At 35.2% G+C, this 130,810-nt stretch overlaps 18 protein-coding genes, 1 long non-coding RNA gene and 1 other non-coding gene across 37 annotated transcripts in view; 7 read left to right on the top strand and 13 right to left on the bottom strand.

The window, feature by feature from the left end:
* Positions 1-1,705: 1,705 nt before the first annotated feature.
* On the bottom strand, positions 1,706-3,988 carry LOC7494798 (E3 ubiquitin-protein ligase AIRP2). Its single transcript, XM_002311704.4, has 5 exons — positions 3,624-3,988; positions 2,900-3,062; positions 2,714-2,780; positions 2,337-2,571; positions 1,706-2,220 (listed from the first exon to the last, which is right to left on the bottom strand). The coding sequence occupies exons 1-5, from the start codon at positions 3,710-3,712 to the stop codon at positions 2,010-2,012; spliced, it is 765 nt and encodes a 254-aa protein (XP_002311740.1). The 5' UTR covers positions 3,713-3,988; the 3' UTR covers positions 1,706-2,009.
* Positions 3,989-5,714: 1,726 nt separating this feature from the next.
* On the bottom strand, positions 5,715-11,395 carry LOC7480940 (probable LRR receptor-like serine/threonine-protein kinase At1g67720). Its single transcript, XM_002311703.4, has 15 exons — positions 10,789-11,395; positions 9,969-10,506; positions 9,312-9,823; positions 9,025-9,157; positions 8,542-8,613; positions 8,397-8,465; positions 8,191-8,262; positions 7,950-8,018; positions 7,605-7,777; positions 7,262-7,515; positions 6,973-7,099; positions 6,810-6,875; positions 6,535-6,721; positions 6,317-6,449; positions 5,715-6,173 (listed from the first exon to the last, which is right to left on the bottom strand). The coding sequence occupies exons 1-15, from the start codon at positions 10,856-10,858 to the stop codon at positions 5,850-5,852; spliced, it is 2,799 nt and encodes a 932-aa protein (XP_002311739.3). The 5' UTR covers positions 10,859-11,395; the 3' UTR covers positions 5,715-5,849.
* Positions 11,396-27,880: 16,485 nt separating this feature from the next.
* Positions 27,881-32,210, top strand: LOC7494797 (two-component response regulator ARR11). Of its 5 annotated transcripts, none has more exons than XM_024607617.2 (6): positions 28,146-28,291; positions 28,899-28,966; positions 29,851-30,003; positions 30,148-30,534; positions 30,663-30,793; positions 30,924-32,210. In XM_024607617.2, coding segments are annotated over exons 2-6 (1,656 nt in total). In that variant the 5' UTR covers positions 28,146-28,291; positions 28,899-28,965; the 3' UTR covers positions 31,908-32,210. The 5 variants fall into 5 exon arrangements, with proteins under 5 accessions (XP_024463382.1, XP_024463381.1, XP_024463384.1 ...); XM_024607618.2 differs by lacking the exon at positions 28,146-28,291 and adding an exon at positions 28,310-28,649; XM_024607614.2 differs by lacking the exon at positions 28,899-28,966 and having other exon boundaries at positions 27,881-28,291; positions 30,699-30,793.
* Positions 32,211-32,546: 336 nt separating this feature from the next.
* Positions 32,547-37,304, bottom strand: LOC7494796 (protein WVD2-like 7). The gene is made up of 9 exons (XM_024607612.2): positions 36,882-37,304; positions 35,267-36,154; positions 34,724-35,116; positions 34,515-34,576; positions 34,370-34,444; positions 34,006-34,108; positions 33,843-33,917; positions 33,543-33,653; positions 32,547-33,143 (listed from the first exon to the last, which is right to left on the bottom strand). The coding sequence occupies exons 1-9, from the start codon at positions 36,948-36,950 to the stop codon at positions 32,976-32,978; spliced, it is 1,944 nt and encodes a 647-aa protein (XP_024463380.1). The 5' UTR covers positions 36,951-37,304; the 3' UTR covers positions 32,547-32,975.
* A 3,799-nt stretch (positions 37,305-41,103) lies between these two features.
* Positions 41,104-42,735, bottom strand: LOC7480938 (myb-related protein 315). 2 transcript variants are annotated; one of them, XM_052455298.1, is made up of 3 exons: positions 42,078-42,735; positions 41,849-41,993; positions 41,104-41,711 (listed from the first exon to the last, which is right to left on the bottom strand). In XM_052455298.1, the coding sequence occupies exons 1-3, from the start codon at positions 42,208-42,210 to the stop codon at positions 41,228-41,230; spliced, it is 762 nt and encodes a 253-aa protein (XP_052311258.1). In that variant the 5' UTR covers positions 42,211-42,735; the 3' UTR covers positions 41,104-41,227. The 2 variants fall into 2 exon arrangements, with proteins under 2 accessions (XP_052311258.1, XP_002311737.3); XM_002311701.4 differs by having other exon boundaries at positions 41,864-41,993; positions 42,078-42,728.
* A 4,077-nt stretch (positions 42,736-46,812) lies between these two features.
* Positions 46,813-50,903, top strand: LOC7494795 (protein TWIN LOV 1). Of its 4 annotated transcripts, none has more exons than XM_024606583.2 (7): positions 46,813-47,856; positions 48,207-48,414; positions 48,502-48,566; positions 48,683-48,762; positions 49,048-49,103; positions 49,194-49,257; positions 50,257-50,587. In XM_024606583.2, exons 1-7 carry the CDS (start codon positions 47,313-47,315, stop codon positions 50,260-50,262), a joined length of 1,023 nt encoding a protein of 340 aa, XP_024462351.1. In that variant the 5' UTR covers positions 46,813-47,312; the 3' UTR covers positions 50,263-50,587. The 4 variants fall into 4 exon arrangements, with proteins under 4 accessions (XP_024462351.1, XP_024462350.2, XP_024462349.2 ...); XM_024606582.2 differs by lacking the exon at positions 50,257-50,587 and adding an exon at positions 50,594-50,903 and having other exon boundaries at positions 46,814-47,856; positions 48,207-48,336; XM_024606581.2 differs by lacking the exon at positions 50,257-50,587 and adding an exon at positions 50,618-50,903 and having other exon boundaries at positions 46,814-47,856.
* Positions 50,904-52,607: 1,704 nt separating this feature from the next.
* On the bottom strand, positions 52,608-54,922 carry LOC7494794 (probable carboxylesterase 11). Its single transcript, XM_002311700.4, has 2 exons — positions 54,209-54,922; positions 52,608-53,450 (listed from the first exon to the last, which is right to left on the bottom strand). Exons 1-2 carry the CDS (start codon positions 54,835-54,837, stop codon positions 52,913-52,915), a joined length of 1,167 nt encoding a protein of 388 aa, XP_002311736.1. The 5' UTR covers positions 54,838-54,922; the 3' UTR covers positions 52,608-52,912.
* Positions 54,923-56,618: 1,696 nt separating this feature from the next.
* On the bottom strand, positions 56,619-58,668 carry LOC7494793 (probable carboxylesterase 16). Its single transcript, XM_002311699.4, has 2 exons — positions 57,756-58,668; positions 56,619-57,473 (listed from the first exon to the last, which is right to left on the bottom strand). The coding sequence occupies exons 1-2, from the start codon at positions 58,379-58,381 to the stop codon at positions 56,936-56,938; spliced, it is 1,164 nt and encodes a 387-aa protein (XP_002311735.4). The 5' UTR covers positions 58,382-58,668; the 3' UTR covers positions 56,619-56,935.
* A 3,281-nt stretch (positions 58,669-61,949) lies between these two features.
* On the bottom strand, positions 61,950-63,865 carry LOC7494792 (BAHD acyltransferase At5g47980). The gene has a single exon (XM_002311698.4). The coding sequence runs from the start codon at positions 63,735-63,737 to the stop codon at positions 62,418-62,420; it is 1,320 nt and encodes a 439-aa protein (XP_002311734.2). The 5' UTR covers positions 63,738-63,865; the 3' UTR covers positions 61,950-62,417.
* A 1,562-nt stretch (positions 63,866-65,427) lies between these two features.
* Positions 65,428-68,471, bottom strand: LOC7494791 (cytokinin riboside 5'-monophosphate phosphoribohydrolase LOG4). 2 transcript variants are annotated; one of them, XM_002311697.4, is made up of 4 exons: positions 67,912-68,471; positions 66,445-66,573; positions 66,107-66,291; positions 65,428-66,023 (listed from the first exon to the last, which is right to left on the bottom strand). In XM_002311697.4, exons 1-4 carry the CDS (start codon positions 68,104-68,106, stop codon positions 65,639-65,641), a joined length of 894 nt encoding a protein of 297 aa, XP_002311733.3. In that variant the 5' UTR covers positions 68,107-68,471; the 3' UTR covers positions 65,428-65,638. The 2 variants fall into 2 exon arrangements, with proteins under 2 accessions (XP_002311733.3, XP_024463486.2); XM_024607718.2 differs by having other exon boundaries at positions 66,445-66,568; positions 67,912-68,052.
* A 2,486-nt stretch (positions 68,472-70,957) lies between these two features.
* Positions 70,958-81,183, bottom strand: LOC18101636 (serine/threonine protein phosphatase 2A 57 kDa regulatory subunit B' theta isoform). The gene is made up of 3 exons (XM_024607448.2): positions 80,928-81,183; positions 79,115-80,804; positions 70,958-71,790 (listed from the first exon to the last, which is right to left on the bottom strand). The coding sequence occupies exons 2-3, from the start codon at positions 80,333-80,335 to the stop codon at positions 71,431-71,433; spliced, it is 1,581 nt and encodes a 526-aa protein (XP_024463216.1). The 5' UTR covers positions 80,336-80,804; positions 80,928-81,183; the 3' UTR covers positions 70,958-71,430.
* On the bottom strand, positions 72,787-76,800 carry LOC112328476 (uncharacterized). Its single transcript, XR_002983422.2, has 2 exons — positions 73,121-76,800; positions 72,787-72,986 (listed from the first exon to the last, which is right to left on the bottom strand). It is a non-coding gene; the product is annotated as an uncharacterized LOC112328476 (long non-coding RNA).
* A 1,582-nt stretch (positions 81,184-82,765) lies between the features above and the next one.
* LOC7480937 (serine/threonine protein phosphatase 2A 57 kDa regulatory subunit B' theta isoform) lies at positions 82,766-86,899 on the bottom strand. 3 transcript variants are annotated; one of them, XM_024607320.2, is made up of 3 exons: positions 86,771-86,899; positions 84,806-86,130; positions 82,766-83,283 (listed from the first exon to the last, which is right to left on the bottom strand). In XM_024607320.2, exons 2-3 carry the CDS (start codon positions 86,012-86,014, stop codon positions 82,924-82,926), a joined length of 1,569 nt encoding a protein of 522 aa, XP_024463088.1. In that variant the 5' UTR covers positions 86,015-86,130; positions 86,771-86,899; the 3' UTR covers positions 82,766-82,923. The 3 variants fall into 3 exon arrangements, with proteins under 3 accessions (XP_024463088.1, XP_002311731.1, XP_024463087.1); XM_002311695.4 differs by having other exon boundaries at positions 84,806-86,613; positions 86,771-86,880; XM_024607319.2 differs by lacking the exon at positions 86,771-86,899 and having other exon boundaries at positions 84,806-86,764.
* Positions 86,900-91,324: 4,425 nt separating this feature from the next.
* Positions 91,325-94,826, top strand: LOC18101633 (F-box protein SKIP14). Its single transcript, XM_006379882.3, has 2 exons — positions 91,325-92,914; positions 93,406-94,826. The coding sequence occupies exons 1-2, from the start codon at positions 92,051-92,053 to the stop codon at positions 93,784-93,786; spliced, it is 1,245 nt and encodes a 414-aa protein (XP_006379944.3). The 5' UTR covers positions 91,325-92,050; the 3' UTR covers positions 93,787-94,826.
* An 8,559-nt stretch (positions 94,827-103,385) lies between these two features.
* Positions 103,386-108,787, top strand: LOC7494789 (trihelix transcription factor GT-1). Of its 4 annotated transcripts, none has more exons than XM_024607414.2 (5): positions 103,387-104,112; positions 105,722-105,760; positions 107,391-107,522; positions 107,706-107,930; positions 108,095-108,787. In XM_024607414.2, the coding sequence occupies exons 1-5, from the start codon at positions 103,554-103,556 to the stop codon at positions 108,154-108,156; spliced, it is 1,017 nt and encodes a 338-aa protein (XP_024463182.1). In that variant the 5' UTR covers positions 103,387-103,553; the 3' UTR covers positions 108,157-108,787. The 4 variants fall into 4 exon arrangements, with proteins under 4 accessions (XP_024463183.1, XP_024463182.1, XP_024463181.1 ...); XM_002312610.4 differs by having other exon boundaries at positions 103,398-104,112; positions 108,343-108,787; XM_024607413.2 differs by lacking the exon at positions 105,722-105,760 and having other exon boundaries at positions 103,397-104,112; positions 108,343-108,787.
* A 692-nt stretch (positions 108,788-109,479) lies between these two features.
* LOC7480935 (mitotic spindle checkpoint protein MAD2) lies at positions 109,480-111,189 on the bottom strand. Its single transcript, XM_002311694.4, has 7 exons — positions 110,901-111,189; positions 110,760-110,775; positions 110,540-110,670; positions 110,300-110,420; positions 110,097-110,200; positions 109,879-110,000; positions 109,480-109,775 (listed from the first exon to the last, which is right to left on the bottom strand). Exons 1-7 carry the CDS (start codon positions 111,151-111,153, stop codon positions 109,719-109,721), a joined length of 804 nt encoding a protein of 267 aa, XP_002311730.2. The 5' UTR covers positions 111,154-111,189; the 3' UTR covers positions 109,480-109,718.
* A 4,371-nt stretch (positions 111,190-115,560) lies between these two features.
* On the top strand, positions 115,561-123,481 carry LOC7494788 (ABC transporter C family member 3). 3 transcript variants are annotated; one of them, XM_052455173.1, is made up of 10 exons: positions 115,561-117,070; positions 117,153-118,582; positions 118,693-118,779; positions 118,903-119,478; positions 119,580-119,744; positions 120,052-120,346; positions 121,081-121,601; positions 121,676-121,739; positions 121,848-122,087; positions 122,500-123,481. In XM_052455173.1, exons 1-10 carry the CDS (start codon positions 116,206-116,208, stop codon positions 122,601-122,603), a joined length of 4,347 nt encoding a protein of 1,448 aa, XP_052311133.1. In that variant the 5' UTR covers positions 115,561-116,205; the 3' UTR covers positions 122,604-123,481. The 3 variants fall into 3 exon arrangements, with proteins under 3 accessions (XP_052311133.1, XP_002312645.4, XP_024462295.2); XM_002312609.4 differs by having other exon boundaries at positions 115,563-117,070; positions 118,876-119,478; XM_024606527.2 differs by lacking the exon at positions 115,561-117,070 and having other exon boundaries at positions 117,161-117,343; positions 117,447-118,582; positions 118,876-119,478.
* A 523-nt stretch (positions 123,482-124,004) lies between these two features.
* On the bottom strand, positions 124,005-125,079 carry LOC7480934 (uncharacterized). Its single transcript, XM_002311693.4, has 3 exons — positions 124,699-125,079; positions 124,401-124,489; positions 124,005-124,314 (listed from the first exon to the last, which is right to left on the bottom strand). The coding sequence occupies exons 1-3, from the start codon at positions 124,726-124,728 to the stop codon at positions 124,155-124,157; spliced, it is 279 nt and encodes a 92-aa protein (XP_002311729.1). The 5' UTR covers positions 124,729-125,079; the 3' UTR covers positions 124,005-124,154.
* A 104-nt stretch (positions 125,080-125,183) lies between these two features.
* TRNAV-AAC (transfer RNA valine (anticodon AAC)) lies at positions 125,184-125,257 on the top strand. Its single transcript has one exon. It is a non-coding gene; the product is annotated as a tRNA-Val (tRNA).
* A 2,737-nt stretch (positions 125,258-127,994) lies between these two features.
* The window catches only part of LOC7480933 (glyceraldehyde-3-phosphate dehydrogenase GAPC1, cytosolic), a 3,073-nt gene continuing 257 nt past the window's right edge, over positions 127,995-130,810 (top strand). The window contains exons 1-12 of one of the 2 annotated variants that reach the window (XM_024606648.2): positions 127,995-128,118; positions 128,232-128,264; positions 128,353-128,453; positions 129,084-129,199; positions 129,326-129,425; positions 129,557-129,703; positions 129,800-129,860; positions 129,964-130,061; positions 130,163-130,305; positions 130,394-130,477; positions 130,588-130,677; positions 130,790-130,810. The exon at positions 130,790-130,810 is cut by the window's right edge and continues 257 nt beyond it. In XM_024606648.2, coding sequence (XP_024462416.2) covers positions 128,115-128,118; positions 128,232-128,264; positions 128,353-128,453; positions 129,084-129,199; positions 129,326-129,425; positions 129,557-129,703; positions 129,800-129,860; positions 129,964-130,061; positions 130,163-130,305; positions 130,394-130,477; positions 130,588-130,677; positions 130,790-130,810 — 998 coding nt within the window. In that variant the 5' untranslated portion in view covers positions 127,995-128,114. Of the gene's footprint in view, positions 128,119-128,228; positions 128,265-128,352; positions 128,454-129,083; positions 129,200-129,325; positions 129,426-129,556; positions 129,704-129,799; positions 129,861-129,963; positions 130,062-130,162; positions 130,306-130,393; positions 130,478-130,587; positions 130,678-130,789 lie in introns of both variants that reach the window. The other variant, XM_024606647.2, reaches the window with a different exon arrangement.

The following is a 130,810-nucleotide window of genomic DNA, read 5'->3' as shown; positions in this document are numbered from 1 at the left end:
TAACTCAACTAGATTTTTAATAATTTGATGAATTTAAATAAACCCAACCAAGTTAATATTAAAAAATAAAAAAAATAAAATAAAATACTGCCCGTTTCAATAAAAAACACTATGAGATAGATACTAAGTGATTGTTACCTTATTGGTATTAACAACAACAACAACAACTCCATTTAATTTTTATGTGTTTTAAATAGTAATTTATGAAAATTTAAAATAATTTTTGTTTATTTTTTTATATTTTTAGATCGTTTTGATGTGCTGTGTTAATATTAAAAATAATTTTTTAAAAATTAAAAAAAATATTATTTTAATATATTTCAAGTAACAAGTCGTAACCATTCTCTCAAATACCCATTAAAAGTTGCCCTCAGTTTTAAGCATTGGCACTCTTGGAATAAAAAAACAATTGCATAGATTTAGATGAAAAACTTGACAAAAAGATATGTTATAGAATTAAATATTATACAAATATATAACAAATGCAATTAAAAACGTGTGGATATATGGAAAATTTGCCCGGCAAATAAAGCCATTTATCCTACAAATTGACGTGATTTTCATTTCTATTTTCCTAAATCAATAAAATCATATAATCTTTAATATCATTAGATTGGCTTCCAAATTTTCCACATTGGAACTACTCATTAGATTGGCTTCCAAATTTGAACAACTTTGTGGAGCCTGGGGATCGATAGCCTTTAAAAATACTCTTTGTTTGTTATACCAGCACATCATACACAATTTAAAGAGGCAAGTTCATCGGCTGGGAGGAGAGGGTGACAATCACTTATTCGGAAAGCAACATGGAAATGGCCAGACATGGAAATGGACAGTAACAAGCTGAAGAAATTCTCGCACGATTCCATCTTAGAAAGCAGTAAAACCATGTACCATTATAGTACAAAAATATCTTGGAATGCCCAAGCCCAATACTTGCTAATTTCTCGAAGACGGTAAATTTCTTAATATGTATTATTTTGAGTAGAATATAATTCAAAATATCATAAAGATAAAATTACATTTCATCCCTCAATATTTATGTGTATTCATGGGCTGTAAATATACCAAAAATCATTCAAGTCATAGGTTCACAATCTCTTCATTCTTAATATATTTTGCATACATATTTTCAGAATCTATCTATCTAAAATATCATTGCACTTCACTGTTTACAAAGTTCTTGACTTTACCATCAAAGATTCTCTATATCCATCAAAGAAGATCTTTTGCAGGTATTAATTACCGGTCACCACTTGCTACTACCACAACTACCGGTCACCTCCTTTACTAAACATCACTTGTTACTAGTTCCGATCCTTCTAGACTTTTCATATCAATGCACCAAATACATTGATTATGGATAATGAATTAAATTACTTGAACTAAAAGATCTACTAATTATCCTTCCTCAATTGTAATTTCCAATAATCCTTCCCCATCCTTCCCGTTCTTCAGTACTTTTCAATGCTTTTGGTTGGAAGGATCTATTTACATCCTTCCCCTCTCTTGTTGTCAAACAACTAAATGGATGATAACTTATCTATCATTTCTCCTCCCCCTTTTTATCCATCTCTGCTCACAAACATAGCCCAAGTGATTTAAGAGTGGTAAACAAGATGAAAACTATATGCACAAATTCTACTCTAAAATCCTTTTTCATTATAAGAAACATAGCATATGACATGGTAGGACAAACGTGAAATGAAGACAACCTCAGGTGTATGTTTTCTAATGATGTCATTATGACTGTTCAAAAGGAGAAATACAACTGGGTACTGCTGATAAGTAAGCAAAAATGTGCTTCCATATGTTCTAAAAATGGATCTCAAATTCACATATTTAGAGATTTATATTAATTACGAGGATGCTGACTTTCAAGAACTCAACAAAAGATGAGATCGATCATTTTGTGTAAGAATCAGGGACAATAGTTCTTACCGGTCTCTATGTACATTTGAAGGTCAGCATCTCCCCTCTATACATCATTCTTCTTATTTACTTTCAATTCATATTAGGTACTCGTAATACATTAAGAAAAGGGAATCGTGATAATCTTTTGGCAAGCTATTGACGTAGAGATAGAAGCGCGACAAATCCTCTTTGGAAACCGCTTTTGTGTCAACAACTTCATTGTTACAAGTGAGAACCCATAGGTCTTCCGAGTTAACTCTCTTTAAGCTGCCACGGCAAAATGGGCAGGACTCTGACCTCGTGTTCCTGCAATTATACAAAAAACCATACAAGTGGAATTAATGGCAACCCTCTTCAATATCAAGCACTCACAGTGGAAAAGGGCGTTGGTATTGCATCAAGATTTCAAGGCTTGTAGTTACCAGTTGCGGTAGCATTTGATGCACATTGCATGACAGCAATTAGGCAGTACCATTTTGGTGCAGGGCTCCAAACAAATTCCACATTCATCTTCCCTCTCTAAATCAATATTGGCAAGCTTGTTATCTCCTTCCACCTTATTTTTGCACAAACTCTCCATGCCAGAATTATCTCCCTTAACATCTTCCAACTCTTCTAAGTTACTATGAAGCCGTTGAAGAGACGGTGATATAACACCTGTTGCTCGATTTCATGAAATGGAACAAAGTCAAATAAAAACATTCAATCAGAATGGTTGGAAATTAGTTGCAGTGCATTTATATCTATGGTCTATAAATCAAGAAATGCCAAACAAAACAATCTTACATAATTTACATACCGTAGAATTCCCGAATTGTTGCTTTCCTTCCGTGCTTAGATAGGCTAGGTCTACCATCGCTATATACCTGCACGATATTAAAGAGCAAACACATAAAAATTTGCCAATTATACACAGCAGGATGCAAGAAATGGAAACTTTGGCAAACTATCTTTTTAGAATCAACAGGCCAAAAGGAGAATTGACCTTATATAGAAGTACATGAAAGAAATTTAGATATCTAGGGAGTAGGCAAATGCATGAACAATCTATCCGTTGTAGCAAAAAGAAAAGGAGAGGTGCCCAGCGATTGTAAACTAATTTCATCTGCAGACGCGCTCCATCCTTGCCCCTTGGAATTGCAGCAGCCCTGGTACACCATTATTCACATCATGTAACAAAATTAGTAAGACTCAGTCACGCTATTAATATTTAGACAATACTGGAACAAAACTTTTAACCAATTTTTTCCCTGAAAACAGAGAAGGCATAAAGAGAGTGGGAATCCCAACTATCTCCACCAATTAGCACTTGGAATTGCATGAAATTTTAGCCAAAGCAGCTCGCTTCAGCCGCAATTGAGCAGGCAGACATAGCAATACCAACACCAAAATCCATTCTTTATGATAGTACATGGATATTGCAGTCTTTCTTATGTCAAACAAATAAAACTGAAACATAAATTCCCACTTGAAAATTTCCTTCTACAAATTCACAAAATCTGCAAATTGCTTGGTACAAATTAAAAATGACCATAGAAAACAAGAAGAAAAAATCCCTATCCTCTTTTTCCTCGTATTATTTCAAAACGAACTTATGTTGTTGTTGTTGTTGTTGATCATAACAAGTGATTCTTAAAATCCCAACTACAAAAAAACAAAAACAACCCAAAAGAGGAGTTGAAAAGAAAAAAGAAATTTAAATGACTCACAAAGCATTGGCATGCTGGATATCAGCCTCCAAGACTTTGAGGGAGTCTTGGTAAGATGAGTTGCTCAACTGATAATGCATCATCTCCATCTCTCTCAATTCTCAAACTCAAAGCCCAACAAAACAAGCTCAACTGGGTTTGCAGGTGTGTTAAGCAATAAAAAACAACAGAGAGAGAGAGTATAGCTAAAAAGGAGAAGAGATAGGGTATGTGTCTCTAGCTTGCTTTCTCGGGGCGGCTTTGACACTGACAACTCTTGGTTTATTTGATGGTCAGAGAATACGTATGTATAATTCTGATGTGGTGGGTGGCCGTGTCTTGTTCGTTTGTTGACGATGCTCTCCTTTAATTTTTTTCCCCCTTTTCTTTTGTTCTTATCATCTTTTGCTTTTAGCTGTTGCCTTCCCTTTTATTATTTCTTTATAGCCTCGCCTTTCCTCTCTCCTCTTTCCCCTTCTGCATTTTTGGATTTTATGCTATTTGTGTAGAGAAATTATTAAAAAACAAATATGGGGTTTTATCCTTATTTCTCACAAAAATATGAGAATTTTTATAAAAACAATTTACGAATTTTATTTTTATAAGATAAAAAGAGGTGTAATTTCAGAGACTATGACTCACGATACAATTAGCCCGGTTTGTTTATACATTTTAAAAAAAAAATTAAAAAAATTAAAAAAATTTATTTTATTTTTGCTTTAAATTAATATTTTTTGGTATTTTTAGATCATTTTAATGCGCTGATATCAAAAATAATTTTTAAAAAATAAAAAAAATATTATTTTGATATGTTTCTAAATAAAAAGTACTTTAAAAAACAACCGCAACCACACTTTCAGTCGCGCTACAAATACCCTTCCAAGAAGCTAATACCAAGATTTGGTAGAGATTCTTGATTGAGTATTTTCTAGGTAAACTGCCTATTATTACTTAAGTTGGGTAATTAAAACATAATTGTTTGAGTTGGCTTTTTTTATTTTAGTTTAGTTGCCCTGTGGATTTGGTGGCAGCCTGATTTTTAATCATATAATATAAATCCCTTAATATATGAAGAGGTCGAATCATATCTATATAATATAATATAATATAATATAATATATGGTGGCTTTAAGATGATGAAAAACCTGTTTAGTCCTCTTCCTAAACAATATGAACATTTAATATATTAGTGGATGAGATAAAATAATAAAAGACTAGAAGGAGCTATTCACTCAACACACCACCTAAAATGTGGAATCCAAGCCTTAAGATATATAATCCTACTTATAGGCCATGCCAAAAGGTCAACTCCATTAACTGCTTGAATAGTTTGTTATAAATTGTTTTTAAAATATTTTTTATTTAAAAATATATTAAAATAATATATTTTTTGGTTTTTTATAATTTTTTTTACTTTAATACTTTAAAATATCTAAAAATACAAAATAAAATTAATTTTTTAAAAAAACTCGTGTAATATACCTTTCCAAACCAAAAATATTTTTAACACATTAAAACAATTTAAAAAAAAAAATTAATTTTAAAAAAAACTCGTTAAAAATGCCTTTCCAAATCAAAAGTATTAATTGATGCTTTTAGATTAGGAGCGTAGGAGCGGTGTAGGCATGAAAATGCAAGCCATATTCCTAAATAAAAGCATCATTTGGATTTGCGGTTGAGGTGCAAATGGCGTTTCTAAAACAGAAACATTAATTAATTAATGTGTTTAATAATGTTTGATATTATAAAAATTATTGCTTTTTAAAATATATTTTACTTGAAAATACATCAAAATAATATATATTTTTTATTTTTTAAAATTTATTTTTAACATTAACATACTAAAACAATACAAAAACAATAAAAAACAAATTTAAAATAAAATAATTTTTTTTTTTTAAATACCACCACAGAAACAAACACATCTGCAAGAGTCACAAAATTGACAATTCTGCTTGGGGCACCTCTCCCTCTCCTCTCTAACTGTTTGATAGGGCAAGACAATTATTACATCTTCCAGAACATCACGCTATTAGATAGGGAAGTTGGTGTTTTTCTAGGGCAGGCACCTCTCAGTTGCTTTTTCTTTTTTCTCTGGTCAGAGTTTACAACTGGAAAAATAATTTAGACCTCTCTCACTTTTATATTCTATTGTATCAGATTAATTCAGATTAAAATATGATAAAAAAGTGTGGATATTGTGTAAGAGTATATGTTACAGATAAGCGAAGGCTGATGGAAAGAAAACTATCTGGCTGCTGGGACAAGGCAACCATTAGATAAGTCAGGGCTCTCAATCTCGAGAAAGCTTGTTAGTAATGTTTTCCGGGAAGATTGTGCCTTTGAACTAGCAGATTGTTGTTTTTGGCTGCCATCAGTTCCTTTTTCAATCTTGTTAGCTTCTTGTATAGCCAAAATTATTTCATGCATCCTTGGCCGAGAAAATGCTCGTTGTTCTACGCATTGGATTGCAACTTCAGCAATCCTCCAGATGGACTCAATCTTGGCATTTCCAATTAGAACAGGATCTACAATGCTCATCACATCTCCTTTACGAATCAAGGACCTTGCCTGCAGAAGATAGCAGCTCATGAGGATGATTAAGCCTTAATTTGGTTTCGTATGTAGTGAGCATAATAGAAATATATGGGCTTCAATTCAAGAAAGATGACTATATGCCTTTGAAGAGAGTGGTGATAGCAAGAAGTGCATACCCAATGAACAATGTTCAATTCAGAACCAAAATCTTCTGTTGAGACAGGTTTTTTTCCTGATACCAGTTCTAAGAGAACTACTCCAAAGCTGTAGACATCACTTTTTTCAGTCAATTGCTGATTTGCATAGTACCTGAAGAAGCAGTTACACGATTGGTGAAGCACGAGCAGAAGTAGTAGAGAATGATGGGTATGCACAACTGATGAAGGTGGCTTACTCAGGATCCAGGTAGCCGACTGTTCCTCGCGCCACACTTGATACATGGGTTAAATCTTCTTCAGCTTGCCTTGAGAGCCCAAAATCTGACACTTTTGCTCTCATATTGATGTCTAGGAGAATGTTGCTTGTTTTAACATCTCGGTGGATGATACTGGGGTTGCATCCGGTGTGCAAGTATTCAAGTCCTACAAGCATCTAAATATGTGTTTATATTGTGAAATTGTAAACCAAAATACTAATGCATAATAAACAAACTAGAAGTTCGATATTAACCTTTTGCTGCATCCTCTGCGATCTGCAAACGAGCTAGCCAATCCAAGCGCTTCTGGTTGACAGGACCTATTAGAAGGTCATCTCATTGATTTAAATGGAAATGTTTCTAATAAAGAAACAGAAGGGTGGAAAATAAAGCAATTGTAATGTGCAGATTGCAGACCATGAATGTGATCGCGCAAAGTTCCATTGTGCATGTATTCATAAACCAGAATACGCTGATGTTCTTCTTCACAATATCCAAGCAGAGGAACCAAGTTCCTATGATGAATTCTTGACAAGAGGGCAACCTGCAGGTACGTTAATGTAGTTAATTAACCAGCCCTTTGAAGTTCATGATAGTTGCTTCATTTCTTGGTCTGATCTTATGCTAACTAAGTTTCTTGTTCTTTAAACCTTCAAAGTTTCAAATCTCTAACTCCAACAAATTATGTGGGGTGACATAAAGTTACCTCAGTCACAAACTGCAGCGTCAGATGAGTGGACGAGTCAGCCATTATCTTAACTGCCACTTCTTTTCCGTCTTTCATTTGCCCATAGTAGACAGTCCCAAAACTTCCTCTGCCTATTTTCTTGGAAAAATTCTTGGTAGCTTCTTCAAGCTCAGGGAGCGGAATATAGTATGAAACTCCTTCATCCATCATATGCCAACCCCGTGCTACAGAATACGCAGTCGAAGGCTTGGTACTTGCACGCAAAGAATTACCTGACAGACTCAAGAATACTTGAGAAATGCACAAAAATTTGCTATGCAACATGAATATAACTGAGGTGTGTGTGTATATATATACAGACCTTGGACTTCACTTTTTTTATGAGATGTCTTTCTTTGAAGATTACGCAAGAATAGTAAACTTCCTATCACAACAACTAATAGACCTGCAAGTATGCCAATCGAAATTCCAACTATCAACTTCAAGTGCATCTTTTTTCTTGCCTCTTTGTGTAGCCCAGGATTATGTTCATAACTGCAAGAGAATAATATCGTAGCTCTTTATAAATGTTCTGAGGCATACGATTTGATGGTTCTTGCATCTTATTCTCTATACCAGTTTCCTATGGAACAAAAGCTAGGCACATCTTTTATTATCATATAAGCCAAGGGGTAAGCGATGACATAAAACAATTCGAAATACTCACTTAAAGATAACTTTTCCAGTTAAAAATTCTGAAGGTATTTCCCCACTAAAGGAGTTGTTCTGTATGTACCTGTCACGAAGGCATTTCACAGTTAATGAGTATCATAGCAGTGTCATGGAAGCATTACCGCCTAGGATCAAAAGATTAATTGTACTTCATATTGCAATCAAGAGTCTGGTGAAGGGTGAATCATCATATATAGTGTATAGAGACAGTTAAATAAGTCAAGAGTGCTACTTACAGTGCCTGTAATTTAGGCAAACTGCCAAGGTACTTGGGCAATGGACCATTCAGTTTGTTGTTCTCCAGATGCCTGGATGACCATTGAATAAAGCAGGCAAGGACTAGTCAGTTGTTCTACAGGTAAATTTGCAGAAACATGCACTAGTAGAAACTGCAGTTTTAGGATAAACTGATGGAATGTAAAGCATGAATTTCAAAGCTTACACAATTTTCAAATTAACGAGATTGCTTATACCAGGGATAGGCCCTGTAAGGAAGTTACCATCCAACCACCTAAGAAAAAAGAAAAGGATTAAGATGGATCAAAATATGAAGTAGTACAACTCAACTATTGCACAACATCACTTACAACTCTGTCAATTGCTCCATGTTGTTAATCTCAGGTGGAATCTCTCCTTTCAGGTTCTTTCCTGACAATGCACTGTTCAGCAGGTCAGCAGAGTCACTCTTATAAGGATCTTAGAAAGTCAGAAACATTAACTACTTAATTATGTGGAAAAATTTATGGAGTCCATTGCAAGTTAGCAACACCTTTTAATATTGCGGCATTGGCTGTTCTATGAGCTTTTAGATCAAGTATATCAAATGAATTTCCATGGCATGATGAATTTATTGTTTCTTTGAATTCATAACTGTAGCATTCAGTTAAGCATGGCAAAGCAAGAACTCTAGTTGACAAATCAATGAATAGATATGAATGGAGTAATGAGTATCCATACCAACTGCAACTACTAGCGTTTTTCAAACACTAAGAGTCTAAAATGCCAAAATGCACTGTCCAGAATGAAATATATGAAAATGATCTGGAATTAACTAAGTGAGAAGAGGTTACATTTTTGTGATTCTTGGTGGTGTGGTTGAGGAGCAATTCACCCATTCCCAGTGAGCAGGAACACAAGGATCGCCTTGTTCATTTGCCCAAGCACTTTCAGCAGACAGAAAGCGAAGGGCATTGAGAACAGTCACTGGCAATTAAAGTTGTAATTATTCATACAGCTAATATTGGTCAAGCACGTTCTTTCTCATACTATTAGGAAAAATTAAGCAAAACATAATGATTTGGAACTCTGCGTACAGATGGTTTTTAGGATTAGTAGTAGGCTGAGGTTGTAGGCTTACCATCTTTGCTGTCAGTCTTCGGTTCAATCTTTAGGTATTTACTAATCTCAATCGCATTTAAGAGTGGTCCTAGTGTAGAATCTCGGGTCTTGGCAAAAGAGAATGAAAGAACAAAATCCAGAGACACATTCATGTAGCTGGGTTCATAAAGAGTGTAGCTTCCATTGGCATTTTCTGCTATATTTACCACTGCATTGCTGTAGTCAGATAAGAAAGGTTGCTGTAATTTGAATTTCCGAGTCTCATTGGCTCCCAAGTCTTCAATTTCGGCAAAATATGCATAAGCTCGAGCATTTGCAGGGAAATCTTCAAGATTCAACCTATAGCTTAGTATTCCTTCAGTGCCAACAACAGCTGTTTGCATTACTTTAACTGGAGGGTATTCTCTAGTCCTAGTGTCTACGTACTTCGATGTATTGATTCTAACTGTGCCAGGGGCCACCCCTACAAGGTAGTTTTGCCTTTTCTCGAGATCTGAACCCCAAATTCTGTCATATGGATCATCCGGGTACCTGAGAGAGGCAAATGTTTTACATTTTGACATCTTTCCATGTTGCACAAGAACTAGATTTAACAGAGAAGTGAGTGGAAAGCTAATTAATGAAGTGCTCAATTAATTCCATGTTATCTTTCTGCAACAATTGGAAATCAGCTAACCTTATGGCATCCTTGCTTAAAGCACCAAAATTTACTCTAGCTGCTACCTCTAAGAAGAAATTATCCTCAAAATCAGTGGCATACATTGAAAGGTTGAGAGGTCGCAATTCTAGAGTGGATATGAAGGGAGAACCAGTTGTAGCACAGCATATGCACACATCAATTGAACTTGAAGGAGCCCTGATAATCATTTCCTTCACATACACTCTTGAAGCATCCAATACTACCATAGTCGACCACTTTGTTGTGTCCAAGTAGAGATCAAATTTGGGGTAGGCATCTTCATTTTCCGAACTTCCATATTGAAAAGTGGCACGGACAAGATACCGCCTTCTCTCTTTGGTACCTAGAGTGTAACAGTACTTGTTGCTGTCTATAGGAAAGTCTCGCCGTCTTTGATACTGCGTATTTCCATTTGAAACCTGTGCTTCTGATGATTTTCCATACTTCATGATTGTACCGTTGTCTGAAACCCATGCTAGTCCAGTTCTTGGATCAGTGTAATTACTTGTGCCTCCACAATCTATACTGATAAATTCTGCATTTTGAAATTGGTTATATTAATTTCTTGGATTTTCATCTATATTACAAACTCCAATTCACAGCACAAAAAGAAAAAGGGATCATCGCCAATCTTTAAGAAAGAGATTGCTATTACTGCTATCATCGCAAGAGAATGAAAACATGCTTAAGATCCCCCAACAAGAAAACAAGATGGTATCTATATCTTTGTGTTACAACGTAGCTAGCACAGTGTACAAAATGAAAAGAAAATATCCTTAAAATAAACAATAAGGTTGCAGAGTCAAGAAGAACTCACCTGTAACTTGGCATATAACAGAAGATACAAAGAACAGATAGAGAACCAGAAAGTGAGAATACAGAGCCATTAAAGAAAGGGAGACAAAAACTAATCCTATGATCTATTTTTTGTTAGAACTTCAAGTGATTGATGAACCCCATAACTGTTTGTTAAGCTGAGCATCTAACACATCTTTCTTCCACAACCTAGTACTTACTTTTCACCTTTTTTTTTTTTTGATTGATGAGGTTGTGCAATGTTCACTCATGTTATGGCCTTCTTTTCTCTTGGGAATCTTCTTTTTCCCCAACAAATCAAAAGATTTTAAGTTCTGCTTTATTTCCTTTGTGAAAGAGCGTGACTCAAGCTGAACCTATAGGTTGGAAAAAGAAGAGCCAACTTTTACAAACACGTTTGTTTCTGTTGAAAAACCTTTAAATTTTGTTTTTAGTTTGGATATGTTATAATAGCTTGAATATGATGTCAAACACAGAGAAATCCATAGAGTTGTCACGAAGATTTGAAGGGAAAGCGCTCTCTCTCTCTCTCTCGCTCTCTCTCTCTCTCTCTCTCTCTCACACACACACACTCTGTTGATTAACATAATCAAGTTTTGAGTGAACTGAGTCAAATCCATTTGAGTCATCATCAATGATGTTTTTTTATATAATAAAATGAAATGATTTTAATAAGATTTTGACCTATATTGATCCCATAAGCCATAGATTGATTCGATAAACAATTATTAAGCTCAAAAGGGCCAGTGGGGACTGGGAATCAAATATTAGCCATGCATAGAGAAAGAAAAGGAGATAGTATTATTACTGTTGAGGAATTTAATAATTTTCTTTACTTTAGCTTTTGCGAAACACAAAATCTGCTTCTTCTTTTTTTTGTCAATTTGGACCAACTTGTCTTTAGCTTTACAAATATTTACAAAATACGAGTTTGAAAAATGCTGCAGATGCAAGTACATGGAAAAATAATTTAAGACAAAAGTTTTTATATATATATAAAGTTTAAACGGAACATTGCCTTCATCAATAATAAAAATAAAAAGTTTCTACGTGGGCTCCCATTTCCGTCCTCGTCTAGGTCCCATGCCAAGGGAACAAACATTTAATTTAGCCCTCCAGGTTTACAGGGTGGCTCAATTTCACCTCCAGAGTTTATTTTGTTTCAATCAGCCCTCATAATTTTCGTTGTAGTTTCAACCCCCCCCCTTCACTTATTTCCATCGGTAATTGAAACGGAAAAAAACAAGTAAATTTGAACTGAAATTCATGAGATATTGTAATATCACCCAAAAAGTATTAGAGTAAAAAACATAACCAAATAAGAAATAACAAAGAATCCTGCTTTACTTTCCTGGACTTAAAATTTGGTGGAAATACATGTTCATTTCGATATTTTTATCAGTAATTTGGCAAGGAATCCTTGCTTTACTTTCCAGGACTACTGCAATTGCCTTCTTCTGCTCAGTTGAGGTATGTGGGCTAGAAATTTGTCACAAACAAATATCATTTGCATTGTTGTGGTTACAAGCCTAGAGGTAATCCTTCATGAACAAAGATGAGAGCTGGTGAATTTGAACATGAAACTGGGTTTGTGATGATATGTGTCTTCACCTGTGCTTTCGTAATTTGTAATTGAGAAGGGGGGAGGGCATCTCCATTATGTTTCTACTTTCTTTGTGGGATTGGCTGAGTCACAAAGCTTCTGTCTTTGATCATTTCTTTGGTTTTTGTGTATTCTTCATGTAACATTCCTTTTCTATGCCGGTTGTGAAACGTACCGTCAAGGGTTCAGTCAAAAGAGGTGAGGCTTGATAGGGGTTTTGTGGTGGGGTTCTGCAGGGCAGCTGGTCTCCCAGGAGATTATGGTGCGAATTGTGTGCAAAATGAAATTGTCATATAGCCCCCTTGCTCTCTTCAGCTTGTTTTTGGTGGGATGGATGGACTGTGGTTTGTACAGATGCCCTCCCTGGTTATGTAGGCTTCCTTCGCATACTTGGATATTGTTAAGAAATATATATATATATATATATATATATATATATATATATATATATATATATATATATATATATCTTGTTTTATTTATTAAGGGTAGAATAATATTTTTAGTTTAGTCTATATATAATCTCTTTGTATTTAGGTTAATTGAACACTTTAGAATATTGTGATTAATGAAAACTCTAGCCTCTTTCTCTCTTATGTTCGTATTTTTTTCTGTTAATCTGTATTGCTTTAACATGATATCAAGCTGGTTTTATGGAATAAGGCTAAATCTCAAACACAGCTTTCACGGATTCAACTTTGTTTTTGGAGGAATATTCGTTTTGTTTCTGCAAATCTGGTATTTTGTCTCCCCTTCAGTTTCTGCAAATCTGGTATTTCGTCCTCTCTTCAATTTCTGCAACTTGGTCTTTGCGTTCTGTTTCTGTAATTTTTTGTTTTTGGAGTAATCGTATAAATTCAAGAAGATATTTGTTTAGTTTCTGCGATCTATTCAATTTCTGCAATTTAGTATTTGGTATTTTGTTGTTTTTACATTCTGGCTCTCTGTGATTGTTGATTATAGCTACTGAAAAAGATGATTCGCTTCAGTCTGTGAGTGTGAGGTTGGATGGGAAGAACTATTCGTATTGGAGTTATGTAATGCAAATTTTTTTAAGGTTAAAAATTTTTGGGGATATATTAGTGGAACCTATATGGTACCTAAGAAAACTGAGGAAAGGAATGTTGCTTTGATAGATGCATGGGAAGCAAACAATGCAAATATTATTACTTGGAATAATAATTATGTTGAGCATTCCATAAGTACGTAGTTGGCGAAGTAGAAGACAACAAATGAGGTTTGAGATCATCTGCAAAGGTTATTCACACAATCAAATTTTGCAAAACAGTATCAGTTAGAGAATGACATACCAGCTCTTCACTAGAAGAATATAAGTATTCAGGAGTTCTATTTTGCAATGACAGATCTTTGGGATCAATTGGCTCTTACATAATTGGTATAATTAAAGGCATGTAGTACCTATATTGATCGTTGGGAACAACAACGATTGATATAGTTTTTAACAGCACTTTGCAGTGATTTTGAAGGACTTAGAAGTTCAATTCTACATCGTTCTCCACTGTCTTCTGTTGACTCTGTTGTCAGTGAGTTATTGACTGAAGAAATACGTCTCTAGTCTTATTCTGAAAAGGGAATTCTTTTTGCTTCGAATCCATTTGTACTAGCAGTACCCTCTAAGTCATTATTTAATCATCAAAATAAGCTTTACACAAGGGTTATCTTCGATAAGTGCAGTTTTTGTAAGCAGAAAGGTTATTAGAAGACTTAGTATCCCAAGTTGAGACAACAAAATCAAGCTTGGAAGTCTGGCAACAAATCACAATCTAATGCTCATAGACCACCTCAGAGTTATAAACCACCACACCACAATACTGCAACAGTAGTTTCATCAGGCCATATTACCGATCCTAATACTCTAGCTGGACAATTTCAGAAGTTTCTCTCCTTACAGCCACAAGCAATGTCTGCTTCTTCTTCCGTAGGTCAGTTGCCTCATAGTTTCTCAGGTATGTCACATTATGAATGAGTTTTGATTCTGGTGCTTTACATTATATGTCTCCAGATTCTTCATCTTTTATCTATGTGTCTCCTTCGCCTTCCATATTGATGGCACTCAAATGCCCTTAACAGGTGTTGGTTCTGTTGTCACACCTCACTTCTCTCTTCTTAATGTTTATTTTATTCCAAAACTTAGATTGAATCTTGTTTCTGTTTGACAATTATGTGATTCTTGTAATTATTTAGTCATTTTTTCCTCTTCCTTTTGTTGTGTACAAGATCTGCAGTCTCAAAAGCTGATTGAGATAGGTCGTAGGGAGAATAGACTATATATTTTGGATGAGTTAAAAGTACCAGTTGCTGCTGCTGCTACTACTGTTGATTTGTCTTTTTTTCGTTTGAGTAATTCCTCTTCTAGTTTTTATTTATGGCATTCTTGTCTAGGTTATGTTTCGTCTTCTCGTTTGAGATTTTTGGCATCCGTAAGAGCTTTAGAAAATTAACAACCTTGTGATATTTCTGATTGTAGTGGATGTAAACTAGCAAAATTTTTTGTTTTACCTTTTAATTTAAGTATTTATGTTTCTTTTTCCTCATTTAACTTAATTCATTCTGATGTATGATGACCTTTTCTTGTTGCCATAAAAGGAGGTTCTCGATATTATATTTCTTTTATTGATGATCATAATCGTTATTATTGGGTTTATTTAATGAAACATCGTTCTGAATTCTTTGAGATATATACAGCCTTTCGAGCTCTTATCAAAACTCAATATTCTATTGTTATCAAATGTTTTAGGTATGATTTCGATGGGGAATACACCTCTAATAAATTCTATGAGTTGCTTGTCTTAGATGAAACCATTCACCAAACTTTGTGTACAGATACTCTTGAGCAAAATGGTGTTGCTGAAAGAAAATATAGGCACATCATCGAAACTACTCATTCTCTCATATTGTCTGCTTTTGTTCTTAATGAGTTTTGGGGAGAAGTTGTTCTTACTGCTGTAAATTTGATTAATACAATCTTATTTTCTCATAGTTTATGTTTTTCTCCCTTTTGAAAAGTTATATGGGTATGTCCCTGATTATTCCTCCTTTAGAGTTTTTAGTTGTGCTTGTTTCGTTCTTCGTCCTCATGCAGAATGCAATAAGTTGTCCTTTCGATCTGCTATTTGTGTCTTTCTGAGTTATGGTGAAGGTAAAAAAAGGTATCATTGTTTTGATCTAATAACTCAGAAAATTTATATATCTCGTCATACTGTTTTTCTTAAGCATATACCTTTTTTTTCTATTCCATCCACTACTCATAGCCTGACTAGACTTGATATTATTCGTATAGATCCCTTTTTCTGAGGATTCTAATAATTTATCATCTCAGGTTCCTAGTACCTCAAATACTCATTCCCATGTTCGACCAAATTGTACTCATCATTCTGTAGGTACTGACACTTTACTCTCCGGCACACCTGAAGCTCCATTCTCATCTACAGCCCTCCAAGCTTCGTCTGAGATTGTGGATCCACCTCTACGTCTATCCATATGTATTTGTAAGTCCACAAAACTACCAGAATTTGCTTCTTCTTGTTATTCTTCATCATTTACTTCTTTTTTAGCTTCTGTTTATTATCTCTCTAAGCCCTCTTCCTATAAGGAGGCAGTTTTTTATCCTCTTTGGTAGCAAGCTATGGATGAAGAACTTTCTGCTTTGTATAAGACAGATACTTGAGATTTGGTTCCTCTACCTCCTGGTAAGAGTGTTGTTGGTTGTCGTTTGGTATATAAGATCAAGACTAATTCTGATGGGTCTATTGAGCGATATAAAGCTAAATTGGTTGTAAAAGGATACTCTCAATAATATGGTATGGATTATGAGGAGACATTTGTCTCAGTTGCAAAAATGATTACTATTCGTACTCTTATTGTTGTAGTTCAGTTTGTTAGTGGCATATCTCACAACTTGATGTTAAAAATGCCTTCTTGAATGGAGATATTTAAGAAGATGTTTATATGGTGCCCCCTCCCGGTGTTTCACATGACTCTTGGTATGTTTGCAAGCTCAAGAAAGCGTTATATGGTCTCAAACAAACACCTTGTGCTTGGTTTAAAAAAATTTATATTGTGATCTCATCTCTTGGATTTGTTTCTAGTCATGATTCTGTCCTTTTTATTAAATGCACTGATGCAGATCATATTATTCTATCTTTATATGTTGATGATATGATTATTACTGGTGATGACAATGATGATATTTCAGTTTTGAAGATAGAATTGGCTAGACAGTTTGAAATGAAGGATTTGGGTTATCTTCGATATTTTCTAGGTATTGAGGTAACTTACTCACCTAGAGGTTACCTTCTTTCTCAGTCCAAATATGTTGTAGATATTCTTTAGGGTTAGACTTATTGATAATAAGACTGTAGACACTCTCATTGAGGTTAACGCAAAGTATTCTTCTTTTGATGGTATACCTTTGACAAATCCTACCTTATACCATACTATTGTTGGGAGCTTGGCATATCTTACTATTACTTGTCCAAATATTGCATATGTTGTTCATGTTGTTAGTCAGTTTGTTGCTTCTCCTACTACAGTTCACTGGGCAGCTGTTCTTCGTATTTTGCGATATCTTCGTGGTACGGTTTTTCAGAGTCTTTTACTCTCATCCACCTCTTCCTTGCAGCTGTGTGCATACTTTGATGCTGATCATGACAGTGATCCCACAGATTGCAAGTCTGTTACCGATTTCTGTATCTTTCTAGGTGATCCTCTTATTTTTTAGAAGAGCAAGAAACAATCTATTGTTTCTCAATCTTCAATCGAAGCAGAATATCATGTTATGACATCTACTACCAAAGAGATTGTTTGGTTACGTTAGTTACTTGCTGATATGAAAGTTTCTCTTTCTCATCCTACTCTTATGTATTTTGACAACCAGAGTTCTATTCAGATTGCTTACAACTCGGTTTTTCATGAACGAACTAAGCACATTGAGATCATTTGTCAATTTACTCGTCATCATCTCAAGCATGACACAATTACTCTGCCTTTTGTTTCTTCTTCTTTGCAGATTGCAGACTTGTTTACCAAGTCACATTCTATTTCTCGTTTTTGTTTTCTAGTTGACAAACTTTCGATGCTTGTAGTTGCCGCATCGTGAGTTTGAGGGGAGATGTTAAGAAATATATATATTTATCTTGTTTTATTTATTAAGAATAGAATAGTATTTTCAGTTTAGCCTATATATAATCTTTTTGTATTTAGATTAATTGAACACTTCAGAATATTGTGATTAATGAAAATTCTAACCTTCTTTTCTTTTATGTTTGTATTTGTTTTTTGTTAATTTGAATTACTTTAACATGTATAAGGTGCGTTGATGGTTGCTGTTTGCTTCAGCTTGTACTCTATCACTCCTTCTAATTATTTTTCTTGGAAGAGGTTAGAGGGCATAATCAGAGGGTTGTTTTTTGAAAAGCAGCAGAATCCATGGCGTTTAACCTGCCTTTTCGAGTACCTGAGACTCGTGCGATTCTGTTTGATTACATGATCTGACTTGTAGAAGCAGAACTAGTGGACCACAACGCTAGCCATTATTGTTCATACTAGTGTACGATGGAGAAGTTTAATTTCATCCACCATGTGGCTGGTTAGAAAATGACGTTTCAGAGGTAGCTGCATGTGACCGACTAAATTGCTGGATACTACCCCTCGAACTACGAACCAGTTGACTGCAGGTGCTTCGAAAATTCAATAAACATCATCAGCGGCTGCTACAAGATGGAAGGTTAAGCACTTGTGCGATGATTAATACATGTAAATACTAAATGGTAAGTAATAATAGAAAAGATATGCATGACATTCAACTCAGCTTTTTGGAACCTGAGAGTGTTGGGGATGCGAAAGTCTAGAAACTTATTTCTCTTGCAAGTTGCAAGTACCTAGTCTCAGTTTACTATGCTGTGTCAGTAAGGCAAACATCATGGATTCAATACATGATACATGACATGTTTGTTGCTGTCATGAATTTGCTTAAGAAATCAAGGTGTTGCCTCTTTATGTTTGTTATGCGGTTCGACCTGTTTATGACAGCTGAAACTTTTCATAGCTGGTTAATATAAGTAGAAAACTTGATTTAAACTCGTAAATCTAAATTGTACAGGAAAAATAGTAATTAACGATATCTATTTCCAATTCCTTCATGATTTTGATGCGAGTGAATCCCTAGTAGATCCAATATTCACATCCACCAATGAATTTGGAGTGGATGGTTCTAAACAAAGATTAATAGACCTGAGCTCAATCCAAAGAAGTCAACAGAACCGAAAATGCCTGTGACAGGTCCAGGTTTCAGTTTTAAAATTGCTGAGCGAGCTATGTATCCTGAGAAAGACGTTTGTGTCTAGTTTCCAACGCATCAACAGTGCAGGATTTGGAGCTTTCCACCAAACGTTATGACCAATTTACTTACAAGCGTGCACGCTGCTACAACAAGAATTCAGCAGAACCAAATTCTCTGTCATCTTTTACAACTCGCATGACTGCCTCTTAGTCAACAAACATTCAGTGGAGCTTGGACAATCATACTTCCAGCTCACTTGCATGTCAGTAGCTTTACTTGTCAATAAAGACAGCAACATGGGCTATAACTAGAGGGAGGTCATGAAAATACCCTTCACCTAAGCACTGAGCTATGCTTGTTTACTAAGCTGTCTACCTCTAGCGGATTCGATTGAGTTTTGAACTAGCAGCAGAACTCTAATCTTCAAGAAACTGTTTCTGTGTCCTTGTAGTGGCGAGCTTTATCCCTGTTCAATTCATTCTAAGTACTGGATTTTATTATCATTAATCGAACTTGATTAACAACTTCATTGCACCTTCAAGATAACTCCTGCCTTCCTGCGATGATGGGGTTGTATGGCTTGGTCAAAGCCAACAGGGACTCTGGGCCGTTTGGCCCAGTTATCATAGTGCAACCTGTCTGGCGCATCTGAAATCAACTCTGGTAGGTCGGGCATCACACTCCAGTTCTCGTCTCTTCGAGCTAAAAGACAGGAGCCAAATGGACCCATTCCATCAACCTCACCCAAGCCGTGGGTCAGGCAAGAACCGGTCAGGTAAACTGATATCAGTCGATTGAAATTTCGAGTTAAAAAAACTTGTAAGGAGTTATTTTTATTTTTAAAAGAATAGGTTTTTTTTCTAGCCTCACTTTGACAAGGTATTCATCCATCAATTACCGAGTTGACTTGTTAAACTGTGTTAGGTTAAATAATATTGCACAAAACTTAATACCAGAAAAATCTCATATAAATTATTATATTAAATTTTAAATTTACATAACTTTTTTATAAATTCTTTTTACAGAACCCCAAGTCTACTTATATACTAATAAATAAATAAATAAATAATCACTTTAATTTTTATTTATTTTTCTCTTCCCAATTCTTATTGGTAAAATAGAAAAGCATATAAACAATCATTTTTCCCTTTTCTACTCTTTATTAATCTTTGTGTTATCTTTTATAGTATTTATAGTTTCTATGCATAGGAAGTCTGCCTAAAGGCAGGGGTTTTCTTCATGCCTGCAAAGAAAAGCCACGGCATTGTCACTTTATATATATTTAGTAATATTACTTTCTGGTTATAAAAATAATAATTAATATGAGATTCTATGACTAGTTTCGTTATTCTAGAGATCTATAGTTAACCTTGAAATAATAATTCCATTCTAAAACTTAAATTGTAATAATTATTTACTCGGTTAGATCTGAAATAAAATTTAAATTACAAGTTGAAAATTAACTTGAATCAATTTAAATGATATTATTTTATTAAAAAATCAAATTAAAATTCAATCAATTCGATTAGACTCGAGCAGACAGGGCACAACTAGCTACCTATAACAAAAACCTAGCTAATTACTACAGTCAATGTGCAACAAGGAAAAAAGAGAGAGCAAAAACAATGTCACAAAAAAATGCTTGGCATATCCTCAGAATACATTGTTCATTCCATCACCTAGCATCTTCCAGCGGGAAACTAGAAGATGAAACAGTGCCGATGAACACATAAAGCTAAAAGGAATAAATAGGCAAGGGTTAGAGCACCCGAGGCATCATAGAAGATATCAAGGAGAGAGCAATATTCCTGACTTTAAATTAAACAAGTAAAAAAGCAACACCCCACCGAAGAGAAATGGCTCGGATTACTTGTTAGTGGGCATTTCCTTTTAGAGCGATCGAGTTTTCTCCTCTTCTTCTTCTTCTTCTTTAATCCTTCTCGAAAGGCAAGCCTTTCGAACCTTGATTGTTGAAAGCTGAAGCCTCGATCGCCTATATAAAATTATAAACTTGAAAGAAAATAACACCGAGACTGGTCCATGGCTAAAAGAGATGGGGGATCAGACCCACTAATTGGGCTCTCGATGTACTTGCAATTCGGTACTTTGCAACGTGTTTCGACCAGAACAAAAGCGTATCTCGCTGGGGATCAACCTCTTGTTGTTGGTTAGAGGCCTCGAGTGATTGATTATTGGTGGAAAAAAAAAATATTGATTAATTAATAAGATTCCCTCTTTACATGAGCACCAAGTTTGGAGCACTTGCGACTACTAATTCTGACCTCAAAGTCTTGCTTTAATTTCTTAAAGTTGCTGCTGTGGCCTCAATTAACTATGTGTAATAATTTTTTAAAATAGTTTTGATTTAAAAATATATTAAAATAATTTTTTTTATCAACATATTAAAATCAATAAAAAAATTAATTTAATATTTTTTTTAATATAAACATACTTTTAAAAACATCCAAAAATATATTTAGACGCAATCTAGACATCATTTAAATGTTTGTTTGAAATGTAATCCGGACAAATTCCAAGAACCAGTTATCATTCCTTTCAGATTGGAATTACATTAATGAAAGATTGAACGTCATTCTATGTATACCAATGATCTTATAGGTAACTAGCTAGGATTAGGATTAAATGGATTCCCACTTGTAATCTTCAAGTTCAACAAATGATAAAAATCAAAGCGTGGGGAAGACGATCCAATACGAGTGTGGCAGCATCCGGAGCACCAATATTGTCAGCTTTTGAACTCAAGAGTAATGGTGATTAATTTTTAAAGTAATTTTTATTTAAAAATATATTAAAATAATATATATTTTTTATTTTTAAAATTAATATATCAAAATGATTTAAAAAAATTAATTTTAAATAAAAAATTAATTTTTTATAAAATGTTATTTGAGCCGTGTTCTGAAATGAAGCATTGATCCGAGAAGACTTGTTGTCGTTTAGTGATTGGAAGCTATGTTTAAGGACCTGTTTATTATTATGATTTTAATGGTTTTTTTTGTTGTTTTTAAAATTTTTTTGCTTTAATTATTTTAATAAGAAACACCTCATTTGTTTAAGTTTGAGATTCATATAAATTTATTATTATTTTATACTTAATTCTATTAATTCAATTAAAAATATTTATCATTAAATTTTTAATATCATATGTTAATAAAACTCAATAAATAGTTTTATATTATTATTTAATTTAACCTTAGAGCAACCAAGTACATAAAATATATTTTAGTTTAGAAGAATTATTGAGAATCCATAGTTTTCATCTCCTGTTGATAATTCAATATAAATTTCTTTTCTTTCAAGATAAATAAAGAGAGGAAAAAAACTAGCTCAATATGTCCTTTTATTTTAGTTAGATTAAATTTTTAATTTTTAATTTTATTCTTATATTTTCAGCTTAATATATACATGATAAACTTAAATTAAATTATCAAAATCAGATATGAAAAGAAAATTGTAAAGTGATGTTGAAATTCATGTTGATTTGATTGTGTTCGTAGTTTCGATTTAGAATAATGTACTCCTATTTTCCACGAGATCTCTTTTAATTTGTATTTACAACTGCAAATTTGACCCAACTCATATTTCATATCATTAAGAACCAACACGCCTTTAACCCTAATCACTAGTCTAGATATTTATTCCCTCGGTGATCTAAAATCTAACTTGAATTAGTTTTTTTTTTTTTTTAAATCACGGTGAATTAAACTTGAAAATGGGACCGGAATGACAACTATGATCACACCCACTCGAGATATCCAATCTGCCGAACAAACGTCACCCCCACAAATCCTTGGTTGCCCCACCCCACTAATGCCCATCTTCCATCAAACCCCAGTCTGTGGAGGAGGTTAAGCTGTTCCCTGGAGGCCATGGAAAGGGGTGGAGATTCTGGATGAAAAACTAGCTTACTGTGCAGAGAGGTTCCAATCTTGAAATCAAAATCATTTTGAGCATATTTATAGACAAATTAAAGGTTGTATGAACAGGAATTGGAGGCCTCAATCTGATGATGTGTGTCGGGTATGTTAGATAGCCTGCCAGCGAAGGAAGAAACTACGTGGGTTCAATGATCTAGAGTGGCTTGGCTGAAGCAACGAGACAGAAAGCCATTGTCCCCTGACATGAATCAGATGCTTGCTGCTACCTTTACACATGAGGAGGCTTGTGAGGCAAATACACCCATCAAAAAGCCCTTGTCCCCTGTTGCTTTTGCTGCTATTTTCTTTAAGAAATGGATGTTTGTCCAGTATTGTTAGGGGTGCTGAATGAGGATTGGAATCCACTAACTGTAAACCACTCATTCCCAAAGCTAATAGCCCTGAGAAATGCACTCATTTTCAAGCTTTTTATGGAAGCCCTAGCTAATAGGGAAAAAGATTTTGAAGGTTACAGTTAGTGAGAATCAGTGTGTAAAAATGTACTCTTGGCTTTTGAAACTTTTCACTGCACGAAGAAGATGAGAGGTATGCAAGACATTATGGGGCTCGAGCTGGACAAGATAGGGGCGAGCATTGCTTCAACCGGTTTGATTTGTATAAAAACTTCAACTGAATTGAATTAAATGAAAGAATCAAAATATTGACCAGTTTGTTTTGGTTTTATATTAAAAAAAAGAATAAATTCAATTTAATTCATAAATATGTTAGTTTGACTATATTTTATAAGCTTTAAAAGGTTTTTTTAAAAAAATTCGTTTCGGTTCGGTTTTAATTTTTAAAATTAAAATTAATTACTCTTGAATTTTTTAAAAGAATTTTAGCCAAAAATACCCAAAAAATTTTGAAAAACCATTCAATTAAGTTAATTTCGAGTCAATTTTTTTTAATATTTTGAAAATTTTAATTAGTTTACTCACTTCTAAAAAAATAATAATTTAATCCGAACTCGATGGATATCAATTCGACCTGAATGAATAGATATTTTTTAGACTTGATGGATAATAAATAGGGTATGAATATTATCAAAACCGATCCGAAACTAACCTGAAATATATATTTATATTAAATATATATATTTATAGAATATTTAAAATTTTAATATAATATAATATATACATACTTTGACATAAAATACACACATATAAATAATATTTATCATTTTATTATTTAATATACATGTATATATATATTAATTATTATATTTTTATTGATTAATAAATAATAATAGATAATAGATAGTTATTTAATACCCGAAATCTAATAAATAACTAAATTTCTTATTTAATAATAAATAAAATATAAATATTAAAAAATTCAACCTGCCTGCGCTAATCATTGCCATCCCTACTCAACACAACTAAAGGCATGTGATAGAGCTGAACGAGGGTTACTTAAGAAAGTTATGTTGAAACTGGGTTTCTGTCCGGAGGGGGTTGATGTTATTAAGAGATGTGTCTCCGTGGAGAGCTATTTGGTTCTTGTTAATGGCATTCCTCCTCGACAATTCCAACTCAGCAGAGGACTCAGGCAAGGGATCCTCTATCACCTTGTTTTTTTATTTGTGTAGAAGGTCTTTCAGCTTTGGTCAATGATGCGGAAAAGGGAGGTTTAATTAATGGAGGAAAGGTTTTGTCGTCAAGCACCTTCCATCACCCATTTATTTTTTGCTGATGACAGTATTCTGGTTACCAGGGAAACCATGCGAGAAGTTGAATGTATTGCAGACATCCTCCAGCTATATGAAAAGCCTCTGGTCAGCAAGTAAATTTAGAAAAGACTGAAGTAGCGTTCAGCCAAAATGTTCCAACACGTGCAGAATATGTTCAACCAGAGCTTAGGAGTTAAGGCAGTGCAGCGCTATACATGCTAAATACTTGGGTCTTCCAGCTATGGTAAGAAGGCAGTCTTGTCCTCAATCCAGGACTAGGTTTGTAAGAAGGTGGGTGGCTTGAAAGAGAAATTTTTATCAGAAGTTGGAAGGGAACTTTTGATCAAATTAATCAGTGCTATAGGCCATTCCTACGCATTCGACATCGTGTTTTAGGCTTTCTGACACCCTCTGTGAGGAGATGGGGAGTAAGATAAAAACGTTTTGCTGGTGCCAATTGAAGGATCGAAGGATTCACTGGGTTTTTTTGGGAGAAATTATGTAAGGGAGAAGCTTATGGTGGGTTGGGTTGGGTTTTAGGAAGATGTCTTGTTTTAGCAAAGCAAGGTTGGAGATTGCTTAAGAATCCTTCCTTTCAGATAGCCCCTGTATTAAAACAGATATTTTCCTTCAACCAGTTCTGTATATAGAAGCTTCTGTTGGCCAATCTCCGAGCTATTCATGGAGAAATATTATTGGTGCTAAGGATCTGCTAGAAGCTGGAACTAGATGGCGAGTTGGCAATGGAAATGATATCCGGATATAGAAGGATAAATGGGTACCAGATCTACCTGAGATGCGCATACAGTCTTTTGTTTCAGTTCTCGGTAAAAGTGCTCAAGTGAGCTGATCAACTGGGAGACCAGGACTCGGGATGGTGATCTGATCGATTCCATCTTTTCACAAATGAAGCTCGGGGTATCTATCCATCCTGATAAGTCTTCGTCGAGCGAAGGATGATTTAACCAGGGCAATGGCTAGAAATGGTAGCTAGCGTCTCTGTTAAAAGCGGATACCATTTTGAGAAAGAAAGACTGGAAGCTCGTCCATTGTTGACTAGTGAAGAATCTTGGTGGAATTTCATCTGGAAGCTTCATATTATTCCTGAGGTCAATAGCTCTATATGGCATGCATGCCTAGATGTGATGCAATCGAATTGGAATCTTACAAGGAAGAGGATTACTGTTGATCATAATATTCGTGACAGATACTTACCATTCTAATGGTGAAACGACTTGGCATATTCTGGTCCAATGTTCGTGGGCAAGGAAGATGTGGCTGGAGATCAGTCCTCTTAAGTGGGCGCAGCACTTGAAACAAAGCCTCAATGATGATGAGATGAGGATAGTTTTTTCTCTTAAGTGGCTCTGACCCTCAGATTTGCATGCAATGTATCTATTCAGTGGTTGCAAGAATTAACTATCCTGATAAGGGCGAGGTTAATATTAACACTAATGTAGCTATTTTTGGGATGGAGAAGTTTGGATTAGGGGTTGCCATGCTCGATGAGAAGGGTGAGGTTATGCTGACAGCTTCGAAACCAGTTGACCCTCCTTTTTCTGTAGAAGTGGGTGGAGCTTTTGCTGCTCAACACGGTCTCCTTCTTGCTACTGATACGGGTTGTGCGGTGCTGTTCTGAAGACAAATTGTAAGCCTCTTTCCCATGCCCTGAAGCCTCCACATTTCCTCCCTCGTGAATTGAGCAGTGCGGCGGTGGAGAGTATTCACATAGGCTGCAGCTTCTCCTCGTACTCACCTAGAAGTTCAAGCCATATCGCACATGCACTTAGTAGAATGGTAGGTTGATCTTGAGACAATTTGGGTGGAGGTAACGTTGTTGATGATGATGATTGGTGCACGCAGAATTATCTGCTATTTCATAAGAAAAATTAATAAAAATAGATTATAATAAAAAAAATCAAGATTAATCATCCAATCCATTTATGCTATCTGTATGGGAATTATGGTGGGTTCCAGCAATTTAATTACTTAAAATGTTCCAATTATTTTTACTTTTGAAATAGCAGTAATTCTCATGAGCTAGCTACTGTTCTAAATTCTATTAGGGTTATTCAAATAATCAGTTGTTTGATTATTCTTCCCATGAAGATAATAAGAATTATATATATGGTGAATTACGCAGCATTAATTAACTATATTTACACCCGTTTTAATAAACAAAAAAGATTCTAGAAAAAAAAACGATTCTCTAAAAGAAGTAGATTATATATATATATATATATATATATATATATATATATATATATATATATGTAACAAGTGGATTATAAATTAAATTATTATCAAGATTTGATCTTAAGAAGAAATTGTTATTAATTATGAAAGAAGAAGAAGAAGAAGTAGTTGGGGAAGTGTCACCCACAATGAGGAACTGCACAGCTATATATTAAAATCATGACTGAGAATAAAAAAAAAAAAAAAATTGTGAGATTCGAACTCGTGACCGCTTAATCGGCTTTGATATCATGTCAAAGAACCATCTGAACTCAATAGTTTAAGCTGTTAGATAAGGTCTCAGGATATGATTTATATTATTCTCGAAAAAAAATACATAAATAAATATTACCACAACTCATAGATGGACCATCAAGACTCGATGCATGGTTGATATTAAGGTATATAGTATTTATTTTTTTTATTTTTTTAATATAAACATATTAAAATCATAAAAATAAATACTATAAAAAATATTAATTTAATATTTTTTCAAGACATCTAAAAATATAAAATAGAGCATTCCTAAACGGACCAGCTGCCGATAGCCAAGATTGTGCTTAACTTACCATTAGCCTTTCCTTTAATTATCTCACAAGAACTTAATTATTGGATCTACGCCACCAGAAGAAGAAGAAGAAGAAGAAGAAATTATTAACAGGATTAACTTTAAAAATTCTTTGAGATGCCTTTTTTTTTTTTTTCCATTCAAACATTCTTTAATTCCACTTCAGGTTCCATCTTTACTACAAAGTAAATTCTACATTCGACTTCTCGAAGCTTATTCTTGTCTTTTTTTCTGTTTGGAGCCGTGAAATGAACATGATTTCGAGACTTGGACATGAGAAATGATTAGGATTGAATTTATAATTAAATAAAATAAGATATTAATTCGACAAAATTTATTTAATGAATAAATTAACTTAGTTAAACTCAATTTAAATCTGATTCCGTTAATAATATAAAAAATAAGTAAAAAGTGAGTCATTTTTTTTCTACAATAAAATTATTTTTAAATATTTTTTATACATAAAGATTACCTCTCGTAATATTACCTTTTTAAATAACTATCCATTAAAGTTACAATTACACATTTTTAATAATAATTATTGAACTAGCTCGGCTAAGGAAAAAATAAATAAATGAAATACTTTGTTGAAATTAAAATAATTAATCTAAATTAATTAGATGATGCACGAGTCAATCAAATGATTTGATAATTCAACTCTTTTTTAAAGTAAATTCCAAGATCGTATATTAAAATCATGAATAAAAGCTCCAATGGAGGAGAAAGGTAATTTGAGGTGGCAAAGGTGAAGAAAGAACTCAACAGGAACGTTTAACCGACGCCAAATGCCAATATTCTGGAGGGTGCTTTCTCGCTTTCTTTCTCACTCACATTCTCTACAGTGCATGTCTCTGTCTCTGTCTCTGTCTCTGTCTCCTCTGTTTCTTCTCTTAAAACCCAAACAAACTAACCCAGTTTTTACTTCAAAAACTCAGACAAGTTTCTCTCCTCAAAGACTGTTACTACTCTAATTATATTCTCAATCTCCTTCTCTCTCACGTACACTCAAATATATATACGTACAGCACTGACTCTGTCTCCCTATCTGTCTCTGTCCATGATGGAAAATAATGGTTTCTCTTCTCCGCGAAATGATTCGTTTCCTGCTGGTCTCCGTGTTCTCGTTGTCGATGATGATCCCACCTGGTTAAAAATCCTCGAAAAGATGCTCAAGAAATGCTCTTATGAAGGTTACTTAACTATATTTTTTCCACATCCGCTTCTTACTAGCACCTATCTATTACTCTTCTTAGTTGATCCTTGCGATTTCTTTTTCACTTACAAACTGTTGTTTCTGAACTGGGTTTTGTTTCTACAATCCACGGTCTCATTTCTGCTTGATGGTGGCTTTTACTTTTTGTTTCTTTCCTGTTATTTGGTTTTTCTCTTTCATGGGCTCTGAAGGATAACTTGATTTCTCTGTTGTAAGCTAGTACATGGAGAATTCGAGATTCTTCTTAAATAATTGATATCCCGCAATTTTTTTCCTTCCTTTTTGAGCTATGCAAGTGACATGCAACTAAAGGGTTCCAAAGTTGTGCATGGAAGGTTGTTGTATTGTTTTTGAGCATTTTTGGATTTTATTATTTTCAGGAATTATTTATCACCTCGGGTATCATTTCAAGTTCCAAAATTTTGTAAACAGGCTCATGGTATTGGGAATGTGGAGGAATTGTCTTTCTTGATTTCAAGATTTGAAGCTCGGAATTTGCTTATTTCCAACAGAAATATACAAGTTTATCATCAATGATGTTGTGCTACTCTTTTCACAGATTTGTCCTCTTTTCTTTTTTGCAGTTGGTTAAAGTAATTAGAGGGTTTATTGATGTTTGCTCCACTAGTACTAGCCAACTAAACTATTGAAAGTATGAAACACATCAATATCCTCCTACTCTTTTAGTATTTCCAGTTTTATTTAATTTTCATCTTCTGGGTGCATTTAACTCAGATTTAGTGATCTTGAGCATGATGAGATTGAATGGATTATGATTGTTTGGCAATGTTGTTGGCTTTTATGTGTTTATGATTGTGGTTACAGCTATCATTGCCATAACAGAGTTAAATTATATCTGTTGTTTGAAGTGATTTGGAGTTGAAGGCCAAAATAATAGTTAAAAAAAATCAAAATCATGATTTGATTAACATGATATTAATATGGACGTAAGGTATAAAATTTACTAAATTTTTTTAAAGGATCTTTAATTAAAAGAAAGTACTGTCATAACAGAACTCATGAGCCTCAATGTTCAGAATTTTGATTTTTGGCCATTTAAGCTACTTCTGTAGCTGGTTTTTTTTTTTTTTTTTGTTCCTGCAAAAAACTTGATAGAAGTGTGGTGGGAGAAAAGCATCTCCACCGCAGCTCCAAACACCTTCTAAGCTCAGCTAATCATTTTACATGTTAGCATTGATTTTCCTTGGCATTTTCATTATATTTAGAAGGATATGCTTCACTACTGCAATTCCCTGTAGAGTCTTTAAACACTCATAGTCAACCCGGTTTTTGGATATAGTTGTTTTCAAGTACTTGTGCCTCTTCCATCGATATTTTTTTCCTTAATTCTTCTGGTACTATTGAAGGACTTTAACATCATAATTTTCTTCTTACTTTTTTGGTATTTCACACCCTCACAATAATATCTTGTTCAGTGAAAGTGTTTTCTTATGCTGGATGTGATTCTATAGCAAGATTCTTGGCTTTTGACCATACGTGTAGTGTCTCACATTTCCATTTGGAATGCTTTGTTAGTGACCACATGCGGTTTGGCAAGAGATGCTTTGAACCTGCTTCGTGAGAGGAAAGGAGGATATGACATTGTAATTAGTGACGTCTACATGCCTGACATGGATGGTTTCAAACTCTTAGAGCAAGTTGGACTGGAGATGGATCTTCCAGTCATTAGTCGGTTCTTTTCTCTTACTCTGGAATTTTATTTCAATGCCAATATTTTCTATTTGCGTATACATATACCCATGTCGTGCTTGCACTATATATATATTGGAATATTGATTCAGCTTCTGACCAGTTGCGCTTGTCAACTTACAGTGATGTCTGTTGATGGAGAGACAAGCAGGGTGATGAAAGGCGTTCAACATGGAGCATGTGATTATCTTCTTAAGCCTATACGAATGAAAGAACTCCGGAATATATGGCAGCATGTATTCAGAAAGAAAATACATGAGGTAAGAGACATTGAAACTCTTGAACGGGTCGAAAGTTTTCAAATGACTAGAAATGGATCAGATCAATATGAGGATGGGCATGTGCTCTGTGGAGAAGATCTTACTTCCATAAAGAAAAGAAAACATATTGAAAGCAAGCATGATGAAAAAGACACTGGTGATAGTATTTCTACAAAGAAAGCTAGAGTAGTTTGGTCAGTAGATCTTCACCAGAAATTTGTCAAAGCCGTAAATCAGATAGGATTTGATAGTAAGTATTTATTTGATGTTTCATTTCAGAAACTTGGTGCTTGAATCAATTCAGGAATTATGAATGCTCACATATTTTATGAAAAATTTATTAGCATTGAATTCTTTATGTGGTTTCCAATGATATAGCCACATCTTTGCCATCCTTCGACGGAGCAATGACAGGTAGTGTCTGTTTGGCAGAAGTTGGTCCCAAGAAAATACTTGACATGATGAACGTGCCATGGCTAACAAGAGAAAACGTTGCTAGCCACTTGCAGGTATAACTTATGAAAATCAATCAAAGAATTTTAACATCTTTCTGTCATTTTTAAATTCAATATGTCTTATGAGCGTACTTGATTTTGAGAAGTATAGTATTCCTCATTGGAAAGGCTTTCTTACATGCAGAAATACCGTCTCTATTTGAGTAGGTTGCAGAAAGAAAACGATTTTAAAAATCCTGCTGGTGGGATAAAGCAGTCAGATTCACCTTTAAGAGATTCTGCAGGAAGTTTTGGCTCTCAGAACTCCATCAACTTGCAGCACAATGATGTTTCGAATGGGAGCTACAGATTTTCTGGTAGTAGCTTAGTTGTCCACAATGGGGATCCCAGAAGCCATGACAGTGATCGAAAGAGACTTGTTTCAACGCCTGTGGAAGAACCCAAAAGAACCTTAACTGTTAATGTTCCCAATCCTTGTATACCCAGAAGTTCACAAATGGAATTTGGTCATCCCCTTGCACCTCCACAATCAGAAGTAGACTTTGGAGCATTGGATTCTACTTTCCCAACAAAGTATCCTTGGTGTGGAATTCCAGAGATTCAACTAAAAAAAGAACATAATCCACTTCATTTGAATGATGAATTCAGCCACCTTCCACTGCCTGGTCAAAAGCAGCTTACCCAAGCTGATTATCCACAACCTGCTCCAGCCATCAGTTCTGCACCATCCTTAACACCTTCTCATAACGAGTACAGGAGCAATGTTAACCATGCAAGTTCAACAGCTATTGCGGTTGACTCTAGCCCTATTCAAACAAAGACCAATGTGGCAAATCATCAAGCTATTGAGCTCATTTCCAAGAGCACACCAAGTTTGGAAAATCAAGGCTTCAATATGAATTCCATTACAGAATTTGAATCTTCCCGGAAAAACATAAATTTGGGAATGCTACCTTTCACAACTTTGGAGGAAGACTTGCAAGTATGTTGGGTTCCAGGTGATTGCTATATGAATCTCGGACTCCAGAACATAGAGGTTCTGGAATACTTCGACCCAGGTCTTATCACAGACGTACCGGTAAACTTGAATGATGGGCTGAGGTTTGACTATGAGTTCAATGACCCAACAGAATATTCTCTAATAGATCAAAGCTTGTTTATAGCATGATCTTCCTCTCCCTTCCATTCATATTCAATGATGAAGGATCACTTGCCTTATCTTTTTCTGTACCAATACATTATAGGAGCCTTCTAACTCTGGGTTGGGATATTTTATTTTTGATCGGTCTGGTCTTGGATGTTGAAACATGTATAATAGGAGTGATGACAAACATCCAGCATAATAATGTCTGTCACTCACCTCTGGTACCTGCATTACTGTGCTGTATGCTGCATCTGTCACATTCCTTACAATGTATTAGCTGCCGGAAGTAGAAATCTTATCATCGCACATCTCATTCTGCTGCTTTAACTGAAATGGTTTTATGTCCGTTCTATGCTCATTTTGCCTGATTAGTGTTGAGCTGACTCAATTGATGGCATTGCAGAACTCTGATAAGGTCCAATCCTTCGGCAGTACTGGCACGCACTTGTTTGGCCTCGACCTAAAATCAACTGCACTAAGCAGCTTTATTAATCCTGGGCCCTTTGTTCATGCATTAAATGGACTGGTCTGTCTATGTAGGTTTTTGATTCAGATTGTGTATAATACAAAAGAAATGAACAAAGAATAGGAAATAATAGTCGAAAACATAAGAGGAAAGGGGAGAGAGCTAGTTTCTATCAGCATTTAGCTTTACTCGAGGACTAGAAAACAAAGTGATGCTAAGCTAATAATTGAGAATATACACAGATTTTATAGTGCTTGTTTTACATAGCAGGCCATGAAACAATAGTGCCAATCTTTCAACATGTAATGAAAGAATGATCCCTTCGATTCTACTGTCAAACCTCAACACGCTACATATTGCCAAAACTATTCAACTTCCACAAGGAAACAGAAAAAATGACTGGTATAAAATTCTACAGGCTATGTTTGTTTTCGCGTTGCGCTGCACTGCAGCAAAAGCATCAAACCAGCCCTTAATGCTGAACACTGTCATCAAAATTACGTTGCCATCAAAGGATTATTTTCCTTGTGTAGCGTGTAGAAAGGTAAATCTGCAGAGTCACTAGCTGGGTTGATCAAACACAACATAGTTCAGATGCTCATACGACGCACCCTCGTACAAGGAGCTCACGACTGGATATTTGGAGAAGCATTCTCATGTGTGTTCTTCTTCGGTAGCAAGGTGATTGAGCGAGTTGAGCTATGGTTACTTCTCTGGATAACAGGCTTGGAGCTTGCCACATTGGAGGTTGACTTCCTCCCAAGTTTCGGTGATCGAGGTCGAGTCAACGGGATCTGCAAAACATGATTGATCTGTAAAACTAAAAAAAAGTAATGCATCTAAGCTTAGACTTAGAACCGTATCTCTACTTCTTTTCACCCCTGGTCCTATGGAAAATGGGAAAACCATCTCATCCACAGAAGAAATATAGGAAAGGTCAGATGATTTCCATGATTGAACTTCTAAAGTAGGTCGACGCAAGTTCAAATTTTGAATGATTGACCATCTAAAGCATGCCTAATTAGCAAGTTTGATTTCCTATTTTGTAGTATTAGGTTCTTCTAAATGTTAAATTTTGTAGAACAGTTCTAAATTACCAATGCAGCAAATTCTAGCAGCTTCATGCACATTGACCATGAGGTCAACATATTACTACCAAAATATTATTCATGAATATTAGATATTAGACGAACCTTCATCGTTGAATTTTCTGGAGACCGCAAACCTTGATGCAAGTCATCTCTTGGCTTCCCCCCGAAGACAGCACTCTGCCTTGGTTTCTTAATGTCATACTCTGCCTTCTCCTGCACAGCATTAACGGAAAAGGTAATTTTTTGAAAATGGCTTTATCAAGAAACAAGGATAAAATGCAAGTCCAATGTCAGAAAATAATTTTTGGATAGAATCATTGAGTATAGAATAAAGGAAACCCATCTTAGCATTTGTGACACACAATACCAAACAAACACTAAAATAAGGTTATGTGAGACAACCTTAGGTCTTGCTTGCAGATGCTTTTTTTCTGTGTCCTCCTTTGCATTGTTTTTCTCTCCAAGCTTCTCAAAGAACTAGGATAGCCAGAAAAAAACGAGATATCACACCATGAGATTATTGTAACAAGGAATAAATGGACAGAACTGAAGAAATGAATCTTGCCTCTTTTCTTTTTGCCGCTCTTTCATCACTTCTAAAGCTAAATGGAGAGGAGATAAGTGGAGGTCGTGATTTGCTTCCCTTTGCACTTGAAGATTTCGAGCAGCTGTAATTCTATATGTTTAGGATTTGAACATAGGAAAAATGTTGCTTCTCTGTTCTAGTTACTAATTATTCATTCTCCATCAATGGTGTGCTATAAAGGTGAAGAATGCAACAATGCTGCAAACATAAAAATTAATTTTATGCTACAAACTCAGTGTGTTATACCAACTAGTCCCACAGAAGCAAACATATGACCGCGGCATGAGAAATATGGTACAGACAAAAAAGAACCATTTAGGAAATCCATGAGCAAAGTCCTTACTCTGAAGAGAGCATCTGCGATATTCCACCTGCTGTAATTTTTCCTGAAACTGACTTGTTGAGCTCTGACTTAGTTCTGCAAGGATACACTCGTCAATGACAACAATTAGAATGGGTCAACTGCTGGTGTTTGTAGAGACAACTACCTTCTATCTTGTGAACGCCGAAATACTGAAGGGAGAAGCTTTGATACACCATAAACAGATCCCTGCAGTTTAGACATGTAATTCATCATGTTGAGTTACTACATTATTACTGGTATGAGTATTAATTGAAGTGTGTGTGCACATGAGTGTCTGTACTGCATAAAATGATATAGTTCAAATAATGATCATGGTATGACGAATGGAGATACCTTGGTTGAAATTTCTGGAGTAGCGGACATGTCTTTAGATACTCTGAGAGAACTTTTATTGGTGTCTTGCAAACGAGAAGAAAAATTGATTGACATGTGGATAGATTTCTGAGTTACTCCCTTTCTGTCCATCAATCCTCCAGCAGACTTCTTACTGTTTGTAGTTGCATTTGTTTCAGCTCTTAGTCTTGTGGAACTTGACAGTTTGGCAGAAGACTTTGGGAGTTTCGTTGCTCTACTCTGACTAGATGATTTTGATGAAGAACTCATTTGCCTTTTATTACTTGGTAAAGCTACATTCTCCTCTTCAGCAGCTACCTGAGTGGAATGGCAACTTACCTTATTGGCCGTGTCACTGTCCTGAGCATTTTCAATCTGCTTTGCATTTGCGACCTGAATAGAGTTTTCCACGTCAACATTTTCATTCATGGTGGATAAGTATATTCTTACTGGTGTGAGTAATAATTGAAGTGTGTGCACGCATGAGTGCTGCATAAAATGATGTAGTTCAAATAATGATCATGGCATGAGGAATGGAGATACCTTGGTTGGAATTTCTGGAGTAGCGGACCTGAATTTAGATACTCTGAGAGAACTTTCACTGGTGTCTTGAAATTGAGAAGCAAAATTAATTGACATGTGGATAGATTTCGGAGTTACTCTCTTTTTATTCATCAATTCTCCAGCAGACTTCTTAATGTTTGGAGTATCATTTGTTTCAGCTCTTAGTCTTGCTGAACTCGGAGGTTTGGCAGAAGACTTGGGGAGTATTGATGCTCTACTCTGACTCGATGATTTTGATTGCCTTTCCTTACTTGGTAAAGTTACATTCTCCTCTTCAGCAGCTACCTGATTGGAATGGCAACTTACCTTATTGGGTATTTTCTCTTCTGGCATGGCCACAATAATGTCAGAGTCTTCAGCATTTTCGTTCTCCTTTACATTTTCCACCTGAATAGAGTTTTCCATTGCAACATTTTTTTCTCTCACCTCTTCATTTCCTTCTTCCTTCGCATTTTGTAAATTATCCTTTAGCTCGTCAGCATAAAACGCATTCGCATCAGAGGACTGAATTACGCCAGCATCAACACTCCCCTCATCTTGTTCATTGATGATCACATCATTGGTTTCTTTGGGAAGCTCCGAATTAACATGAGAGCTATTGAGAGCCTCGTCTGCAGCTTCTACTTCAGGAACATTAGATGCCGCGTTCGCTTGCTCAAGCAAGGCTGCTGCTTTCATGGCAGCCCTCTTCTTGTAATGAGCCTCAAAATATGCTTTCTTCTGGGCAACAGAACCTGGCTTGGAAAACTGCTCAACTTCTTCCAAGTAGCGATTGTGACTAAAGGTTGACCACTTCTCCCAAGCCAAAGATTCTGACATAAATCTCCCGAATGAGATTGATTCGGTCAGCGCTCGAATTGGATTGTCCTGAAACTCAAAAATGAATTCCATGTTTGCTCAATGATTTTCTTTGATGTTAACTTATTATTGTCATCCATTTCAAACTGATGATATACATAAAACAATTAACACTGAAATGCAAAGAAACTCCAAAGACTCGCTCAGTTTCTCTATTATTAATCAAAAAAAAAAAAAAGCCGTAATCTTGAAGATATGAAGGCCAGACAAATCATGCTCAAGTCTCAAATAAATTTTAACAATAGAAAGAAAAAAGGCAATGCGAAATGGAAAAAATCATCAATACGAAAGATGTCCCCAAAACGAAAGGTAACAAGAGCCAATCCTCGGTGCATTTAATGCAATTTTCCTGAAAATATTAGCTGTTCAGTAAAATAAAAGAGACAGCTTAAATTATTTTCCTTTCAAGAGTTCATTCAAAGCTTTGAGCATAATCAAGAACAGCAGAAATCAACTAAATAAGAAACGAGTGAATCCTCGAAGCATTAAGGTCTGTTTGTTTGCTCAGAAAGAAAACAAAAACGAGCAACAGAATCCCACAACAGCCTTTTTTCCATTTCACTAAAAACCCCATTCATTATTCTTTAAAGATGTTTCAATATCGCAGGCAAGATCACAACAACTGAAGCAAAACCCACAAAATATTACTAAATAACACGAAGAATTTTAAACTGCAGAACATCATAAGACAAGAAATGAAATAATATATGAACAAAAAGAAGTTCGAAGGACTAACCTCTTTGGCTTCTCTGGAAGCACTAGATGGATGAGAAAAGGATCTCAAAAGACAAGCTGATTCTCCCATTTCTTCTTCTTTGCCTATACAAAGAAAGTAAATCCTACCAGCAAAAATATTCTTTTTTTATTCAAAACCCTTCTCTACTGACAGCAGGTATTTAAGAGCTTTGCCAGAAGAGTCTGTCGTAGTCTCCCTTTAAATTTTGAAAACTAGGCTCTATGCTCAAATGGGTCCATTCCAATATTTCAAGCAAGAAAGGCAAATTGGGTGAGTAAGAATAAGAGGCAATCAGTTCTTCGCAGAGAAAGGAGACTGTTTTTTTTCCAGAGTCAGTGAGAAAAGGGGGATGAATCTCTCCTCTTTGTTTTTGTGTGTCTGAATCTTGTTTGTCTGATTGATAGATTTCTTTTCCTTCCATTAGATTACATCCGAATTCTGGAGTTGGGCCCTCCCTTAATACAACTCATAACGGCTAGTTTCTTTTTAATTTTTTTTTTTATTGATTTGTATTTGGATATAAATTTATGTTTTTATTTGACTATTTTTTAAAATATTTTTTATTTAAAAATATATTTTTTTATTTTTAAATTTTTTATTTGATTTCGGCATATAAAAATGTTAAAAAATTAATTTCAAAAAAAAATAAACAGCTCTCACTCATTAATTTGTTATTAAGATTTTGACTCCGATTGAGGTTTGAGCTTTCCTAAATTAAAATTTTTATTAATAAAATAATATTATTTTAAAATTTAAAAAATACAAAAACAATGTTTTAATAAAAATAAATTGAGTTAAGTTCGTAATCTAATCTTAAATCTTAATCAAGTTACTGTCCGAACTTAATAAATAAGGATTTTTCTTGATATCTATGATAAAAAGAAGAAGAAAAAAAACATGTTAGTGACCGATGGAGGGAATCTGATAGTAAGATTTTTTATTTTATTTTCATGTACGTAAAGTTGACTAGTTTGATGCTGGTCGGTCCACAAATTTGAATTTGAACAAAGGAGGTAGACAAATCCAGTGTTTGTAATAGCGATTTAGCAACGGTTTTTGTCTATAATTAAATACATTATTGCTGACATCTGCATGAGTCAAGGCTTATATTAAATGGACCATATGTTCTAACGAATTAAAATTAAAAACCTAACTAGCTGTTTTCTTTCCATATTTTTAAATATTTCCCCAACGGTTAGGGATATTCTTTGTTACTGGGATGTATTTCCTCACCAATCAGATTTTTATTTTTATTTTAAAAAAAGCTTTAAATTAATATTTTATAGTATATTATTCAAAAAATATATATTAAAAATCATTATTTTAATAAATTTTTAACGAAAACAACTTGATCACTGGTACTTCTTCGATGCTTATCATGGTGTTAGCTCCAGTCTTTCTGGGCCATGTTTTTCCTCTCCCTTGAATCGAAATTACATGAAAAAGGATGAAATGGTAGGATCCCTTTGTCGCCACACAATGAAAAGGTTCATCTCGTAGTTTTTGGTGGAGGTGCTTCGTTTTATTTTCCCATCAAAGCTGAATCGAAACCTGTATATTCTCAAAAAGAAGGGAGCCACGATGGTCCCAGGAGTTGCTTCTGCAATTATTTCTGGTGGAGCAACACTAGATACCGCCATGCATGGCCAGGTCTAGATTCAATCTTCTTGGATGGTGTTGGATTGTCATTTCTTATTTGCTTTAATATCAATGATTATTCAAGGAGATTGGATCATCAGAGAATTGCTGCATGCAGCGATGGTTCAGAACCCAACACAGCCAACAAACTATCCATGAAAACAGCCACTGAAACCTCCCAATCCCTACCGGAAAGATCAAAACCATAGTTTTAAAATTTAATATGTGGTTGATTCAGGTAAAGCTAGCCCGGATCATGGTTTAGGGGATGACCTAAATTTTTTAAAAGAATAAAAAAGGTGGATATTGTTATAAATGGTTTGAGTTGTCAATGATCTAAAAATGAACTAGGGTTGTTTATAATGATGCATGGATTTTGATTGTTAATCTCAATCTAGATATATACTTTAAATCAACTTTTTACAAATTAATTTTTTCTTTTTCTTTTTTATTTCAATGATAAGTGGGTCAAGATTAATTTGACCTATCATATGGTTTAGCCCAAAATCACATGTCTGCTCTCTCCTTTAGGGTAGGAATGAAAAGAGTTAAATCACTAATTGTTTTGGTATAACTATGAAATATGAGGGTGCGTGTATATTTACAAATTTTCTGATGGGTATATCGGCTAATGCATAAAATGTTGAAATAACTGTTTACAAATATAAACAAGTAAAGAGAGGGTTTATTATTATTTTTAACGTGCCCTAAATAAAAATAATATATTCAGAATATAACTAAATCGTTTAAATATCTGGAAAAAAAAACAAAACAAATAAAAAATAATCATGTTTATTCTTCTGTATACATGTTCTGTATGTAATAACATGTTTATTAGACTTCGAACATCGTAATGAAATATTATGTTTGTTAATATTATAACTGTTAATGAAACAATTATATTTTTGTATGTGTTCTTTGTATAATAACATGTTTATTTAACTTGAAATATCATAATAAAACGTTATGAGTGTTAATGAAACAATTATATTTTAAATTAAATAATTATAAATGACAAAATAAATTTTAAAAATAAATTAATCTTACTAATATATTAAAGGTTAAGTGTTATATTTTAATATTATAAATATCAATATAACATCATTATAAAGCGTTATAGAAAAGATCATACACCATTTCTTTCACTTATTAATTCAAAAGACACTGTTGTTGCTAAGTGGAACATAACTAGACAGAGGGAGGAAATTGAAACTATACTGAAAATTGTGAGAGCTTATTGAAACAAACCAAGATTTTGAAGTGAAAGTGAAAAATTTAATGGAAGCTTGCCCCCATCAAGCAAATTAAAATTAGAATTCATAAACTATTACATCGTTTTTGGTCGGAGCCTTAGATGATGCAATCCATAAACTGCAAGCTCCTCTCTTCTTTAATGGAAGCCATGGTATCTGAACCATCAGGAAGCTATTCTCTGAAGGCACTTGCTCTGTCAATTTTCAGGGTATAATGTGTCTGAAACTGTGCATAATTTGTTCTTCACAGCTCAAGCTTGTTGCATAACTTGAATTCGAGAATTAACCATGTGATCCAAACTCCTTTTCAGATTTGATCTCAGGTTTGATAGCCATGGGTAGCAATAAGATTTTCTTACCGCTCCAGATTTCTTCATAAAACCCTTGTTTGCTGGGAACATGGGCCAATGTCGTTGGTTCTCTTTGATGGTGACATGAGTGGACCATTCGATGGACCAGGCTGCCTGGTAGGAAAATGATGGCTTGTCTTAAGGTTTTTGGAGATGCAACGACCTGTCATTTCCCATTGACAATAAATAAGTGACAACAGATCCACCACTTGTGGCTAGTTTATAATCACACAAGGGACAACTTAACCTCTTCCCTTTGTTTAATAATGTCTACCCGAAAAAAACGACAACGCAACCTCTTTTGTTTCTATTTCCTATGGACTGGCTTCTGATAAAACCAAGGGACAGTTTCTCCGTCGAGCTCGGTATGGCCAAGGAATATAAGGGTGGTTGTGGCTCAATGGGTTGGAAGATTATGGCAAGAAGAATTACAAGGATTTTGTCAAATTGTGGTTAAAAAGGAAAAGAAAAGAAAAGAAAAGGGTTCCTCTATTTTGACATCCCAATAAACAAAATAAACCTGCAAAAATCAAAATCAACGATGATTGATTTAAATGGTTTGATGATTGTGGTATAATAAGTTGAAAGATTGGATGGTAAGAAGAATTATAAGGATTTTGTTAAATTTAGATTAAAAAAGAAGAGAAAAATTCATTTTATTTTTGAGCTTCAATAAATAAAATAAACTTACAGAGATGATTAATTCAAGTGATTTGATATTTATTTCTTTTAAGTAATATCTCGAGTTTAAATCTTATAAATGAAGTACATTATTGTTAGAAGAGTTTTATTTTTTAGTGGACCAACCCGACTCGACTCTTAGATACCATGTTTAAATAAAACAAAAAAAAAACCTAAAGAAAAGGATTCATAGGAAAATGCTAAGGATCTTGTGTACGCATCATCTCATCCAAGACTAACTTCTTATATATAAAGAAGGGATGCTACACTTCATGCACATTCATCTTGATTTGTAAAGAATGCCTCCAAATGCTCATAAGCAAGATAGATATTATACATGTAATTACATGCCACCTCACATGAAAGGTGAATGATGTACATTGATCCACACTCTCATTGATGATGGTCAAAAAGAAATATCTAGCTATTCCAGATTACTAAAGCTGAGGCCATCCCATGAGAGCAAAGAATCCACATAAGTATCAATCCAGTAAGATTCAGAAGAACTTTCTTGTACGACATATTCATCCATTGATCTTGATAAACATGAATCGGATTGCAGGTCAGTGAGCGAGGGAAAGGTTGACCACCCTGCATCAGAATCTTCTCTCAGAGCTTTACTGGTATTGTGGCCAGAGCAAGAATGGTCGTGGTCAAGCCTAGTTTCTACCTTTGAGACTGGATTTTCTAGTAATTTCTGGTCTACGTTAATGTTGCCCACTACTTCTTTCATAGCTGCAAATGTGCTTTCTTTTGCATCGCAGTTGGTCTCAGCCTGCTCAATCGGTGGCTCGTGGCCTTGTGGGTCTACACCAAGTAGCTTTAGCCTCTTCTTAATTCTTGTGTTCCAATGGTTCTTGATCTCATTATCTGTACGGCCTGGGAAAAATGCAGCAATCTTGGACCACCTGTGTTTTTAAAAAGAAGTGATATCAATATTGTATTTAAGAGAACATGAATTAATTCATCGGGAAGCTATATCTCCTGATCATTACTCACTTGAAAAGCAAAGAAAAATGAACACAGAAATTAAGTAAGATGTTACAATAGCATGCAGAACCTGTTGCCCAAACGTGAATGAAGCTCAACCAGGTGATCTTCTTCGGCTTCTGAAAATGCACCTCTCTTGAGATCAGGCCTCAAATAATTCATCCACCTTAATCTACAACTCTTCCCGCACCTCAGCAAGCCTAGATATGTACTTCCAAGTTGTGTTAATTTCGATTATAGTAAATGTAAGGAAAACTAATGAATCATGACCTTGACATATGTACCTGCAAGTTTAGGAACATGTCGCCAGCATTTTATCCCATTACTGAGGATGAAGTTCATGAGCTTTTGATCCTCTTCGACACTCCATGTGCCTCTCTTCAATCCAACCTTGTCACAGCAAGGTCTCCTTCCCATCGCACTTGCAGTGGACAATAAAACTACAAGAACATACCACTGCAAGGGAGTTTGATCATTGAAGAGAATGCAGGGCCACAGCCCATAAGCCTGTTATATATAAAGTCAAGGCAAGAACACAAGGACACCATGAAGAATTAGTTTACTAACTACTTTATGAAACCAATGATTCGAGTTAGTAAAAACAATCTTAACAAACAATTGCAAGTGTCTGACACCTAATTACCATTATTAGAATAATAGATAGGTCTTGAGAGAAAGCAGATTGAGGCAAAGGGATTCAAACCGACGTGTGGGTCATTGCCATTTTAATAATTTTTTCCATCGGCACGCTAAGCACTTATCGAGTCTCTGATTAAAAAAGAAATGCATTGCCATGTATGAAAGATTCCTGCTGGCTCTTCTTTTTGCTTGTCCAGCTTCATATATGGGGCGCAACTCTCCTTTCACCCACTCGAGGGCATGTCTTCCACGTTACAATTTTCTAGGAAATGCTAGCCTTTTCAGCCCCACTTCTTTTCCACGACGAACACACACACACGCACATATGTTTGTCTGTTTCGCTGTGATCTTGTTTTGTTCACTTTTGATTCTGGTCCACTGTCTCTCTCACTTTGTTGGTAAAATTAAGAAAAAGTTTATACGAGGTTAATTAATTGTATGCTTCATCCCTTTACTGTTAACAATTTCTCAATGTGGTTCTTCTTTTATTTTTATTACGTCCACCCCTGCATTGATAGCGATGGACTTAATAAAAAAAGAAGAAGTAGAAGAATAACTACGGGAAGAACTTAAATTTCATGAGTTTAGCTATATTTAATATTTTGAATTTTAATTTTTTTATATCTTTTAGATATATAAAAATCATTTAAGGATCTATTATATTTTAAATAATTTTCTTTATAAAAAGACAAGATTCATGGACTATAAATACACCATGAAACCTTCAGAATAAAAATTCATAATCTTCATTTTTTATTACATGTATATTTTTATAGCATTTCTCTTTAAAATATTTTTATATTTAAAAAAATATATTTATTTAAGTATCGGAAATTCTCTATTTTTATCATAAGAAATCTTTTAGGGTTAAACAGTAGAACAGACATCTAAACTATGTTCTCCCTTATTTGCATGTTAAATTGATCTCTCATGTCATATTCCAGTGAATTTAACCCGATGGAGGGTTACCTATCTGTGTTGCCCTTGAAAAACTACAGTCAAGTAAAGCTTATACGTAAATTCATTTAGTTCTTCAGCTGTGTAGGTCAGAAAATGAAACAGTAGAGCAGAACTCGTGAAAATGCAATATTGCCTTGGAGGAGTCTCCAGAACTCGTGATCTAATGCTATTACCGGCTCCTCTGCACGCTCAAAGACATACAGTCACCTGTGTCTCTATGCACACATAACGCCTTAAATACTGTCAATATGCTAGCTTGGGCCACATATCAACACAGGTCATATATAGCAATTTTCTGGAGGAATATTAGGGTTTCTAAGAACTACTTACATTTCTGCTAAAAGTTTATAAATTCTCCAGTAATTCCCTTCCTCCTTTCCTGTAAGTAAAATAGATCACCGACTGACAGCAGGACAGAAAATGTTTCCAGGTTGATACAGTTCTTGGGTTGGTGGCTTAGTTTTTTCTTGTTTGATGAGGTATTTATCTAATATATTTGAATTTATTATCTTAACGAGATTTTTCGATCAATTCACGGAATGAGTTATGTAAATATATTAAAGATATGGAGAAAAATTGAAGAACATCTGCAAACCAATTGATAACAGTAAGATGAGTAACATAGAGAAGGTGGGCTTTTTCCAGCCCACATAGCATCTAGCCTATACAGCCTAAAACGAGCATTCTATGATAACGACAAAAAAAATAAAAAATAAAAAAGGTTTGGATCATCCTCACTCACACTTGGCATGTCAATCTTGTCACTAAAACTTATCCTTCAAGCCCCCACATACCAAAAGATATATTAAGAGAGTCTTTAACATTACGGTAATATTACGGTAATTGTTGTTTTTTAAATAATTTTTTATGTTAAAATATATGGTAATAATTTTTTTTATTTTTAAAAAATTATTTTTGATATCAGCACATCAAAACGATTCAAAATGTACAAAACCATATTAAATTTTAGCAAAAAAAAATTTAATTTTTTGAAAACACAGTTTACACCGTGTTCCCAAACATGTTCTAAAATATATTGATTGAATTTAACAAGATAGATTTGATCTTTAGATATTATCAAATTTTAAATTTGATTAGTTTGAATCTTATAAATTTTAGGATCAATGAAAATTTACATAGTTGTTAACTTCAAGATCTGTGAGTTTAGTTAAAGTACGCGCAAGCTGCCACGGACATTCATGTTAATAAAATATATATATATTGTTTGAAAAGATGAATTTTTAAGAAAAACTTATAAATTGTAGTTTTTTTAATGAAAATTGTATGTAAAACTATGAAATATATTAATTAACTAAATATTTTTAAGATTACAGAACGAACAAAATTGAATTTTAACTCCACGCTGCACATTTCAGAATAGATCCAAGGAGGAGACTCCTCCTATCTCTCTCTCTCTCTGTCTCCACGCCAACAAATCTCTCGTATTTATCTCATCAAACCTATTATTTATGGATAAGCCTCTACTTTTAATTGATGTGAGTGTTCTTACAATTCCACCTCAGCTTTTAAATAATTCAATTATTATTATATGTCAGTGTTGAGTTTCGGCATCAGAGCTTAAGATGACTTCCTCCATAAGACACGTAGCTAGGGACGGCGACGGAACGACTGCCCACTGATTTTTAAGCCAATCAGCGGTTCCATCTAAAACCTAAAAAGTTGCCCTGCCTGCCAATGCCCTTTAAGAAAAAATAAAAAAATCATGAAAGTTTCTGGTACAGCTTTCCAATTGTTTTTTTTTTAATATTTTTAATGTTTTTTTTTATTATTTTAATATATTATATAAAAGAATCTAAAAAACCCTATTTTAATATATTTTTCAAATAAAAAATTATTTTAAAAAATATCTTCCACTACACGTGTACACCAATCCACGTAAATCTAAACTCAACATTCCCACTCGATCCATGTCTGCCCCCTTTCGAGCTGAGAGATTAATTTTTTTCTAGTTTACTTTTTAGTTCCTAAGTTTTGGGAAAGTTGTTTAGGTCCTTATAACTAATATGTTATTACAAATAAGTCCTCAAACTAGATGTTTTATCCTCCTGGTTTTGGCAAAAACATTATAGTCCTTAGGGGTGATCATTTTCGGTTTGGTTCGGTTTTTATCAAAAAAATTAACCAAACCGAAATTTTTTTTAAAAAAAACCGAAACCGGGTCAAACCGACCGGTTTCGGTTCGGTTCGGTTTTTTAGGGCAAAAACCGGTTTGGCTTGTTTTTCCGGTTTGGCTCGGTTTTTTTTCCGGTTTAGGTTCCGTTTTTTGCTTATAAAACCGGAACCGAACCGGCCGGTTTTTTCAAAATTTTAATCGGTTTAATCTGTTTTTTTTTCAGTTCGGTTTTTTCGGTTAGTTTTTTTTCGATTTTCTCGATTTAATCAGTTTTTTTATTTTTTTGCTCATCCCTGATCCTATCAAATTATGAAGGATTCTAACAAGATATTCAAGTAGGCAATCAAACGTATTTAGAGATATATAAAATTGATATAAACAATTGTTTCTAATGCAAAATTGGCTCTACCGAAATAGTTTTGGAGCAGTTTTGACTTTAGAGGTTGGCCCTATTTTATTTTATTTTATTTTATTTTATTTTTATTTAGAGAAATAAAGCCAAATGAGTGAGGTACTCGGGTTAGCGGCTTGCCTTTACACATCACATCACATGTGCTTCTCCAGTAAAGTACTGAAAGATACTTTATAAAAATATTTTTTTTATTTAAAAATATTTAAAAATAATTTTTTATAAAATTTAATATTAATGTATTGAAATTATTAAAAAATACTAAAAAAATATATAATATTTTTTCAACGCAAAAATATCTTTTCAAGTTTTTTTATTAATATATTAAAATCATAAAAACTTAATATTTTTTCAAAATAAATACATTTTTAAAATGTATTCAAATGCAATTAATAACACAATACAAAACATGCATTTTATTTAGATAATGTTTGAGATTATAATAACGGTTATTTTTTAAATTGTTTTTTATTTAAAATAATATTTTTATTTTGATATTAATATTAATATATTAAAATCATAAAAAAACACTAGCAAAAACTATTAACCTCAATTTTTTTAAAATAAATATATTTTTTAAACGCATTCAAATGCAATTAATAGCATAGTACCAAACATGCATTTTATTTAGGTAATATTTGAGATTATAGTAGCGGTTATTTTTTAAAGTATTTTTCACTTGAAATTATATCAAAATAATTTTTTTTATATCAGTATATTAAAATAATATATCATAAAAAAATTTAAAAAATAAAGAGTTTTTATATTACAAATGCTCAATAGTTTTTTTAATTAAAATCTCAATACTTAGTTTTTTTTATAGAATCTATGCAAAATTATGTCCGAACATTTTACACAGTTTCAACCGTATCTTACAGCACTACCAGACAACCCTTGCCTGATACGGGCAGCCGGATTTGGAGTTGTGTTGCTTGCTGGAGGGCAGTAGTATCAACCTGACGAAGTAGCTGTCTGTTTCACGGCAGCTTCTCTTTATTGTCATCACATACACAGACTCTTCGACCAACAACAGCGATTGATTTTACCCTCCCACTCATCTTCCTCCATTCATTTATATATACTACAAGTTTCCCGATATTTTCCATCTCTCTCCCCGACAGCGACAGCACCACTAGTAGTAGTGCTGTTTGCTTTGCTCTTTTTTCCCCTTCACTCGCTGCTCTTCTGCTAGGGAAATCTCACAAGACACGGACTTACGTTGGCTTGGCTTTAACTTGGTTTTACTGATCTGAAATCTGTGTGTTCTCTTTCTCTGCCTGGTCTCAAAAATCCTAAAACAAAATCCCACATGGGATTGGGGCTGATTGGCAAAGCAAGTTGGATAAAGAAGAAGACTTTCAAGTCCCAACAATCAATATGGAATCACAATTGGCTCCAATTGAGCAATCCCTCAATGCCAGGTACTCTCTCTGGGTGCGAGAAGATCTCGATGAATTGCGTCACAATTTCACCATCACTGACCCCAACATTACGGGTCACCCTATAGTGTTTGCAAGCCCTGGGTTCCTTAAAATGTCGGGTTTTTCGAGAGAGCAAGTGGTGGGGAACAACGGCAGGATATTTCAAGGCCCCAAGACTAACAGAAAAACAGTTATGGAGATCCGGGAGGCAATTCGCGAGGAGAGGGCGGTGCGAGTTCGTTTGTTGAATTATCGGAAAGATGGGACGCCCTTTTGGATGTTGTTTCAGATGAGCCCTGTTTTTAGCAAGGAGGATGGCGGCGTCGTTCATTTCATTGGGGTTCAGGTGCCTATACGGAGAAACAAAAAATTAACTGATGATGGGGCTGATGCTGCTTGTAACGAGATTGCTTTTGGTTCCTGCAGGAGAGAGGTTTGCTCTGATTCTTTGGTGGAATTGACACGCGTTTTGGCATTGGATACGGATACCAATTGTAAAGGTTTGTTTTTGTGCAATTCAATTCAGTTTTATGAAGGTGATTTTCCACAGTTTTGGTCTGTTAGTCTTGTTTTTGTGCAATTCATTTCAGTTTTATGAAGATGATTTTCCACAGTTTTCGTCTGTGAGTCTTGTTTCTTGGACTTTAAGGCTTTGCACTGCTTGGGCTCTATAGTTTCTTTTAGCTTTGCCGTTACTGCAATTTTGATTAATAATCATCGTTCTTATTTCTTGCCCTGCAATATTCTTGTTCAGGTTACCTAGCTTCCTGATTTGGTTCTAATCCGGACTCTTCTCACTAGTAACTTCTGGTTCTGGCTTGGCTAACATTTTATTAGTCTCGATTTATAGGAGTAAAGATTGAAGAGTCATGCGAGGCAAGCGAACTAGAGAAGCAAAGAGCTGCAACTGCCATTAATGACATCTTGTCCGTGCTAACCGGCTGTAGTGAGTCAACTGGTAGAATGGTGTGTGGAAAAAGGTGCAGCTTACCGGCGGCTGGCCTCATTAATTCATCTTTAAATATATCTCTTGGTAGAATCAAGCAAAGCTTTGTATTGTGAGTTGTTGCAAATTCCTAATACGTCTATGAGTAGGAAATGTCTAGATGAAGATTTCTAATCTCTTTGTTTGTGTTCCTGCGCAGGATAGATCCACACTTGCCTAACATGCCTGTAGTTTACGCAAGTGATGCCTTCTTAAAACTGACAGGTTCTCAAATTTTATGAGATCCATATTTATGACATGCACGCGAACTATGTTTCAAGCATAAAAATCTGAACAACACAGGTCATGCAGGCACTTACGTCACTTCTTTCCTTCTATAGGTTATGATAGACATGAAGTGTTAGGACGTGATTGGAATTTTCTCAATGGAGTTGATACAGATTCCTCAATTTTGCATCAGGTATGAACTTCTTTCATATACTTGATGACATGGAATAGAGGTTGTTAATATAAGCTTGGCAACAGGAGAAGGGTTGGAGAAACATATGCCTGTATTAGCAAAGCCATCTGTACAAGAGCGTGTACACGGGTATATATAATCCAGAATGTGAAACATATGAGGAAAGAAAATGATCCTAAATAATTACATATTATCTCACAATGAGACTAGGCTGGATACCAGCTAAGATCTTACTCTTAACAGTTGTATTGACTGAAAAGTTTTGATTTTGCAAACTGTCCCCAGGTACAGGAAAGCATTCAGGTTGAGCAACCATGCACAGTTTGTATCTTAAATTACAGGTTCGCACTTGACTATTCTTTCAATGTGTTTGGGATGAACTGAATTTTGTTGATTGGTTCTAACTACTAGTTTTTCTTCTTCAATAATAGGAAAGACAAGAGTACATTTTGGAATCTTCTTCACATGTCACCTGTTCGTAATGCTACTGGCAAGGTACTTTTACATGAACAATTCAACCGATCTCTTGTTATCTTTCTTGATGTATGCATATACAAATATGACTAAGATATGGTGAACTTAACTATCAAAATTCCTTTGATCAAGCTTAGTCCTAACATATCTTACTTTCTCTAAAGAAGACCTATCACCTTATTCCTTGTTCTTCCTCTAGTCACTGGCTGTCTTTAGACCTGCTGATGGGAATTAATCTAGCATCAAGGTGAGGAAAAGAAAAAAAGAAAAAGAAAGACAGAAGAAAAACAGTATATCTAGTAAAAGCAGGTTGAAATAAGCACTAAGCATGCAACATAGATTGATGCTTATATGGTATTCCTAACCCCGCTCTACCAGCTGACTGTATCTCCAAGCTCTTTGAGAATCTTTTCTGTTTTATTTGTGCCTGCAATACCTTAAAACTAGATATGTATGCATTTTACCTACCACTGGAATCTTACTCCACTGAATGCATCCTCTCTCCTAGTTTTATGACTAAGCAGGATCTAAGCTTCTGTCTTTATGATAGTAGAGGAGATGTACTATAGATGATAACCTGTAAAAAGAATATTTTTTTTCAGAATCACTAACAGTTTTCACAATATATATCTTGTGGGTACAGCCTGGTCCTTGCGAATTTTAGATCATGATTCTTGGTTATATGGTTAGGTCTTGAACATGGTGAAAAATAGAAGGGCATCAAATAGTAGATCAAGTTAGAGGAAAACAATGGAAAAGATAGGCTCAGACAACTGTTTCATAAATGATCGCTTCCTTTGCTAAAGGAAACTATATTCTTTTTTGGAAAATTGAGTTTGTTCTAGATTTCAAGTTGTCGATAAATACTCGGGCCATGTTTTTGACCCACTTGCATTGATTGGGTTTTCATACATTTTTGTTTCATATCTGATTCATAGTTAATGGCAAAATTGTGCATTCCAGCAGATGCCAGAGCAAAATTTGAATATCGAATGCTAAGTTTGTAGGCCTGTTTTCTAGGTGTAAAATTCAAAAGGCTACAAGTGTGAGCTACTTATGCATGCTAGTTTCTTGCAAGCTGGAAATGGTAGTTAAGGTTGCCCAAACTTGTAATTGATTAGCAAACAGAGTGAGGAAAATTTCTTGGACTGCAGATAATTGTCACCTCCGTTTTGTTTTCTTCATATTATGAATGGCAGAGCCTGCATGATCTAGGTCAATCTTCATTCTTGTTTTGCCTAGTACTTTATTTTGTTTGTTTTTCCCCCGCTTCCATCAATCAGTATCCAAGCTTTAGAAGACAAAAAACCTGAACGCTTCATGCAATATCTATCTCACTGTGCTTATCGATGTTCAGATAGCATACTTTGTGGGTGTTCAGATGGAAGAAAAATGTAAGAGCCAGGACAGACGTGGGCTGAGTCCTGAGATTAGGCAGCTTGGTGCTGTTGGTGCAGTCAAGGTAGCTGTAAGGAGCTTATCGATAAGTGCTAGCTGCTCCAGGTCATCAGATGGTTTCAATAATCTTTGAAGCTGATTGTTACATGGTCCATCTTTTTTAGTTTATAATTCCGTGTGAAGCTAGCTGTATAGAATGAAATTAGGGCAATAACTTGAGGCACTTGTGGACGTTTTTGGATGTATGAAAATGGTTCCTTTATGTGAAAGATATCTTGAAAAGTCCATCAGTTGCGGACATGGTGATCAGAGTTATGGACACTTCTAACCCAACAATTATGTTCTTTTAACAAGAAGGTTCAACGCCTTCAACTCGCTCCCTAGAACCTTCTCCGATTCAGAAAGATCTGGCGCAGAGTCTATTCCTAAAAGATCTGAATTCAGTCGCTGATTGCAATACTCGATGCTGCTTTAATGCTGTCTTCTGTATCTCCTTCTCGTCTTAGCAGAGAAAGAAGGGAGAACAGAGGCGATTCAATGGCGGAGCTGGAACAATATTTTTAGGGGGGGCTGATTACAAACTCAAAATATGATCACAAAATTACAATATACAACTTAATAATTGAAAAATCTGAACACAAATTATTGAATAAGAATAGTTTATTTTTTGGTAGATAAAAAGGCTTAAATCAAGAAAAAGATTTGTTCAAGTGAATAATGAAAAAAATGCTCGATATATAAAAAAGTTCCGTCCAATTTCACATAGAACAAAACTATCAGTTTTCTTTCTTGTATTGAAGTTCGGTACCCAGAAAGGATGGTTAAGCTTGGAAAATAATAATAGGCAGCAGATATAGAGCAGTCAAATTACATTCTTTTGAATCTACTATGTAAGGTTTTTTTTTTTTTTGACTGTGCTTGCGAAATATCAAATATGCAGTGACTGTGGCTCTCTTCATCCAGGTCATCTGCTGATACACAGACATGATCAATAGACAAAATGACCTGCCAATCAGTAGCTATTATTCTGCAATATTGCCTAATTTAGTCGTGATAATCTGCTTGCACAGCTATAAAATGCTCAGCAGAACTGGTACAGGGCATGCTATCTTAAATTATTAATTAAACAACCTTGCACCAACACAATCGATGTGGACAACATACCATTACCAGCTAGGCCCCAGCAAGGCAATATCTGCATCTTAAGTGCAGGAAGCTTGCACAAAAGTAACTGGACTACGAGAATTCATCAAATTTCCAATCATCCTATGTGTACAGTATATGTATTAGCATTGCATGTAGAGCCAAACAAAAGAATGTTCCTCGTTCTTTTGATTCTTTGAAGAAAAAAAAGATAAAGGCGTGATAGATACATGAAAGAGTAGAAAACACTCACCCTTACTCTCCCAAGAGAACAGTCCTGCTATGGCCACACACTAGAGAAAACTGAGAAGCGAGAACACTGGCACGTTGAGTTTCCAGCACTAAGCAATTGAGGAAGGTTCGGTGAGAACCAAAAGCATTTAGAGGACAGCAGCAGAATAGAATGATAGAAATCAAAAGCTGCATTCCCGTTCAAGCAGAGTAATGATAGTAGCAACTTTTAGACATTGTCCATAGCAGTATACACTCAGAAAACTTGTGGTAGATACAAGAGAGGGCCCAGAAGTTTTTTTAAAAAAAAATGGTGACACAAAAGAAATGAAGTTCGAAAGGAAGCAATGCTTAGGAATGTGTTTTGCTATGAAAACACCACCAGCGTTTGATTTGTGATGCAGAACTGGAAGGAGCACAGAACAAGGCAACTCCAAAGACAGCAGGAAGGAAACAGCGTACAGAGATAATACCAAAGCCCTATGAGCATCTTCAGAGACAGAGAAGGCCAACAAATCCAGGAAGACAAGAGGCGTGGCAAGAAACTGGTATCAAGGTATCACTGCAGTGCTACTGTTTACATGCAAGCGGCCTGCAAATGGGCTGGAAAAGTAATGTTCCCGGTATATCTATGAATAAAATTCTCATCAATATCCAAGCGAGTCCTACACTCAGACAAACAATGACTTTACAATAAGAGAGAAAAACCCTTTTTCCTAAATACAGAACTTGAGAAATGGAATAGAGCCAGAAGCTAATCCTCAGTATACAACAATGCTGCTTATCTCCAGGGGGGAAAAAGAAAAAGGATAGGAAAAGAAGCAGAAGATCATAAAGAAGATGACCCCGTATCTATTGAACAGCTCTTTCCCCTTCCAGCTCACTTTCTTCTTTTCAGCTCCATTCAATAAGAAAACTCATGGCCTCGGAGTGATATGTACTTCTTGACCCATATAGAGACATCCTCTGCACATACCCGGGCCTGTGGTGTTTGGAGAAGCACATCAAGAGTAGCAAACTCATGCACACCATCCTTATAATCAAGAAGAGGTGCATCTACATTAACTTTCCGTAGTTCTTCAGAGTAGGCAATGGCTCGATCTCTCATAAAGTCATGCTCTGCCACAACTGTTAGAGTCGGGGGCATGCACTTAAGAGGTGGCTGCCTCCCAGCAATAAGAGGATTAGCAGCTGGGTGATCTAGGTTGAACTCTTCCTTAGGTAGAAAGAGTTTCCATGCCAACATGCACATGGTCTTATCATAGAAATATGAGCTTGCAAGCTTAATCTCAGAATGGGTGGGAGTGCTTCCGATAAAGAAAGGAAACATCAAGATTTGTGCCACCACCTTAACTGGATCCAATCGCTTCCCAGCCTCTACAGCCTCTCTTGCCACATAATCTGCTATGTTTGCACCAGAGCTCACCCCAAGTAATACACATCTGCTCTGGTACCAATACAAAGTCAGGGGAGACCACTTCATTAAAACAGAAGGAAAAGGACAGGCCTTGAAAAAATTTAAAGTGACCAAAACGAAGAGAGAACAGACAACTATGTGCATATATAATGATGGTGATATAATTAGAACCATGTAGCCAGAGTGATTTTCCTGAACCAGCATGATTGTGAACAACTTAAATTTGGTATAAAGATGGATTCGTCTAACAAACGACAATCAAATAGCTTCAAGAAACTCTTCTTACAATGAGAATGATACGACAAGCATCATCACGAGTTTTCGGTTCTTAGGGGAAATCCTGCCAAAAACACTTGGAAAATTTACATGTATTTCAGGTACAGAAGTAATATAGCCACTGGATCCATCCAATTGGGCCAATACCATGTAATTTTCTCCTCTTCAATAAAATCAGATCCCCGTTGTACAACATACTCCAATTTATAAATTAGATCTACATTGTATCATGGAGCTATTTACAATTGATGGCATGAGATCTTTTAACAATGCTATAATTAGATCACTCTCTCCTGTAAAACTCCCAATTCTCTTCAGAAATTTAACAAAACCACATCCCCTGTTCCGATTTCGTGTTGCCATACTCTCAAGCAACAAAACAATGCATAAAAAATATATGGATTAATAATTAATTAAATGAAATTCAAAGCATACCCATTTGCACACAATGCTTAATAGACAAGCAAACTCAATCTCCATAGGGTGAGAAAACAACAAAAAGAGTACCTGGAAGTATCTCCATGAGCAGCCAACCAGGGCTCGACCATGGAAGCCCCAAAGCTATCAAACATATGGCTTTGAGCACCCACTCTCCCACAAACAGCCAAATTAGCCTGCTTTGCTAACCAATTCAAAACCTTGAAACCATCTTCGAAAGCCCCAGGATACTTGGTCTCTGGTGCCAATCGATACCCAACAGCCACGACAATCACATCACACAATTTGGCTATTCTCCTGCAAAACGCATCGTTTCCTACCGACTCATTGCTCCCGCTGACAAACCCGCCTCCGTGAAACTGCAACATCACCGGCAACTTCCGGTGAGATTTTCCTTCCGCCGGAGAATACCCACCGTAATTGGTAATTTGATAGGTAGAAGACAATGAGGAGGTGACAGCTGTATCGGGAAGGAAGATCCGGAGAGATAGAGAAGAGTAGGGGTCGACATGTATGTCTTTGGTGGCGACACCGTCGGAAAATGATGGGTTACTAGCTGCGATGGATTCGCTGGGCCGAGAAGTTATGCCAAATGGGTTGGGTTTGGTGGATTCAGGGGTTTCGATGAGGCTTTGTAGGAGGTGTTTTTGTTGATATTTGAAGATGACACTGTAGAGTTTTACAATTAAGTTTGGCATCTCTACAGAGAGAGGAGAACGCCGGGATCTGGTTTTGCTGTTGATTAATGAAGATGGAGTTGAGGAGGATGATGATGTTGTTGGGAGAAGGGGACAAATGAATTTAAAGTCCTTCAAAGTTTGTTTTTATTTCTTTCAGTCCTTAAATCTTACTCAATTTATCTATTGAGTCCATCTCATAAAAGTCATAATTATTATTTTAAAACAAGTTATATGATGGAAGGATCGGTCCAAAATTTCTTAAAAAAAACTAAATATAAAACAACACTGTTTTAATTTTAAAAAAATTAATATATTTATATTTTAATTAATTTAAATAACAATTATTATCACAACATAAGAAGATTGTTAATTTTAATATGCTCTCTAAAATTTCTTTTATTTTTAAAAAAACCTTTTTTATGAATTTTTTTAAAAATAATTTTCTTATAAAAATAAAATAAAAACATTGAAAGATTTCGGAATATATATATATATATATATATATATATATATATATATATTGTGTTTGCTTGCTATTTACTCTCCGGATCTTGCAAAACACAAATAATGTGAATAATTTATATTTTTATTAATGTATGTATAGTGGATGGTTCTTGTACTTATTTCACGCTGATCATCATACCAACACGCAAGGAAAAAAAAAAAAAGCTTCCAAGAAAGATGGCGCCATTCAATAACCATATATCCAAGCATTCTCACATTGAAAAATCAGTTGGTTTAATCGGTGGAATTACTGGTTCGGAGGGCAGCACCGTCTCGAGATATCACGGTGTTTTTAAAAAATTTAATTTTTTATTTAAAATTATTTTTTTTAATTTTTAAATTATTTTAATATACTGATATTAAAATTTTAATTTAAACTCATCCAATCTTTGAGAACATTAGTGCAGAATCACGGGGGAAAATTTTTGAACCAGAGAGTTCACGACCTTTACAGCCAGGCCACCGATCCTTTATCTCTTGATGTTCCCATCTTGGCGAAATTAAGGGCCTGCAATGAAGTTTTCTTCAAGGATAATGAATGAAAAAAAGCCTATTCCTTAGCATCTCTACAGCATGAAGCAAGGAAGATCCTGCATAGTTTTGTTAGTGATTTAAAATTGCTAGGACCCAGGGGTGGTGGAGTCTCCAAATTAGAGGCAGAAGATTTACATGGATGGAGTCTTGATCTAAAAGCAAAATACATGGGGCTTTCATTTACCCCAATTGGTTGCGATCCTTTTCCATCTCTGAATCACTGAGATTTCAATAAAATCTTATGAGATCAGAACCCTATTTTATGCGTTTACATCCTCAGAAATGGGAGCCTAATGTTGGCCCGTGGATGCATCCATTTCTATATAGATGATTGAAAGCTGTTTCTAAAGACGACATGGTAGAAGCAAGCTCAATGAATAAAAATGGCGGACTCCATTTGGCATTCTTCAAAGTCGCAGCATAACTTTGTTCTTTGGCTTCAATATGGATTAAAATATAGGTAAAAGCAGTGCTAATCAGATCACCTCTGCATTCACAGTTACTGTGTATGTGGCATAGGCTATAAAATGCATCTGCTAAACTGCTCAAGGAAACTCTGCTGTGTAAACTAACATGTATCATTCAAATATGTTGACACAGTAAGAAGCTCCATTGGCACCAGCAAGGAAATATATGCATCTGCATCCTTGCCGGGCAATGTAGGCACGGCTGCGGTGCAACCAGGATTGCACCACTCCCACGTTTCCAGAAGCAGGCTATGCTGGATTCATGCATGGAACCTCGAACAGATCAAACAGAACTAAGGTGAAAATTTATGCCATTCATTTCAATCCTACATGTACAATATTATGAATATCGAAAATGGAAACAAGAACAGAAGAAAGCCCCTGATATATTTAATGGAAAAAATTCCATTGAAAAATTTGAAAAGCCTACTATCAGACAAACACTCAGATAATTTACAAGAAAAGAAGAACAAACCCTTCCTCCCAGGTCCTAAATAATCAACTAATTAGGCTAACCAGCTGGAAGCTCTTGCTGCTACTTGAATATATTAAGCAGCTCTTTCCTCTCCTAACCTCTCCATTCTTTTTCTATCGTTTTGGCTTGTATTTATTTAATAAGAAAACTCATGACCTTTAAGGGATATATACTTTTTGACCCATATAGTTACATCCTCAGCACATACCCGAGCCTGTGGTGTATGGAGAAGCACGTCAAGTGTAGCGAACTCATGCACAGTATCCTTATAATCAAGAACAGGTGCGTCCACGTTAACTTTTCGCAGTTCCTCTGAGTAAGAAATGGCCCGGTCTCTCATAAAATCATGCTCTGCCACAATTGTTAGTGTTGGTGGCATGTACTTCAGAGGCGGCTGTCTTCCGGCAGTCAAAGGGTTGGCAGCTGGGTGATCCAGGCTGAATTGTTCCTTGGGTAGGAAAAGTTTCCATGCCAGCTTGCACATAGCCTTATCGTAGAAGTATGAGTTTGCCAGTTTAACCTCAGAATGTGTGGGAGTGCTTCCAATGAAGAAAGGAAACATGAGGACTTGCGCCACCACCTTGACAGGATCCAATAACTTTCCAGCCTCTACAGCCCTTCGTGCCAAATAATCTGCTATGTTCGCACCAGAGCTCACCCCAAGCAATACACATCTGTTCTGATATCAATACCAAGTCAGGGAAGACTACTTCATTAAAACAGAAGGAGAAGAGAGCTATTGAAAAATCTTAATGTCACCAAATTGATTAGCTATATTTATTTTTGTAACTTTTGGACAATCTTTTACCAGGTTACTAGAACAGAACCAACTTGTAATTAGTAAATTAATCAACAAAAACAAATTGATGAGTAAATAAAACTCAAAATCAATGTGATTTTTTCATGTTAATTATATGCTTGATGAACAGAACAGGCAAGTTAATCCAAGTGGATACCTGGAAGGATCCCCATGAGCAGCTAACCAAGGCTCGACCATGGAAGCACCAAAGCTATCAAAAATATGGCTTTGAGAATCCAATCTTCCACAAGCAGCCAAATTAGCCTGTTTTGCTAACCATTTAAGAACCTTGAACCCATCTTCAAAAGCCCCCGGATACTTGGTCTCTGGTGCCAATCTGTACCCAACAGCCACAACAATAACATCACACAGTTTGGCGATTCTCCTACAAAACGCATCGTTTCCTACCGATTCATTGCTGCCGCTCACAAACCCGCCACCGTGAAACTGCAGCATCACAGGCAACTTCCGGTGAAATTTACCCGGGGGAGGCAAATAGCCGCCGTAATCATGGGTTGAAGGCAACGGGGAGGTGATAGCTGTGTCAGGTAGGAAAATGCGGAGGGAAAGAGAAGAGATGGGGTCGACATGGATGTCTTTGGTGGCTACACCGTCAGTAAAAGAAGGGTTGCTAGCGGCGATGGATTCGTGGGGTCGGGACGATACGCCAAATGAGTTGGTAGGTTTCTGATCAGTGAGAGAAGATAGAGAAAGGGTTTGTAAGAGGTGTTTTTGTTGATATTTGAAGAAGACACTGTAGAGTTTCACGATCAAGTTTGGCATCTTTACTACTGTAGAGAGAGAGAGAGATAAGAAGAGGATTTAGGTGGAGACTCCCTTCGGCCACCAAGGAAACGATTGAAAGAGTTTTTACAAGTATTTCATTTTTTTATTTTCATGGAGCTCACGCCGCCATTGATGATGTGAGAAAGAAAGAGAAGAGAAGAATTCAATTCAAGATTTATGCATTTTCAAAGCGTGTGAGAGACTAGAGGACATGAGAAGGGTCAGAGAGACAGAAGCTTCTGACATGATACAGTTTCAGGTTAGGAGAGTGGTTAACTTGATTGCCTCCATTTGAGAAAAACAAAAAAAAAAAGTTTGTGTTTTTCATTGGTTGGTTGTGCATTCTTGACCGCTTGTTTGGTTTTGTTTTACATGTATTATCTGTGTATTGTAATAGAAGTTGTTTCTTTTTTTTAATATATTATAATAATATTATTTTCTTAATTTTTTTAATATTAGTATATCAAAATAATTTAAAACTTTAAATAAATTAATTTTAAAAAAATATTTTAAGTTTTTTAAAAACACTGTTTTTGCTGCGAAAAAACTTGCTTTTAGCATGAATTTGCGTGTGTTTAATATTGCGCGGTGTTATATTTTAAAAAAATATTTTTTATTAAAAAATATATTGAAATAATTTTGTTAATTTTTTTTAACATTAAAACATTACAATTATGAGAAACACTAAATTGATTATTTTAAAGTAAAATGTATTTTTAAAACTTTTAAAAAACAGAAGATATTACTTTGTAAAAATAACTTTATTATTTTTACTATTAATAAATTAAAATTATTAAAAAATATATGCTTTTTGAAAATATAAATGCTTTTAAAAGACATCTAAACGCAATTCGAAACTCACTCGAAACTTCGTTTGTTATTGCAGCTGCATGCAGAACCAAAGAGTCCCGGGAACGAAGCAATTGTGCTAGTTGGAATTTTATTTTGGATTTTTCAATCAATGGGGGCAAAAAGCCAAAAAGCTGCTAACTTTTTTTTTTATTTGGTGGGCCATAGATAGGATCCTGACAATTAGTGTTGGGAAAGACATGCTGGCGGGTCAAGGCGGGCTAAATTCGTCACGCAATCAAGTCCTTATCAGCAATAGTGGCCGGATAAAGTATTATTTATTAAATTAAATTAAGGACCTATTCTGAATTCTTTTAATAAAGTATTTGTTTTTTAATGCTTCATTTTATCCTATGTTATTATTTTGTTTTAGATAATGATACATAAAGTATTTATATTTTGTGGTTTTTTTAGACCCTTCACTGATTTTTGTTTTTCATTTAAGTAACTATACTTATAAAATTTAATTAATAGAGTACTTTTTTATTTTTGTTAACACATGCCAATTAACTTTTTAAATAAACTATATTGATAATATTTTATATTCTATTTTATTTAAAGATAATAAACACCGGGTAAATGAAGATATAAAGTTTGTTTGTTTTTGTTTTTTTAAAATATTTTTAAAAAATTCAAAATTTTTATTTTTTTCTTTACTTTAAATTAATTATTTTTTGGTGTTTTTAAATTTTTTTAAGGAATTAAGAAATAAGTATTCTTATAAATAAATCTTGAATATATTTATGAAATAAAAATAATTTCTAAATAACTCTGCTATTAAGTTTTTAAAAGAAGTTAACAAATAAGTCCTGTTGGGCTAATTAATGTTTCAGAAAGTCTTGGATCCACTTTCAAGCTCTTCGAGGACACAGATGGGCTTATTTAAAGCCCACAATGGGCTAAGAAGGACAGGATGGGCTAGAGAGTAGAGGCTAGAGCGGTCGCAAATATCTCGGAACACTGGGGGAAATGGAAAAACCCGAATAGTCCCTTTGTTTCGATTAATATAGCAAAAATGCCCTTGTGAGAAGGATTTGTAAAGTTCTGCTTGGCAAAATTTAATCAACCCAACCCAGTCAGAATTTAATTAAATGGTAAGATGAATATCAAAATAAGAGTTTCGAAAATATTAAAAAAATAAAAAAAACCAAAATCTCTTAAGAAATAAAAAGTTTCAAAAACAATTAGCGTATGAAAATATAATAGTTTTTTGGGAAAAAAAGTAAATATAAAGAATTTTAATTAATTAAAAAATCCAGAAAAATCATTCACTAAAATTTATAAAAATATTTAAGAAAGAAAAGGTTAAAATCTAGGAAAAATAATTGAAAATTTCTTAGTGACTAACATTTTTAAAAATGCTTAAGGGATTTAAAAATCAGTGTTTTTTAGAAAACATAAAAACGCTGAGGAATATCCGTGAAATAAAAATAAATTATAAATAACCCATATATTAATTTTTTAGTAAAAAAATATAATTAAAATATCTTGAAAAATAATAGCCGTTAGTTTTAAAAAGAAGTTGTAAGAAAATCTTGATTTTTGAACAAGAAACTTAAATTTTTAAAACGTTTCAGGAATAATTTTGTTGTTTGAAACACTCAAACCAGAAAGTTTTGGAAATTCTTAGCCGTTGTATTTTGTGAAAATATTTTAAAATAATTAAGAAAAAAACACTCTGAAATTCACAAACTATAAAGTTATGAAAAAACAATCAAGAAATAGAAAATTCCAAAACTTTGGTGATTTGATCGAAAGCTTCTACGTATTCCAAAAAAAAATTATTATAAAAATATATTTTTATGTCTAAAATACCCTCATACCAACCATGTCCTTGCATGTTCAAATTTAGTTTTCACTGCATCCCTTTTATGCGTTAGGGTGCAGATTAAATAGATATTTTTTTGAAACATAAAAAAATATCTAGATATTATTAATATTTATTTAAAAAAAATTAAATAAAAATATAATTTGATGTGACCTGATCTACTTGATGGATTTAAAGATAAATTAGATTATCAGTAAAAATATAGTTTAACTCGCAAAAATTCAAGACAACTTTTTTTTAAAAAAATATTAAGACGAAAATATATTGGATCGACTTAAGTTATGAGACCATAATAACTCTATACAAAGCAAATTAAAATAAATTATAAATTTCAATTCTCAATCAACTCAATATTAAATGATAAAATTAAAAAAAAATCAATTAAAACAATGACCCAAATGAACCGAGTCAACCTGCCAAACCAACAACCCAAATCCAAATCATAAGGCTAGAATAACTCCATAGAAAGTAAATCAATACAAATTATAAAACCTAATTTCTATTTCATCTAATATTAAATGATAAAAAAAACAACATAATAAATAGACCAACTTAACCCGAATTAACATGACAAACTCATAACCTGAGTAATGAGATATGGAAAACCTTAAAAAAATTTAACAAAAAAAATTGACTTGGATTAACATGAGTTAACTTATTAAACTTGCGATTCAGATAATGAGATTAAAATAATCTATAGAAAATGAATTAAAACAAATTATAAAACAAAATTCTCAATAAACTCATTGTTGAATGATTAAATTAAAAAAAAATCAATTTGAAAAATTAATACAATAAAATAATTTAAGTTTACTTAAGTTAATATGTAAAATCTATAACCTGAATAATGAGACTTTAATAATCTTTAAAAAAAATATAAAAAATAAATTGAAATAAATTAAAAGGTTTAATTGTTATTCAACCCGAAATTAAAAGGATAAAATAAATAATAAAAAAAATCTTAGCTCTAAAATATAACAACATCCAAAATTAAAGTTCCACCAATCAGCCTATCACTTTACTGTCATTACGGACGGTTCCTCTTTTCCAAAAAAAAACTACAATTCAAACGCAAGATCCTTCCTCATCCCCAGCTTCTGGTCATAACTAGTATTATTCGTAGTATTCTTAGTATTCTTAGTATTATTAAACAGATTGTTGACAATGCTCGTTGGCCAATGACTAGTAGTTGTAACGACAAATCTTCAACTACTCAGTACTCTCCAGTCTCATCCCAAGAAACCAACCAATCATACACAAATACACACACAAAAGAGAGGAGACGATTAGTATCCATGATTACACAGACTGAAAACCACCATAGACAAGAAGAAATCAAAGCCTGTTTTGAGATATTTATAGAGAAGACATGGGCATGATGAGGTCTGAGGCAACTGGATCAAAAGAAGCAGCTGCGAGCAGCTCTCGATCACGTTCAAAAAAGGCCATGTCGTCTTCAGTTAAAGTCACCCAAGCCTCGATTCCTTTACCATCTTTAGCGTCCATAATTGAAGCCACATTCTTGTAAGCCCCAGTAGGAATGGTTACCCAGGTGGGCTTTCCCCACCCAAAATCGATACCGTAAAACGGGAGTCTGCAGAAACTGGTGCTTACATAAAAGTCTACAGTACCTTCTGGAAGCATGCTTGCTGCCTCTTGGAATGATTCACAAATAGCCATGGAAGCCTTATCTTTTCCAAGTTTCTTCAAGTAGTTCTCACCAAAATCTTGCAACCCTTTCCTTAGCTGACGAACCAGGCTTTGCAACTCAACCTCGCATTCTGTAGCACATGAAGCGAAATAACCCGCGAGGTTTCCAATAGTGTGTTCAGGCAAAGGACGCACCATTTTCTTGCGTAAATTCACAGATTGTGAGAGAATAGAATATCTTAAATGCTCTGAGTTCGATCTTGCGGCGTTCATTGCGCATTTCCAAATCAGGGCTGTTACAGCTTCAACTCTTGTTGGACATGTCACGCTTTCACTGACAGCTTTAACCTGAAGAGCAGCAACCTTGGAGGCATCAAGGACAACTCTCTTTGTAACGCATCTGTCACGTATAAATTCGAGAGCTGCAGGCCTTGCAAGCGGTATATTTTGCGGAGGAAATACGGATGATGCGTTGAATAAAGGAAGAACGGTACTGTCGCCAGAACGAAAAGCCGCAGCTGCCCAAGCCTTTATGAATGTGCTAAAGGTAACCGGATCAGCTACCTTGTGAGAGATGCAAACTCCAATCGCCAACCCGCCGCAGGCAAAGAAATTTGCTTGAACAAGCACTAGACTACCCGTGAGTTCCTCTGGCGACTCAATCTCAATAGGAATGAGTTTTCTTATCACCTCAGCATCAGGCTTTTCAAGAAGCTTGGACAGAAGACAGCTGACTCGTGCTTCAACAAAAACAGCTCCAAAATCGTTGCATTCAATAGAGGCATCATCTTTGATTCTGCCAGCAAGTGGGTAGAATCGGGATAAGGTTTCAGACAGTGATCTCTTTAGCCGCTCGGATTTGTGAGCAACCGTGAATTTCTGCTGGAAGTTTGAGTAGAAGAGAACCAGAGGTTCGTATGCCACAGGAGCAAGCTGATCCAGAAGGCGAAGGTTAAACTCTCTTAGGTGATCAGGGGTTGGCGAGGATGGTTTTACGGCTTCTCTCGTAATGATCTCGACAGCCATCTTGTTCTCCTACAGTTTCCCAACAGAACTAAGTAGTAGGAGTGCTAATTTTCTCACTCTGCGTTGGAGGCAGGGAGAAATAAAAAGGGATGAGGTGCAGCCTGGGTTCTGATCAGGTTGGCCAGCTCAAGAAAACAACGTATACCTACTGTGACGATGAAGGCTAAAAAACTTATCTCCATCTGGCTTATCTATTAATTAATAATTAATCATAATAAGCATATTAAGGAACAGCTAACTTACGATAACTTCTAAATGAACTTTATTACAATGAAAAATCTTATTTTATTTAATTATTATTATTTTAATAATAATAATTCAGTAGTCTCATCGTGTTAAAAAAATTGAAACAAGTTTAATATATTTTTATTTTTAAGAATAATTAAGTTATTTAATCATGTCAAAAAATTTGATAAGAAATATATTTGGAAATAACCAATTGATTATATATATAAAAAAATCATATTATTTTTAATAGTAATGTTATTAGGTTTTTTTAAAATGGAAAAATAATTATTTTATTGTTACATTCTCCGGTGCAATATAATGATTTTTAGGTTTTTTTTTTTAATTTTAATTATAATCCATGCATCAAAAGAAAAAATGTCAGGATCGCTTGCCAGCTTTCCAGACATAGTTAAGTACATGCTTTGACTTTGAAATCTAATCCTTTATGCAAAATATCAGCTCATTAAATTAGTATGTGAATTGTCTGCCGGAGCGGCAACAACGGAAAAATATCTACCTTTATCGAAGCAAAAATATTTTTGAATAAAAAATAAGAGTTTCGTTAGCTTCCACTTATTTAATTTTTTTTGAGGTTTTGATGTATTTTCAAGCGGTTTTTTGTTTTTTAAAGTGTTTTTTATTTAAAAAATATATTAAAATAATATATTTTTAATTTTTAATTTCAGCATATTAAATGATATAAAAAAAATCAAAACATATTAAATGTTTTTTTTTACAGGGTTACAGTGGAATTTTGCTAAGAAAACACAAAATTCTGTGAAAAAAGGAATCAAAACAAAGCCATGCCCATGAATACTGGACTCACCACCTCACTTGAGCTGAGAGCAGTTGCGGTCCAGCACTTGATACATGTTGCTAACGTTGCTGCTTCTGCAATCTTGTGTGAAAGGCACACCCCATTTGCCAAGCCACTACAATCAAAGAAACTTGCCTGGATTCTATAGCTGCAGGCAGGAATTGTTTCAACATTTCTGTATCAGGATTTTTAAAACGTCAGAGAGGACGCATTTGATTCGAGCCTCAACATATTCAGCCCCGTGATCATTACATTCGATGGAAGAATTGCCTTTGAGTCTGCGCCTGCGGGCGGATAAAAATGAGTTGAGGTTTGAGACAGTGAGGTCTTAAGTAGCAGCGGACTTTCAGCGGCTTTGACAAGGTGATCCTGATCACCATAATCCCTTGGCTAAAAGAGAAGTAGTAGTGAAGTGTAAGATACTGGAATGAACTGATCCACAAGAGAGAGCTTCAGGGTTCGGTGCGAAGGGGCTTCGGAGAGTATATGTGCTTGCAACAAAATCTGGGCAGTACACAACATCTGCAACCCCTCTAACAAATCTTCCCGATCGAATCTAAACCTCTTTTGCTGATGCACTATGGCCAGTTGACTTATTCATAATAGTAGATAAAACAGGAACGATTTTGGTGAACATTTCCAACAGATTCAAAATCATGTCCAGCTTCTCAATAAAAACAAAAAAAGTTATGATCAAATTCATATTATGAACTATGCCAAGACATGCATTTTAAAGTGCATGATCGATCATAATCGTACAACATTTTCAATTTCACCCCTTTATTTTGCGCATATAATTTAAACAGGTAACATAAACCTCAGACAATCAATTGCATCTAAACTTTTTATCAAGAGATTATTCGATTTGCACGTGTAAGCTTACTTCACGTCTCTCTTCACCACTAGAAGGGAGGCCATAGAAATCTGCCAAGTAGGCCAGAGCTTCCGAGTTGTTTTCACAAATTTTCCACAGGGATGCAACTTCTCCTTTAGAGACAGTACCCCAATTCTCACAATCACCAAGAAAGTCTAAGAGCTTCTGGTAGTACGAGTCATAGTTCATCACAAGGAAGGGAACTGGAAGCTCTGATCCAATTCTTTGTAGTTGAATCAGTGTTAAAATCTCAAACATCTCATCTAAAGTACCAATTCCACCAGGAAGAGCAACTACAGCAGTCCTATCTGAACAACTACTCCTAACAGCAGCATCCACCAAACCATGCTTTCTTGCAGAAAAAAACCTACATTTTATTCAGAATGGTTCATGCAATTGTTAAGCCACCAAAACTATGATGATTATGTCTCCAGCAACTGCAACATTTACCTGCATGTAAGATAAGTTTCTGACGGTAGGTAAGAATGAAAATTCGAGGCCGTCCATTCGCCAGCTTCTTTAGCTATCTTAAATCCACCTACAGGCTTTCCTGCTTCAAGTGCGCCTTTAGTAGCAGCATCCATTAGGCCTGGACCAGCCCCAGTCCATGATGTGCAGTCCAAAAGATTTGCAACCTGCAGATTACACATAAAAGTCACTAAAACCCATTATGGAAATTTCATCCAAGGTGTTTCTTGAAAATGTTGAAGGCCAATAATTATGCATATTAATGTATGCTCTATAAAAATATAAAGGAACACAACAAGCAGGACAAGAATTGATATTACCTCTCTACCCAACTCTAGTGCTTGCGAATAATGTGGATGATCAGGTCCCATTCTCGAAGAACCCAAATAAACAACTCCCCTTCCAAGCCTATGTATGAGTTCATAGCATCTCCCTATCTCTTTTCTGATCTTCAAACACGAAAGCCAAATTATCAAACAAACATTTAACATTTTTTCACTACTTCATACAATCAAGTAAATGGTCAGCTAGTCAATATAGCAAACAACAGTAACCAGGAGCACAAGATTGACCTCTATAACCAAATCGAAGTATTTTTTAAGGAGAATCCAACAAATATGTTCTGTTGGATAGTAATATTTCCATAGAAATGCCCACAGTAGAAAGAATATGGCCAGACAAGGTATGATCGCAAATCATATCAATGAGACACCACAAGCTATATTCCTGATATTCCCAAGAGATAGTCCAGCAGGAAAATCATTTTGTTATACAAACAGCATGAAACTTGGATGCCAGATAGGCTGAGTTGAAGGAAAGTTTTTCAATAATAAAACTTGGAATACTGTGGATTTTGCTTCACCAACTGACCTGGACAGAAACTGCAACTGCAGACCCCACGTCAACTTCTATAGCAGCTATAAATGAGACATCTTCAGATAACTTAAAGTGGCCAGTAGAAGTATTTCGTGGATCGTGGTTATCAAAGAAAGGGACCACCAAAGACTAACGGAACTTATGAGCAATAAGCATAGTGCTTAAGCCTTGCATAATTATTTTACAGAAAGATTCACCGGGAGAATCTGTAACTTGTCATAACATTAGCTTCAATGGATTAAGCAAGGTAGCAGAAACCAAAATTTTGAAGTAAATGCACTCACTGAAGTGCTGAATCAAGCTAAACTAGTAGCCACATTAAGATGTTTTGATAGCTCCCTAAATTAAATCTTGACAAATAAACAAGTTTGCTGCAAGAATATCAACTGCTGGGAACTTAGAACGAGTTTCCTTATCCATTAATGCTTACATTGCTAAATAATTTGGATGTCCACTGTTTCTAAAAAATTCTACAAAAGAAGCAACAGCTTATGTTAGAACAAACCCTACTGTTTAAAATCAAGTCCTCCAATTGCAGAAAGCTTGCATTGCCTCCAATACTTTAATAATCAAGCATCGTGTCGCATGTTTTGTATCCCAAAACAAGTCCAAGAAATCTCCAAATCATTTTCATTCTCTCTCTGTCAAAGTTCTCCATTTCTATGTTGATTACCAATCTTCTATTGCTTCTACTAACCATAGTAGACTGCCTCACTACCCATACTCTATAAAGCAACCACAAACTACCTAGAAAACAGTCGAAGAGAATAAAGAGAAGTTCATTACAAATTTATTAAGCATTTGCAATATACTAATAAATGACACAAACTGAAAGGCCAAAGACCCTCAAGCAGAAGCAGAACACTTGTGGAGGAAAAATGTACAAGAGAACAATTAGAAAGTGTGATTACCTCGGTTGGGCTTGTTCTCTCATCAAAGTCAACCAATTCACTCTTGCAGAGTGAAACTCTTATTTTGCAAGGCTTATTAAATTCTGAGCACATAGTGCTAAGATTAAGCCTCTCTTTTCTACATAAAGGTGGAAACTTTCCAGTATTCCTCACCAAAACACGAGAACCCAGTGAACACCCAATTGAAAAACCCATCTTTGTATCTTCAATATGAATCAAGTTAAGTTAGTGTTGCTTCATACAAGGAAGTGGGCATGGATGCTTTAACTGTAACTTACAAGAAATGTAAAATAGAAACAATGGAGGTCAGCTTTTGAAAGGTGGGAAATAAAGATTCTGGGTTTCAGCAACTTGCTTGCTGCCGATTGCTAAATAAAGCGATGATGCCTCAAAATCAAGCGGGTTGTCAGTGGAAGTTCATTAAACCACGAGTTTGTTCCAAGTAGAGGTTGATTGATAGCGGACTTTGAAGGTTGGAATCTATAGCAGACAAGTAGAGAAGGATAGGAAAACCTGCAAAGTTTTATTAATTAGATTCCAAACGTTTCAAAAAACTCTGAATCGTATTTTTTTTAATTAAGATTTTTTTAACAATTTGTCAAATTTTATTTTCAAATTAATACTAGGATAAATATGTACATTAAACTGAAAATGTTAGTGTTTATCAACTATTTTACCCTTTATCTTTAAATTTACTCCATTTTAGTATGCCCACGTTAGATTTGTCTCTAAAAATTAATTAAATAACCAATTAATTTTACGATGTATATATATATATATATATATATATATTTGAGATGGATGAAAGTTGTGAAGATTGTTTGGAGTTGTTATATTTAAAGTATTTTTTATTTATAAATTTATCAAAATAATATTATTTTTATTTTTTAAAATTTATTTTTATATTAATATATCAAAATGATTTAAGAATAATTTAATTTTAAATAAAATAAATCTCAAATTTTAAATAAATAATATTTTAAAGGCAACATCAAACACACGACGCTAGGGTTCAAGAACACTTTTCAAACTTGTTTGATGACGCGATTCGATCCTAGAGATTAAGCTGTAAATCACTAACAGTGTAAATTGACTAAAGATCATATTTGAGAAATATAGGAAACATTAGGGACTTGATTGATGAAATTTATAGTTTGGGATGCAATTGAGAAAGAGTATATGGATTTGGAACTAAAATGATTCCTGAAAAAAGTTTGTGACAGCGTGTCCTTTTTTACCAATAATAATCAATTAATTGGGTGATTTTTTGAATTGATTTCTGATTCTTATCGCTTCCTGTGATAATTGGTAGTAAAGTTATTAAAATCGCGAATTAATTTTTAAAATTTTATTATTTTATGAGTTAATATATATTTAACTTGTCAAATTAGATTAAAAATTTGAAATTAGTAAAATCGGACTTTACTTGTGCAAAATCGGTAAACTCGGTCCGATTTTACGAGTTTATTAAATTTGTGATACGAACCAAGTCAGGTCCAAATTTAGCTTTAAAATATCTACTGACTAGTTTTGCGAGATTGAGCGTAACTTTCAAGCCATATATTGGATAAAACTAAAATTTTACACGAAAATATTACATACATGAAATATATTGTGGTAAATTTTCAGGTCAAATGAAGTTAAGAAACATAATATTTTAGAGGATCAAAGTTAGTAAACTAATATTGTCAAATATGTCAAACAAGACTTTCGTGTACTTTTTGGGACATATCTAGAGCTATCGGTACAATTTTGCTTCGATTAAAGTTGTGATAGAAATTAGACATCTGAAATTTTTCAATTATATATCGTAGGCTAAAAAATTAAAGATGTTTGAAATCAAGACTCAAATCTGCCAAGAATATGTAAAAATTGAAGATTTAAGCTACATGGAGGAATTTTAATATGAAGACTTTTTTTATTATTCTATTCTATTTATTTATTTTTAAATAATTATTTTTAATTTGAATTTTTTTTCTAGTGCATTAGAGATTGTTTAGGGGTTTATTTTATTATTTAATTTATATTAGTTAATTATTAATTTAAACTCATTAGCTTGCAACCTAAAAGAGGTTTATCAAGACTTATTATGATGGGAACAACCAGATTGTCACTAGGTTTTTATGTGTTTCCTACCTTTCAGTGATTCTCCTGTATTGAGAAATTTTGTCCTGAAACTTTTTTTTTTTTCATGTCATTAATTTATTGATTTATACTATCTATCTCTCTTGTTTTATTTAAATCACTCATTGATTATAATATTGTTGATTTATTTTATCAGATTTTAATGTAATTTAATTTCTTAGCTAGAATTATCAATATATAATTAATTAAAAAAAATATTTATAATTTTATAATTTAAACTTACTAACCGAGTTTATATTGTATTTTTAATGTAATAGGAGGATAACAAGAAAGTTAGGGATTCTTCACGTAATTTTATCGAAAAAAGTTCTATGCTGCTAGCTGTCCCAAGTGAAGAATTTTGTGAAATAGTAAAAATATTCCTACTTGTTTGCATCTGATGCCTTTCATTTAATTTCATTAAAATAAAATTATGCCAAGAAAGTTTTTTTTTTTTTTTCTATTTATGTCTTTAAAAAGATCCCACTTTTTGGCTTTATATGTTTACAATATATATATATATATATATATATAGAAACTGCTAGTTTATGTTTAGTTAATGTTTTAAAACAAAGAATAAAAATATAAAAAAAAATATAATTAGTGGAGAAAATAAAAACAAAAACATTAAATAAATATATTTATAAAACAATTTTAAAATAAATTTCTACCCAAAGTGATCCATCTAAAGAAATCCTGCTGCCAATTAACCCAATTCAATTCTATCATATCAGATATCATTTGTAATTATAATAGTATTTTTCATTTAAAAATATATATCAAAATAATATTATTTTATTATTTTTTAAATTTTATTTTTAACGTCATATATCAAAATAATTCAAATTTATATAAAAAAAATTAAAACAAAAAGATAATTAAAAATTTTTAAAAACAATTTTTAAACACAAAAACAACGATGTAACAGGCTCAATCCACACCCGCAAAAGGTTCCACTCTTACACAATAAAATACATATGATACATGCAAATAAGAAATGAGATCAAAGTACTTGGTAGATACACAAGACGTGGGCTAAAATCAAGACAGTTCTTAGATCACCTGTGATCTGTAGCTCCTCCATGAGTTACAGCGGAAACTAACAAAATTACTAGTTTTATCCTCCCTTCATCATCAACGTGAGTCCAGCTACTAACTCTTGGTCTGACCCAGTATACAGTCCCCGTGCAAATGGCAGAATTGCCAGCTACATTGCTGCACAAAGATATCACCACCTGAACACCTTGACGCTGGCAACCAGATAAAAAATTGGTGGGGCAACAAAGAAATCGGGCTTGGATCCGTGAGAATACCAAACTCTTGAGCATAATGACCATCTTGCTGCTCCCAGACCAATCAATGGAATTTGAATAATTTATACATATGGATTGATATCTAGCTGGACGATGTTAAGGTGGGTATAGCATGGGGAACAAGGACTGCTTCACTGCTCGCAGCTTTAGTTGCGGCAATCTCTTCTAAGCGCTTCCAGGTGGCTTCTTGTTTTGTTTTGAACTCCTCTGCCTTCGCTTCTTTTTCTTGAAACTGGCGCAAGCACTCCTCGAACAGCTCGGGGTCAGTATCAGCAAAAATCTTGCGAACATTAACTGTTAAGCTCTGCACCACCTGATTCCAGTGGTTACGTCCATTTTTCTCCAGGGCAGGGAAGATAATGGGGAGTATAGCTTTGCTGTTCTGTCTAATTAAGTTCTCGATATGATCATTGTTCCACAAGTACAAAGCCCTTTCGGCCACCTGTAAGAGCAAGAATCAGTAAACTCACCTTTGAGTTAGGAATTGCTGTGAATGATGCGGGAATTATAAGAGGTCGACCAAAATCAGAATACTTTTTTTTGAGAAGAAAATGGTAAAACAGAAGATAATCATGACTTTACAATAAGAGCAGACATCATTACAGAGCCTCCTCAAGAAGAAGCCTCAGCTGAGAGGAAATTAATTCAGCAATGAAGAAATTAATTCCAAAAAAAGGTGACCCTGCCACTGATATAGCAATTCCCAAACTAAGAAGAGAGGATCAAAAACAGTTCCACAGAAACTAGTTTACATGACAATGTAACCAATCTCCACAGGCGTTACATTTAGGAATTAAAAATAACAAATGCTGCAAGCACAATCTGAAATTATCACCTTCACACCATGACTGCTTTACTGCACACCTACGCAACTGCCAGCACATAACCTAGTCGCCACCCACCACTCAATCACCCTAACAACACCTGTAGAGCCACCAAATTAATAACTACTCCCATGTGATACCGTCCGTCATTGTTATCACTCATGATACCATAATTGGCACACATACCATCATTTTTGCCAAGTCTAATTTCAAGGCTACCACTGATATGGAACTTATAATCACACATGGCCCACTGTTGAAATAAGTACATGTGGCAAAATCCAGACAAGGGCCAGGAAACAGAAGCAAAAATGACACTTCATATACAGATCTCTACTGCCAGAGCATTCCAAGAAAGAAGGCTTGATCCTAAAAATTGAAGCCCAATGGAAGGGTTTTTTTTTTTCATTGTTCTCTGCAAATAGCTACTTGATTTGTCTTTTTTTTCTTCTATAAAATTGCAGTCATCCGTCCAATCATGAAAGAAAGCATCCCCCCCCATGGGGGGGCAATCATGAAAGAAGAAATCCCCTTGGTGCAGGGAGATGCCATTTAATTTTCAAGGTTTGTCAACTAAAGATGCACTCAGTACTAACCTTCAGCCTGAACTAATATTTATATGAAAAGAGAAGATTTTATAGAAAGAAGTGTACAAAAGATTATTGGTGCAAAAGGCATCATCCAATCCAGCTAAGCAACGATAAAAAACACAAAATCAAGGACATTCCGATTCGTTTTGAGTATATGTGAGAGAAGTGCCCTAAAGACACCTGCAGCATGACCCCCCTAGGAAATGAGAAAAAACAATCCTAACCTGTGGTTGCTCATATGATGGCCACTGGAGGCTTACATGGTCGTTAACTTCAGGGCCCGTGGGATTAGTCGAGGTGCGCGCAAGCTGGCCCGGACACCCACGTTAAACTAAAAAAAAAAAAATACAATCCTAACCTGCAAGAATGGTCTGAACTAATAAAGAACCAGTAGTGCCCCCCTTTCAGCATAGGGTACAAACAATATGTGTATTATATGTTGCACACACCCTTGCGATGATTTAGAGAAGTTTACAACATTCAAGAAATCATCAAACAAGCAAAGGAAATGATTCGCAAAGGTCAAGAACGAAGAACTTCTAAATATAACGGTTATCGACTTCGACAATCAAGATTTTGTAATAGGGTCCAACAATTGGTATCAGAGCTTGTGCTCTTACTATAAGACTTAACCGTCTTAGAGTTAAAGATCATTGACTTTAATGAATTAGATTTTCTAGAACAATAGTATATGAAGATAATATAGACTCACCTAGCTCAAACTTCATTGAACAAGATGAAGATGTTGATGTGAGTTTTGATGACTTAATTACCTTATGTGAAGCCTTGCATAAAAAGAACAAGATGTATAGAAAGATTAATAAAAAACTTGGAAAAGATGCATGAAAATTTGAAAACTGAAAATAATAATTTGCTTGAAAAATGTGATAGATTAACACAAGTAAATGAATCATTATGTGGTATTGATAGTTGTTCCTCATCATTAAAGGATTTGAAAAATCAAAATGGTGCTCTTAGAAAACAAGTTGAAGACTTCACTTCAACTTTAGCCAAGTTTACTCAAGATAGAGATAACTTGGATGTTTTGTTAGGAGGACAAAATAAGAGCCTAAATAAAAGTGGTTTAGGTTTTAATTGTGTACAAAAACAAAAATCCAATGAGCATGTTAATCAATCTATCATGTATAGTAATTTTTCTATATGTAATTTTTGCAATAAGAAAGGTTATTTATCGCATAAATATAGATTAAAAAAAATATCATTCCTAAAAATATGATGTGGGTACTGAAAGGTACAATGCCTAACAAACAAGAACTTAATGTTAAAAAGGATACCTAAAAATGCTTATCGCAGGAATTCTAGGAATGGAGGAGCAAGGAAAGGGTTCCGACAAAGAAGGAACACTAGTCATGATCAACAAAGCCTCAATTCCATAATCTACAATTGAGAGGCAACTTGCAAAGGAAAAACCAATGGCAAAGGCAAGAAACGCCTTACTTCCATAAAAGCCAAGTTAAAAGAAACCCGCAGTGGAAGAATTATGGTAGAAGAAATGTGCAACAATGACGTTTAAGGCCTCAACCCTAAAGATATCAAATGGGAGGTAACCGACATTAAAGGCACATAGGAGGACAACCAAGACCTATAAACAAAAGGCCTTTAGGAAGGCCAAATCCTTTGGTCCAGAATATCAACCAAGGACCAAAAAAAATGTGTATCAATCTCAACAATATATAAGGCTATGGAGAAATGTGTGTCCGGTACACAAAGATCAAAGGTACATGAAGCCAATGCCAAGATTCCAACCACAATACGGCTATCATCACCAAGATGATTCCACAAGGTTTTTAGGAGAATGGACAAGCCTTTCAACAACCAATGGTGATTGCATTCAACCTAGTAGAAAACTACTACTAGAGGTTAGTGATCTAAACTTTAGTTCATTTATTTTAGATTAGTTAGTTTTTGTATGACACACTAAAAGCATGATAGTAACATTTAAACCTGAACTATATGCTTGCGTTGTTTGTGCATACAAGTGCTCCACCAATCACTATGATATAGCTAGAGAATTGTTGGAAACTAATTGGTGGTTGTCCAGGCAATCTTACAATTTTGCTAGCTTCAAGGAGGGACTTGATCCTTGATCACAAGAGGATTACGATGATTTCCATCCATGCTTGAATGAATTGTTGCATGTTTATGAAAGAAAGGAGAGTCTTGCTATGTGAGATGATTTTAGAGCTAGCTTGGTGGTGCATTTCTTATAGTAATTATGTGGGATTCAATGGGGCAGGCCATTCTTTGTTATGGATATGGAATAATATGGAAGAAAAGGGATTGATTAGGAATAATAGACCATTCATGCCTTTTGTTTCGGTGCAACATGTAGTTCACCGCAATACCAAATGTAGCCTTAGTAGAAAAGTGGTACAATGAGACTAGAAAAAGAAAAAAAGATGAAAGAAAACAGGTGTTGATGCTAGAAAATGTGGTCATGGAATTAATTTTAGGGAAAGTGGAGCACTCGAAAAACCTTCTTCAAATGTTGATTGAGGTTGAGGTGAAGGCATAGGTGGTTGGCCTATTTTTAAGGATCTTTTGTCTTGGACCTAGTTTTAATTTTCTTGCACTAAGTTCCTTTAAAGGATCATAAATCCACACATCATCAACATAAAACATCCCTCATTCTCTTAACTTTGCGGCATTATAAATATGATCTCTTCCAATATTATGTTCATCCTTATATTCTATAATATTCAATCAAAAGCAATGAAAATCTTAGTTATAATAGCTCCACATACTTAAGTCCTTATTTACATTCATTTGATAACATTGCTCATATGCTTCAAAATCATGTAAGCTAAATCAAATGGTTTTCCATCCACAATACAAGTCATAATCCACAGATCTATAAATTTTAATTCTTTTTTGTGCCCTCCTTTAGGCAACAAAATTCAACTAACTATTGAATGCAAAATATACATATTACAAGATAAAGACATTGCAATAGCTCTTTCTTCATCATCTAAAATTCTCCCAAAAACTAATCTCATTTGCTCAAAGAGATGTTGGTGTGTTTGGTGCTTCATTAAATTGGTGAGAGGCAAAAGTTCTAGTAAAATCTCCCCTAATAATCTCCAAAATCTGAACTAGGACATTTGAGTTTAAATATATTTTAACTCCATGGGCATAACTACTAATATAAATATCATCATCTTTCTCTTCAACACTCGAATTTGCATAAAACATCGATATGACATTTATATTAACTATTCCAACCAATATTCTCAAAGTAATTTAACACATTCATCCTTCTAAAATCACCTTAATCCACATATCTTGGTGGAGCAATTTGTCTAGTTTTGAAATCTTCGTTGTATCTCTTTTTTGCATCTTCGAAAACAAAGAGATAGTCATCGAATCTTTGAACACTCCTCCTTGATGAGATCTTCACTCTAGGCATTGTTCTTCAATAGGAATTCGAGAGAATACAAAGTTGGACTTTTGATTTTATAGGTGTTTGAACACAAATAATCCTAATATAGATGATTCTAAGGAGTTTTGAGTTAGGATTTAGTGTTTAATTGAAGTATAAAAACTTTAGGGAAGGTTTTTGGGGGTTTAGGGTTTGTAGAAAGAGAGAAATACTAAAGAAATTGAAAGAAGTCGGGTTTTTGAAGAGAGAAGGGCTGATGCAGTTTTTATACTGCACAAAACAGTCTGATCGTTTTGATAATCGGTTAGACTGATTTGGAGAAATGGTCTGACCTTTTTTTGAAATGATCTTGTAGTTTTGCCTACGGCCCAAAATCATGATTTTTCACGTTTTCACTAGTTTCTTCCACAATTCAATCCTAGTTGATCCTAACCATATTTCTCCACATATATGGTAATCTAAACCTCAACAAGTCACATCAATGATCAAACGACTCAAATTTTGATGATTGATCGATTCTCATATTGCTCAAGTTTTAACACTTGTATGCACAAACAATGCAAGCATGTTTAAGTGTTACTGTCATGCTTTTAGTGTGTCATACAAAATTTAACTAAACTAAAATAAATGAACTAAAGTTTATATCACTAACCTCTAATAGTAGTTCCCTACTAGGTTGAATGGCATCACCATTGGTTGTTGAAAGGCTTGTCCATTCTTCCAAAAACCTTGTGGAATCATCTTGGTGCTTGGTGATGATATCTGCATTGTGATCGAAATCTTGGCATTGGCTTCATGTACCCTTAATCTCCATGTACCGGATACACATTTCTCTATGGCCTTGTATATCATTGAGATCGATATATAGTTTTTCTTAGTCCTTGGTTGATATTTTGGATCATAAGATTTGTCCTTCTAAAAAACCTTGTGTTTGGCTGAGAGTAAAGAAGGAAGTGGAAAAAACAGCCACCAGAGCAAAACCTGACATTTTTTTTGGTACACAGGCCGCTCATTTATAGCGGCGGTGTCAAGAGGAATAAAACTCCATCTTGGAAGCAAGATTTTGGTCACCATATATCGCTGGACAAAAATCAGAGAAGCATTCGCGCATGTCCCCGTGAACATCAAGCACAACCTACTTTCTAGAATTAATTAATATTTTATATATGCCTAAATACTAAATCGCCCTTGATCATACTTGATAATCACAAAAAACCTAAATGGAAAAGACATGAAAACCCCTTGACCCAAGGCAAAGACAATTAATTCAAGGACATTTCAGTAATTTTATTGTGCATTTGAAATGAAAAATTAAAAATTTCTAAGCCTATCAACGCATGATTTTTTTGTCTCTAAGGATATATTAGTCATTCTACTATTCAAAAAACTACAAAAAGACTATTATACCACCACTGCCAAAGTCAACTGTGTTATGTTTATAAGGGGAAAATAGTCATTTTACTATTCCAATCCACAATGCCAATTAAGTTTATAGCAACAACAAAAAAACACACTACAGTAATTCTACTACCCTTTCTAGTTTCTTTTAATTTAGTAAAATCCTCTTAGCGTCCCCAGCATAACTCTTTTAAAGAGGATCAGTTCAGTAGAAAACTAGTCATCAAAGATAATATGGTTATTATCAGTCAGAAGAAAAAGATAAGGAGAACCCAAAGCTACAACTATTTCTCCATTATTGTCTGGGAGATGTTATTTGAATGCTACTCCACAATTTTTCCACAAAAATCCAATGCACAGGAAGATACCTAGATGTTTCTTTGCACCTCAGGGAATATAATAGACCTCCATATAAGCCCAGGAATCAAAATTTACAAGCTTAGTAACCCCAAGCCAGGAAAAACAATGTTCTTCCTGTTCCCTGTCACAAAGTCAGTAAAAGAAAAGCCAGCAGAAGAATGATAACTATAATCTTTTGCCGATTTGATCCCAAGAAATACAATCTCAATGTGTATATATGCGTTATTTTCTAAGGCATAAATCAAAGCTAACCAAAACAATTTGACCACGAAAAAATATATGCCTTAGATTGCATAAACACTTCCTAAAGCACCATATTAGAACGACAGAAAATGGCACAAAGATATTGGAAAGAGACAAAAATCTTAAACAGCTTACCGATAGCCTGGAAGTGGAACTAAATCTAAAACAAAATGCAAATGCTTTAAGTTTTGACAGAAAATGTAAATCGCCATTTTGAGGGATGTTGTTAGTTCTATCTCTTTAGTGATACTAATAATTATAATGAATCATTGATTGGAGAGACAGGTGCAGACACTTCACAATTTGACATGGGTGATGTGGCTAGAGCATCTGAAGCTGGAGAAGTGAGATCCACAGAGTAAACAAGATTGAGAACAACTGCAAAGGCATCAAATTCTCGAAGTATAAAAGGATCAAAATATAAAGAAGCACATTTTGGCTTGAAAGACGATTATTTGGATGAAGTGGTAGATTGAGAGGAGAGCATGGATGATGATTTAGTGGATGTTGATGAAGAGCAAAGCATTAGCTCCTTAAATTATTGTATCTCATCTTTTAAGACTTGTTTAATTCAATGTTATTATGGTTATCTATGATGTGATATTTCGCTTGCAGCTTTGATTAATTGATTTTACTGTAGTCATGTATACTTTCATTAGTAGCATCTCTCTTGACTCAGGCAAGCACCTAGGCTCACGCTTGGCACCTCAAGTGCTAGCAGACCTTGTCACCTTAAGGCGCCTTGCAATTTGACAACACTGAACGTGACCATGTAGGACCATTCCTCCTACTATGACCGAAAGGATGCAGATGTCTCAAACACTTGAAAAGCATTTACTATGAAAGAAACAGACAAAAAGTTCTCGATGCATGTTTCCATATATAGAAGTTAATTTCATGAAGGAAACGAAAAATTCTCAAAGCAGGTGAAGATATTTTATGGTTTATTACCTGGAAGTGTGAACTGCTCAAGCAATGAGCTACTTGACGAAACAGGGGTACCATACATCTTTGAAATTCTGCAGGCTGAGTTGCTTCTAAGACTTCCTCCAGCTCACTTAGGAACATGACCTCCTTGGAACTATTAGTAATTGGCCAGTATTTTAACAAACCCCTTATAACAGTATCAGTAAGCTTGCAGTCTTTCTCCACGAACTGTGTAATGGAGTATGATAATTGCTGGTGGTACATTGGTAAACACCTTGGCTTGTGAAGAGGGATCAATGCCCGAACAAGGAACAATTTGTGTTCTTCTTTTAGCGGCAAAGCAAACCCATTGATTATGCTACCCAAAACCTCTAAAAGCTCAGCAATCCCATTATGCTTCTCTGTCTCAAAAATAAAACGGAAGAAGATATTATTGATAGCCTTCCTGATGAATGGGCGATGCACCATAAATTTTCCATAGATACGATGTAGAATTGTCTTCAGATACTCTCTCTCCCTTGGATCCTCAGAATCAAAGAGATCTAACAACTTGAGAACAAATGCGTGATCAACATACCTCTTAGCCAACTTTGCATCTGTCTCGGGTGATGCTACAAATCTAAGAAAGAATTCATACACGATCTGTAGGTGTGGCCATGCCGGGTCCATCATGGGCTCCTCTTCTTCTAAATCAAAGGCCTCTGATAACTTATTCTCCCGGGGGTGTGGAGTAAGCGGCCTAAACAAATTAACTGATACCATCTTTATAACTTCTTGCATGACAGTTTCCGTGAACTTCCCATTTGCAGAAGTAACATAATCCACAAGCTCAAGCAGAGTCTGGCGCTTGATGTCCTTTTCTTTCAAATTCTTAGTAGGGTCAGTGAAGTCGAACACCACACAACACAAGTTGAGCTTTCTAATAAACAAGTTTTGCTTCTCAGAGTTCGGGACATCCCTAAATCCAGGCAATGCTTCATACGGAGCAGGCACTGAACTGCCATTCAGCTTCGGATTCACAACCTGGGTAGGCTTCATTCCATGACTATAACCTAAATGCGGAGCAGAATCAGGACCAGGAGGAGACGAATTGTTTAAAGTTCCAGGCCTGTTGCTCTGGAAATCACTAGTGCTTTTAGAAGCAGATGAAGTACTTGAAGGGGCAACAGATGGACCCCCAAATTCGCGATTCTCAGATGACTTCGAAGGCTTCTTCGGAAGCCTACCAAGTATTTGTTTGATCATAACTAAAAAATCTTCTACGCACACAAGGATCAAAGTTGCCGCTAACCCAGGTGTATACAGATTGTCTTCTGAAGCAGGTTTCAGTCCATTAAAGGACAGTACAAACCCAACCTCAAATTCAGAGAAGAGCAGCCAGATGCATGGAATCCATATCAAAGGAAACCACAGAAGAAACAAAACCCAGTATTTCTATCATAAATTAAACAAAACCCAGAAGCATTTTTTATTAGAGAAATCACATCATCGACTCGGTTGTCTGTCCTTTATGGCTCTTTAAAAAGATAAAAGGAAATCCAAAAATGGGAATCGAGAGAGAACATTTGACTTGAAATTCAAAAAAAAAAAATTAAACAAAGCAGATGCAGAGAGTGAAGCTATGGAAAATCATATGAATACACACAGACACGTCAGTAGTAACTCCTCTGTTGAATTCTTGCAGAGCGAAAAATAGCTGAATCAGACATCTCATCTGGGTTCGATCACAAACAACAAAGTAGCATTTATTATAATATTTGACAAAATCAAAATCAAAAAATTTAGGGGATGGAAAGTAAACAGAAAAACAAAAAGAAGAATGTTTGATGCTACTTACAGAAGCAGCAGTGACTTCAACAAGAAGCACAGCTATGAAAAAAGCTTTTCCTTTTTTTTCTTTTTCCTCGATTACTTTGGGCCAGAGATGAGACAAACACAGAGAGACCAAAGTGACCAAACACAAAGTGGCTTGGGGAGATCAAAGTGACCAAACCAACCCTTAACATTCACAGTTTCTAATCTTGTATCCATCCGAACAGTGGTTTTAAGGATAATTAATAATATTATTAACATTAATAATAAAATATTTAGGTGTGTTTTTCAATACTTTTTATTAAGAACTATTTATCGTGAGGCTTAATGTCTAACACATATCTATTAAACATGATTAAGGTTCGGAATAGCTTCTTAGTTATTAAAAAAAATCAACAATGTTCTTGAGGGCACACAAACTTGGTTAAACAAGGCAATTACCTTAAACTTAATCCATGGGACCATGATAAATTTGGAAAACCATCTACATCACAAGCCGCTTTCCTTCGTGTTCTTCTTTTCTATTTTGTTTTTTGACTCTTTTTTTCAAGTTAATTTTTAAAAATTAAGGCTTCAGGCATTCAATCAACAACGAGAAGCTTAGCTACTAGTTTGGATCCATGCTGTATATACAAAGTGTACTTAATCAGAGATTCAACTCAAAGTTCAAAACTTGCTTTAGGTTTCAGACATCTTTAACTATCCTCGTTCTGAGGATTCTTTTTTTCAAGTTAAAGAAGCTTGCTTAACTTTTACTGATGTTGTTCAAATTAAACAAAGCAGGTCAAGAATCTAAAGTAGTTTCAAGATCATACTGGTTTGTTTGTAATTGGTTTTAACCAAGGCAAGTAGGATCTTAGGGGGACAATCTTATCGTATTTTCTTTATGATCAAAATTTAAAGATTTTTAATTTACCCATAACAATGGAAGCTAGCTCCATCTGCTACGGCATGGTGAAGATTCGAGGAATGGTTCCATGAATGTTCGTGTGCAATCAAATATCAAGGAGTCAAGATCAACATCATCTCGAGTCATGAAATGGAATTTATTTACCCATTTCGGTGTGTCACTTCAGTTTGTGAATAATACAAAGAATGATGATTCCTAGTGTCATATGGTGGAATTTACATCATTGCCAGTCTACTTACTTCACTATAGGCTCGCTACTTCATTGTCATGATGATCACTCCTTGCACCAGAAGTGGTCTTCTTATCTTTCCTAATTTTATCTGCTTTCAACTTTCTGACAGACAAGATTGGGTTTGACTTTTTTAAGCTTTGAAAAATCAGAATAGATAATAGAATAGTGTAAATATAGTATTTTTTTATTTATTTCCATGCACTTCAATTGATAAAGATTTATTTAAAAAAATTAATTTTATTTTAATATATTTGATTTTCAAATATTTTAATAATTTGATACAATTCAATTAATTTAATAAATCTAAAAACAATTTAAAAATAAAATATTAAAAATAACAATTCTAAATTAATTTAATATTAAAAAATAAAATTAAAAAAAATTAAATAAACTTGCTAAACTCATATCATTCATCATGAAATCAAAATAATCTCGTAAAAAATAAATAAAAAAATATAAATTTAATAAAATACAACTAATGAAAAAAAAATTGTAATGAATAATGTTTTTGTATTTTCAAACAACGTGTAAAAATTACTTTAAAAAAAATAGTAAAATAACATTTTGTTTAGCAATCCATTTAAAGCATATAGAACAAGTATTATTGACGAGCTAAAATAATAAAATTTTTTATTATTTTTAGCTCTTCATTTAGCATATTATTTTTTATTATTTTTAGCTCTTCATTTAGCATGTCTAATGGCTCTAAGACTTGTGCGCATAGAAGGATCAATTTACAAAATATTTTATTAGGCAGTTAAGCAAATTTTAAACCATATCAAACACCTAAAAGAAAAATTATCAAAATAATGAATCCATCTCAATCAAAAATAGATAGTCCATGGTGATACCAACAAACATCCATGCTTCTGCTAACAGCTAACCTGAAGCGCTGCAAGTGAGTGCTTTGCGAGGCGCAACCACCATGGCATCACTTGCAGCCTTCTGCGTGGCAATCTCTTCCAATCGTTTCCATGCGGCTTCACTTCTTGCTTTGATCTCAACTTCCTTCTCTTCATCTTCCTGAAACTTTAGCAGGCATTCATTGAACAGTTCATGATCAAGATCTTCGAAGATCTTGCGTACATTTAAAGTCAAGCTTCGGACAGCTTGATTCCAGTGGTTTCTAACATTTTTCTCCAGAGCAGGAAAGATGATGGGTAGTATAACCTTGCGATTTTGTATGATCAGGTTCTCAATGGGATCATTGTTCCACAAGAACAATGCTCTCTCTGCTACCTGCAAAGCATCAGTTCCATATACTGATTTTAACAAAGGAAGGAGCAAAGAATAGAAGCTATCATCTCAACAAGTTTTTCAGTGCAAAACTGAACACCATGGATTAACGGAAACCCATTCACTTATATGGAAGATGTTTCCACAATAAATTTGGTGATTCAATCCACAACAGCTTCGAAAGGACTGATGGCAAGTTCTTCTTAATGGCTGGGAAAAAAGATCAGGCCATGGTTTTATTTCAACATTTCATGTCTAATATGAAGAACTAAACATGACATATTACCATGTGCGTCACCCTAGGACAAACAGGAACTCAAACAGCAGTAATTTATCACTTTTAAAATACAATATCTCGCTACTTACATCAAGGAGTAATTCTAATCATTGTAATTGCAAAAAAAAAAAAAAAAACTATGTTACGCAAGAAATGTAAAGGCCCCAATCAATTCCAATACTAAAACTTATCTATCCTTTATCTTCCTTTTCCTTTAACCTAAAAAAGGAACAACAACGGAAAAGATGGTGGTAAAACAACAATGCTGCAGCAACTTGAAACAGAATGTCATCATACATGAAAATGCAGGTTGCCATACTCAGATTTAGAACCAACCGAATGATTACCATCAAGGACATGTGGCCATTCAGGATCTTTCATTCAAGCAAAAAAGAACACACTTTAATTTTATAAAATGTAAACCAATAAAAATTGCTTGATTTCTCAGAGATACTCAGCAATCTATTATGAACCAAAAAACATAATAAAGCTCCAGAACCTATATTGCTTTTGACAAACGGATCACTGTCAACTAAAATGTAGCTTCATCATCTGAGTACTCCTTCGATAAGAACATATAGAATTAACAAGATTTAGCATTGACCCGCTTTGATACTCTACAGCAATTGTTACTTTGACATAGGCCTACTTTGAACCACCTACTACCAAGATATTAGCCATCAGTTGATTCAATGGATGGCTAAGCACCAAACTTTTTATATCCAGTAACCCTCTATACTTCTGTTCTTCTTTTCAAGTAACATTCCTGTTGGAACACTCATGTCCAGCATCTTCTTCAGCACCTTTTCTCTTACAGAAAACAGAAGAAACCTTTACGACTGTCTCTTATTATATCTTCCCAGCCAATTTAGCAGGTGAAGATAATTTTAAAATATGAATGCTGTAAGAATAACATAACAAGAGCAATATACAAGCTCCAAGTAGATGAGACTATAGAGAATGATTTGTAACAATACCAACCGACTTACTAACAAAGAGGAGAGAAATTGGTATTAACGATACAATAGCACAAGATTTTAGAATATGACTGCAGAGATTTCTTCACTATAAGAATGAATAAAGCAAAGCGAGGACAATAACATTCCATCTTGCAGATATGAAGCATATCCACGGAAGAAAATTTCATATTTTTCCATAAATAAATAATGAGAAGCATATTATAATAGTGAAGTGAGTTGTGCATGTATACTGAAGCAAAGAAGTATAAGAATTTTGGAATCTTATTACCTGAAAGTGTGAACTGTTCAAACACCGAGCAAGCTGCTGAAACAGGGGCACCATGCAGCGCTGGAATTCCGGTAGCTGGGTTGCTTCTAAAACCTCCTCCAGCTCATTTAGGAACATGACTTCCTTTGAACTATTAGTGATGGGCCAGTACTTTAACAATCCTCGTATTACGGTATCAGCAAGTTTGCAGTCTTTCTCCACAAACTGTGTGATGCAGTAAGATAATGGTTGGTGGTACATTGCTAAGCACCTTGGCTTGTGCAGAGGAATCATGGCACGAACAAGAAACATTTTATGTTCTTCTTTTAATGGCAGAGCAAACCCATTAATGATACTGCCTAAAATTTCTAAAAGTTCAGCAATACCATTGTACTTCTCAGTCTCAAAAATAAACTGATAGAAAATGCTATTGATAGCTTTCCTGATAAATGGACGATGCACCATGAATTTGCCATAAATGCGGTGAAGAATTGTTTTCAAGTATTCCCTTTCTCTGGGATCTTCGGAGTCAAATAAATCCAGCAACTTCAGAATGAAGGATTGATCGATGTATCTTTTAGCCAATTTTGCATCGGTCTCCGCTGATGATACAAACCTCAAGAAAAGTTCATACACGATTTGCAAGTGTGGCCACGCAGAATCCATAGAAGGCTCATCCTCCTCCAAATCAACACCATCTACAACTTTGTTCTCACGTGGTTGAGGAGTGAATGTCCGAAACAAATTTGCAGACACCATTTTCATAACTTCTTGCATAGCAGTTTCGGAGAATTTCCCACTCACGGAAGTTACATAATCCACCAACTCCTGCAACGTCTGTCGCTTTATCTCCTTTTCCTTGAGGTTCTTCATTGGCTCAGTAAAGTCAAATACAACACAACACATGTTCAACTTTCTAATAAACAAGCTCTGCTTCTCAGAGCTCGGAACATCCTTGAATCCAGGAAGTCCTTCGTACTGAGAAAACCCTAGATCGCCATTCAACTTCGAATTCACACCTTGATGAATCTTGTTACCAAGGTTTTGTGATACATCTGGAGCAGAATTATTTACTGCTACGGATGAGATGTTTGAATTCGCAGACTTCCCATTACTACTTCTTGAGCCAGTAGAAGCATTTGAATTGGCGGTGTGGTTTCCACCATGATCGCGATTTGCAGTCGACTTAGATGACTTTCGTGGAAGCTTACCAAGTAATTGTTTGAGCATAATTTATATATACAAAATAAAACACCACCCCACCCTAACAGAACAACAGCAATGTTTCCCCAAATATCCAATCCAAATTACCAGAATTCATCAACTGAAACCAAAATCCACATTCCCTGGAATAAAAAAAAAATAAACCATTTCAAGGTAAGCTACAGAAACAAAACCAAAGTGCTGTGCCCAACCAAAGGCAACTCTATCTCCAATCTAGACTTTCAAAAAGTCAAGCAAAGAAAAGAGACGAAAACCCCTCCCTCGTTCACAAAATCAAAAGCAAACACAAAAAAAAATCCTCTAATTCTTCAATCTCAATCAACCAATTCAAAACCTCTTATTTCTTCCACTTTTTACTCCTCCAAAGATCTGAGAACCCCTCCTTCTCTCTCTTCACCAAAAATCAAAACTTTGTACTACTATGTAAAGTAGCTCTAGCAACAGCGGAGGAGGAGCAACTTTCTAAATTGAACTCGAGAAAGGAACAGAAAAGAAAAACAAAAGGAACCCTTTTCTTCTCTGTACGTATTTCTTTTTCTACTAGAAAAGGTGAGGACTACAAAGCATATTGAGCACAATCCCTCATCAAATTATAAACTTCAACCCTGAATTAAACGCAAAAAATCAGTGTTCTGCTTTTGAATGAAACTACAGATAAAGAAAACTGAGCAAAATTCAAGTAAAAAAGAGAGTTGCAGTGAAGAGAAAAGGAGAATCCTAAATCTAAGAAACTAAATAAAGATGCAGACAGAATCAACTCACAGGGTCAGAAGAATGAAAAAAATTTCTTCTTGATTTCCTCGATGTTGTTTGTTGACTTGGAAAATTTCCTTTTTTATTTTTGTTTTTAGATGATGTATGTATTTAATTTATTTTTAATCTCTTTATTAATTAACTTTTTTCACTGTCTATGGTATTTTATTTGTATTTTTTTACTTTGAGAAATTAATACCTTATTTGTTTTGGGGGGCATAATATCGTTTTTAAAGAATTAATTTTTTTTATTTATAATTTTTTAAAAATATTTTTGTATTATTTTAACATAATGATATTAAAAATAAATTTTATAAATTAAAATATATATATTATTTTAATATATTTTTAATAAAAATTACTATAAAAAATAATATTTAACATAATATCAAACCCACTTTAAGTAAAAATACAAACGCAGTCGCTGGAATTTCAAAACCCATGGCCCGTTTCTCTCCGAATAAAACGTCTCGGTGCCATGTCGTTTTGAGAAATGATCAGGCTACTTTCTCTCTCTCTCTCTCTCTCTCGATTCATCTTTAAAAAACAAAAGTTAATTGTTGGAAAGAATTACAATTCGCAGTGGAGAGACATGTAATAGCTTGAAATTAAATAGATATATGTATAATAAATTAAATTTGCTGGTTATTTTATTGAAAAAAAATATAATATAATATAATAGTTAACAAATATATATATATATATATATATATATATATTATTAATATATTTCTAAAAAAGTGAAGGAAATTACATAGGAAAGAAAGTAAACTGCTCGCATACCCTAAAGCAGAGCACGGGTCACAAGGCAAGGAAAGGAAGGACAACAAAGCATGGCGTCGAGCTTTAAGGAAAAAGGCATAGTGCACGAAGTTCCTAATGATATTCTCAGGGGTAAAATGGGAATGGAATGAGCGATTCAGAGGATAAAAACTAAAAAGTCATAGAAACACACGTTGCCGTGGTTATCGGATAGGTCAGCGTGGTGTGCGATGACTGGCCAGGTCTATATTAAATTGATGGTTGCTTTTTGATATATTCTTTGATCTTGACAGGGTAGGTAAGGAATTAAAAAATTACAATTATAATTTTTTTTAATTAATATTTTTCTCCACATCAACTTTATATATATTAATTAATCCCATAAATCCTGAAATTAACATCATATAAACTTTTAATGGCCCTAAAATTTATAAGACTCGAACTAATAACCTATAAAGAGCAAATCTAAAACTTGACTAATAAATTACTTTTCTTAGGGTTATTATAATTATAATATTGATTCTTATTCCAGAGCTCTTTTTACCAAATTTTTTTTAAAAATATTTTTTAATAATTTTAATATGCTTTATTTAGGACCGGCAGGACTAAACCACCATACACGGCCGCTAAATCTTTGCAAATTGGCGTTGTTTATTCCTTTTCTATTCTTTTAATGAATCAAAGCTGGGCACTCTTTGCTGGGCATTGTTTCTTTGGTGTTTTTTTGAAAAACTTTATTTTTTAAAAAAATTAATTTTTTTTATGTTTTTATATTATTTGAATATATTGATGTTAAAAATAAAATTTAAAAAATAAAAAAATATTATTTTAATATATTTTCAGATAAAAAATACTTTAAAAAACAATTATTATTACAATATAATACCTTAAAATGATTGTGTTTAGTTTTGTACAGGGGCAAAAATATAAAAACAATTAAAATAAAAGATACAGCTCTCTTGTTTTTATGCTTTTTAAAATATAAATTTATTTTAAAATCACTACAAAGAAATACTTATTTTTTATATTTTTGTGTATGTTTTTATATCTCGGAAGATGTGAAATTGACATTAATTCAGATGTAAAAAATATCAAGGCACCATCTACTCAATATATGTGTTTGCTTTAAGACCTATTTGTTATTGTAGTTTAATTGTGTTTTGAAATTTTAAATTATTTTTTTAATATTTTTTATCGTTTTAATGTGTTAATATTTAAAATATTTTTTTAATATATTTTCAGTAATTTTTACATTCTCAAATAGGTAATTAAAAGCATGGAAAAAAACAACAAAGGTATTGCATTAAAAATACTGTTGAAACTGGTTTTGTATTGAAATTATTAAAACAACGCACCAAAAAAATTGTAATCTACATGATAAAAGTACTTGGTCTTTTTCATATATTAAGACTATATAAAATAATAAACAATACAAAACACACTAAGATCCCGTTTGTTTACTGAAAAATAGTTTTTTTTTGAAAAGTGGTTTCTGTGAAAAGTGAATTCGTAAAAAATAAATTATTTTTCTATGTTTGGTAGTGTTATGAAAAATAAGTTGGAAAACACTTTTCAGTGTTTAGTTATGTCATGAAAAATAAGTTGAATAACACTTTCCAGTGTTTGATTTGAAAATAATTTATTAATATTTTTTTAAGTTTATTAAAATAATAAAAAACAAATCTTATAAATTAAAAAGTTGAACGAAAATAAAATTAAAAAATATATATAATTTTATAAATTATTTTAAATAAAATAAATAATAATTAAAATAATAACCAAATAATTCTCAAATATTTTAAAAATAATTTCTAGAAAATTCACCGAATAAATGAGTCCTAAACAAGCTGAAGCTCCAAAACAAAATTATGATTACCAAACATTCGGTGCGTTTCAAGGCCCAAGCACAGCCCTCCACCGTGGCCCAGGTTTATTTTCCCAAATCAAAAGCTTAGCTTATAAATTCGTGTGTATGTTAGAAATGGAGAAAGTCTTTGAGAGTTTGTTTGTTATAGTTGTGGTGGATTGATTTTTAAAATATATTTTGTTAGAAAATATATTAAAATAATATATTTTTAATTTTTAAAATTTATTTTTAATATTAATACATTAAAATAATTAAAAAAATATAAAATAAAAAAAATATCAATTACCAGGAATTTCCATGTCGCAACACAAGTTCGAAGTCTAATGACTGTACAACAGGAGCAGACGAAAGAGCCGACAAGTTTCCTTTAAATCAATTTCCAAATTATAAAAGGGTTGATTTAGGAAATGCAAGGAATAATATAAAAATGATCATTTAATAATAATAATAAAAAAACTCAAATTAATCATAATTGTAACACGCATCACCTCTTTAGAATATGATTTGAAATATTATTTCAAACTGGTTTTTTATATTAAATAATATTGTTTAATTTTTTTAAAAAACTAAAATATTATTTTACTAAAAAAAAATTAAATTAATATACACACATGAGAAATGACCCAATCCAAGCCTTGGATGGGATCAAAACGTGTGCCGAGGGCTTATAATTATGTTTTTGTCGAGAGAGATTTCTTTTGCTGTGGGCCTGGCCTATAAAAAATATTTAGGAATACGGCAGCGGTTACTTTTAAAGTTTTTTTATTTGAAAAATATTAAAATAATATTTTTTTTATTTTACATTAGTTTATCAAAACAATTCAAAAATATTAAAAAATCAACTTTAATAATAATAAAAAAAAAAGTATAAAATCAATCCCAAACAACACCTTGTTGGTAGCTTTAGCTTTCAGGATTTGTGATGCCTTGCAAAGAGGATGCTTTTGACAACTTAGCGGTGAAGGATTCCTTCGGTATCTTCAACTTCGGTGGATAAATATATCGTTTCTCGTAGCCATGGACGTCCGTTGTGATCTTGCCTGTGAACTTAATTTTTTTGAGCGTTCTATTAAAATAATCTAAAAATATAAACAAAAATTAATTAAAAATAAAATATAAAAATATATATTGTTCGTCAATATAGCGAATTCTGTGAAAAAAAATTCAGTATAAAATAAAAGCAGGAGAGCACTCTCTCCGGCCTCCACCTAAAATTCTTCTAATCCCATCATCACACGAATCATACGAGAGCACCAACTACGCTGTGCCACCTGACAATGTGGACCCCATACAATCCATATTCTATCAGGTACGGATGACACACCCTCACCCATCTTAACCACTAGTCAAACCTAGAACCCATCTTCACCGTCCCCTCCAATCTGGATCCAACGGCCACAAAACCATGAAGTGCTAAATGCTAATAGATCACGGGTAAAATGGATTCATCAATTTTGATCACATCAAACCTTATGCTTTCAATTATTTGTCGAGTGATTTGAGAGACTGGCCAGCAGTATTAATTTTATAGAGGTGTTTCTGCTCCTACTTTTAAGTATTTTTTTTAAATATTTTTTACTTAAAATAATATTAAATTAGTTTTTAAAAAATATTTTTAATAGTTTTAATAAACTGATGTTAAAAAAATTATTTTAATAAATTAAAAAAAAAACTATTTTAAAAAAAACACTCTGGACTAATTTCAAAAACCCTTTGAAAACAAGGTAAAATTAACACGAGGGAAGACGCGTGGAACAAGTGCATAATTGCATATCCCGCCACGAACATTGCGTGCGAAGAAAGAGTAAAACATTTAATTTACCGTCGCCAATAAAAATTACCACGTACACACGTGTCAAGGTCACCACTCTATCTCTCTCTTTCTCCCCTAAAATGTGGACAATTTCACCGTTACCTTTCACTCCCTCGATTTTTATATTTTCCCCCTTCTGTTCTTGTAAAAATCCTCTCTCCTCTCTCCTGAGTGGCTCCGTCGACAGGCTCCCCCCCGCCTCCCTCTTTCTCTTCCTCTCTGGATCGAATTCTCCACCAGAAAAAAAAAACAAAAACAAAAACCCTTCAAAAGCACAAAAAAATTAGTCTTTTTTTCGGTTTTTAATTTCGCATAAAAAAGAAAAGAAAAGTCCCGTTCTTTCTGTCTTCAATCGAGGATTCGATACCAAGAGACTGTCGATTGCGTTCTCGGAGAAACCAATCAGGGTTTTGCTTCTTTAATTTCCTCTCGATTATCGCTCTTGTTCAGGTTATTTTCTTTTTAATTGCGTTTCTTGATTGATTTGTTTTTTCGTTTTTAAATTCTATTTATTGTAAACCCTAATTGATAACAAAAAAAAATTGATTGGTTGATTCTTTGTTCTGTATAGATAAAACAGTGTCGTTTTGCTGGTAGAAAATTTCCATTATAGGTTTTGTACGTGTAGCAAGAAACTCTGTGAAATTTTTGGTTGCGTCGTTTTAGTTTGCTATCCGGAATCGAGGGTTTTCTTGCTAGATCTCTTTTCTCAATCTTCTCCTTTCTAGCTTTGATTTTTTCATTGGTCATTTTTTTTAAAATTTTTTTCCTTTTTGGGTTTGCTAAATATATCTTGTAAAAATACACAGAAAAGAAGGGGGGGAAATTGGGATTAGGTTAGCGTAGAATGGCGTTGAATTTTTCGCATCGACCTCTCTTTCCTCGTATTTCCAAGGATAATGTGCGTTCGCCGATGAGGATTTCTATACAGGAGAGAGTTGAGGATCGTTTTGATTATGGAAGGGATAGGAGTGGCTCACAGGAATTGGTGCATAAGGATATCATTGATCTTTTGCCACCGGATCCTTTTGACATGGATATAAGTACCACTTTTACTGCTATCACGGGGTGGCTTGAGGATTTGGAGGTGGATTATGGTGCTTGTGGTAGTGATCAGGTTTCCACGAGTGATGGGAATTATCAGTTGTTTGCTGGCTTGAATTATATCTGGAATAATGCTATGAGGTTTCAAGCATTTCCAGGGAATGTGGGGTTTAGTTGTAAATCTAATTTAGTGGGTGGGTTTGGTGATGAGTGTCTAGAGGGGATAGAAGTGGGGAATGCATCTGTTCACGAGGCTCCTGACTCAGATTGTGACATGAAGGATGTTTTGAGCCTGGGGAATGAAATGGATAAGAATGCTGGGGTCGTGGATGAGAGCAGTGGAGAATTCCAAAAGGGTCACGTGGTTTTTTCTAATGGAGCTCCTCATCCAGCGTTTGCTTTTGCTCTTGGTTATCTGGGAGTGCAGGATCTTCTTCTTGTTGAAACTGTTTGCAGATCCCTTCGTTATACCGTTCGAAGTGACCCTCTTTTATGGAGGAGCATCCACATAGATCAACCATTGAATGAGAAGATCACTGAAGATGTTCTTTTGCAGTTAACTGATAGGGCTCAAGGTAACTTGCAATGTCTGAGCCTAGTGAAGTGTCCTAGGATTACTGATGATGGGTTGAAGCAGGTGCTCAAAAGTAATCCAAGGCTGACCAAGGTGAGTTCATGTTCATCTAACTTTGTTCTTGCATTGATTCCTCAATATTTATCATTGTTGGTTGGGACTTTGGAAAACGTGATCATTTTCCCATTGTAATTCAATTAATTGCCTTATATATATTTTCATTGTTTGACCCAAATAAGATCACGCTCTGCTCTGCTTTTTTTTTTTTTTTGTTTTAAAATGTCTATTTGCATGGCTGAACACTTTTGGTTGGTGTACTCCCTTTGATTATTTGTCATTTACTGCTTGAGCTAATTGTTCTCTCGACCTTGTTTTAAGAGAGTTCTGCGCTTGAATGTAGACATGGAAGAAAATTATTCATAGTGAATTCAGAAGCACAATAACAGCTAAAGGAAGAAAATTTTTGGGCTTCAATTTTTCTTATGAGCTCTTGATATTTTGTGCCAGTTTTCCCTGTTTTGTCTATACTGTCTTTTTGATTGATAAGATGCTAATATTTCTTTCCATCTCTTTTTTATCCGCAGTTGAGTGTGCCTGGATGTACAAGACTTAGCATTGAGGGCATTGTGACCAGCTTAAAGGCATTCAAGACTACAGGAGCTCAGGGAGTGAAGCATTTACGCATTGGCGGGGTCTATGGTGTGACACAGAAGCATTTTGAAGAGTTGACGCTCTTGTTGGGCCGAGATAGCCACACCCAGCAGAATGTTCACAAGCCACATTTTTATCACAGGGCAGATTTTTATCTGTCATGTGAGGATGATCATGCAATTGATATTGAAATGTGCCCAAGATGCCAGAACCTGCGACTAGTTTATGATTGCCCTGCAGAGGGTTGCCGGGGAAATGAGCATCCCTCTCGGGCTTGTAGGGCTTGCACCCTTTGCATTGCACGGTGTGTCTAGTGTGGCCGTTGTATTAATGACAGTGAATACGAGGAAACTTTTTGTCTTGAGTTGCTTTGTTCAGATTGTTGGAAGCAGCCGCTGAAATGTCAAGAGAAGCAAGATAGGAAGATTGGTCCGCTCAAGTTTCCTGAGCTCCAAGAATCTTCCTGCAGCCTTCGTCTTCATGGCTAGAGACAGATATGCCTGCTCTTATGTTCTGTTGACTATTCCAGAATTGATGATTGAGAATCTAAGAAGAAAAATCAATGCAGCCTTGTAGGATAAAGGTTCCTTTCTATCTTGTTTTTCCCTCCAAGTCCGGTGAGCCTCTATGGTGCAGCTGTTAGACTTCAAGTTGGGATAGGGGCATTTTCAATAGTATACCTGATTTTTTTTCTTGTTGAAAGGAGAAGCAACAACAACAAAAAAAAGTCACTACAGAAACAAAAAAGAGAACAGATAGCAATGGATTTTGAGTGGTTGATTAGTACTCCGTGCACTGTTGGCAGCTAAGCATATCTCTCTTGTCTCCAGTTATCTTTTATTATCACACGTAATCAATTCCAGGGAAGAGAGGATCGGTTTCACCTGTGTGTGACGTACAGAGCTGGCATATGTACCTGCATGGAAGTGGGGTGTGGTACATTGAGTACTGTCAGTGTCATATGTATTTGTTGACGATGATTGGAAATGGCATGTTGTGCTGTGAGATTGGCCATTATTCGGAATAAACTTGCATGATCTCTCTGTCGCCTGAATAGAGTGATTTGTTGTCCTGCCGTGTAGGATTTCATGTGATTCTGACCTCTGTCTAACCGTTATTGGTATATGCTGTGTGCAGTATCAATCCAATCCTTATTTTACAGGCGTTTTCAGCTTGGACTGTGGGAGTATGAGATCTACTACTTTTAGTACTGATAGATTACTAGTTTCTGCTGTGATCTTAGTCTTGGCTCCTAGCTTGCTTCCTTGTCTGTAGAATAAACAATCAAAATCTGTTTTCCCCTACCATGGTGGTCATGTATTAACATTGATACTAGGGGGATTGTAAGATTTTATGTGGCCAATTTTATGTGGCCAACTATGGGTGTCAAACTGTTGCCTCGCCTTTTCAATTAAAAATAAAGGAGTCTGCGTTGAATATATGCTTCTAGTGGTGCTTTTTAAATCATATGCTGAAAGTTGCAAGATATTCTTTTTGGGCATCCCGCATCATGGTTATAAATCTCTGGGGTAAAGGTCCGTACGTCAAAGAGAGAAGAAAACCTGCACCAGCAGCAATATGCTTCTGTTGTCTGGCCTGCTCTTGTTTTCCCCTTTATGCGATTTCTTCTTTCTTTTTTGGTTGCCTGCGATTAACTATGATTGGTAGAATAGAATTTGAACTTGAAGCCTCATCCCTTTAAGCATGGTTGCTATCGGGGTAACCATCTAGTAAGTAGTCCAGTGATAAGAGCTTGGAACCAAGAGGTTTGCTAGCTTTATGATTGCTAATATAATGGTCACTGGAGGCTTATATGATCGTTAACTTCAGGATCCATAGAATTAGTTGATCGTTAACTTCAGAATCCATAGAATTAGTTGAGGTACGTGTAAGGTAATCCGGATATTCACATTAAAAAAAAAAGGGAAAAAGGTTGCTATCGGGTACAAGTCCAAGATTGCAGCATGTAGCTAGCTTTTGGTGCTTTTAGTTGAATATTAGAATCTAAGTTCTTGTAATTACTCTGTCATAACTAATTAACTAGTGAATGTGATAATGTCAAGGTGATGTGATAGTTAAGCTTAATTTTCTGACAGAAACCATGAACAGATGAAATGCCAGAGGTTTGCTTTTCAACTGGTGCTTGACTTGGGGCAGAGTTTCTTAAAGGAAGTACCAGTACCACATCGCCTGATCACAGGGCAGGAATTGGACATCAATTTACTGCCAAAGGGTATTAACACAGTAATACTGCATGTTTTCGCTAGGCATTCAACCCATTATGCAGTATATTTTTGTGGTTGCTGCACTGGTAGCGGATTGTTCAAATGATTTTGTTTTTAAAATCATTATAATTACTGGATAGCATAATTAACGCCCACCTGCTTTTAGACATAAATGGATAAGGGTAGGTTCAGCTCTGCACTTCCCTATGTTAATTTTTTATAGAAAAGAGTGAGGAGAGAGTCCGTTAACTTAAGATTTCTAGTCGATCACACACTTCCATATCTTGAGAAATGCAAATGATAGGATTCAAATAAGGATATATATATCATGGACATATTCGGGATACAACTCACGGGTGGGTAGTCACTTTCAAGAGTCAAATCACTGAAGAAAGTTCGTCAACTCAAGATCCCTGGTTGATCACACACTTACGTACCTTGAAAAATATAAATGGTATGATTCAAACAAGTAATTTTTTCTTCTTCTAATTAACTTCTTACCACTTGAGTATTATCAGTTGTGATTACTTGCACTTCCCCATGTCATTATAATCCTTACAACTGGAAATTAAACCATGGACGAGAAGAAGAAAGTTGAATGTCATTTCAAACATATAGGTCAGCAGTCGGTGCTTCTCACTAAACATTGAGGGTGTCACAGATAGAAGTTGGCAGCATACAGTACACACTTGCAATCAAACTGTAGCAAGCATTCCACACATTATGTCCGAAGACGGACCAAAGAAATCGTCTAACATAAAGTTATACTGAATTGGGAGATGAGACAACATATTGCAAACACTTGCAATCGAACCTGGAGCCAGCATTCCTGGCAATTTATCAGAAGACGAACAAAAGAAATTGCCTAACATTAAGAGTTATTCGAGATATCCTACCATAAATGAAGGTGTACCAGTCTGATTGAATGAAAGCAAAAAGGTTTAAAAGTTAGAGACTCAACTGCGTCTCATTTGAGTGGAGGAATTAGTGGGGTGCATGTTACTTATCTTGGCTCAAATATTTTTTGAAAGCTGTCTCCACCGCCATTTGCTTTTTTTTAGCTCAATATTGCTGTTTAAATTTTGCCCACATCCATTATGTTGGCCACCTTCTTGCACTTGACAAGGGTATAAAGGATACTGCTAATCCTGGCAACTTAAGAGAACCAGTCACCGACACTCCTGCAATTAACACCTGATACAATTCTGTTTAGTGTAATTCTATCTAAAGACAAAGTCTAGCTTTATACAAGTCCTAGTCACAAAAGGACTTCTACACACAGTGAATAACTAATGTATATAAATATGCATGATACATGCACAGTGAAATAACAGGCGAGAGAGTTAATTCTTTGCATATCAGTTTCATATTCTTCATGGTATCAGAGTCAGAAATCTCCCACAAGAACAATCCAAATCCCAGCATGTCTTCACCTACACAACAAAGCCAAAATCTCAGTCCCAGCACATTCCCCTCCTCTGAATCTGGCAAATCTTTAATTGCTCTAAATATTACTGCACAGATCAACGAAAAATTAACTCCATCCACCTTCGCTCAATGGTGTGCTCAATTTGAAGCATTATTGATTGGCTACGATCTGCTTGATTACATAAATGGTGATATTCCCTGCCCTTCAACTGATCTCAGTTTCACTGTCAATCCAAACAAAACACATTGGGTTAGACAAGACAAACTTGTTCTCAGCGCCATCCTAGCCTCTACATCACCAAAGATTACTCCTCTCGTAGCCACTGCCAAAACATCCCAACAAGCCTGGCAAAAACTCCACACACTATATGTTAGTCGGTCTAGAACTAGAGTTATGCAGCTCAAGGAGGAGCTTACTCTAATTCAACGAGGAAACAGAACAATCACTGATTATCTGCATACAGTTAAAACACTGGCAGATGAAATTGCCATCATCGATCAACCACTCTCGGATGACGATCTCACGCTCCACATTCTTCATGGATTAGGGGCCGACTTTAGGGAGATTGTTGCTCCCATTCGCACACGGGAAAAATCACTGACTTTTGAAGAATTACATGATCTGCTAATCGACCATGAAACCTATATGTGTCTCCTAGAAGCTGCCACTCAACAGCTCGTGATCTCTGCAAATTATACAAATCGCACAAAACAAAGTTTCTCTCCCCACAGTAGTTACTCTCCTAGGCGGTTTAACAAAAACAATGGTCAATCCCGCTCCCCAATTAAAACCCATGAAAATCGCTGGGTCTCACAAGGGCAGTCTCCAACTTATTCCCCAGACAACCGTTGGGCCTCTTATGGATCAAATCGGCCCAGCAGGACAAATCATCGTTATCAGCCCCGATATCAAATATGTGATAATTTGGGACATATCACAAAGACCTGCTCCAAATTAAATTCCAACACTGCTCAATAAATTGCACTCAGACATCAAATGCCATGTACAAACCTTGATTGCTTGACTCAGGAGCTTCTCACACCATTACGAGTGATTTTGCAAATCTCACCACACACTCAGAATATGATGGCACTCATGAAGTAACTTTAGGTGACGACTCATGTTTGAAAATTTCTCACACTGGATCCTTATCCTTAAAATTTCCCAAGAAAATTTTTCGTTTCCCTAATACACTGTGTGTCCCATATCTCTGTAAAAATTTAATCTCAGTTCATCATCTCACAAAACACAATAATGTTTTTGTTGAGCTTCACCCTCTCTATTTTTTTGTGAAGGACAAACACATAGGGATGATTCTACTAAGAGGAACATGTAGCAATGGAGTGTACACCTTCCCGAAACCCATGGTGCCGTCCTCTCTAAAAGTCCTTGCCTATGTTCATGAACGAACTTCTATCGATGGTTGGCACAAATGCCTTAGTCATCCATCTCCCAAAATAGTCGCTCATTTAGTCAAGTCTTTTTCTCTTCCAGTTTCATCTTCAAAATTATCTTCCTTATGTAATTCTTGCTCTATCAATAAAGCACATCAACTTCCTTTTCGTCCAAATAGTCTCAAAAGTCAGACTCCTCTCGATTTAGTTTACACTGATGTGTGGGGACCTGCCTCCTCCACTGGTATTGATGGATCCCGTTATTACCTAATATTTATTTATCATTTTAACAAATACATCTGGTTTTATCCAATGGTCAAAAAGTCTGATGTTTCAACAATCTTTCCCAAATTAAAAAAAGTCGTCGAAACACGATTTCAAACCAAGATAAAATCACTTTATTCTATCACATAGTGGGATTAGTCATTATACCACTGCCCCTCATACCCCACAACAAAATGGTGTCGCTGAACGTCGCCACTGTCATCTTGTTGAAACAGGTCTCACATTACTTCATGATGCCAACCTTGATCTTTCCTACTGGCCCCATGCATTTCACCCCGCTCCTGCAGAATCTTTCCCCTTATGAATATCTTTTTGGTCAGCTTCCAAATTACCTTAAACTACGGAAATTTGGGTGTCTCTGTTATCCTCTCACTCGTTCATACAATACCAACAAACTCCAACCCAAATCCCGTCCTTGTGTTTTTCTAGGATATTCTCAAACTCAAAATGCATACAAATGCATGGATACTACCACAAAACGACTGTTTCTCTCCCGTCATGTACTCTTCGATGAAAATCGTCATGTCCCTCCCATTCCACCTGATGTGTCCTCACATTCCCTACCCACCTCTGTCTCATCACCTTTTGTTCTCGTTCCATGTTCACCATCAGTCAGTATGCCTTCGCACCAGTCTTCATCATCAACACAGGAAGGTGACACCACCATTGCTGCTTCTTCCTTAGGTAATATCTCTGTCCCTCAATCTTCTTTACCTCAGTTACCTTCCATATGCAACCCATCACCCTCTGATCTGCTCTCCTCCTCACCCATCAACCCTACTCCACCAAATCCATCTGCTCCCGTTACATCATCATCCCGTGTTCACCCCATGATCACCAGATCCATGCACAATATCTTTAAACCGAAACAACTTAATCTGGTCACTAAACATCCCCTGCCTGAAACCGTTGAACCCTCCAATGTTACTCAAGCTCTTTCAAACCCATAGTGGCGCACAATCATGTTCTCTGAACTTACAGCCTTAATGCACCATGACACTCAGGAATTAGTTCCTTGTTCTGCTTCTATCAAACCAGTAGGGTGCAAATGGGTGTTTCGGGTGAAACGTCATCCTGATGGGTCCATTGACAGATTCAAAGCTCGCCTCGTTGTTAAGGGTTATAACCAACAGCCTGGCTTGGATTACACGAACACATTCAGTCCTGTGGTCAAGCCTGCAACCATCCATTCTATCCTAACCATTGTTGTTATGCATGGCTGGAATTTACGACAGATGGATGTTCACAACGCCTTCTTACACGGTGATCTCTCCGAAACAGTCTTCATGTTTCAACCACCTGGGTTCAAAGATTCATCAAAACCTCATCATGTGTGTCGCTTAAAGAAAGCTATTTATGACCTGAAACAAGCTCCCATAGCTTGGTTCACAGCTTTTACAGCTGCTATCACTCAGCTAAATTTCCTTCAATCCAAGGCGGATCCATCCCTGTTCATTTATTCCACTAAAGCTCACAAATGTTACTTATTGGTTTATGTTGATGATTTGGTTATCACAGGAAACAATCCAACATTCATCGACACTGTCATCCGGCATCTTAGCAACCGGTTTCACCTCAAAAACTTGGGTAATCTGTATTTCTTCCTGGGTGTTGAGGTGATCCAAACTCATGCTGTTTTTTCCTAACACAGCATAAGCACATTCGTGATCTTTTATCTCATATAAATATGGTGGGTGCTAAAGACGTCTCTACTAGCCAATCACTTCAACTGCAAGACGGCACAGCACCCACGGATTGCTCTCAGTTTCGCAGCATTATTGGGAGTCTTCAATATCTCTCTTTTACACATCCTGATATTTGTTTTGTTGTCAACAAACTCTCCCAATTCATGCACAAACCATTTCAAAACCACTGGACTGCAACAAAACGTCTCCTGCATTACTTGAAAAAGACCATTTTCCATGGTATTCAAATCTCAAAAACTTGTGCTACTGCTTTTAATACTTTCTCAGATGCTGACTGGGCTGGAAACCTAGATGATAAATCCTCCACCTCTACATATATATGTTTTCTTGGGGATATGCCTATCTCTTGGAAGTCCAACAAACAACGAGCAATTGCTCGCTCTTCTACAGAAGTTGAATACCGTGCTTTGACAAATGCTGCTTTTGAAACTCAGTGGTTGCAAATCCTATTCACCGAGCTTGGTCTATCCCTTCCACAGCATCCTATGTTGCTATGTGACAATCTTGGTGCCACACAACTGACCTTCAATCCTGTTAAACACACTCGCATGAAGCATATTTAGATTGATCTTTATTTTGTGCGTGATCTGGTCAGCCAAGGACGTCTTCAAATACGTCATGTGCATACACATGATCAGCTAGCTGACTTACTTACCAAGCCTCTATCCCAGCAATGCACGCGGTATCTATGTAACAAGATTGGTCTGCTTGATGGCAGCCTAATCTTGAGGGGGCGTATAAAGGATACTGCTAATCCTGGCAACTCAAGAGAACCAGTCACCGACACTCCTGCGGTTAACACCTGATACAATTCTGTTTAGTGTAATTCTATCTAAAGACAAAGTCTAGCTTTATACAAGTCCTAGTCACAAAAGTACTTCTACACATAGTGAATAACTAATGTATATAAATATGCATGATACATGCACAGTGAAATAACAGATGAGAGAGTTAATTCTGTGCATATCAGTTTCATATTCTTCAAAGGGTATCATGCTCAAAAAGTTGTCATTCAGGGAACAAGCTGCCCATGAATTTGACTGTCCATCTCTAGAGTAGAGATGAAGGCTATCTCACACCTGTATAGGACACCAAATATCCACGCCAAACATAGCATCCGTGCCATCAAATCAAGGACTGCCCAACTTAATTATAAAATATATGGAATGATGTTGTTTATATCTTAAGAATAGATTCTTATTCGGTACTAACAGTGGCATGGGTGTTAAATATTTCATAGCCAATTCACAACCTTCTCTCAGAAGCTATTTCATCCTGCTGCTCTTCCAGTTGTTCATCCTCGTTTCTCTCGTTCATGGACTCCAAGTGCCGCAAATCCTTTGAACATCATACACTGTCCATCTTATAAAAGGAGTTTGTTCCACTTGTGAGCAAAGTAAAGCTGGGAATGGTGATGAAAAACTTGCCAACAGTAACTGAAGAGTAGAAGAAAGGGACAGAAGGAAACTGTCATGTATCGAGAATCCATCACGCTTGTTGGGGGAGTGGGTAGTGAAAATTAAGAAGATTAATCGAGGGAAGGAGAGGAGAAGAGTTATAGAAGAACATAGCAACAAGCTAGGGTGATCTCTCAGCATGGTCAAGCAGCTTATATATCTAGGAGTGATAAATTGCAGTATATAATTTAAGACTCCATCACCTAAAAAACTCAACAGGACCTGCAATCTCCCTGCACAGCAATTTGGACTCCGTAGCTAACTTCAAGCTCTTAACGATGACAAGTCCTGTCTGTTTGTGAGTAGATGCTGGCTGGCATATATATGACTTGACCTCCTCTTCACTCCCATGCAACAAAGCTTTCCTAGCAGGAATCGCATTTTGCACCAAAATTCCTGTAAAATCTCATGTATTGTCGCCCAATAACTTTCCCTGAGTATAATAAAACAACTATAGAAGTGGCAACAATATAAATGAGCTTGGGCGTGGCCCAAACAGCCGGAAATGCTAGAAAAACCAGCCCCTGGGCCCTGGCTCAACAGTTGGAAGCGCTGGCCACATTAGTTAGTTTGGTATTGTTTTGTAAAATATTTTTTATTTTAAAATATATTAAAATAATATATATTTTTAATTTTTAAAATTTATTTTTAATATTATCATATCAATACTATCTAGAAATACAAAATAAATTTAAAACAAAAAAAATTTAATTTTTTTAAAAACTCCAATGCAAACATAATCCCTAACAAAGTCGAAGCTAGGTCTAAACAATCATCGAGTGGGTGGTTATTCATTGTCAAAGACATTAAGTGATGCTTGTGATCCTAAAAATAGCTATCCAAGATATGCGTGAATTTATTTTGTTGAGGTTTTTTTATAATACTAGTATTTTCATTAAAATAAGCATGTTGTGATAATTTTAAATTTGAATTTTTATTTATATGAATTTATCTTATTGATATTTTTATTGGTAATATTGGAAGTTTTATTATGAGAGAGCTCGATGTATTTTTAATGCTTTATTATTTTTTCTCTCTTTAATCTCAAATTTCATCTTCTTTTTTTCTGGCCATTAAATTATTTTGATTTATTTCATGCCATTGAATTTATATAAAAAAAAAGATATTGACTGTTGCATGAGTGAATTATTTAAGAGAGCAAAAACTTGGATTGAAATTTGTTGGTTTTACACGTGTGCAACACTTCTCATTGTCTCTATATACTTTCCCGTACCGAGTAATATATTAATTTAGAAATTATTTATTCAGCTTTAAAAAATATTAAAACTCGCTTTTACGTCACGCACGCACTCAATCTCTGCTACCTTAAAACCTTTCGTTAAATAAATAAATAAATAAATAAATTCCTTGCTTAAACATCTTTTCTTACAGTCCTCCAAAGAGTGTAAAAATAAAATAAAATTCTATTATTAAATCCAGACCTCCCCCGAGACAGACAGACAGACAGAATGCCGCTGTTCGTCTTCTTCTCTCCTTGCCACTCTCTTCCAATCCCCATTTCTATCCTGTAAACAAAACCCTCCCTTTCCTTCCTAAACCTTAAAAAAAAATAAAAAGACCGAACATGTACTTGTCAGAGAAGCCTCGCCCTCTCGATTTCTACAAAGAAGAAGTAGGACCATCGTCTTCTAGAGACAACATGATTATCGAAGTTGTCTCTTCCAACGGCGATTTGCCACCTCTTCATCTTCACCCCATCACCGCTGCTACCAACCCACACCAGATGATTCTCGGCGAAAGCAGCGGCGATGACAACCACGAAGTCAAAGCACCCAAGAAGCGAGCTGAGACATGGGTTCAAGACGAAACCCGAAGTCTGATCGGGTTTCGCAGAGAAATGGATGGTCTCTTCAATACTTCCAAGTCAAATAAGCACCTCTGGGAGCAAATTTCTACTAAAATGAGGGATAAAGGTTTCGATCGATCGCCGACTATGTGCACCGACAAGTGGAGGAACTTGTTGAAAGAGTTCAAGAAGGCGAAGCATCAAGATAGGGGAAGTGGGTCTGCTAAAATGTCGTATTACAAGGAGATTGATGAGATTTTGAGGGGAAGGAATAAGAATTCTCAGTATAAGTGCCCTACTCCTAAAGTTGATTCTTACATGCAATTTTCTGATAAAGGTATTTTTTGGCTTTGAGTTCCCAGTTTTTCCTAATTTTGGTTCCAATTGGATTGGGCTGTTTAGTTTGGTGTTGGATTTCTTTTTCTATGCTGCAAACTGAGACAACAACAACTGGATAGTTTTGATTGCGTGGATTTCTATTTTTGGGTGTTTGGTAACGAATTTCTTAAAATAGAGTGTTATCTAGTGTTGCTTTGAGATTTTGTTCTGAAAATTGATATTTTTGGTTGGTTTCTGCGTTCTGGAAATTAGATTACCGTGTGATATGTTTGATGTGATATAGGACATAACTAGCGAAAATAGAGCAAAACGTTATCTAGGAATTAGCCCATGTCTTGGGGGCATGTTAAAATATTTTGTTTCATAGTTTTGAATTTCTAGACGATGGAATGTATTTAGGGTGTATGATTTGAGGAGAGCTAGGATAGGTGGCATTTGTTATGGCAGCTAGGTTGCTGGATACTGGCTAAAGGGTTATCAAAACATAGTTATGGGTTTATGATTGGCACGAGGAAAGACCAAGGTTTGGCTTATAATGTGAGGAACTAGAAAAATCAAGTTTTCATGAGTGAGATCAGTACTTAATGTAGGTGTTCTAGTGATTCCATGTTTGACTTGAAACTGAGGGTTGTGGAATCAGCATACACCATGTGAACCAACTTTCTGTGACAATTATAGAAGTCGTGTGGCTCTTGGGGTCCTGATAGAAAGTATAGCACTGTGTCCTTCTGCAAGCTGCCCAAATTTGGCTTATTGTGTTACTGAAACTCTGAGACTGGTGATGTAATGACTGGGGCTTGTGGGCCTGTGAGTAATATGAACATGTTGATTTTCATGGTTATGCGATTCTTTATTAGGTGTTTCTAACTCCTGTGCCACTTGCATGATTTCTCCCCATTGTAAACCAGATGGTGGATACTGATCTAAGAAGTTAAGCAAATGATTGAAGAACATGCTTGTGTGTTTTTGTCATGCTTTCTAACTTTTGTACGCATATATCTGCGCGAGAGTTCATTTTCCAGAATGCTTGTTTTGATAATCATTAGATTTTGACTGAAAACCTGTTATCTGGTAACCTTTTATGCTTTTATTTTGGATGACATCTGAACTACATAACTTCACACCAAAAATAGATTTCTGAGGATTCATATGCAGATGTTAGGAAGTCATGATTGTCATGCTCGATAAATTTATTGATTTTATTTTTTTGTTTGTTTGTTTTGAGGGGCAATGGTGTGGGTGTTTAACTATTAGATTTTCTTCCTTTCTCCTATTTATTTATCTTAGGTGGGACCTGTGAGCAAAACTGTACAGTTTATCTTTTCGTAACTGCACACTTACCTTTCTAACCACTAATTGTTGCCAGAGGCGCCACTTTTGGTGATGGGAAATTGGGCAAAAATATTCCAGCATCTCTGTCCACTATCTTTGCTAGTGTACTTTTATCTTTTCTAGCTTCCCTTGCTTCTGATAAATTTATTGCCATATGACATTTCTTGTTCCAATGACCGTCAAGATACTTAATTTATAATTCACAACTTATACAGAACTTTTGGTTCTGTCATTATGATTGGGTATTCATCATACCATCTGTTTGCCTTACGCAGGCTTTGAAGATACAAGTATATCATTTGGACCAGTGGAAGGTAAATCACCGTTACTGATTTCTAATCATTGTAGTTAGTTCTGTGTGTGTTTGTTTGTTTGCTGCCTATTTATGTTTTTGTTGAAGACATGGATTCACCGTTACTGATTTCTAATCATTGTAGTTAGTTCTGTGTGTGTTTGTTTGTTCGCTGCCTATTTATGTTTTTGTTGAAGACATGGATCTTTTTCGGTTGCTGCTGTGTGTTCATGTGTGGGTGGGGTTAGTGAATGCATATCAAGTAGCTCTCATCTGAATCAACCTCAAGCAAATATGGAAGTGGTCTAGAAGGTCATCAAGTCAAGATGCTACCCTTTTGATCATGAAATTAATTTAGCATAGCTTCAAAGGTCGAATCTGTTCTTGCATAGAAAACCTCAAAGATCAAATCTGTTCTTGCATAGAAAGCCAATTGTCAAAACTATCCTTTGCAATGTGCGTGGCCATCCCAGAAGCAGCAAACTAGATCCTGTCTGTACCTTGGCCAGGGAGATACAACCTCTTTCTTTATGCCCCATATTTAAATGATGAAAAAAAATATTTTTAGCTGTATACAGCTTTCAGCTTATTGGAAAGCCTTGACTGAACAGTGCAATTGTTTCCCAAAAAGGCTTTTCAAAGAAGCTGAAATGTAATTGTCTATCCTATTCTCTTATACAGCAATGAAGGTGAATGTTATCCTCTTGGTAGTAAAACAAATCATTGTTCTGTTTGTTCTGAATCAAAGCTTTGAGAAATGTATCCTGCATGGATTAGATATACTTTTGATATTCTGCAGTAACCAACTACTGGATCTCAAAAATCTCAATATTCTCTTTCTATTAGGAATCAAGATCATTTTATATGTGATCCTGCTTTGCATCAACACAACACCACAAGAGCTTCTCAGAATTGGCATCAGGAAGGTGCCTTCTTATAGTAGTATATGCCACTAGAGTGTCACAAGGTTTCTTCAGATCCCTCCTGAATCACTTACCTCAAATATCAACATAGAACTGGGAACCTGCAATACCAGAAATAAGTTCTTTCCCTGCTCTGTACCTCATAATTTTAGCCTTGAAGTTTTCACCTAGCCTGACAACAATCTTCAAGGGCTTTTATCCTCCAGAGACTTGCAGCTACAATTACTATTTTACTCACCCACACACCTATATGTTCCACTCATAAGTTTATCAATGGTAGTTCATTTCAAGAAAATTCTGTCAAAGATATTGTAGTATCGTGTAACTTTGATTATGCATTTTGAAGGATATGGTAGAAGATAAAATTTTTTTTACAGTTTGCTAATATTATCATGACAAAATTGTAAGTGCAACATTGTTCTCATTTTGAAGAGGAAAGATAGGGAGCATAGCAATGATCAAAGTTCAAACATGAAAAATGGTGAATAAAGAGATCTTTTGAATAGTTCCAAAAAGGATAAATTAAAAAAATTTGTCCCACAGCGTTCTCAAACAAGTTACCGATTTTTGTCAGAAAATAAGTTCAGATGTTTTCTTATGCGCTGTTTCAAGTTCAGTTGGCCACTTTACCATTCTACTTGTTATTGTTATCATTTTACTTTCCTTTTCCTATTGATTTTCTCTCAAAATAGATATTCATTTTCCTCATTTAAGTTCTTTGCTACGCAGCCAGTGCCAGGCCAACACTCAATTTGGAAAGACGTCTGGATCACGATGGACATCCCCTTGCCATCACCGCGGCTGATGCAGTTGCAGCAAGTGGAGTTCCTCCTTGGAATTGGAGGGAGACCCCTGGGAATGGTAAAGTTTACTAAGATCAGAACCTATAAAACTTCTTTCTGCTCAAAATGTAAAATTTCCTTAATGACTTGGCCGGATGAATTTTTTCTAAGCCCCTTGTGATCCTAAGCTACTTGCTCTCAATCTTTTTGATGAGATGATGGAGATCTTATGTCAACTTTGATATTACCTCTCTAATATCAGGTGCTGAGAGTCAATCATTTGGTGGGAGGGTGATATCAGTCAAATCTGGGGACTACACAAGAAGGATTGGCATTGATGGCACCACAGATGCCATTAGGGAGGCAATCAAGTCTGCTTTCAGATTGAGAACTAAGCGAGCATTCTGGTTGGAGGATGAAGACCAGATAATTCGTGCTCTTGACAGGGACATGCCTTTAGGGAATTACACTCTTCACCTTGATGAAGGTAATTTATGCATCTACTGTCATATTCTTATAAAATCTTTCCTCTATGTTTTTAACTGCCTGACTAAGGATTGTGAAATTCGAGATTGTGAAATTCTGTAGCTACTTAGTTTAGTAGTTACCTTGAATTATCTTGTTTTTTGAAGACTTTTGTTAATTGTGCAGGGTGTGTAAAGCAAAAAATGATCCATATCCGTCCAATTATTGTTTCTTTACTAGGACAGTAATTGTTTGCTTTCACATTGCGAAGGTTATTTAGAGCATTTATCTTACAGGCATAGCAGCGATCAAAAGGAAAAAGCAATTGTAGCATTATTAGGCCAAGTCCCTTCACCGTTTCGACCCAATTCTTGGACATTCAGAATAAAAATTGCAGAATTATTATTAAACACTAATGTATATCATCTATTCAGGGCTAGCTATCAAAGTTTGTCTGTATGATCAGTCAGACCACATCCCAATGCACACTGAAGAGAAAATCTTCTATACTGAAGACGACTACCGTGATTTTCTTTCTCGCCGGGGCTGGACTTGTCTAAGGGAGTTTGATGGCTATAGAAACATTGATAGTATGGATGATCTTCGGCATGATGCTATATACCGAGGCGTGAGTTGAAGCATCTCATACCTGCTGCTACTCCTCTTTAATTGCTCACATTGCCACCATAAAGTCGCTGTTAGGCCATAGCCGGGGAACTGTATTACACAATTGTACAGCATGCTGTAATTTTGTTGAATGGTAGGAGACTAGATCAAGTTTCTCTTAATCCATGGACATCCAGTGTTTGTAAATATGTATTTTCATTGACAAAAAGTATCATTTATTTCACTGACATCAGATTTTACCACCTTTTTTAATCGTCGCCCTCTACTTTATTAAGCGCACCCTTGTTGTTTCTGTTCTTCTCCCCCCAGGTGGGGTGATTTTTGTTTCTGTTCTTCCAGGTGAACTTATCTGATTTCAACCTTTTGACTGTTGAAAAATGTGAGTGTTCAGAATTCAAATGATCGACGATCCAGGTGAGTAGGGTGTTCGGTTAAAGATACTTGCGATGCAAAGCGAATCAGTTCCCAGCTTGATTGCTGTTGATATTGTTCTTTTTCAGTGAATTCCAGTTTCCCTGGGAAATCAAAGGATTACAAGATCCTGTTTCTGGGGTACATTATCTGCCACCCCTGGCGATAAGAAGAATAGATAATGCAGGAAAGGAAAAGGAAACTAAAGTTCCTTCATTGTGATTTCAGATTCGAAAAATAGATAATGCGAGAAAGGAAAAGGAAATGTACAAAAGATAGTTGCAATGCCAAGCAAATCAATTCCCAGCCCGATCGCTGTTGATACAGTCCTTTTCAGTAAAGTTCCATTTTCCCTGGAAAAATCAGAGGATTCCAAAATCCTGTTTCTGGGGTGCATTTTCTGCCACCCCTGGCGATAAGAAGAATAGATCTTGCTTGAAAGGAAAAGGAAATCAAAAGATCACAGATAAAGTTCATTGTGGATTCGGATTCGAAAAATAGATAATGCGAGAAAGGAAATGTACAAAAGATCATAGCTAAAGTTTCTTCGTTGTGGATTCATATTCGATGTACTTGCATTCATTACAAGTAAAACAGGGAAGCCAGGTCTAGATTTGCTCCTTCATTTCAACTTCGACAAAAACAGACATGATCGATTACAATCGGTACATACTTTTCTAGCAACCGATCTTAGAACATGTGAATAAAAGATTCACAGTGACAGACACCGGAGCAGAAATCCACAAACAGTTCACAAAAGATAGGGCCACCTCTACTGTTCATCCCATTCATCATTCTTGTACGAAACCAGAGTGTCAACCTTGTGTATCTGCATAATCCAACAACCAAGTCAGCTTGTAGTTTACCATATATTCTGTCATTATCCATCAAAAAGAAATCATAATAAAGAATAACTTGATTTCCAAACTCACCTTGGTGTCGAATGAATGCAATTTCACCATTTGTGGATTGGCAATAAGTTTGGGGTCACTCTCAATCCAGGTGAATGGGACTGCAACATCTTTATCAGTGTATGCTAACACATCAAAAACACCTAAAGCAAGAAAGAGACAAGATTCGATAATTGTAACCGAGAAATCATCAAAACATAACAAAATTCATTGATCAGGAGTCAGCAAATGATTCTTACAAGATTCATCAAGGCATGGCAAGTAAGTAATGCTTGATGCAATCTGACGCATGATTGCCTGGATCTCTCTCATAATTTCTTTGTCACTCTTTTCCCTTGACACTCTGAAATCATAATCATGCAACAAATCAACCCAAGACTTCAGAAGATATTATTTTATATCATAAGGAAAAAGGAGTTTGGACTCTAGACAAAGTTATTACCCTTGCTCAACAACCTCACTATCAGTCTCGATACTGAAATTCCACCTCTCCAGGACCTCATTGGTGGCCTTACTCATGATCACCAGAACAACCCTCTGTAATTTTCCAGCTTCCAGCCATTCTTTACAGAATTCAAAACCAACCATTTCAGTGATCAACAACACATGCAAAGGCATCAATTTTGGGAAAAGAGCACAAAACTTGTACACGAAATTCATTTAGAATCAAACCATCAATTACCTGATAACTGAGCATTCAAGTTAGAAATAAAGGATCTAACACCTTCATCTTGAGTAAGCAGCATTGGGAGCCCATATTTCTTCACTTTCACAAAACTTTCTTCTGGATAAACCCCTCGATTGTAAAGTATACTAAATCAACAATCAGCCAATCAATATTAATTGCAAAACAAATAACAAAAACAAACAAGAAAACATAAATTAAATTCTATGAACTTTACCTGTTTGCTGCATAACCTGAAAAGGGGATCAAGGATTAAAAACAAAATATCATCCAAAGTTCTTGATAAAGATTCAACGAATAAATTAACAAATTGAATTCAAGAAAGGAATCAAATGGGGAGATTGAGACTGTCACATACCAAAGAACTCACTAACAATCGCTGCAGAGCCACGGAGAGTGATTATGTCTTTTGCAACCGTTCTTGATGCCATGATTCTCTTTGAAATCAAAGTACAAAGAAAGATGGGTTTTTGTTTATTTGAGAATTGATTGCAAGAAATCAGGGTTTGGTGAGCGAGTAATAGATTAGTGATGAAATGTAATGTAAAGACGTTAGGGCAAGTAACGGCTAGTTTTCCTCTGGGTCTCGAGGCTGACAACAACGGCACCATTTTAAAGTGCGCCTTTAACGGTATCAAAATGGGATTGGCTTTTTCTTGATATTATTTTTCTTTCAAATGTTGCGACAGTGCGCTCGTAGGGATTGTCTCGGACGCCATGTCGCTTGGTGAAGCGGCTACAGAGTACGGTGGGAACTGTTTGAAACAGTATTTTTCTTAAAAATAATTTTTTATTTAGATTTTTTTAAAATTATTATGATACGTTAATATAAAAAATTATTTTAAAAATAAAAAAAATATTATTTTAATATATTTTCAAGTAAAAAGCAGTTTAAAAAATAAACGTTATCATACTCCAAACACTCTAGACATTATTTAGTACTGCGGTTAAAAAGTACTTTTAAAAAATTTTGAAATTTTTTTATTTTTTTTTGCTTTAAATTAATATATTTTTTTATGTTTTCATATCATTTTGATGTGATAATGTTAAAAATAATATTTTTTTAAAAATATTATTTTAATATTGTTTGACATTATGGTGTATGATGTTTTTTAAAATAGCTTTTAATTTAAAAATATATTAAAATAATTTTTTTTAGATTTTTTTTTATTTTTGACATCAATGTATTAAAACTGTCAAAAAAACACTAAAAAACCATTAATTTAATGTTTTAAAGCTGAAAATATTTTTAAAAATACATCTAAAAACATAAATAAAAATTATATCAAACAACCTAAAAGGTGCAGGAGGCTAGAGAGTTGGGCAAAAGTTATTAAGTGTTTGTTTTTGAATTGAAAACTTTTTGTAAATTACTTTTTATTTTAAAATTTTAGTTGTTTTTAGCAGTATTATTAAACCCGGATCGGCCCGGCAGGTCGACCCGGGACCCGGTTATCCTAGTGGCTGGACCGGTTCGGGTTTGTTAAAAGACCGGCTAATGCAACAACCCGGTAAAACTCGGTCGACCTGGCAGGTCGACCCATGACCCGGGTGAACCCGGACAAGACCCGGTGATATTTTTTTTTTTCCTTTTCAAATGCGGTTTCTGTATAGACTTGGGGAAAAGAAGAAGGGGCTCTAGGGGATGACTGAGAGAGGGATGAGGGAAGTTGTGGCCGGGCAAATCTACAGTCTCAGTCTCAGGGACGCCATTAATACTTCTCCCCATCTTACCACAAACCTTAGAATCTCGTGTACAAGAGCTAATCTTGTGCCAGTAGCTATTACTAGCTACTTGGTCCTTCAACCACCCTGAATAGTCCTGTAGATAATAGCCAGAATACGCACGATTCAAGCTGGGCTGCCCAACCCTTTATCGGTGACAACATATGCAAAGATCAAGAACCCTAAAAGTGCGGCGATGATGAAGAACATAACAAATAGACAAATAGGTAAAACCCATATCAAGAAAGTGTTTTGATAGCACGCGCGAGTGAAACCGGCTAAAGAAACGACCATGATTGAGATCCCAATTACTATCAGTGGCCACTTTAAGAATTTTAAACAATCTGTGTTGTTGGCTCTACTGCTTAGCTATATACCACCTCCTGGGATGGGTATTGAGTACCCCTATCAAGTGATTGCTAGTTCTTGTGGTTGATCTTTCTCTGTTTCTCTCTCCCTATCTGCAACAAACGCGTTAGATCTCTCTCTACTCTGTCTCTCTTTCTTTCTTTACTGTTAAGTTTTGAAATGGCCAGTTACAAGTGAAGGAGAGCATTGATAGCAACAAAGGTAAATGTATAACGTGTGCAGGTGTGATATTTTGTTTTATTTGAAGGGTTTGCTCATAAATATCCTGCATTGACCCGGGTTGACCAATAAAACTCGAGATGCAGTCTCTTGACCGGATCAACTCCTGGGTTGAGTTTTATAAATATGGTTTTTAGATAATTATATCAAAAATAAAATTAAAAACATGAAAAATATCATCGTGTTGCATTTTAATTGAAAAATATTTTTTTAAAAATAATTTATATCAAATATACACATAGATAGCAATCAGCTAAAGCTCTCTCTAAAGATTTAGGCTAGAATTCTTGTTTATATATTACGGATTTATATGAAAATAAAACTCAAGTTTCTATTTCACTCTCGAGCCTTATTAGTGAATTATATTAAAAAATTTGATAAAACTGTAATTTATAAAATGTTTTTTTTATTATAGTTAAAAATTTTGACATTTAAAAAATACCCATAATTGGACATGACATGTTAGTTAATTATATTAAACTGTAACTTATAAAATGTTATTAATTATAGCTTAAACACCATAAAGATTCTTGGATATAATTACATAAATTGGTTATTTATTGACTTTTAAAATTGGAAACACTCCCTTAATATGTTTTTAAAATAAGAAACTCAAATAACAAAAACATTAAAAAATATATTCAAATTAAAATAAAAAAAATACATAAACTCGATTAGAAATAAAATGAATTGTTTTTATACACTTGGCATACATATAAGTCTGCCACGTGTTAATTTAACAACTAAATTAGCATATGCTTAGTAGAATCAAACAAATTCACTTGATTACAAAATTTGAAGATTACACACTTGAATATTAAAATTGAGAGTTGAAGACAAAAACTCAAATACTGTTTGGTATTTGGTATCGTAATAACTTTTATATTTTTATTTAATAAAAAAAATATTTAATTAGTTAAATAACTTTTATATTTTATATTGTGTTTCAAATATTAATTTTATAAAAGCAAAAATAATCTATTTTTTATTTATAAAAACATACTTTTTATTTATTTTGCATGCAAAAATTCATATCACAATAATTTTAATCAAACACTTATTTTTTTTAAATCTAATTTAAAAAAACAACAACTAAAAATGTTTTTTTTTAAATTTATTTTTTTAAACCACAGCCATTTAAAAACTATTAAAATATCAAATACACAAAGAAAACATCACCATTTTTAAATTTAAGAGTTCCATAAAGTTCATATGTTGAAACTTTTTTATTTATATATTGTTGGTTTGTAAATATCCAATGAAACTTTATTATTTATATTTGATTAAGAATTCTGTCTAAATTGTAATATTTGATTAAAAAAAACTTCGAAATTTAATATTTGATGTCAGGTAATGTGAAGGAATTCTAACAAAAACCCTAAATTGAGAAATTAAAATTGTTAAATGAAAAAAATGTATACAATATTTTCACTTAAAAGCAAAATTGACACTAACCAAATAATTATCAGTCATCGCTACCTAACGCTAACACGAGCAGCGCGCACAGCTACAGAGTCACTGCTTGTACTTTCCACACGACTACGGCAACCCAGCACATGCCTTGCTGGGGTAAAAAGATGCAGGATTTAACTGGCATGAGGTGAGCCACGAGTCTATGAGAGAGGAGAATCCTTGCTGACAAAACCATAGCCGTATAGAATGTGAACCCCATTCAAGACCACTAGCTGATCAACGGCCTCAGATTCACTTGATCATCTCTGTGCATTCTAAAGCCTTATTATTATATTCCCTGATAAAGTAAATGGATTCTGTGGGCATAATGTCAGGTCAATGGATTCCTAGGCGTGTCGGTTCACAGCACGGGTTTACCCACCATCTCTCATCATAATTTGCTGTTTAAGTTGGTGATTGATAAGGGGGAAAAAAACATGTTTCATAATTGTAGTTTGAGTTTGAACTGAATGTATCCCATCAAGAAGATTCAACGAAGAAGTAGACTGATATCAGTATCATAGTCATAGAAAACAAGCTGCAATATCCTGGTTTCCAAGAAAGTAAGAAGCCAACCTGCAATGTATTTGTAACAGAGGCCCTGCTTCTTGGATGTTTCGAGTAAAGGTAGAGGAGCGGGAGGAATTGAATTACAAGTGGATAGTTCATACAAACACTAATCGGCCCACCAAGACTGTAGACGACTAATTTAATCAGCATGAGTGGACTGGACAAATTCTGATGATCTGGATATGCTTGCTTACTCAGATAGGACAAGAACCGTGATAGTTGGACTGGTGCTTATCATTGTTGTGTGCGTGAAGGGCTGCCATAAACTCGAAAAAAAAGCCATATAAAAATAGAAAAAAAAGCCATAAAAAAGAAGGAAAAATTCTTCTCGAGTGGATATTGCTGTTGAAAAAGCACTACACGGTGGGTAATCCCTCCTGATACCCCGCCATCCCGAATAAAATGATTGAAAAAATAACATATTTGTAATGGGAAATATATATATATATATATATATATATATATATATATATATATATAAAGAAAGAAAACTATTTCCATTAAAGGCTAAATTGTATCTGGGAAATTCCAAATGAATTGTATAAAAGGAAAATAACAGGTCGTAGGATAGGAGCATTTATGTCTGCGTAAACCACACCTGTCATCACATCGACAAAACAAAAAAATGAAATTCAGGAATCTTATCGTAAAGTAGATTATTGTATGGTGGGATTAAAGAATTACGTGTAAAAGAAGCAGGGAGAAACAAAGCTCATGTCCTTCAAATGGCAACGTAATTTAAGAGATCCTGATTCCTGACACTTAAGAAAATGAATAAATAATTGTCTGTCTTAATGAAAGCGAATTATCTAGAAATTTTTAATGAAACAGTGCAGAGAGTATTTAGATTCCGGCCACATTGTTGTTCTGGTCCTTGTAAGTTTATAATCAAGACATATTCCTTAGACAAAGATTGTAATGATGCCATGATTGTGACTGTTATTTTTTTTTTAATGTTTATTTACACGAATCTTAAGACTGGATATCTGACACCACTTGACTCCTTCCACCTAAGTCGTCGCCACCCTTAAAGGTACACGTGCTTCTTACATGCTTTGGCAGGCAGGGTTGCTTTCTTTCGAGACTCAAAGAAACCGATCCATTTCTTCCTTCTAATTTCGGAGAGGAGATTTTTAGTGTCATTTCTGTTGTTTTGTTGTCTCTGTCTTCGTGTCCCAACTGGGTTGTCATTGTTTTTATCGATAACATAGAGCAGGATGTCATTGCAGGTCTTAAACATTGCCTAGACTCTCTGTGGTCGTTTTCTTTCTGGGCTGCCTTTTTTCAGCTTTTGTCTTTGATTTAGTTTGGGTGAGAATTTAGTTGAGATGGGGATTTTTGAGCTGGGGACTAGAATGGAGATTTCTGTAGAGATTGTCTATGCAGCATTTTCCATGCTGTTAGTGGCATGGTTGCTGATAGACATCTTGAAACGAAGGAGAGGTGGTGGTGATTTACGCTGCAGAGAACTCGAAGCAGTGAAACAATTTACAGTGCTGTTTACTACATTCACTGTTCTTCCTAACGTCATAATCTCGATCTTGTACCTTGGTTTTGGATTTTATGAGTATTGGGAACTAAGAATTATCACTTCTAAATCTGTTTTCTTATCTATGACTTGGATTTTAGCTACTCTAGTTGCTTGCTATTCCAAAAACAGAACTCTTAGAGAAGACAACAAGTTGCCCTTGGTCATTGTTCTTTGGTGGGTCTTTTACTGCATTTTTGATTCACTCTCTGTTTCCATTCATTTGATTACCCGTTTCAGTTCCATAGAATTGCCTTATCCCTGGCCTGAAGCTAATATTGCTGATTTTGCTTCCTTACCACTGTTAGTACTGCTTTGTTTCAATGCTGTAACATTCAGTTGTAGTACCAAGACACATGATGACCTCGAAATCCCATTGCTCCAAGAAAAGCGTGAGAGTTTGTTCAAAGATTCAACTTGTTATAGGAGTGCTGGAATTTGGAGCAAACTTACTTTTAAATGGCTAAACCCGCTGTTTAGTAGCGGAAGGATAGAAAAACTTGAGTTATCTCATGTTCCTCCAGTTCCTGCATCAGAAACAGCAAAGTATGCTTCCTCATTGCTTGAGGATTCGTTTGGAAAAAATAAAAAAGAGACTTTGAATTTGCCAAAAGCCATAGCATATGCTGTTTGGAAATCCCTGACTATAAATGGAGTTTTCGCAGGTATCTCTTTGCTTAATCTTGCATCAATCTATAGATTCTGTTTAAAAGGTTTGTTGTGCTTCATTCTGTTCATCTTCTGCAGGAGTAAACACAATTGCCTCCTATACGGGTCCTCTTTTGATCACCAACTTTGTTAATTTTTTGTCGGAGAATCATGATGATTCAGGCCACATCCATGGGTTGGTTCTTGCATTCGTCTTCTTTTTCTCAAAGACAGTTGAGTCCGTAACTCAGCGGCAATGGTACTTTGGTACTCAGCGTATTGGCATACGAGTAAGGGCAGCTCTCTCAGTACTGGTTTACAAGAAATCTTTATCAGTGAAGTTTGCAGGATCAAGCAATGGCAAAATTATAAATATGATTAATGTTGATGTAGAGAGAATTGGTGACTTCTGTTGGAACATCCATGGGGTTTGGCTGCTACCATTCCAGGTGTTTTTAGCCCTTGTTATCCTGTATATAAACCTTGGTGCTGCCCCCTCAATTGCTGCTCTCTCTTCTACAATTCTGGTGATGGTGAGCAACACTCCTTTGGCCAGTAAGCAAGAAAGGCTCCACTCCAGGATCATGGAAGCTAAAGACTCAAGAATCAAAGCAACTTCAGAGACTCTCAAAAGCATGAGAGTCTTAAAACTGTATTCATGGGAACCAACATTTTTGAAGAAGCTTCTTCAACTTAGAGAGACTGAGAGAAACTGGCTGAGGAAATACCTCTATACTAGTTCAGCAATAGCCTTTCTGTTTTGGGCTTCACCAACTCTAGTTTCTGTTGTCACTTTCGGTGTCTGTATTTTATTGAAAACGCCTTTAACAACAGGGACAGTCCTCTCAGCTCTTGCAACATTCCGAATTCTGCAAGAGCCCATCTACAACCTGCCAGAGCTTATTTCCATGATTGCTCAAACTAAGGTCTCGATTGATCGCATCCAAGATTTTCTAAGTGAAGATGATCAAAAGAAGCAGATTCCTTACCAAGCTTCTCAAGCATCTGACATTACTATCGAAATGAAGTGTGGAGAATATGCCTGGGAAACAATTGATCAAAACTCAACGAAACCTACCATCAAAATTACCAAAAACATGAAAATAATGAAGGGTTACAAGGTTGCAGTTTGTGGATCAGTTGGGTCTGGCAAATCAAGCCTGCTCTGCAGCATACTTGGAGAGATTCCCATGATTTCTGGGGCAGGAGTCAAGGTTCATGGAACAAAAGCTTATGTTCCCCAGAGCGCTTGGATTCAAACAGGAACTGTGAGAGACAACGTGTTGTTCGGCAAGGATATGAGTAAGGAAATCTACGAGGATGTTTTGGAAGGCTGTGCTTTGAACCAGGATATTGAGATATGGGCTGATGGAGATTTGACTGTGGTGGGAGAGAGAGGGATGAACTTGAGTGGAGGACAAAAGCAGAGAATTCAACTTGCAAGAGCTGTCTATAGTAATTCAGATGTTTATATCCTAGATGATCCTTTTAGCGCTGTAGATGCACATACTGGAACACATCTGTTCAAGGCAAGGATCTTCCTAATATTTTTCTGCTTTTTATTTATCTCTCGTGCAACTTTACTTCCTTGTCGGTATTCCCATCTTGTTTTCTTCATATTTGGAATATTTTTGTGCAGAAATGTCTCATGCAACTCTTGTCTCAGAAGACTGTTATATATGCTACCCATCAACTGGAGTTTTTAGATGCTGCAGACCTTGTTCTGGTACGTAACCCGGAACTTCAATCAGATATTCAAATATATCAAGAATTTAGTCATCTCAAGCTTCGTTATCCATTACTTTTAAATGTGTATTTATAGGTGACGAAAGATGGTGTGATTGTCCAGTCAGGAAAATATGAAGATTTGATTGCAGATCCCACTGGTGAACTTGTTAGACAAATGGCTGCCCACAGAAGATCATTAAACCAAGTGAATCCACCCCAAGAAGATAACCCATTAGCAGGTGGATCATCTCAGTTAAATCAAAATGAAGTCACAGAAGAAAAATTTGAAGGGCCAACTGGTACTGATAGATTTTCAAGGAAAACGCAAGAGGAAGTATCTGAAACTGGCAGAGTGAAATGGAGCGTTTATTCAACCTTCATTACTTCAGCTTACAAAGGAGCCCTTGTTCCAATCATCCTTCTGTGTCAAGTCCTTTTCCAGGGACTACAGATGGGAAGCAATTATTGGATTGCATGGGCGACGGAGAAGAGTCACAACGTCACCAGAGAGAAGCTGATTGGCATATTCATTTTGTTGTCTGGTGGAAGCTCAATCTTTATATTGGGAAGAGCAGTTTTGCTGGCAACAATTGCTGTTGAGACTGCTCAGCGTCTTTTCTTTGGGATGATCTCGTCTATTTTTCAAGCTACTATCTCATTCTTTGATGCCACACCTTCAAGTAGGATCCTCAGCAGGGTTAGTTTTTTTTTATTCCAAGTTCAATACTCTTTGCTTTGTCTACCATCTTTACATGCTTCCGAGAAAAAAACTTTTTTCTTGTGTTTTTGTCCTAGCAGTCATCTACAGATCAAAGCACAGTAGATACAGACATCCCCTACAGATTGGCTGGATTGGCATTTGCCCTAATTCAGCTATTATGCATCGTTATCCTTATGTCTCAGGTGGCTTGGCAGGTCTTCCCTATCTTTCTTGTCATACTAGGAATCTCCATCTGGTATCAGGTAAAGCGAAAATTCTGCTTCAACTTCTTATCATTTTTTCATTAAATTAAACCATATCATCCTGATGAAGAGATATTTGGCAGCTTGGCAGTATCATGTGGAGAAACATAAATATAATTTGCATTAATTTCTTCGTTGGGTGATCTCCCAAAGCCAAAATTCACTAAAATACAAGAACAGTTCCTTATCATTTACGCCGCACCGGTCAACGAGAAAATGCACGTATATTTTTAGTCCAAACCTTAGATGATTCATCCCATTCAACTCATATCTAAACATTGAGGTGCTTAATCAAAATTTTCTGCAGGCTTATTACATTACAACTGCTAGAGAATTAGCCAGGATGGTTGGAATCAGAAAGGCTCCTATCTTGCATCATTTTTCAGAATCTATAACAGGAGCAGCGACAATTCGCTGTTTCAATCAGGAAGAACGCTTTCTGATGAGAAGCCTTAGCTTAATTGATGATTATTCTCGCATTGTCTTTCACAACTCAGGCACCATGGAATGGCTGTGCATTCGGATCAACTTTCTCTTCAACCTTGGGTTCTTTCTTGTTCTGATCATCTTGGTCAACCTTCCTAAGTCAGCCATTGATCCCAGTGAGCTCCTCTTATCTCACATCTTTAGTGATCCAACATCACGAGAAACTATACACACCAATTTGCAACCAAGAATATTTGGAACTTTGTAAATGAATATCACAAATAGTGCCATGTCTCGTAAATGATGGAAGGGCAGATATTGACATAACTTGAAAACAGAACTAACTCCACCTACTAGATTCTATTAAGGAAGCTACAGAGAAGAGAAGAAATGGAATAATGATATTTTTCTAGTAGCACAAATTTGAATCAACCATCTGTAGTATATTTATTTTTCACTGAGAAGTGAAAACAAGAAAACAAATCAAAGACGATGCTATTGCTTGTGATCAATTGCTTACAGTTGTAATAATCCCTGAGCATAGTTGTGGTTGATTGTTGATAGAACATGGAAATATAGACCAGTAGAAGCATATTTACAACTTCACTCATTTCCAGTTCTTTCATAGAAGCTGAAACGTACAAATTTGAATCAACCATCTGTAGTATATTTATTTTTCACTGAGAAGTGAAAACAAGAAAACAAATCAAAGACGATGCTATTGCTTGTGATCAATTGCTTACAGTAGTAATAATCCCTGAGCATAGTTGTGGTTGATTGTTGATAGAACATGGAAATATAGACCAGTAGAAGCATATTTACAACTTCACTCATTTCCAGTTCTTTCATAGAAGCTGAAACGTAAGCAATTTTATTCTTTTAGTTTAATGGTTGGTTGAATGGATCTCAGGCTTGGCAGGGCTCGCAGCTACCTATGGTCTGAACTTGAATGTTCTTCAGGCTTGGGTTATATGGAACTTATGCAACGTTGAAAACAAAATGATTTCAGTTGAAAGAATTCTACAATTCACTAACATACCTAGTGAAGCTCCTCTAGTGATTGAAGATTGTCGGCCGAAGCCTGAATGGCCAGTGGATGGAAGAGTTGAACTTATAGGCCTTGATGTTCAATATAGTCCTTCTCTCCCAAAGGTTCTCAAAGGGATAACTTGCACCTTCCCTGGAGGAAAGAAAATCGGTGTTGTGGGCAGGACAGGAAGCGGAAAGTCTACTCTGATTCAAGCTCTCTTTCGAGTGATCGAGCCCTCAGGAGGACAGATTCTTATTGATGGACTGGATATTTCCAAGATAGGTTTGCGGGACTTGAGGTCCAAGCTTGGTATAATTCCTCAGGATCCCACATTGTTTCGAGGAACTGTAAGGACTAATTTGGATCCTTTGGAGAAACATTCAGATCAAGAAATCTGGGAGGTAGAATCAAAACTCTTTCTCACTGAAATTGGATTTCAATATACGTTGTTCACTCAGCCAATCTGCCTTTACAGGTTCTCAACAAATGCCGCCTTGCAGATATAGTGAAACGAGATAAAAGACTTCTTGATGCACCAGGTATATATTCTATTCATGAAACGAACCTTTTAGTCGTTTTTCTTTCATTTTCAGTTTCTTATATTCAATTTCTTGGGTATTGAATGCTGGAATCTTGGAATCGATCAGTTTCTGAAGATGGAGAAAACTGGAGTGTTGGACAAAGGCAGCTTGTTTGCCTGGCTAGGGTGCTGCTAAAGAAACGGAGAATTTTGGTGTTAGATGAAGCCACAGCTTCCATTGATATAGAAACAGATAATATCATTCAAGGCACGATACGAGAAGAAACAAGTAGATGCACAGTCATCACTGTGGCACATCGAATACCCACTGTCATTGACAATGACTTGATTTTGGTTCTGGAAGATGGTAAAGCGAACTTTTCCAACATTATAAATTCCTGTGCCTCTAGCAATAGATTAAACTCACTTCCAAGAATTTAAGGTGTTTGCTACCATGTCTACAGTTTAATGGCCCACTAATTCTATTATATGGGAAACACATGGATCTGAAAACTCGAGAGCAATTCTTTTCTTGAGTTTGGCCTCGAAACGCAATAACGAAATATTACATGCTGAGAGAAGATTACAGTGTCTGTCTGGAATGAAAAGGAAAAACGGAAATAAGAATCCCAAGATGCTCTATTTCCACAAACTCCATCATTAACATTAGAATTCAGAGAACATAAAGTAGCATACGAATCATCAATATGTGGCTTGTACTTCTTTTATATTCCTTAAATCATTTGACTATATTTCTGCCAATTTCTTGATTAATATAGGCAAGGTTGTAGAGTATGATTCCCCAGTGAAGTTGCTCAAGGACAACTCTTCTTCATTTTCGAAGTTGGTCATAGAATTCTTGAGGAGATCAATCCAAGAGTAACTACCGTAAGGATCTATCTTGAGAACAGTGGAGATTAAGCACCTCAGTCTTTTTGTCCTCAGCCACAGGTTAGAGCCCGGTCATATATTTCGTTGGGGGATACTATACGATCAATTAACATGGCAATCGAACCCTGAGAAGTTCTAGCTGGAGAGGTGGGCAAAGGTCTGAAGAACCACGGAAACCTCTACCATAATGAGAAATTAGATCATGGAATCCTAAAGATGAAAAGATACTTGCTCTCTAGCTACAAAAGACACTTGTTCCAAACAGAAGTTTGAAGGGATTTTTCAACGAAAAGATAGAGTGAAAGCTACAGCAGCGGAAATTAACAGAAGTTTCGAAGATCACTGAAGCACATTCCCAGTCCTTTCACTTCAAATTCGAGTGCAGATTTGCTGATCTTTGAATTTCCATTTATTTCCTTGTTTGATTTGTTGCTCTCATCTCATACAGGGCATTTCCGTGGCTGCTCAAATCAATCATGATCCAAGACTTTCAAGCGCGCCTTCTGAGCGTTTGGAATGCTAGGCATGAACAAAGATATATTCATCACAGGCTTTCAGCAGAGAGCATGAAGCGGATCATGTCCCAAGTGCAGAGGCAGAAGAATAAACTGGAAACCTCTGTCCTCTGAGCACATATTATTGATGTAAATTAAAAATAAATTGCGAGCCGTGTTTTTTCCTGAAAGTAATTGAGGATGCAATGCTGAGAAGCAACACCAAAAGTCATCGGGTTGTTCATCATGGCATGATTTCTGTTTCAAGAAATTTGTATCAGTAATTTCCACTTTCTTCTTAATCTATGAGAATGGGATTCAGTAGTACTTGGTGTAATTAAATTTGGAGGTGGAGGATATCGATCCTCATTGGCAATCTTCTTAGCAAGCTGGTGTAAGAATTTCATTTATGGTAGGCTCCCAACTGCCAGGAAAGCTTAAAATTTTTGTTTGATTGAAACTAATCCACTGGAGATATGGGTGAAGATCAATGTAAATGGATGTGTGAAAGGAAAGACCAACACTGCTGGTGTTGCCAGGAAATAATGATGCACATCAGTTCATTGTGGATTCCGTGTGATCGTTTTCAACCTGGTCAGCAAATTCAGGCATGTGTAATGACTACTACTATTGAGACAATGAGAGATTATGACAAATACATGTCTGCGGAGAACGAATGGATACAGCGGCTATCATCAACCCACACCAGTATCTTTCTGGATCTGCTAGGCAAATTTGCTCTCAGCAGGTGAAAGGAGTTTAAGCCCCGTAGAAACAAGTGTTAAATCTTGTACTGGACTAACAATCAGTAATCGAAATCGAGAATCAATAATCGCACAAGAACTAGAAGTATACGAAAGGATAAAAGCTAAAATTATTAATTCAGAAGAAAAGAAATCTGAAGATGAACAATATTAATTATTCAATAATGTTTTAATGATAATAAAAAAGTATCAAACCAAAAATCTGTAGTAAAAAGAAGAGGAAACAAATAATATTTTCGTTGCTCTTCTTTCTCCAAATCTCGGACGTGAAAGATGCCAACGGTTTTAGTTAGTTGGAAGATCTGGGTCTGAGAAGAAACCGTTGATAGATGGCATGATCTGAGGGGTTTTGTTTCGGACAAACTTCCTAAGACCATGTTCTGCATATTTCTCACCCTCCTTAAAGTTGTCGAGCACTCCTGCAGCCCTGTTCTCTTTGGTTACCCTGAGCCACCCATTCAATATAAATATAATCAGCAAAACCACACACTCAATAATTCCTGAGATTCATCAACATCCACCCAGCATTACCTCACTTCAGGATTGGTGCATATATTCCTCACAAGTTGCATCGCACAAATCCCAACTGCCACGCCAACAGATGCGAAGAGTGGAAACACCTATTACATGTTCATCAAAAGAAAATCAATGGATCTTTATCTAAAAACCCTCAGACCTTAAAAACTATAATGAATAAAATCAAGTGCAAGAGATTTCATTTCAAATGGAACGTTTTAGTGTCTTCTTTTTATTTATTATTTCTGATGATCAAAATTAATTAAAGAGTAGAATAGCAACATGACTGCAATGTTGCGGTTGGAAAGCATACCTCAGGCCTAATCCATCTTGAGGAAGCCATGTTAGAGTGACTGCAAGGGAGGACAAAAAGAGAACCCCTCTTCTCCAAGATAGTTAAGCTTCGAGAGAAGGAGAAAACAACAATAGGAGAGTCTGAAAGGGAAGTTATTTGTGATATTAAGAGATTTTTGTGTTGGAGACAAACGGCCTAAAATTCAAGAGATGGAATAAAGTTCGTGAGGTGAGAGGAAAGGAGAAGGGACAGGTCAATGTTGATCAGCAAAAACCCACCTGCCATTAAAGAAATTACTTGCCTTTTCTTTTCCTTTACTTCATAGCCTGGCGTTTCAAGTCCACATGCACCGCCTCTCTGTCTCCCCGAATATGCTCTCCATTCACTCCTCGCTGACCAAGAACGCCGCACCCTTCTTGATTTGCTTTCACACCGGCATTGACTATACTGTGGCTCAATTGGATTAGTAATAATTTAATGGTATCTCCGAACATAACAAAGGTGGTGTCGTGGTGTAGTTGGTTATCACGTCAGTCTAACACACTGAAGGTCTCCGGTTCGAACCCGGGCGACGCCAAAGTTTATTTTTTTTTTAATTTTTTAACTTACAGGTATTTAGGAGTCTCAAGATAATATATTTTTATTTTATAAAAATAATTTTTTACATAAAAAATATCAAAAAATAATTTTTTGATAAACACAATTTTAAATAAACGGAGCAAAAAAAAACACTGTGCTGACTATTCTTCTTGTTCTGAAGAATTGTTTATGTGTCAAAAGAGGCCTTAAAAAGTTTAGTTTTTAAAAATTTAGGGTTTGTTGAGTTGAGCTTTGCATAACTCAAATAGAATATAACCTGAGTTCAAGATATAATCCTAAGGTGGATCATCAACTACCAATAAACAATTTATCGCTTTTTTAATCAATCAATTCGCAAATGTTTAAAAGAATTTAAAGTCTCCGTTTAGCAGAATAATGAAATAATTCTTTTTATTGGATAATTTTCAACTTTCTCTTGAAAAATTGGTAGCTTATCGTCTAATTTCTAAAATAAAATTTATGAGGATTCATTTTGGAAAAAAATATATAAAAAGAGGGGAGGGGGGATGTTTGATTTGAACTTATTGCAATGTTTTAATAACGACGACAAAGACAAGAAATATGCCTCGTGTGTGTGAGCTCAGACACCGCGCGTGTGTTTGTGATTTTTTTATTTATAGTGGAGTGTGTTTCTTAAACTATTGGTCTCGTGAATCAATATTTGTCTGATAATGAAAAATAAATCTTGAGCCTACGTTACTCATTATAAGTTTCCAATACATTATTATATCTTATTTATAGTGGGTGGGGCTTGTGTCGATATTCCATATGCTTAGACATGATAGAATATCAAGTTTGGATGATATAAGTCTAGTTTATTTTTAGAACCAATACTTCTAAACATGGCTATGAGTAAAGCCCATGTGAGAATAGGTCTGATGAGTTATCAGACCTAGTACCCCTAAGCCTGGGTGCGTGCCAAGCCCAAGCAAACAAAGATTTGACAAGCTGTCAGACTCATCATTCTTGTACATTGGCATTGTATCGAGCCCAAGTGGGTGTGAGTCCTCACAAGTTGTCACACCTAGCATTTTTGTGTGTGATTGCACGCTGAGTCTAATTGGACATGTGTTTAACGATTTGTTAGACCATCTCTTTTAGGCTTGGCTGTGCGCCAAGCCCAATCGGGTAAGGTTCCGACGACCTTCTCGACCCGTCAACTTAAGGAATGGTTGTGTGCCAAGCCTAGTTGGACATGGGTACGACGTGCTATCAGACCTAACATCCTTGAATTCGGTCAAGTGCCAAGTTTAACTGAGCAAAGGTTTGACTCGCTGTCATACCCATTGCCCGAGGGCTTAACTTTGTGCCAAGCACGAAGGGATAAAAAGACCTGGAAATCATTATAGACTCCATGTTAGGCCACCAAGCTCAATTTACTTATTCTTATGATTTTTTTAATATAAAATGCTAATATCATGGGTATTTGCCTCTCATCCCTCGTTAATATTAATGTTATGAGTATCTCATTCCCTATTAATATTAGTGTTAGGGATATCTCAACTCATATTAATGTTAATGTTATAGATATTTATCACACTAAGTGTTGCAATGGTAGAAAGACCTCTTAAACTCTTAAGAAATATCTTTTGTACATGGTATTAAGAGTATAAATACTCCAAAATCACACAGGCAAAGAGTTTATGATCTTTATTCTTAATAAAAAATACATTCTTAATTTTATAGCATTTACTGCATCAAAACTAAGAATAAACACTTTTGTTCTTAAGAATAAATGCTTATTTTTTTTATTTATTATAATAATTTGCTTAAAGGTTAATAATTTTATCATGTGAGGATTCCAAACTCATAGGGATTGCTTTGTAAATTATATGTTCTTTACATAAAGCTACAAGTTCCTAAGCAATGAAAAATAAATTATTTTGCTAAAACTTGTGATTAACACACAATACAACCCCTAAAAAACTTATTCATGATTTTGGAATATTATCCATTGTAATTTTTACTTGTTAAATATTTTATATTTTTTATAGGAGTTAATTATTTTATATTTAATTGTGTATTAAATGATAAAAATAATTCAATATTTACATGAACTTGATATTTATTATTTTATTTCTTATTTATCATTAAATACTGTATCATGTTTATTTATATGAAATACTCAAACCCGCTTTATTGACATTTCTAACACGTGTTCATAGATAAAGTAATTTTTCTTTGGATGTAAAAAAAAGTCAACAAATATTTATTTCGAATCACCGAGATTGTCCTCCGAATCATGTTAGTAAATTCCAACTTGTTTACCCAGTCACCACGCAAGCTGAGGCTCGTGAAAGCTGATATCAGCAACCAGCAGAAAGCTCCAGCTGTCCACGACCAGAACTATCTTTTCATCGGGGGCCGCCATATTTGAGCCGCCAGACATCACTCCGAACAGTCCCGTCTAGAACACTAAAACTCCCACTCTCATCAAGGGATGTGCAATACACCTCCCTCCTGAACCACGTCTCTCATAATTAACCAACCACTCAAAACTAACTTCAGACAGCACAAATCGCGTGAAGTTACTTTCGTGCCGCCCACAACAAAGAGAGGAGGAGGTGTTCGCTATTGTTTTCTAAAGTGCAGAGAAAGTATTAAAATAGTATAATTTTTAATTTTTTAAAATTTATTTTAATATCAACTTATTTAAAAAATTCAAAAAATTCAAAAAAATCAATTTTTAATAAAAAAATAAGTTGAAATTCAGAAGAAGAAGAAGAAGATGAAGAAGAAACCGTTAACGTAACGTAAACGCAACTCTCTCATGTACCTTTAAAGCTCTGTTTCTAGTAAAATCTCTCATCTGTTTTCCGTTTCTACTAACGGCAATGGGTAAGAACAATGCCCTCTTCACCCCGCAATTTCTCGTTTGATTTTCTCATGTTGTTTTAATTTTCATTTTCATTTTCTCTGGATTTAATTTCTTTTTTTCTTTAACACAGCAGCATCCGACAAGAAGATTAAGATCGGTATCAACGGTATTTTTCTTCATCTTTCTGACATGTTTTGATTTCTTTTTAACATGCATTAATTTATTAAACATTAAATAAAATAAAATGTGGATAGGATTTGGAAGGATCGGTCGTTTGGTTGCAAGAATTGCTCTTCGAAGAGATGACGTGGAACTTGTCGCTGTTAATGATCCTTTTATCACTACTGACTACATGGTAAAATCTTATTTTTGCTGTTGTTTTACGAGGTTTTTTAAAAAAACAAGCATAGTTTAAAAGAAAAATTAATAAAATATTTTTTTATATTATTTTGATATAAAAAATTAAAAAAAATATTATTTTAAAATATTTTTAAGCAAAAAATATTTTCTCAACTCTTTAACACCTACTAGGCATAGTTTGTTTTTGCATTTAAAATTTTATTTGAGTTTGTTTTAAAAATGGGCTTGACTTGAAAGAATATTAAAATATTTTTGTGTGTATTTTTTAATAATTATAATGGATTGATATTAAAAATAAAAAAAATATTTTAATATATTTTTAAACAAAATATATTTTTTAAAAAGATTACACAATACAATATCAAACATACATTTAAATAGTGTTTTGGATTGTTGTAAACAGATAATAGTTGTTTTTTAAAGTGTTTTTTGTTTGAAAATATATCAAAATAATATATTTTTTTATTTTTTTAAATTTATTTTTAATATTAATACATTAAAATGATTAAAAATTATAAACAAAAAAAAATTAAAAAATATATTTTGAATATTTGGAGAAAAATCACTGTTCCTCGGTTTTGTTTTTATTTGTTAATAAAATGTTTTGTTTTTCTTTGGGTCGTAGACATACATGTTCAAGTATGATACAGTTCATGGTCCCTGGAAGCACAGTGAACTCAAGGTGAAGGACGAGAAGACCCTTCTCTTTGGTGAGAAGGCAGTCACTGTTTTTGGCGTCAGGTAAAAATAAAAATAATACTGTAAATATTAATAGTAAAATTTATTTATCTTGCTGTTTTTTTTTTTTACTGGGATTTGATTTGAATTTTTTTTTTTTTAATGTTTATTCCTATTTCTGATCGGTAGAAACCCAGAGGAGATCCCATGGGCTCAAGCTGGTGCTGAGTTTGTTGTTGAGTCCACTGGAGCTTTCACTGACAAGGGCAAGGCTGCTGCTCACTTGAAGGTTTCTTGTCTTTTCCTTTCCTTTCCTTTTTGCTTTAATTTAATACCGAATCATCCAGAATGTATTGAATTAGAATCTGAACTGTGATTATAGTATCTGTTTTTTACCTCAAACAAAATTTGTTGGTTCAGGGAGGTGCCAAGAAGGTTGTTATCACCGCCGTCAGCAAGGATGCGCCCATGTTTGTTGTGGGTGTCAATGAGAAGCAGTACACACCGGATCTTGATATTGTTTCCAATGCTAGCTGCACTACCAACTGCCTTGCCACCTTGGCCAAGGTATTTATCTATCTCGACGAGTTCATTTATTTGTAACTAACCGTAGGTAATGGGCTACTTATTTAACAATCATCATCTTTGCCCCATGATTTACAGGTTATCCATGAGAGGTTTGGAATTGTTGAGGGTCTCATGTCGACAGTTCACGCGATTACTGGTGAGCTTACCTACATGTTATATATATCCTGATTTATCTTGTTGGTTTGGCATTTGGGTTTGAAAATATTATCACTCTGATGCTCTATATCCATATAATTCAGCCACCCAGAAAACTGTTGATGGTCCATCAAAGAAGGATTGGAGAGGTGGAAGGGCTGCTTCCTTTAATATCATTCCCAGCAGCACTGGAGCTGCCAAGGTAAGGATTTTTTTGGGGGGAGATCATTGTTCGCTCATAGTTTATTGCGGAATCAATGCATTGAGGGACCTTATTCTGCTTCGTCTTTGTCAATCTCACAGGCTGTTGGAAAGGTTCTGCCAGCACTTGATGGGAAGTTGACTGGAATGTCCTTCCGCGTTCCCACTGCTGATGTCTCTGTTGTTGACCTCACTGTCAGGCTCGAGAAGAAGGCAACATATGAGGATATCAAATCTGCTATCAAGTAAGGCGCTTGTGAGAATGATCTTCTAGTCAAAATCTTTAAGCTTATTTATATTCTGATTTTATTCGTTTACTTTGATGATCTTCAGGGAGGAGTCTGAGACTAACCTTAAGGGTATCTTGGGTTACATTGAAGATGATGTGGTGTCTACAGACTTCATTGGTGATAGCAGGTAAAGGAAACGACTGTAATGTTGTCTTCGTAGACTACATGGATTGTGCTGCCCAGAACACATGATATCTTTCTTTATATTGGCTCCAATGGTTGTGTTTCACGCTGCAGGTCAAGCATATTTGATGCCAAGGCCGGAATTGCTCTGAACGATAACTTCGTCAAAATTGTGTCTTGGTATGACAACGAATGGGGCTACAGGTACATCTCTGTCTTCCTTTCCCGATTTAGCATTCATGCTCCCTTTGCAATTGTCTCCTCCAAAGGGTTTGAAGGATTTGCAGCAACTGATACATGATTTCCATTCTCGCAGTTCACGTGTGATTGACTTGAT

The sequence above is a fragment of the Populus trichocarpa genome, chromosome 8 (genome assembly GCF_000002775.5).
Source record: "Populus trichocarpa isolate Nisqually-1 chromosome 8, P.trichocarpa_v4.1, whole genome shotgun sequence".
NCBI classification, from domain to species: Eukaryota; Viridiplantae; Streptophyta; class Magnoliopsida; order Malpighiales; family Salicaceae; genus Populus; species Populus trichocarpa.
The sequence above is the reverse complement of the archived record's forward strand: the minus strand, read 5'-3'. Positions and strand labels throughout refer to the sequence as shown.

Bases quoted from the DNA above. Each gene is read 5' to 3' on its own strand.
- LOC7494798 (XM_002311704.4), bottom strand. From the start codon at position 3,712: ATGGAGATGATGCATTATCAGTTGAGCAACTCATCTTACCAAGACTCC. The intron at 2,572-2,713 runs GTATGTAAATTA...ATCGAGCAACAG, and splicing joins AACAATTCGGGAATTCTACG to GTGTTATATCACCGTCTCTT. The intron at 2,221-2,336 runs GTAACTACAAGC...GTATAATTGCAG, and splicing joins ATCAAATGCTACCGCAACTG to GAACACGAGGTCAGAGTCCT.
- LOC7480940 (XM_002311703.4), bottom strand. From the start codon at position 10,858: ATGGCTCTGTATTCTCACTTTCTGGTTCTCTATCTGTTCTTTGTATCT. The intron at 9,824-9,968 runs GTTAGCTGATTT...TGCCTCTCTCAG, and splicing joins TTAAGCAAGGATGCCATAAG to GTACCCGGATGATCCATATG. The intron at 8,614-9,024 runs GTAACCTCTTCT...CCTGCTGAACAG, and splicing joins CCACCAAGAATCACAAAAAT to TGCATTGTCAGGAAAGAACC.
- LOC7494797 (XM_024607613.2), top strand. From the start codon at position 28,159: ATGATGGAAAATAATGGTTTCTCTTCTCCGCGAAATGATTCGTTTCCT. The intron at 28,292-29,850 runs GTTACTTAACTA...ATGCTTTGTTAG, and splicing joins CAAGAAATGCTCTTATGAAG to TGACCACATGCGGTTTGGCA. The intron at 30,794-30,923 runs GTATAACTTATG...TCTTACATGCAG, and splicing joins ACGTTGCTAGCCACTTGCAG to AAATACCGTCTCTATTTGAG.
- LOC7494796 (XM_024607612.2), bottom strand. From the start codon at position 36,950: ATGGGAGAATCAGCTTGTCTTTTGAGATCCTTTTCTCATCCATCTAGT. The intron at 34,577-34,723 runs GTATCTCCATTC...TCTAAACTGCAG, and splicing joins CTCCAGAAATTTCAACCAAG to GGATCTGTTTATGGTGTATC. The intron at 33,654-33,842 runs GTTGTCTCACAT...AATGCTGTGCAG, and splicing joins ATCTGCAAGCAAGACCTAAG to GAGAAGGCAGAGTATGACAT.
- LOC7480938 (XM_052455298.1), bottom strand. From the start codon at position 42,210: ATGGGAAGGAGACCTTGCTGTGACAAGGTTGGATTGAAGAGAGGCACA. The intron at 41,994-42,077 runs GTACATATGTCA...GTACATATCTAG, and splicing joins ACATGTTCCTAAACTTGCAG to GCTTGCTGAGGTGCGGGAAG. The intron at 41,712-41,848 runs GTAACATCTTAC...TTAAAAACACAG, and splicing joins AACAGGTTCTGCATGCTATT to GTGGTCCAAGATTGCTGCAT.
- LOC7494795 (XM_002312611.4), top strand. From the start codon at position 47,313: ATGGAATCACAATTGGCTCCAATTGAGCAATCCCTCAATGCCAGGTAC. The intron at 47,857-48,206 runs GTTTGTTTTTGT...CTCGATTTATAG, and splicing joins TACGGATACCAATTGTAAAG to GAGTAAAGATTGAAGAGTCA. The intron at 49,258-50,593 runs GTACTTTTACAT...ATCGATGTTCAG, and splicing joins TTCGTAATGCTACTGGCAAG to ATAGCATACTTTGTGGGTGT.
- LOC7494794 (XM_002311700.4), bottom strand. From the start codon at position 54,837: ATGCCAAACTTAATTGTAAAACTCTACAGTGTCATCTTCAAATATCAA. The intron at 53,451-54,208 runs GTACTCTTTTTG...GTACCAGAGCAG, and splicing joins GCTCATGGAGATACTTCCAG to ATGTGTATTACTTGGGGTGA.
- LOC7494793 (XM_002311699.4), bottom strand. From the start codon at position 58,381: ATGCCAAACTTGATCGTGAAACTCTACAGTGTCTTCTTCAAATATCAA. The intron at 57,474-57,755 runs GTATCCACTTGG...ATATCAGAACAG, and splicing joins GCTCATGGGGATCCTTCCAG to ATGTGTATTGCTTGGGGTGA.
- LOC7494792 (XM_002311698.4), bottom strand. From the start codon at position 63,737: ATGGCTGTCGAGATCATTACGAGAGAAGCCGTAAAACCATCCTCGCCA.
- LOC7494791 (XM_002311697.4), bottom strand. From the start codon at position 68,106: ATGGGTTTTTCAATTGGGTGTTCACTGGGTTCTCGTGTTTTGGTGAGG. The intron at 66,574-67,911 runs GTAATCACACTT...TCGTGTTTGAAG, and splicing joins AGAGAACAAGCCCAACCGAG to ATCAGAAAAGAGATAGGGAG. The intron at 66,024-66,106 runs GTAAATGTTGCA...AATAAAATGTAG, and splicing joins GAAACTTATCTTACATGCAG to GTTTTTTTCTGCAAGAAAGC.
- LOC18101636 (XM_024607448.2), bottom strand. From the start codon at position 80,335: ATGATCAAACAAATACTTGGTAGGCTTCCGAAGAAGCCTTCGAAGTCA. The intron at 71,791-79,114 runs GTAATAAACCAT...TTGCTCTTACAG, and splicing joins TGAGCAGTTCACACTTCCAG to GTGGCCGAAAGGGCTTTGTA.
- LOC7480937 (XM_024607320.2), bottom strand. From the start codon at position 86,014: ATGCTCAAACAATTACTTGGTAAGCTTCCACGAAAGTCATCTAAGTCG. The intron at 83,284-84,805 runs GTAATAAGATTC...GATGCTTTGCAG, and splicing joins TGAACAGTTCACACTTTCAG to GTAGCAGAGAGAGCATTGTT.
- LOC18101633 (XM_006379882.3), top strand. From the start codon at position 92,051: ATGGCGTTGAATTTTTCGCATCGACCTCTCTTTCCTCGTATTTCCAAG. The intron at 92,915-93,405 runs GTGAGTTCATGT...TTTTATCCGCAG, and splicing joins GTAATCCAAGGCTGACCAAG to TTGAGTGTGCCTGGATGTAC.
- LOC7494789 (XM_002312610.4), top strand. From the start codon at position 103,554: ATGTACTTGTCAGAGAAGCCTCGCCCTCTCGATTTCTACAAAGAAGAA. The intron at 105,761-107,390 runs GTAAATCACCGT...TTTGCTACGCAG, and splicing joins ATCATTTGGACCAGTGGAAG to CCAGTGCCAGGCCAACACTC. The intron at 107,523-107,705 runs GTAAAGTTTACT...CTCTAATATCAG, and splicing joins GAGGGAGACCCCTGGGAATG to GTGCTGAGAGTCAATCATTT.
- LOC7480935 (XM_002311694.4), bottom strand. From the start codon at position 111,153: ATGGTGCCGTTGTTGTCAGCCTCGAGACCCAGAGGAAAACTAGCCGTT. The intron at 110,201-110,299 runs GTAATAACTTTG...TTATGATTTCAG, and splicing joins AGTGAGGTTGTTGAGCAAGG to AGTGTCAAGGGAAAAGAGTG. The intron at 110,001-110,096 runs GTAAGAATCATT...TTCTTGCTTTAG, and splicing joins GCCATGCCTTGATGAATCTT to GTGTTTTTGATGTGTTAGCA.
- LOC7494788 (XM_002312609.4), top strand. From the start codon at position 116,206: ATGGGGATTTTTGAGCTGGGGACTAGAATGGAGATTTCTGTAGAGATT. The intron at 119,745-120,051 runs GTAAAGCGAAAA...AATTTTCTGCAG, and splicing joins GAATCTCCATCTGGTATCAG to GCTTATTACATTACAACTGC. The intron at 120,347-121,080 runs GTGAGCTCCTCT...AATGGATCTCAG, and splicing joins TAAGTCAGCCATTGATCCCA to GCTTGGCAGGGCTCGCAGCT.
- LOC7480934 (XM_002311693.4), bottom strand. From the start codon at position 124,728: ATGGCTTCCTCAAGATGGATTAGGCCTGAG. The intron at 124,490-124,698 runs GTATGCTTTCCA...AACATGTAATAG, and splicing joins CAAGATGGATTAGGCCTGAG to GTGTTTCCACTCTTCGCATC. The intron at 124,315-124,400 runs GTAATGCTGGGT...TGGGTGGCTCAG, and splicing joins TGCACCAATCCTGAAGTGAG to GGTAACCAAAGAGAACAGGG.